Source organism: Hyperolius riggenbachi, chromosome 3 (genome assembly GCF_040937935.1).
Source record: "Hyperolius riggenbachi isolate aHypRig1 chromosome 3, aHypRig1.pri, whole genome shotgun sequence".
In the NCBI taxonomy this organism is placed as follows: Eukaryota; Metazoa; Chordata; class Amphibia; order Anura; family Hyperoliidae; genus Hyperolius; species Hyperolius riggenbachi.
Genome location: NC_090648.1, coordinates 319040561 through 319165141, shown reverse-complemented (window position 1 = coordinate 319165141; position 124581 = coordinate 319040561). Strand labels below are relative to the sequence as shown.

Below are 124581 nucleotides of genomic sequence, written 5' to 3'. Positions count from 1 at the left end.
ATCCTCCTCTGAGCTGGCTGGGCTTTCACATACTGAGGAATTACATATAGGCAGAGCTGTATGCACTCTGCAGTAAGAAACAGCCTGACACTTCAGTGGAAGATAGCTGCAGGGGGAAAGAAACACACAAATGATCTCTTGAGATTCAAAAGGAAGGCAGTATACAGCCTGCTTGTGTATGGATGTATTTTCTATGTGTGGACATACTGTACATCAACCTACTTCCTGTTTTGGTGGCCATTTTGTTTGTTTATAAACAAACTTTTTAAAACTGTTTTTAACCACTTTTAATGCAGCGAGGAGCGGCGAAATTGTGACAGAGGGTAATAGGAGATGTCCCCTAACGCACTGGTATGTTTACTTTTGTGCGATTTTAACAATACAGATTCTCTTTAAAGGATACCCGAGGTGAAGTGTGACATGATGAGATAGACATGTGTATGTACAGTGCCTAGCACACAAATACCTAGGCTGTGTTCCTTTTTCTGCCTGAAAGAGTTAAACATCAAGTATGTAAGGCAGTTCTTGTCTGAGTCAGGACTGGGTCAGACTACAGTGTAACCCTCATTGACAACTATAAAACACTTTCCTAGCAGAAAATGGCTTCTTAGAGCAGGAAAGAGATAAAAAGGGTCCATAGTTCTGAGATTTTAGCTCCGACATACTTCAATGAATGTGTTATTGAGCAAAAACAATAAAAACAGTAAAAACTTAAAAAGTAGATTTAAATATAAAATAAAACTGTGGAATATCTTAAAAACTTGTTTATTTCATTCGTTTATTTTCACCTCCGGTGTCCTTTAAAACTGAATGCTATTAATAAATGTATTTCTTATACATTTTTTGAAGGAAACCAGAGCTCTGTTCAATAAAAAGATTTATACATACCTGGGGCTTCCTCCAGCCCCATCCACTCGGATCGCTCCCATGCCGCCGTCCTCAGTCTTCCTGCAGCTCGGGTATCAGGTCCTCGCACTTCCATCAGTCGGAGCCAGTGTGGTGTAAGAGAAGTGCGCCCTCTACATATCTCTCCATCAGCTGCTGGAGAGATAGGCAAAAAGCGCACGTCTCCTGCGTAGATTGGCTCTGACTGACGGCAGTGTCGGGACCCAGGACCGAAGTTGCACGCAGCGGAGAACAGCAGCGTGGGATCGATCCAAGCAGATGGGGATGTAGGAAGCCCCAGGTACGTATAAATCTTTTTATTAAACAGTGCTCTGGTACACTTTAAAGTGAACCTCCGGACTAAAAATCGACTCAGCAGCACTGAAAAGGCTTTGTGTTTCTTTAACAGTTTCACAACATCAGAACTTCGTTTCTCTTATACAAGCCTCATTTTTAGCTGCACAGAAGAAAACTGCCCGGGCTTTTTTCCCCTGATGCTGTGCAAAGCATGATGGGATTTCTGATTTTGTTGTTCTCGTTCTGCTGTTTTGGTGCAATTTTTTTTTTTACATTTTGAATTTGACATTTGAAGCCTAGCGTGTGCAGCTGGGAGGTGTAATCAGGACACAGGATAGTTGGAACTGTGTCTCATGCTCCTTGTCACCTCCTTTCAACCAAAAAGATGGCTGCCCCCATGAGAAAGATGGCTGCCCCCATGAATCACAAACATTTGCCTGTTCTTTTAAAACAGGGTGGGTAAGAGATTATATTACCTATCTATTCTAATTAACATAACTAATGTAACTTGATGACAGTATGTTTGTTTAGGCTGAAGTTCCCCTTTAAGACCTTCAAAATGTATAAGCTACAAAAATATTCCTTCTCATTCATACATGTCAAACTCTGGCCCGGGCCAATTCGGCTAATGCCTGAATAACGTGGTCCATGCTCCATATAAACCAACCACATGCCACCTATCATCCCATAAGACTACTTCATGTTGACAGGCAACAGCCTGTACTCCACTTTTGGGACTCACCAACCAGTCACCTTCAAGATAGTACTGCAAGTACTTTTTATACCTCCACGACTTTGCAGGTTGCAGATCGTGCTGCCCTGGAGAGGCAAAGCTCTCCGCAATCAATCTCCACGGGTCTCCGCCTCCTCTCCTCCCCTCTCAGTGAAAGAAGGCTGAGAGGGGCGGGGAAGGGCGGCATTCAGACTGACCGCGGAGGAGGCAGAGCTACAGTGTAAAGCTCTGCCTCTTCGAGGTAGTAAAGCCCTGGAGATTTGCGTGCTATTTCACAGTAATAAATCACCCATCTGCCACGGGGATGCGTGATTCAAGTTGGGGCAATCATGCTAAAGAGGATTTTATGAGAAAAGCAGGTAAAAAGACTTCAGAGTCTCTTTAAAATGAATTTTCGAGATAAGGTGTGAAAACATCTCTTGTGGGAAAACTTAGGAGAAAACGCAAATGAACAAGATCCATAGTCTGTAAACGTCATATTATTGCTCTATATTATTTTTCTGTTTTGTACATTGAAGTTATTAATCTCTGCAATGTGTTAATTATAAAACAAGGGCCCATATGCAATTATTTTTATCTCCTAGACCTAGGAGATAATTTTCATCGTTTCTTTAAAATAACTTAAAGAGAATCTCTATACTCTATACTCTAATATTCTTACAATACTCTAATATTCTTACAATAAAAAGCATACCATTCTATTTCTTATGTTCCCCTGTGCCCCTCTGTGCTGTTTCTGTCACTCCCTGCTGCAATCCTGGCTTGTAATTAACAGTTTTAGGCAGTGTTTACAAACAAATGACTGGCTTCTAACCAGAGTATCATAGGCTGAGAACAGCTTACTGTGTGATTCATGCAGAGCTTGGAGGGGGTGTGTAAAGCTTCTGCCAATGACAAGCAGTGCTGCACATTCCACACATTCCAGCCTCTGCCCGACAGACATGACAGAGGAAAGGAGATAAGATTTATTACAGAGACAGTGCAACTAGAAAAGGTTGCAGTAATGGCCCATACTCACGGGCTACAAATGTGGCCGCAACACGCGGCACACGCGTGTTGCAGCGACAGGTCGCCCGTGAGTATGCGGCATGGCACGGGCGCGCACCCCGAACCGTCGCTCGTCGCTGATGTCGCCGGGCGATTGGCGCGGTCAATTGCCTGGCGACAGTCGCCACCGCAACTGTCGCTAGTCCGCGTGAGTACGCGGACTAGCGACAGCGACCCCCATTGAAGTATACAGAGGTTCCGGCGGGGGGAGGAGGAACATCGGCGACAGCTTCCGTCACGCCGCTGGTCCCTCTTCCGCGTGTGTACGCGGAGGGACCTGGCGAGTAACTGTCGCCGGCCTGTCGCCCACACGCTCACGTGTGCTGGCGACAGGCCCTAGAAGTTGCCCGTGAGTATGGGCCATTAGACAGACCACATCACAACAGGTATAGGAACTTATAGAATAGAAGAAATAAGGCTCAAAATTTTGTTACAGAGTCTCTTTAAAGGGAAGGTTCAGGGAGGGGATTAAAAAAATACAAATAAATTTCCACTTACCTGGGGCTTCCTCCAGCCCGTGGCAGGCAGGAGGTGCCCTCGCCGCCGCTCCGCAGGCTCCCGGTGGTCTCCGGTGCCCGACCCGACCTGGCCAGGCCGGCTGCCAGGTCGGGCTCTTCTGCGCTCCATTTCCTGGCACTTCTGCGTCCCACGCCGGCACGCTGACGTCATCGGGCGTCCGCCGGGCTGTACTGCGCATGCGCAGTAGTTCTGCGCATGCGCAGTACAGCCCGGCGGACGTCCGATGATGTCAGCGCGCCGGCGTGGGACGCAGAAGTGCCAGGAAATGGAGCGCAGAAGAGCCCGACCTGGCAGCCGGCCTGGCCAGGTCGGGTCGGGCACCGGAGACCACCGGGAGCCTGCGGAGCGGCGGCGAGGGCACCTCCTGCCTGCCACGGGCTGGAGGAAGCCCCAGGTAAGTGGAAATTTTTTTTTATTTTTTTAATACCCTCCCTGAACCTTCCCTTTAAGCATTATGCAATTGAAAAAGCACCTAGCAGTTGGTGAAAAAGTACTTTTAAAATTATTTTGAGTATTTTCTTAATTGCTGGTGGTTTAAAATGCATTTTATGATAAGGTGTAAAATATCACCTAGGATAAAACTCAGGAGTAAAAGTATATTGCATATGGGCCAAGGTCTTTAAATCAAGACACAGATTGTATGCCTCTGAATAAGTGCAACATCACTATGAAACTGAGCTCAGACAAATGCATTAAATTATCTATACAATTGAGCCTGAGTGTCTGGAAGTTGGAAGTACCGTAATACAGAATTATGATCTAAATCCTGATGTCAGAGACCCACACAGGGACCTGGCTACTGCTGTACTTAACAGGTATTAGAACTCATGGAAATAGGAAATCTGTATGCATATAAACAGTGTCACATGGCTCTTGCCAGCATTTGCTCGGGGTTAACATTTTCTATAAACTGAATTTTAACTTTTATGTCAATTATGTTCTTTTAATTTTCCAAAAGTTATTTTAATAAGGATAATATTTATACCCTAGATCATAGTTTCTCAACCTGTGGTACGCGTACCCCAGGGGGTACTTCTGAGTGTTCCAGGGGGTACTCAGGCTTGATATACTTAACCAAGAATAACAAATTTTAGAGTTTTAGAAAATGATAAATCGTATTTAACCACTTGCCGACCGCACACTCATAACGTGCGTCGGCAAAGTGGCAGCTGCAGGACCAGCGACGCAGTACTGCGTCGCCAGCTGCAGCCTAATTAATCAGGAAGCAGCCGCTCGTACGAGCGGCTGCTTCCTGTCAAATCACGGCGGGGGGCTCCGTGAATAGCCTGCGGGCCGCCGATGGCGGCTCGCAGGCTAGATGTAAACACAAGCGGAAATAATCCGCTTTGTTTACATTTGTACGGCGCTGCTGCGCAGCAGCGCCGTAAGGCAGATCGGCGATCCCCGGCCAATCAGCGGCCGGGGATCGCCGCCATGTGACAGGAGACAGCCTGTCACTGGCTGCACAGGACGGATAGCGTCCTGTGCAGCCCGGCTTACCAAAGGGGGCCAGGTAGGAGAGGGAGGGGGAGCATTTCGCCGCGGAGGGGGGCTTTGAGGTGCCCCCCCCGCCAGCCACTCGCAGGCAGCAGAGATCAGACCCCCCCAGCACATCATCCCCATAGGGGGGAAAAAAGGGGGGCAATCTGATCTCCCTGCCTGCACCCTGATCTGTGCTGGGGGCTGCAGAGCCCACCCAGCACAGATCAATCAAACTAGCGCTGGTCCTTAAGGGGGGGTAAAGGGTGGGTCCTCAAGTGGTTAAACAACACCAAATTAGTATTTTAGCTAATTAAAAGCAATAGTAAAAGCTTGGAAATGGTTTAAAACCAAATATAATGTACTACGATTAAATATATATTTGTCAAGGGGTACATGTGATAATGTTTACTATGCTAGGGGGTACTTGGTGAGTATATGGTTTGAAAAGGGGTACATACCAATAAAATGTTGAGAAACACTGCCCTAGATCTAGGAAACCTCTCTGTTGCAAGTCTGAGTAATTCCTCTATTTGTATCCCAGTTAGGCAAGCAGCACATGGTCTTTCTTCCCTCTAATGGTGTATAGGCTGGCTTATATTAATTTCCAGTGATCCCCTAAACTAGGAGAATGTAGAAAAATCTTTAGCAAGATTTTCAAAACCTTGGGCTCAATTCTGGTAGCGTTTAGTAAATAATTACCTCATGGAATTGGGTTTACCTCATGAGGGAAATCAACTTTTGAATTCTGGTAGTTTAAGTTTTAACTCATATAATTTCATGAGGTAATTCATGTGGTAATTTTCTACTAAAAATGTGTGGTATTTAGTAGTGAAATACCTCACACTTGAATTCTGAAGTGAAATAAGGGGCGTGTTTGCATGTCTTTTACCTCACATAATTAGACCTACCTCTACCACATGATAAATGCAGTGTTGTGATAGAATTGTGATATCGGTCACATAACATGGAGCCTTTTCAGCTTGTTCTTTGTTCCGACCTCCCCCTCCCAACCCCCAGCCTCTAAAAGTGCTCTGAAAAAACCCACAAAGTAAGTAGCGGTGTTATTCACAGAGATTAGGTCCGACCAGATACATTTTAGATAAAATAATCAAGTAGTTACATGCCTCATGATAATTCATCAAGTAGTCAAATGGCAGCAAATTTTCCGACAAAATGCAATCAAATTGGCGGCAGATATCCCCACAAAATGCAATTAGATTGGCGGCAGATACCCCCACAAAATGCAGTCAGATTAGCGGCAGATATCCCCACAAATGCAATTCGATTGGCGGCAGATATCCCCACTAAAGTAATTAGATTGGCGGCAAATTTCCCAACAAAATACAATCAGATTGGTGGCAGATATCCCCACAAAAAAAAAAAAGCGACTCAGCGAAGAATCACTTACCGGCAATGATCAGAGCAATAGCGCTGCGTGCCGCTGGGCTGGGCTTGTCTCCGTCTTCTGCACTGATCAATCACGCTCTCGCAGTACTTCCTGCGAGAGCGTGATTGGTCAGTGCAGGAGACGGAGACCAGACCAGCGGCACGCAGCGCTATTGCTCTGATCATTGCCGGTAAGTGATTCTTCGCTGAGTCGCTGCTGCCGCTGGCTGGCTGCACTTTTGGAGGGGGGCCCCTAGGTGAGGGAGGGGGGGAGGCTTCCCCCCTTCCCGCCGCTCTGTGCACAATTTCCCCCCTTCCTGTGCTGTGCCCCCCTCCTCAGCTCTGTCCCCCTCAGAAGGCGGGCTGCCCGGGGCTTCCAGCAGTCGGGAAAATAACTCACTGTTTTCCCCCTGTATGTCGGTAATTTAGCGACTGTAAGCAGCAGGTGGGAAAATGTACCAGAATTAAGAAAAGCAAAAAAAAAACAAAAAAAACGTGTGAGGTATTTTCCCGACTGCTGATTACTTTGCCTCGCACAGCTACCAGAATTGAGCCCAAAGGCCCATATGCAATTCCCTTTTCCTCCTTTGTTTTCTCCAAGTGATGTTTTCACACCTTGTCAAAAACTGTATTTAAAGAGAACCCGAGGTGTGTTTAAAGAATTTTATCTGCATACAGAGGCTGGATCTGCCTATACAGCCCAGCCTCTGTTGCTATCCCAAACTCCACTAAGGTCCCCCTGCACTCTGCAATTCCTGATAAATCACAGCCGTGCTGTGAGGCTTTGTTTACATCTGTAGTGTCAGTCTCAGCTGCTCCCCCTCCTCCTGCATAGCTCTGGTCCCTGCCCCCGTCCCTTCCCTCCAATCAGCAGGGAGGGAAGGGATGCAGGCGGGGACTGGAGTTCTGCAGGAGGCGGGGAGAGCAGCAGACTGACACTATAGAGATAAACACAGCCAGCTCTGACAAGCTGTTTGTCAGCAGCGTGGCTGTGATTTATGAGGGATTGCAGAGTGCAGGGGGACCTTAGGGGGGTTTGGGATAGCAACAGAGGCTGGGCTGTATAGGCAGATCCAGCCTCTGTATGCTGATAATATTCTTCAAATCCACCTCGGGTTCTCTTTAAAACCCCAAGCAAGGAAGGAACTACAGTATATTCTGACGTATAAGACTACTTTTTAACCCTTGAAAATCATCTGAAAAAAGTCAGGGGTTGTCTTATACGCCGGGTGTCATTGATGCCAGGTGATATACCCTATCCTGTTACCGCCTCTCAGATCTCACTGCTGAGGACTGCAATGAAGCAGCGCAGGCGCACATGTGGGAGATCTGAGAGACAGAAGGAGGTACCGTATTTTTCGGAAGACGCACTTTTTCTCCCCCAAAAATAGGAAGAAAAAGTGCCTGCGCCTTATACTCTAAAGGCAGGGAATTCCCGACTTCAGAACCGCCTGCCGATGCCAACCGCCGATCCGCCGCATTGTCGGGGACTCCCTGCCTTGTCCCCCTGTGTGGTCTGCCGGTCCGCTCCCCCGGTAACAATAACTGCAGAGCAACTCACCTTTCTATGGATTCCAGCGCTGTGTAGTCTGCTGTGTGGTCCTCCGCCTCCAGCATGTCAGCTACACCTGTAAATGAAAAGTTAGCGCAGAGACACTCACCTAAGTACTCAGCGGCGGCGGCATGATCTGCAGACATCTCGGTCCTGGGAGGTCGAGATGTCTGCTCACCTACTCCGCGGCAGCAGCGGCGGTGGCAGCACGGTCTGCAGACATCTCGTCCCGGGAGGCTTCCCCTAGTGACGGCTCCTGCTAATGACTCATTGAGTCATGGGGAATGACTCATTGAATCATTAACAGGAGCCTCACTAGGGGGAGCCGCGCAGCTTCCCCTAGAGACGGCTCCTGTGAATGATTCAATGAGTCATTCCCCATGAGTCATTAGCAGGAGCCGTCACTAGGGGAAGCCTCCCGGGACGAGATGTCTGCAGATCGTGCTGCCACCGCCGCTGCTGCCACGGAGTAGGTGAGCAGACATCTCGACCTCCCGGGACGAGATGTCTGCAGATCATGCCGCCGCCGCTGAGTACTTAGGTGAGTGTCTCTGCGCTAACTTTTCATTTACAGGTGTAGCTGACATGCTGGAGGCGGAGGACCACACAGCAGACTACACAGCGCTGGAATCCATAGAAAGGTGAGTTGCTCTGCAGAGCTCGACATGGGGAAGGGGGGGGGGGGACAGAGGACAGGATGGGGACTGGGGGGGCACACACATGGACATGCACAGGAGGGGGCACACACAGGAGGACAGGAGGGGAACACAGGGACTGGAGGACCACACAGGGGGGGTGAAGGGGACACAGGGACTGGAGGACCACACAGGGGGGGTGAAGGGGACACAGAAACACACACAGGGGGACAGGAGTGGACACAAGGGGCCTGAAGGACCACAGAGGGGGGCTGGAGGAGACACACAGGACATGAGGGGACACATGGGGCAAGAGGATCACACAAGGTGGCAGGAAGGGATGCCACACACAGGGGGACAGAAAGGGACACAGTGGACACAAGAGGACAATGGGGAGAACATGTACTGTACAATACGCTCCTGGAATATGGACGCACCAGGTTTAGTATATACTGTATACATTTTTTCCCCCAGATTTTTGCCCTCTAAACCTAGGTGCGTCTTATATTCCAGAGCGTCTTATATTCCAAAAAATACGGTAAATAGGATACAAGGCTGGACCAGATGGGTGAAAGAGGCGTGTTTTATGGGCACAGCGCAATCTATTATCTTACATACCGCTCGTATAAACAGGTAGACAAGGAGATCGTTGACCAATCCAACCAGTTAAATCGCCTATATACTGTTATATACTGGGAACCACATACAGTACAGCACCAGTATCTGTTCATACATAGCACCAGTATGAGATGTTTTATTCTTATTTGGTTTGCGTTGGAAGAGGGGGTAGTATTATACGGTGGGTATATCCTAAACTCTATATTTTAACTGGAAAAGTTGGGGGGGGGGGGGGGGGTCGTCTTATACGCCGGAATATACGGTACTCAAAATAATTGTGATAGTAGCTTTTTACCTGATTTTTGGTACTTTTTCAATTGCTGAGTGCTGATAATTTACTTTAAATAGAAGTTGCAAATTATCTCCCATCAGAAAACTCAGGTAAAAAAGTTAGTTGAATATGGGCCGATATCTTTTATAAATAAGAGGCTACACTTATGCTGGGAATACACGGGTTGTTTCTGGCCCCAACCATTTTGCCCGCTCGATTCTCTTATCTTCCGCACGTTTTTCGTATCTTCTTTAAATTCACTTTCATGATGAATCGAGCGGCAAAAACGAGCCAATGGTGATCAGACATGTCGGAAATTATCTATCGAGCCATCTTATCAGCTCAGAATCGAGCCGTGTATTCCCGGCATTATACACATCCCAGTGCTCTCTTGTTTTCTACAAATCAGTAGTACTGACAGATGATCATTTATGAATTAATTATACACACACTAAAGACGCGTACACGCCTGATTCCTTCAAACGACGGGTCGTCACAACCGCCCGCAGGGTGGCCGTTCTGCCAACAGACTGCCCATGTGTACAGTCTGTCGGCTCGGTCAAAACCAGCCTCATCAGCCTGCCAACAGACTGTACACACGGGCAAACTGTCGGCAGAACGGCCGCCCCGCAGGCGGGTTTGTAGGAATCAGGCGTGTGTACGCGCCTTAGGAGGAGAGAAGGTCCTTCCCATTTGACAGGTTTACTCAGTGTGTATACAGATACCAATTTTTACTGTCAGCCGACTTTTGTAGTAATAGGAGAAGACGCAGATAAGCCAGCCAGCTGAATACTTATACAATTCATAACATTTCTATAGCGCTTTTCTCCCATAGGACTCAAAGCGCTTAGGCTCTCTCAGATTCAGTAATTGGTAGTAGGATGAAGTATTCACACAACAAAAGTTATATTTCTGCAAATGCCAAACTGAACAGGTGGGTTTTCAGTCTGGATTTAAACACGTCCAGGGATGGAGCTGTCCTGACCTGTTGAGGTAAGGAGTTCCAAAACGTAGGAGCAGCATGACAGAAGGCTCTGGGACCAAAAGTTTCCAAGTGGACTCTGGGTATGACTAGATTATTAGAACCTGTGGATCTGAGAATGCGGGGATTGCTACGCAGCTGCAACATTTCTTTCATGTATCCAGGGCCCAGATTATTCAGGGATTTAAATGTCAGTAGGGTGATCTTGAATAGGACCCTCCATTCTATAGGTAGCCAGTGAAGGGAGTGCAGGACTGGCGTTATGTGGCAGTGACGGGGTTGGTTGGTTAGCAGTCTGGCAGCAGTATTCTGTATCAGCTGTAGGCGGTACAAGTCCTTTTTTGGAAGGCCAGTGTAGAGAGCATTGCAGTAGTCCAGTCGGGAGGTAATGAAGGCATGAACAAAGGTTGGTAGATCTTCTGGGGGGATGAGGGGCTTGATTTTTGAGATGTTCTTAAGGTGAAAAATAGGATGATTTCACCACAACAGAGATGTGAGTTCTGAAGTTTAAATCCCCATCAATTAGAACTCCCAGGCTACGCACATGATCAAATCTGTGTAGATCTGTGCCTCCTATTCCCAGTGGTGAAGACTGCAAGTTAAGTTGTTTTGTTGTCATGTGCTGCCCTCCGATCAGAAGGACTTCAGTTTTGTCTGCATTTAGTATCAGCCAGTTGTCACTCATCCATTGCTGTAGTTCACGTAAACAGGCGTTTATAGTTAGAGTTGGGTCTGTCACACCAGGCTTGAAGGAACGCTATAGTTGGGTGCTGTCCGCATAGCAGTGGTATGTCAGGTCATGTTTTTTTTATTAATTTTCCAAGCGGTAACATGTAAATTGTAAAAAGCAGGGGAGAAAGGATTGAGCCCTGGGGCACCCCATACGTAAGTGGTGCAGAGGTGGACAGGAAGGGCCCCATAGACACTTTTTGGGTTCTGCCACTCAAGAAGGATTGGAACCACTGAAGAACTATGCCATCAATGCCGCAGTATTCCTGTAGCCTGTTTATCAAGATGTCATGGTCAACTGTATCAAAGGCTGCAGAGAGGTCTAGCAGTATGAGGATGGAGCACTCTCCTCTGTCTCTTGCCATGAGCAGGTGGTTGCACATTTGGATGAGGACAGTTTCAGTGCTGTGAGGTTTCCTGAAGACAGACTGGAATGGGTCATAACTGTTTTGTAGGATTTTGGCTTCTAGCTGGAGGTATACAGCTTTTTCTATTAGCTTACCCAGAAAGGGAAGGTTAGAGACAGGTCTGTAGCTGGTCATTGTATCTGGGTCCAGGGAGGGTTTTTTGAGGAGAGGCCTGATGATTGCTTCCTTCAGTAAAGCAGGAAATATCCCTGATTGTAAGGAACAGTTAACAATTTTGAGGAATACTGGTACAAACAGGTCGGGACAGTTCAACATGACCTGTGTTGGGCCAGGATCCAGGTCACAGGTAGTTTGGTGGAGGTGAAGGAGGATGCTTGATGTGACTTCTTCATCAATTTCTTTGAAGTTTGACCAAGGTGTTACGTTGTCTCTGCTAATGGTCTTCGGCTCTATATTAGGCTCAGATGCTATAAGTTGGATGGTGGACCTTATAGCGGAGACTTTGTCTGAGAAGAAATGGGCAAATTGGTCACAGAGGTCCTTTGAAGACTGGATATTAAGTTTTTGACATGCCGGGCTGCAGAGTTTTTCCACTGTGCGGAACAGTTGGGCTTGTTTGTTAACTGCAATTGCAATCTCTTTTGATAGAAAGGATGATTTTTTCCCCCCACAATTACCTTTTAGTAGTTCAAGTGGAGGATTAAGGCATGTTTGTCTTCTGGGGACTGAGTTTTGCACCTTTCAAGTTTTCGGCCTTGTCTTTTCAGCTCTTTTATAGAGTTATCATACCACTGTGCATGATGGTGTGGAGTAAGATATTTGGTGCACAGAGGAGCAATGGTCTCAAAGGTGGAGGACACACATTTGTTGTACTTAAACACCAGAGCATCAGGGTCCAAGCAGGAGTCAGTCATTTCATCAAAGCTAAGGTCATCTTGGATATGTTGTGGTGTTAACCCTTTTAAGCGGCGATATTTGATTTGATTCTTGAACTGGTGTTTGACAGCTGGTATTGAGAGGGAGAAGTGGATAGTGTGATGGTTTGACCAGGCAACCTGATTAATTTCCACACTGGCTATTGACAGCCCATTATAGAATATAAGGTCCAGAGTGTGATCTTTCTAGTGTGTAGCAGAGCTGATTGATTGGAAGAAGCCCAGTTCATATAAGGCACGAGGTAGCTCTATTCCTAATTGTGAAGAGGAGTCATCCACCCATGTATTGAAATCTCTTAAAGGAGTTATCAGGGATTTTTATAGAAAATAAATGCTACTTAACGGGGGCTTCCTCCAGCCCCAAGCTCCCAGGACCTCCCTCGCCGCAGCTCTGCCTTCAGCCGTTCGCCGGAGCTCCGACCCAGTCCCTGGCGATGACGTTAGAGCGACCTCCAGGTCGCTCTGTACTGCGCCTGCGCGAGCGGCGCTGTCAATCACCGCCACGTGGGCCGGAGCGGACTGCGCAGGCGCAGAACTACTGCGCCTGCGCAGTCCGCTCCGGGCCACGTGGCGGTGATTGACAGCGCCACTCGCGCAGGAGCAGTACAGAGCGACCTGGAGGTCGCTCTAACGTCATCGCCAGGGACTGGGTCGGAGCTCCGACGAACGGCTGAAGGCAGAGCAGCGGCGAGGGAGGTCCTGGGAGCTTGGGCTGGAGGAAGCCCCCGGTAAGTAGCGTTTATTTTCTATAAAAATCCCTGATAACTCCTTTAAGGAACTCTGAGTCCTTTCCTGGTGGGTGGTAGATCAGCAATATGTTTATGTTTTTCTCAGCTAAAAGATGTGCCCTCAAGCATTTAAACGAGTTGGTAGATCCTACAGTAAGTGGTCTGATTTTCAAAGCTGACCTAAAGCAAAGTGCAATCCCTCCACCCCTGCGTTCTTTCCTCTTGCAGAGCATCACAGAATAGTTTGTTGGCACAGCGGCCTCCAGGGTGGGGCCAACTTCCTGGTCTCAAGCTGCTCGCCCCCTCCACAATGCAATAAGTCTATGTATTATCTCAGTATGGCCCTGCAAAAATAGAATATTGCAATCCTGGTCAGGTATCTCTCCCCTGTTTCTGTGTTGCCTCTCTGTCTCCCCATTCCTGTCTCTCACTCTTCCCCTCTCCCTTTCCCCTACACAGTGACACTCACTCATGTCTCTTCCCCTTTATTCTCTTTAACGTTCCTCTCTCAACCTTTTTATCTCTCCACCCCCCCCCCAAAAAAAAAATCAACATTCTAGCTACTTTTGAACCACTGCATTTGCATTCCCAAGCAATAGGACCCCTGCCTTGAGAGCACAATAAAATTACCCAATTGCATATTTTTTTACCAAATGACAACATCCACCCAATTTATTACATACAGTATTCATCCCACGAAGACCACATACCAGCACCAATGGTCCCTGCCGTCCAAATCTATTCACGCAGCAAAGAAAAGTCATGCCTTGGAGCAGATTTCAGTTTAGGTGCCCTGGTCCGTGTATGCCGTGCCCACAAACCATTAAAAATAGACTCTCAATATACATTTGCTACACCTCCAAAAGACTGTATTTATACTGTACACCAGGGGTCTCAAACTCGCGGCCCGCGGGCCATTTGCGGCCCTCGATACAATATTTTGTGGCCCTCGCCGGCAAAAGCTTCCTTATAGTTCGCTTCAGTGCTCCCAAGTAATCTGCCGCATCCCCGCTGCTAAACGAGGGCTGCAGAGCCCCCAAATCGCCCGGTGGGCAATCCGCCTGCATTTCCTGAAAGGGGCAGAGCTTTCAGCTTCAGCTCTGCCCCTACTGACGTCAATCGCTGCCCCTCTCTGTGAAGGAAGGGTGAGAGGGGCGGGCAGAGGCGGCGATGCGCCGCGATTGTGAAACTCCTTATGCGGCCCAGCCTTATCCTGACTTTGCCTCCTGCGGCCCCCAGGTAAATTGAGTTTGAGACCCCTGCTGTACACTAAAGAAGTGTTTCTCAACTCGGCCCTCAAGTACCACCAACAGTGCATGTTTTGCGGAAAATCAAAAACATTCACAGGTGAGGTAATTAGTGTCTCAGCAGAGCTCATTAACTACTGTATCTCTGTTTTCTGCAAAACATGTACTGTTGGGGGTAATAGAGTTGAGAAACACTGCACTAAATATTATAATGGATTTCCGGATTTCCAATATTTGTCTCTAGCTTACTAGAAGGCAGAATATCCATCTCTGTAAATAATTTCCCAATTATCCCAATAACATGTGTCACTTTATAGCAGTAAGTTTCTTAAACTCCTTTGCTCTGAATCCCCAAAGTTGTCAGACACATGATGTCCAGATGGTGTGTGTGTGTAAATGGGTTCTATATACATATATATATGTGTTGCTGATCTGGACATGTAAGACAAGTATGTAGCATTATTCAGATCCTAGCACAGAAATAAAGAAACTGCAAATTGCTCTCACTTTACAGAACCGATATACATTATTGTTCCCCGATGTGCTATAGGCTTTACATGCATATGATCAATTAACACTTCACACAGTGCTGCACACAGTTTTTATTACTAACACTACATTGTTGGTCACACTCTTTTCTGTTCAGAGACTTGAGTAAAATGCTATAGCGCATTCATCACTTTGTAGTAGAGATTGTAGCTGGCTGCAGTATAGTTCTATGCAGCTTCAATTTACGATTCACTGCCCATGTGTCATCGTTTTCAGCAACTGCACTAAATTACATGGCAGATGGAAAATTGTAGATGGAAAATTGTAGTTGCAACAAGCCCCCCCCCCCCCCGCCCCCCGGCAAAGCGTTGGCAGCGGAGCACAGACTCATGCATGATTCCCCGTGACACAGCAGCATGCACAGGTCGCTGGGTACATGCGCCCCAGTGGGGGTGGAGTGAGGCCACAGGAGGAGCGCACCACAGACAGGAGAGTGCGCTCCACTGCCAACACTCTACAGGGGCCCTGGGGGAGCACTGTGGGGCCCTGCACTGTGGTGGCACCATAGATATTTCAGAGATTTCACCTTGAAATCTATTAAAAATCTATTAGCAGTGTGCGGCAGTAATAGATCCTTTTTTGAGCAGATTTTGATCTGTTGGTCGAATCTGATGGCCATCTGCAAGTGTATGGCCACCTTTATCCCTCTATCTATAGAAAGGTGAAAAGGGCTCAGCAGGGCCTTATGCGCTCGTATGCGCAGTCACCATCCATGCCACTGATTGCCTCAGAGTAAAAATATCTCATATTTAAATATGGTAAAAAATGTGCATTAACAGGACTGTGATAAAATAACACGCACACACACAGTTTTCCATTAAAAAATGTACTGTAAACCTTAAGTACAAATTAGATTATAGGAGTACTTATTACATTTCACAAGTGCGAGATATTCAATAGAGCTCGAGGAGCTATTTGAGAGTTTGACCTATTACTCTAATCCTAAGAGGAAAATATTTACTGCATAGGATTTACGAGGTATGAAACATGTTCATTTCATCAAAGATCTCAATCCCATATGTCTTCTTGTATGATTGGTAGGGGACTTCTTCACCTGAGTGGGCTGTGAGCTTGTTAATGACTTGGACAGATGGAGCAAAGTGTTGTTGTGTAGGTGTACTAAATTTCCTCAGCCACAGAAGGAATAGAGAAGTGACCACGAAATGTCAGATCACTCAGATCACTTGTGTTTCGCACTACTACATATAAATACATATAAAATATCGAGAGAGAGAGAGAGAGAGAGAGAGAGAGAGAGAGAGAGAGAGAGAGAGAGAGAGAGAGAGAGAGAGAGAGAGAGAGAGAGGGAGGGAGAGGGAGAGAGAGAGACACTACAGGAAGAAAGCACATTTTGTTGTCAAAGTCACGGTAGGAACAAAACTATAGGAGTCTTTGAAAGATGATTTTTAGCAACAAGAATAGACACCGGATGTCCTCATGTTTGCCCTTGCCATGAAAGCTCTCATGATATGACCTTGCCTTTAATTCTATTCCCATATCCTGTTAAATTAAGCCTACACTGGATTTAGAGGAAAAAACAAAATTATCTCTCAGCTGTTAAGGTCTTGCACTCCTCAACAGGTGTGTTTTCTAATAAGGCAACAGCCGGCAGAATATCTATATCAACAGTGCACTCAAGCGCGTACGGTAAGCGAACAGTAATAGTACATGCCAGTTACACAGCGTTCCATCTTTTGTAAAAGGTTACACATGGTTTCAGCATTACTGAAAAATATGTAACATTAATATTTAATGAAAAGCAATTACGGTGATCCTCTAGGGATCTCAAATGGAAAATTCACAAGTGTTCTAGCAAACCTAGACTAATTTTAAACAAAAAAAAAAATTCTGCTGTAAAAGAAACCAGCACCTAAGTGATAATGGGTCTCACTATCTGCCGGTAAACTTTGTATGAGCAGGCAGTGCACATAGTTTACTGGGCTTTATGCAAATTACATAATGCATTACTCACAATTTGCATAACATGTTCTAAATGCTAGGTCTACATAGGAAAACCAAGAATACACCAAGTTACGCTATTTGTGTAACTTCCATTATGGAATCTTCACAAAGCCAAGTAACCTTATGTGTGTTACCTGCGTACATAAAGTTTTGTATTGTGATTTTCAATGGATTGGCTAGGAAAAACTGTGTGTTTTGTATAAGTTATTGAAAGAAGCAGTTTTTCTTTGATTGTGTGGGCTAAGAAGTGTGCAAAAAGATTGTATTGGCTACTAAGCTCCAAACAATAACTTCTCCCATATAAAAAGCACAGTGAAGACTTAAAGGACAACTGAAGTGAGAAGAATATATGCAGGCTGCCATATTTATATCGTTTTAAACAATACCTGTTTCCCGGGAGTCCTGATGATCTTTTTGGCTGCAGAAGTGTCTTAATCACACCAGAAACAAGCATGTGGCTAAACTTGTAAAATCTGACAAATGTCAGAAACACTGTATGCTTGTTCAGGGTTTACGGCTAAAAATATTAGAGGCAGAGGATCAGCAGGACAGCTAGGCAACTGGTATTATTAAAAAGGAAAAATATGGCTATCCCTCTAGTTATAGTTGTCCGTTAAGTAATAAAACTATTGTTTCTGCCATTTCTGGCTCTGGAGAATGATCTAGCTACAAGGAAGTGTATAGCTCCCTTCAGCCATAATATGGGAAGTGAAAGGACAACAGGTAATAGTAAGTTTTATGGAAAAAGCGTACAGAAATTCACATAGCACATTGTGTTGTCTGCAATTTTCCTACGCTTCTACTCTTACAAGATACATTCAAATGCTCAAAGAATGCACCAGACTGGACTTTTGTTTGAGCCTAAATTGGATCACACTACTGGAAAAATGCTACTGCGATTTACATTATGCTATCATGTCATAGCATTTTGCAGATCGCAAAGCGCATACAGTAAAAAATGGCCCCCCAAGTCTTATATACCATATTCCTCCCTAAATAGAATCGGTCAATGGAGTGATGCACAGTTGTTGGATATTTGCAGGGTACTTAAAGTGAACCACCAGACTAAAAATTGACTCAGCAGCACTGGAAAGGCCTGGGGTTTCTTCAACTGTTCAACAGCATCAGAACTTTTTTTCTCTTATACAAGCCTCATTTTAAGCTGCACAGAAAAAAACTGCCCGGGCATTTTTCCCCTGAGCCTGTGAAAAGCATGATGGGATTTCTGATTTTGTTGTTCTCGTTCTGCTGTTCTGGTGCAATTTTTTTTTTTCACATTTTGAATTTGACATTTGAAGCCTAGCACGTGCAGCTGGGAGGGGTGATCAGGACACAGGACAGTTGGAACTGTGTCTCCTGCTCCCTGTCACCACCTTTCAACCAAAAAGATGGCTGCCCCCATGACAAAGATGACAGCCCCCATGAATCACAAACATTTGCCTGTTCTTTTAAAAACAGGGTGGGTAAGAGATTATATTACCTATCTATTCTAATTAACATAACTAATGTAACTTAATGACAGTATGTTTGTTTAGGCTGAAGTTCCCCTTTAACCTCTGGAGGCAGTCCATGAGCTAGCACAATATTCAGGCTTACAAGCTTGCACTGCCTCATGGGTCACGTGACTGCGTAAGGCATGTTTGTCAGCGAGGATATGCAGAACTCGCGGATTATGAGGGAGTAAGTAAGTGCAGTTAGAGTGAGAGGAGCAGCCGCTAGTAAATTACAGCCTGAATAACTTTTCACAGTGGATGAGCAAAACATGAGCTACCCTCTTTCCCTGAAAATAAGACCTACCCTTAAAATAAGCCCTAGCTGGAATTTTGAGCATGCTTTAAATATAAGCCCTACCCCGAAAATAATACCTAGCCAAAGTTAAAGAGGAGGAAAAGGCAGCCAGCAAGCGGGGACACAGCAGTGCAGTGACGGTTGGGCAACAGTCCTGTTATTCCAGCACACAGCAAGGTTATTAGCTGTGTGCAGGGATGACAGGGCAGGTGTTTGATCAGTACAGCAGCATACTTTTAAATCCAGGAACAGCACAGTATAAAGGAACAGGAAATGGTTTGCTGAGACACTCCCTGATAGAAATATAAGACATCCCTGAAAATAAGCCCTAGCACATATTTTAGAGCAAAAATTAATATAAGACATGGTCTTATTTTCGGGGAAAGACGGTAATTACCGGGTTGAGGTCTAGGTGTACCTCTAATCTGCAAGTCATTGGAATAGCCTTAACTCATGGGTTTAGTGTAGGTTACTACAAATATACATGGCTGAGAATTTAGGCTATCATCGGGTACAGACTAAAGGCTAGTACACACTAGCAATTTTGATTGACCAATGATTGCTCAATTTTACCACCTCCATGTAGTATGAGGGCCAAACAGATTTTCAATTCTATGCAGATTATATAGGTAAATGGTCATACTACATGGAGGTGGTAAAATTGAGCAATCATTGGTCAATCAAAATTGCTAGTGTGTACTAGCCTTTAGCTTCGTACACACATTTCTTTAAACTCTGCCAAGAGGGGCATTTAATACCGCCTCTGCCAAGAATCTTGTGTGTACAGCAGCCCCCAACCCTCCCCAATGTGTCGACGAGAGATCTAGCATGCCAGGTGATCTCGGCCAAATACTGCCTGACACGATTGCTCTCCATCCTTACCCCTCCTGCTTTGTAGTGCGATGCTTGTTATCCCCCCCCCCTTCCCCCACATTAACATGACTAGCCTAGAAGCTAGCAACGCGTCTGTACAGCATCAGCCCTACAGAGATGAATCCCTGATCCCAGCTGGGCGACAATACTCACATATGTGTACTTAGCTTTATACTGGAATAGGACAACTGGATAGGGGACACATGGCTAGCCTAGAAGCTAGTGACACGTCTGTACAGCATCAACTCTTAACAGTGGCCTACATAGATCAATTCCTGATCTCTGCTGCGCGACAATACTTGCACGTGTGTAGTTAGCTTTATACTACAGCGCTGCGTAATATGTTGGCGCTTTATAAATACAATAAATACTAGAATAGGACAACTGGATCAAGACGCCAATATAAGTCATTTACACTGCAAACTGTGACCCTTCCAGTAACAATTAAGAAGCATTAATAAGTTGAGAGATCTGTTTTCAGGGTGAAGTAAAATAAATGTTGTGAATGTACTACCATATCTGCATTTTTATGGAGATTGCTTATAAAATTGCCTTTTTTCCCCATATGACAAGTATTTTGGGCAGGGCTGTGGAGTCGAGAAGTCAGAGCAATTCTGGGTACCTGGAGTCGGAATTGGTGGTTTCAAAGACTGAGGAGTTGGATGGTTTTTGTAAAGACTCCACAGCTCTGATTTGGAGTATTCATATTTGGGAGGGGAAGTCTATGATTAACAAAGCTATATTTAGTGGGACCTAAAATAATGGAGGAGTGGGCAGTGCTGGATATTGAAAAGTATTATCAAGCTTGCATCCTGACTTGAGTGGTTGATTGGCGAATGAATGTATCCGCAATGCTTTCTCTATATCTGGAGAATTGTACGAGTAGGTTTAATCAAGGCGTGTACATGGTTGGAAGAGATTCCAGATATCAGTTTCAACAATCTGCTACACTACTTGGGACATTTTTCATTAAAAAAAAAAAAAAATCATGTCATCAATGTATTCCCAATTCCCATTCTTGTATATCTGCTATTCAGTAATAATGGATTTTCATCCGTCTGTATTTAAAACCATAAGGCATTACATAATCACACAGTAGCTGCATCACAGGAAGTTTCTCAAAGGTGATGGACACCTCCAAACTTTTCTCAAATGAGCACTTTACTTCTATTCTATGAAGTATTCTGGAAGAACAAAGGTCAAAGGTCATGGCTTTGTCCAAGGAAAAGACACTTATAACATCCATTTGGCATCTGACAGTCATTGAAGGCAAGGCCGCTATCTTTCAAACACTGCGACCAAACACGAGCACATAGTGGCAATGGTTATTAGGCAGCAGTTAGGTTCTGGATAAATGTCCATAGGGACAGGCCCTTAAATGCCCAATACTGCCAAAGTTTACTTACTCATTAACACAGCCGTATCAGTTCACATTTCCCTAGGTATTTTTCCCTGCCTACTGTGCCAGGTGACATCTATGCTATAGTGCTGCCAATATGCCTTCTGTGTCATAGCTATTAAAGTGATTCTAATACAAAGAATTAACATGTCAATTAACATAAACTATTCAAATAAATGGAGTAGGCTAAACGATTAATACAATCTAATGAAAGTAAGGCTTTGTTCACATCTAAAATCGAAATCGCTGATGCCAGCAATTTTCAATTTTTTGCATGTTTTTTTTTTTGCGCCTCCCGGCGCTTACCTGCACGTTTCCATTTTGTATAAATCGCTTTTGTAAGCACTTTTGCAGAGCGTTTCTGTTTTTTCACTTCCTGACGTCAGTATGTGAACTTTGTAACGATTGTGGAATTATCTCCGTGATCAGCGCACAGGACGTGCGCTGACACTGCGGAAATCCTCCACTAGCGTATAATTTGAGGGAACCCAGCAAAAGGTGCAACGCACCTGTAGAGTGAAATTCCTGTCAGCAGGTGGAGCTGTGGAGTGCAGAGGAACAGCTCCTCTGCCCTGCCACAGACGCCAGACAGGAATTGTACGAAGGGAAGAAACGCAGGGCAAGATAGCCCTGAAAGAGAGACAGAGCAAAGCGACAGAGGGTACGCGTGTCCACCAATCTAGTCGCCACCCTGCGACGATGCACACAACCATGAAGATAAGGTGAGAAGGCAATCGCAGGAGATGGCGATTGCTAACAGCGACAAGACAGAATAAGCACAGAGGAGGAATGTATGTGTGTGCACCAATCTAGTCGCCAACCTGCAACGGTGGACACACAACAAAGGAAACTGAGTGAGAACGCAATCGCCTGAGAAGCGATTGCAAATGAGATTGAGCAAAGGGACAGATTGTATGTGTGTGCACCAAACTAGTCGCCAACCCGCGACGGTGCATACACAACAGCAGATATGAAGTAGGAACGCAATCGCGAGAGAGGCGATTGCCAGAGGTGACACAAGGCTACAGCAAGGTAGAGCACGAGAGTAGCAAAGGCACAGCAAATAATACAATGAGAAGATAAGGAAAATAACAAACGCTAACTAAACGCGAACACCGCACTCATTCGCAACAGCGAACGCGTTTACTGCGCGGTCTCCGCGTGTTAAGCACAACAGAGACAAGCACGCCTAACTAACCACCGACAGACAAACATGAAACAGAAAACGCGAGCGCTTGCTTAACGGTTACCTCACCGAGCCTCCAGCAAGCGTTCATAGCAGACAAGACAGATACACGAAAACAGGAATAAGTGAGAGATACGATCCACTGCTCTTTCCGCCAGAGCGAGTGCGATCCAAGTATAGAAACAGAGCGAGCTGGATCCACTGCTCTTTCCGCCAGAGCAAGTGCGATCCAAGTACAGCAAGAGAGTTGCAGACCAGAAGGATCCACAGCACTAGCGCAAGGCGAGTGCGATCCAGGCAAGACAGATCAGAAGGGGCTACCAGTAACAACCGCTGTTCCGGTTAGCACTCAGACACACAGAACGATTTCCTGTCGACCACCGCTGGGACAGGACAATCGTAACAGACAAACAAACAGATATGCAATCCTAACTGCACTAGGGAACCTGCCTAGTGCAGTCCCAAGAATTACTCTAAGCTAATCTTTAAACAATGAGCAAGGCTGACACTCCAGGAGTGTTTCACAGGACAAACCCTTATGACCAGCCCAGGTCTGTGATATCACATGGTATTTATAGTACAAACCTCCAGAGGATGTGGCCAGGAAATTTGCATGACCAACGTATGCAAATTCCCCAGCAGCAGCAAAACTGACAAAAGGTCTCTCTTCCAGAGACCTGCAGAATGTAGACCTGAACAGTGGTCAAAAAGCTGCCTGCCTGCGCAGGCAGCTGAGCGGATCATTACACTGTCACCCAGAAATGAATAAATACAATGGCGTCAATTCACCAGAGAGGATTTACTAAGAGAAAAAAGGTAGGTAGTTTATCTCATGAGGTATTTTAACACTCTGGAGTCAATTCACCAGTGTGAGAGGACAGAGAGAAAAGTGTTCAATAGCAGGGGATAATGGAGAGATATGCATGAGGAAAGTGTGAGAAAGCAGAGAGTTAGGTAATCGGTATTAATGATTTACATGGGATACTTTTCCTCTCTGTAAGCTTGAAAGTGAAGCATTGTGGGTAGGAGGCGGAGTTTTACCACTACCTGACCAGAGTATTCCTGCCTTTTACTGCCGGATCATATCATAAATCATATCACGAGCGAGTCTGAACTTCTTCACCACCTCTGTCTCAGTAAAATTATCAAGAACTGTTCTCTCACGAAAAATACGAGGGGCGAATAAACAGACCCTCCTCCTGCGCCGTCGTCTCCTCATAATAGAAGCAAGCTCTAAGGCCTAGTGCACACCAGAGCGGTTCGGCTGCGTTTTGCGATCCGCTTGCGGCTGCGGATACGCTTGGGTAATGTATTTCAATGGGCTGGTGCACACCAGAGCGGGAGGCGTTTTGCAGAAACGCATACTCCCGGGCTGCTGCAGATTTTGGATTGCGGAGGCGTTTCTGCCTCAATGTTAAGTATAGGAAAAACGCAAACCGCTCTGAAAAACGGCACTTCAGAGCGGTTTGCCAGGCGGTTTTTGTTACAGTAGCTGTTCAGTAACAGCTTTATTGTAACAATACATGAAATCTACTACACCAAAAACGCTTCACAAAACCGCAAAATGCTAGCTGAAACGCTACAGAAAAAGAGGAAAAAGCGTTTCAAAATCTGCTAGCATTTTGTGGATCTGCCAGCGGTTTTTGGTGTGCACTAGGCCTAACAGAGTGAGCTCAAAAGGCTCCATCTTCCACAGCAGCAGCTGCTGTGTGAAAACCACGATATCTCCAGGTTCATTCAGGGGATAAAGAGATGAAAAAATAACGAATGGCCACACCCCCTTTCTTTCCTGGTGAATTGTGATTTGGAGAAAAACTAACTACTAACTATCACTTATTTATCTCATACTTATCTCACATTTATCTCTTGCATTTCTCTCTGTCGATATTTTCCCCTATACTTCTGGAGAATTGCTATTTGGAGATATCACAGGAGGTAAATTACCCCCCAAGAGATAAATAGGTTGGTAACCTCTGGTGAATTGACGCCAATGTATTTATTCATGAACGTGCTGGGGAAATTGCTATAAAAAGCGTTTTTTCAAACGCTTTGCAATGTCCCTATACCTTCCAATGAGGCAAATTGCTCCAAAAATGGTACAGGCAGCACTTTGGTGAGCGGATCGGAATCGAACCGCTCAGATGTGAACACTCTCATAGGGAATCATAGCACACATGCATTTAGGGCAATATGAAAATCGCTGGCGCTTAAAAAAAAAAAAGGGCGAAAACGCCCTTAGTGTGAACAAGCCCTTAGTGTTTCTTTTTTGTTTTTATTCCATGCATGATACTCGTGACATGGCTACTGGAAAAGTCAAACTGATATAAATATTAGTTTCATTAAACAAAAGAGACAACCAAAAACTACTCCAAGGAGTAGCGATGATACAGTGCAGTACCATTATTTGTTTACATTAGTCAGTTAGTAACTCAATAGAAGCAGATTGGCTTTGTAGTTCTAAAAGCATTTTTCCAGTTAAGGTGTAAACTGGCAGAAAGTTATAATCGCTTCTGCAGGTGTATAACAAGCAAGGAAACAAACTGCAAGTTGGAACAAAATAACTGGGGGCAAGACAGCACTGGCCTACAATGACTCACAACAAAGGATCTCTGTACAAACAATTTAGCACAGGAAATTACACTTATAGATAATGGAATGTGTAGTCTTGTCCACATTAGCATCAGCATAAATGTAATCTATCCACTTTAAATCTCACTTTTTAACCTCAAATCTATACTGCAGAAACTTTGTCTGACAATGCCACACTCTCACATAAAAAGATAGAAATATGAAATACTGAAGCCTTTAGACCATAGATCATAATCTGCTTTCTGAGGCTCTGTGCATGCTGTACTTTATTATGTCCATTTTTGTGGCAGTCATTCATCAATTTTCACCAGTAACAGTGCATCCAGAGCTTGACAATGAGTCCACCACATGTGATCTATGTGTCAGTGTGTGCTAAAACACAGTAAGGCCAATTTTGTGTCAGTTTTCTACACAGTAAAGCCTGCAATGTAAACTGAGGCATCGGGTCCCAATCCATGCCAGGGGACATACGTTGTACATGTGTACAAGGTATGTTCCCTGGCAGGGGCTGGGACCCGATCCTACGACTGACATTGCAGGTTAGACACTGTGCAAAGGTTGCTATGTGGGGGGGAAGCAGATGAGTAGGCAGAACAATGCTCTCAGCCAGCGACCAGCTAAGAGCTGAACTGAACCGACGGGCTGATTGCTGGTGGAGGCATTGGAGGGCTGCTCTACACACGCTAGATTCTCAGCAGAGGAAGAGATTACCGGCTACCTTGGTGCAGTTTCATCTAGCACACAGGTGTCAAACTCCAGTCTTTCAGAGCCATATCCATGCCAGTGTTTTGAATGGTTTGAGAAATGAAGAATGTGTTCTATTTGATGAACCATTTCTTTCCTAAGTTAGGCCTAGCAATTCATTTGAGATGTGACAAAAATGAGCGAGGACCTCGGCCCTCGAGGACTGGAGTTTGACATGAAGTGTGTGTGCAGAAGCCACCAATGCAATCAACTCAGCGGATCGATTCAGCCAATGGCTGCCCAAGAGCATTGTTGTCTCCACTCACGCAACACCTGCATGTTAGGTCTGTCCTGGAAAGATGCCCAACGGACAGATAAAACAGTAGATAACACTCGGATGTGAAGCCAACAGTGCATATCTCTGTCCCTGATAAAATGGCATGGAGACAGGAGGAGAAAGGACATGCATACAATAATTTGGGAATAAAATTTTCAGCATATAAAAAAACAATTTCTAATAGTAATTGGCTACTGGACAGGACTCATGCCATACCGAAAGTATTACAGTCCCTTTTTTTGTGACCAGATACATTTTAACTAGCAAAAGGTGACTGTAGATCAGTGCAAGTCATTTGGCAATCTATCTGTTTTGACTCACTTTTGCTAAGTTATTGTGTTGGAGAAACATATTTGTGTACTATAGTTAATTTGCAGGAAAAGTATTTTTCCTGTTGAAGCCTTAGCATTAGGAGCAGTTATTGAAAATTATTTTTCTTTCAATTACAATTAGAGGCTGCTTTTTGCTGTTTACAGAATGGGCCCTTTGGTTTTAGTTCATCTGCTTGAAGCAACAGACAGCAAAAACAAGTAACATTACCAGCTAAGGGCAGATCAGAACAGGAAGATGGAGAGCACCCTTTTTATAGGTTGCTCTTTTCCACAGCATTGTTCTAAAGTGAGTGCTACGTTTGTAGGAAATATCCTGGAAGAATTTTATCTGCAAGCAGTTGGCTGAATTAGGTGAAAGGGTCAACATATATTTTTAGCTCTTGCATACAAGAGGCGGGCATTTCCATGCTAAGGTTCTAAGGGAACATTTGTTTTCCTTTCTTGGCAATAAAGTTATCCTCTCTAAAGATAACATACTTCAGGCTTACTCGAAAAACCCTGAATAAAAGACTTGTAAGAACGGATGTAATGTTGGATATTATATCATAATTTCAGTGATTTATTTAAAAGCAATAGACATTAATGGTAATATAAAAGTGAAGGCACTTTTTTCGTTACATGCAACTGTGTCATGGTCTATCTTCTACCGAGTCAGATCCCATAAAATATCATCTCATTTTAGGTTAGACAAACCATGGTCTACAATATATAAAGTACTGACGAACAGTGCCAAGTTCTCCCAGGTTGGATAAGTACTTTGCAAAATGACAGCTGGACATTCTGGGGTTGGCAAACGAGGAATGGGATGAGGTGCTGGTGGACTCACTGAAGGTATAAATTATTCCAACTCAAGGGGTTTGTTAAAAAAAATTTCCAGACCCATCATAAAACATATATATTACAAGTGTTTGGATCTGCTTATTCAGAACTGTAAAATTTCAATAAAAGTTCAAGAAAAAAAAAAAAAAAAAAAAAAAAAAAAAAAAGGTATGGACAATTAACTAGGTTCTATACCTCGGTCTCTTACCCACTCCTTCTGCATAAGGTAACAACAGCATATTTCATAATAAAAAGATTAAAAGTCATCTCCAATGGAATATAAATTTTCTGTTTGCATAAAAGCACAAAAGTAGGCACCCCACTGGTAAAAGGAGCAACTTAGTGAGTAACTGCTGAAAATGGCTAGATCTTCTGGTAATTTTTGTGTTTTAGAGAGGAAATTACCACAGCGGTTATGGAGGGAAAGCTGTACTTTATATAAGATGAGGGCTTGGGGGGGTAAAAGAGTAGTTGCTATGGCTGCATTTGTTATGAGAGGGGAGAAGCAATCATATACTCTATGAATGAGGGACTAACCATTATAGTTGCTATCCAGGGAGATCATGGTCATTCTCGTAAGAAGGGGGAAGAAGCAGCTAAACTTGTTATGGGTGAGGGTGTGGGCAATATTATTATTATTCTTTATTGTATTTATAAAGCGCCAACATATTACACAGCGCTGGACAATAAATAGGGATACATACATTACAACAAGGGGTGACAGACAGAGAGGTAGCAAACGGTTATACAACATAGCACAAGGTTATACATACAATCAGGGAATAAAATGCAGTTTACAGAGACCTGGCAAAACAAGTACAAGTTAGTCCATGAAAAGGGTGTAATTGCTGGGGTAGTAAAATTAAGAAGGACACACTAAGGGAGGGGGGAGGCCCTGCCAAGGCTTACAATCTAAAGGGTGGGGGGACACATAAGGTAGGACTGTGGAAAGAGTGATTGACATAGAGTTAGAGTGTGGTAGATGTGGGGTAGGCTATTTTAAAGAAATGTGTTTTGAGGGCTTGCTTGAAGGTGTTGAAGGAAGGAGCGAGGAATTGGCTATACATATGGAGGGATGAGGGAAGAAATGGTTATGGGAAGGAGGTTCTGAAAAAAGCAGAAAAAAAAGATGTAGCTGTGCTCATTATGAGTGGTGAGGAGAAGATAGGTATACTTGTTATGAAGGGAAAAGGACATTATACTTTTTGTTGGGTGGTGTTTTTTTTTTTTTTTTGGGGGGGGTGTTAAGGGGCCAGGTAGGGATTTTTAGCTACACACATTTCAACTTGACATTTAACTCCAAATTAAGTGGGTCAAGTATTTAGGTGAACTCATATTTGAGTGGATACTGTGGATTACAGCAAAAATACTATCCCTTCCCTCACAAATTTAGCTCAGCCAGCTAACCAAAATTCTGCAAGAGATAATCTGGTGTATAAACAGTATGCTTCAGTCCCACAGTATACACACAGACACAGAATGTACTTATGCTTGTCCCAGTGGGTACTTTAATTTGTCACAAACAATCCATTAGTTTTGAGAATAAAAATAAATGATACATTAAGTATAAACAAACCTGAAAAGGTATTTGAGTTAAAAGCGTGATGGAATGTTTAAAAAGCCTTCATACTCAGTTACATAGTTTTTCTAATAGATATTTATGCATCAAGTGTCATCATCTTTTAAAAGGGGTACACATTACAATAATATTGAGAAAGAACCCTACCAGGTTTATACTACTGTGAATATCAGCTTTAAAACGTTTTCCTGTTACTTCGAGTCATGTGAAGGAAATAAAGTGACTCTTTCCAAAGAGGAAGGCATCTGCAGCCTGAAACATTGCTTGCTACCAATATTATTTGTATATGGCAGCCCTGAGTCACTCCTTAGCTATGAGCAGCTGCAGGAAGACATAAAGGTACTTGTAGACATGATGCTTTGGTCAGCCAGATTACCACTAAAGGTGGAACAACCATTGCTGTTACACCTAGTGTACGCTTGTTCTAGGCCACAAAACAATTGTTCTATGCAGATTGATTGTCGCCTAAGTATTACTGCACCACCGGTGAGCTTGGCCGAATGACAGCTCACCCTGCTGCCACTCAAATCCCCGGCGGCATTAAATACTAAACCTCACGTGGGGCACGTATTATAGCACTAGTGGTATAGCGGTGCCCGCTTTCAGCGTGCGGTGCTGAGTGTCATGCGCCAAAACTGCCCGATTCAGGATTGTCTAGGCAAGCCTCAGAGGAGAATTATATCTATGAAAATATCACCCAACAGTTAGTAGTGTTTCGGTAGCAGAGGTATGTTTACTAAAGCAGAGCCAAAAGGCTTTGGTAGGTATCTGCCAGCCTACTATCTGCATGTGACATGCAAATGGTTATTTGGGTACCTTTGGAAAGATCCCTACCACAGTTGAGAAGCTACACACAAGTCACCTAATTCCCCCTGCAAAAGCAGCACAGCGTACAATTAATTAAACCTTAGAGCTTAACTAATAAAAAATATGCTGGCGGTTATAATTATTTACAATGGGCAACATTTTCCTGGAAACAGATCAGGGTTTTCTTTTATTTCTCCCAACCTACCAAAAGCTAAAGCAGCTGCTTAAATAGGACTTTTTCATTACCTTGCACACAATGAGCAAGCGCTGCCATCCAATATAAACTGATAAGCAAGAAAAGACCTGCTTCCTAATTACAGTTCGCAAAAACACTTAATTATGGTTCAGTGAAGTCCATTTACAAGCCCATTGCTTTTACTGCTTACAGGGACAATGCCGAACTTGTGTGCAGCGATAAAAGTATCCCAGGAAAGACCATTATTCTCTGAACTAGGGTCACTCATTTCCTCTCTTTGTGCCTCAGGCTCATGTGAATGTATCAATTCCAAAACTGTGATAACATAAAACCATGGCTAATTCGAATAGCAAAAATGCAGGCATCTATGTCAAAAGGAAAAACAAAGGAAAACAATATATAGACCAACAAACAAGGCATAAACATAAACAGCACAATAATAATATTAAAAAAACACCACAAATCGACAATGTGAATCTATGCAGGCAATGACATACCAGCAACATTACAAATAAAATACACAGGGTAATTTTTTCCCGGCAGAATTTGATCCCATAGATCCATTTTCTACCACATTATTCACCCATTATCGTATTGGCGACTTTGCACAGTTTATGTATTACAGAGGTGTCAAACTCAAATACAAAGTGGGCTGAAATTGAGCCAGAGTCAAAGGGAATTTTTAGAACTGTTCCCATTTGTGAGTTTTTCTTCCCTCACCATTTCAAGTGTATGGCATAGCAGGCAGGCTTAATTTCCTGCAATAGGCCCAAAAATTTTGGAGAATTATAGTAGTATTAGGCTGGTTTCACACCAGGACGTTGCGTTTTAGGGGACGTTATGGTCGCACAATGTGCCCCTAACGCAACGCCTGGTGCTCTCTGCTTTGGACGTCAGAGTGAGCCACGTTGTGCAGCTCACTCTGGCGTTCGTAATGCGCACTCTTGGACGCATGCGGCATCACGTGGTCCCGCCCGGCCAATCGCCGCATAGAGCGGCCGCTCAAGGAAGTAAACACTGCACGTCACTGAGTGCAGTGAATATTAATTAGCCATGTGCCTGGCCGCTCTCCGCTCCTCCCCAACGTTACTGAGCATGTGCAAACAGTCTAACGCGGCTCTGCCGCTTACAAAGTACTGCATGCAGTACGTTATATTATGGCGCAGCGTTACACTGTAACGCAACGTGGGCACTGTGAACAGCCCATTGATTTTTCATTGCTGTGCGGTGGGGTGCGTTACAGGCTGCTCTGACGTGCGCCTGTAACGTCCCACTGTGAAACCAGCCTTATAATTATGTAAAATATGACGAAATGGCCTTTTTAAAAAAGCAGAAGGCATGTTGTACAGGATATTTCATATCCAAGAAGCAATGTTTGCTTCAGGTCAATAAAAGGAGCTATTGAAATCATTGTTTTATACACCTGAAGCCAAATGAGGCATCCTGAACCACTGGTGTATAAAACATGGGAAGAAATATGGATTCTAACTTGCTTACCAGTATTGTCAGCTATCTGTCCATTACTGTATTGTATTTGTATAGGTTACTAAAATATCAGTGATACTTGGTAGAATCCAGTAATTTATAGAGAAAATCTCTTGGCAAGTTATTCCATTGTCATTATGACAAAGCTTTAAGGTACGCACACAAGTACAGCAAATGTCAGATCAGACCAGATATATTGCCCTGCCTGCAGATGTGATGCAGCTACAATGCAGGAATACTATCAAACCTGTAAATTTTAACTGTGATCATTTACACTATTATTGTGATCCAAAACAAATTCCTAAAAACAAACAACAATACACACAGAAAACCACTGAGATGGATGAACTGTCTATACACCATTTATCACCCTTTAACAACCTGCATGCTGTTAGAATTTGTATTCAGTTTTGAGATTACTTGGGCTATGTTCAAGCAAAAACAGACATCTATAACTAAAATATACAATATTCTTGTAAGACGTAACACAGCCTGTGTACGTATGTGCATGCATCAATTGCTATATAAACCACAAAAATGCTTTCTTGCCAGTTCATTTGTTATGATTAGATATTTTCCTCTGCTCTACTGTTGTCTCCTGACAGCACCTCCACCCAGTCCTCAGTTGCATGGCCTTGATGCACTGACATTGCCTTCCTTCTCCGAAACAGACAGAGCCATCATGCCACCTCCTGAACAGTTCAGTACATGCAAGCGCACTATGAACTGTATCAACCAATAACACTGATAGATATAATATGTTCTGCCTATGGAAAGTAGCTGTCACCTTGCTTCATGCCAATAAGGTCAAACACCACTAGACAAAGTATTTGTGCTACTGACAATCATACTCATGAGTGTTCATGCAATTACTGAATCTATCCTGGATTGGTCATTATTATTTGGTGCAGTGGGTTACAGAAAAGTCAGTCACATGACCCAGAGACCTGTGCACAAAGGTACAAAGCTGACTGGAGTGTGGGACTGCCTTCCTCTGTGCAGATCAGCTCTGTTCTCAGATTGGCTACTTGGTACCCACTGCCGGCTTGTTCTTGACTATCTCCTGTATGTAATGATAGAATTTGCAGATGATTTTGGACAGAACAGAGACTAGTTTAGTTCAGCTCAGCAGTAGCTGACATTGGCACAGAAAGTCAGCATTGCAAATCCAGCCAGCCAATATAAAAGTGAATAATGCAGAAATGGCTTATGTGCAAAGCAAAATACTTGAAAGAAAGGGGGAGAACGGAGAGCCCGATATGGTGTAGTATGTTAATAAGGTGATGTCTGATGCAAACACACACAATGATTATACTCACAAGGACGGGTCGCCTCCAAGGCAACCACTGGATAAGCAGGCGGGGAGAATTGTAACCTGACCCCGCTCAGGGTTAAGAAGTCGCTCTCTGTAGATAGAAGGAAATGGGGATACACCCCTCCACCAAGGGTGGACTCAACAATTATGTGGTATAACAACAGAGGCGCCAAGTAGAGTAAAATTAGTTAAAATTGTTAAAAAGGGGGAAGTGGGTGGACTTACCTCCCTTCTGAAAAAAATGGCCAGACAACGGGCAGGTTACTTCAAGTTTAAAGTAACATTTATTATGAGCTCCAAAAGTGCAACGCGTTTCACTTCCCCCTTTTTAACAATTTTACTCTACTTGGCGCCTCTGTTGTTATACCACATAAAAGCAAAATACTGTGTTGCCTGCGTGTAGCAAAATCTATGGAAAAGCTTATGATCAGTGACAGATTTGTGAAGCTTGAATTTCCGGGTCATGATATTTCCACTTATCAGTCATCATTTGTCAAATTAGGCCACTACTGTGCCTACAGAAAATGTTTACACAATTCACCATCACAAGAGGGAGAAGCAACACCCAGAATGCATTGCTTCAAGTCAGTGGGTTGAATATACCGGTACATCACACCTCTGTAAGCCAAACATACATGTCAGAACAGCCTGAGCCCAAAGATGTCTTTACTTGTTAGATTTTCTTTCAACCTCGGACAGAACTTTTTTTTTTTTTAAAGCCTTGGCTACTCTGAGGAAGGATCAGAAAGCTCTCAAAAAGGATATGGACAGTAAAATAAATATCTGACTTTGTATACACATTTCACCCATTCCCTCAAATAAAGAATAAAAAAAAAAAAAAAAAAAAAAAAAAAATGAAAAGTAAACATATAAAATAGAAAAAAAAAAAAGGGGGGGGGGGGGCGCGTTAGTACTTAAAGCACACCTAAACACTGGGAAGGATATGGAGGCTGACATATTTATTTCTAAGCAATGCTAATGGTCTGGGTATCCGGATGATCCACTTCCTCCGATGCTTTTAGCCATAGCCCCTGAGCAAGCTGACTAGATTAGCTGCATGCTTGTTTCAGGTGTATGATCCAGACACTACTGCAGCCAGAGAGTTCAGCAGGACTGCCAGGCAACTAGTATTGTTTAAAACGAAATATGTATATGGCAGCCTCCATATACCTCTCACTTCATGTGTCCTTTAACGTTGAATCTCTAATCTTAACAAACTCCAACCAAAAAGGTTTTAAAACGTCTGTTTTTATTGCTGTGTCATCAATGAAGTGATTTTCCCTCACTTCCTCTCCAGTCACAGGGCAGGAAGTCTAGAGAAATCTGCACAGTAGAGACTGAGGCCGCCATTAAAACCTAATACATGCCCCAGCTATTGCCCAAACTGCTAAGAGGTTTTTATTTCCATCTTCAGTTTAAAATATGTGATCACCTTATTCTCTCCAGTCAGTGAAACAGTGAGGGAAAAATATCTGCAGTGAGGAAACAGGTAATCAAAATTTTACCTTTCCACCCCTTTGTACACAACTTACAGTTACATACTTACCTCAGTGGTGCCATCCAGAGGCTTCCCGAATCCTCCTGCAGCCCATTTTTGTCATGGCGACAGGCAGCGATCTCACCAGGGGAATGCAGAGCCTCCGTGGGCAGGAAGAGGAATGGTTGCCAGCGTCTGGATCCCAGGGAGGTGAGTGAAAATGCCCGCTGCGTGCCATCGCTCTACATAGACCTCACAGCGGTTACCATGAGTCTGGCTCAGTGTTACTGCTCTGAGCTGCAGATTTCCAACCCCAAGCCTAACTCGGGGTTATCGCTATGGAGGTTAAAGTTTTTTTTACAAAGCTAATCGCTCGGCCTCCCAAAGCGCTGCAAAATCACTTTAATAACAGGAATGTTTTCTAGAAAACAACGTCAAGGTCTGCCTTTCAGGTGCATTATGGTAAACTGCTGTCTTCTAACATGTACGCTGGGCATGCAGAATAGCATTGGGCATAATGCATATTGCCTGGGGGGAGTTAAAGGCCATCATGAAAAACATAAAAAAGTAAACAGCTTTGAGTTTACATTATAAAACAAAATCAGGTTTCCAGCAGCTGAGTCTTTTTAACAAATGTGACTTATAACAGTATAGGTCAATGTTAACCTAGGCAATCTCAGCCATCTGTTCCACTGATGTAAAAAAGTCAGTGCATATTTTTGCAGTGTTTTGCAGGAACATGTGGAAATGACTTGTGCTGTAACTAGAAAACTACAGTCTGGAATATGTAAAATAAACATCCTGTTGCTGGACCAGAGGTTTGGCTACAAAGGGAAATACTTCACCTCCTCCAAATGTGACCTCTTCATCCATAGGATAAACACTAAATAACAGTAATTGTTTCCTTCCTATCAACAACAGGTGGCCTGCTCATCCTTACAGTTCAATATCACCAAAGCATCTATACTGTAGAATAGGACAGCTCCTCTGTCAGAAAGCTGCAGCTTAATGATTATTCACTCTATCATAACCACAGTACAATATGCACCCTGGATTCTGCACATAGGCACAAAGTAAATATGATTAAGAGTAACAAAGCTAGGACAATGAAAAAACACGGATGTTCCTGTACGGTTTTAAGAAAGGCCAATAACAGCAAAAGAAACCCACTGATCTTAATGCAGGTCATTTAAGAAATGTGTACGGTACTTTAAATGCAACTCCAGACATTAAAAAAAAAATAAAAAAAAAAAAATGTAAGGTATACAGAGTTAAATCCTTAAGATTTACATGGCTGTCTATGTCCCAGTTACAGAAATTCCACCTCACTTCCTGTTCATGTGACAGTTGGAACAGGAAGTGATCTAGAGGTCAAATTATCAGGGTTGTCCCTAACTGGCAAAAAGTTAAAGAACAAGCACCTGTTTTTTCCCCGATTTCCTCTAACTTCCTGCTCCTCCATTTTTCTTAGACTGCTTGAAGTGATGGGAAATCTCCCAAGCAGAACAGCAGTAAAAAAGATCTGTACCCTTTACCCACTCAATGTACATTAAAAGAAGAAAAAGTTTCTATTTTTTGTCTGGATTTGCCAGTTTACACCATGTCTTGAAAGCGTAGATGCCATGCATTTGATCGAATGACTATGCATTCACTGTGCGCTTAAAATGCATGCCACAAAGCATTGTACGCTGCAAATGAGAACAGTTAAATTTAAACAATGTATGGGTCTGTTCTTACGTGTTGCATGAAAATGCAATGCAGGGGATGCTGCAGTAGCTGCCCTTAGGAGTTCTCACACAATGGGACCTTATTTCTGTTTTGTAATATTCTCTCTGTTGCGAAGGACAGCAGCCCTATTTCCTACATTGCCACACGTGTACATATTTTTCTGGCTGATTCAGAGCCAAATAACTTGTGCACCCAATATGCCCAAATGGCCAACTTTCAAAAAATTTTGGGCAGTCCATCAATTTAAACAGTGATCAGGAGTTTTGGAAAATATTCATCTTGCAGTGAGGAGGGGGGCAGTGGCTGACTGATAGCTGTATAATGTTTCTGATGACTGATTCGATCATAATATTGATCAAATCGATCCAGTTTTTGGATCAATTACATTCATCTGATCAAATTGGATAGCAAGCAGCTTTTCTTCAGTTAAGTGGGCCCAGATGATCAATACATTATGCCTAATACACACAGTACGATTTTCCATGCAATAGATGGATCCAATAGATAAAATCCATCATGTCCGATTTTGCTCCCGATCGTTTCCACGCTCTATTTCTCATAGCGGTGAATGGAAAACAATGAGAAAAATGAATGAAGATATCGTGCAGGAAAAACGATCGGGTTGCAAAATCTTACCGTGTGTACCCAGCATTAGGGGTTTCAGCAATCAAGTTTTCATAAGTTTTCAGCGAAAATTGGTCAAGGCTGCAGATTCATCACTACTATCTGACAGCTTACCATATCAGGCTATTATTTACCCATGAATGGTTTAGCCTAGCTATCTATAGGGCAATCACAGATAACTGCTGAGTGATCAGTACAATGTCCATTTTTTCCTCAAAAAAGTTTACAAAAGCAAAAAGCAAGATGCCATGTGTGACTATACAATTCCTAATAAACAGCCAATGAATGACTACTTGAATCTGAGCTCACGAAGTAACTTTGCAGAACTTGTGCTCCAGGCAGAGCGGAATGACGACTCCCTTTCCCACAGTCCCCCACACAGATGCAGCAAACCTCCTCGCACATCCTTTGTACAGGAACATCAGCAGCAGAGCGAGTGGAAAATCCCTCATCTGAGAGCTCAGACAACTTCTTCCCTGGAGCAGACAACTCACCGGCACTCATGTTCTTTCGTCCATTAAGCTTGTCTTGTCTCCATGCTAGTGTGCGAGGCAGTGCATGACTCCAGCGCTCGCAGCATAAGCTCAGAATCCAGGACGCACAATCCGGACTGTACTGCTGGAGATCCGCTCTGTATCCCCGTACTGTCCCGACAAGAAGCAGCCCTGAAGCCCGAAGAAGCACGTCCCCCTGTGGTGAAGAGGGAGGGGGAGAGGAGTGCCGATGTGACGTCACTGAGACACAAAAAATCTTGGCGAAGCGGAGTGGGAGCACATCTAGCTTGTGCTACCTTGCTGTAATGATGCACAGGACAGTGGCGTAGCAATAGGGGTTGCAGAGGTAGCAATCGCAGAGGTAGCGGCCCTTGGGTCAGAGGGGCCCCGTAGGGTCCTCCCTCAAGCACAATATTAACTCACTATTGTCCCTGTGCTGGTAATAATCACTTCTATAGATGCTTTAAGTAGTACAAACTGGTTTCCATCCCCTTCTTGCATTTCTGATACTGTAGTTGCCATTGGCAGGTTTTGGTGCACCTTAACAATTGTTATGTATAGAGTGCTTGGGGGGCCCTATGTAAAACTTGCCCCGGGGCCCATAGCTTCTTAGCTACACCGCTGGCACAGGACCAAGTTGCGGGGAACTAAAGGATACATGAGCTGAAAAACTTTATTGCTGATTTACTTACCTGGGGCTTCCTCCAGCCCCTAGAAGCAGTGGCGTAGCTAAGGAGCTGTGGGCCCTGATGCAAGTTTTACAATGGGGCCCCCCAAGTACTCTATAAATAACAATTGATACGGCGCACCAAAACCTGCCAATGGCATTGGCAGTGTCAGAGGTGCAAGAAGGGGATGGGGAACAGTTTGTTAATGATTACTACTATTCAAAGCATCTATAGAAGTGATTATTATGAGCACAGGACCAATAAAGAGCTAATACTGTAGTTGAGGGAGGGCCCTTCGGGGCCCCTCAGGCCCAAGGGCCCCGATGCGGTGGCTACCTCTGCACCCCCTATTGCTACGCCTCTGCCTAGAAGCCTCTGTGCCCCTTGCTGCAGGTCCGCTGTCAGACACTCTTCTGTGGTCCACTCCATAGTGCTTGGTCGGTGGCTCCTGTGAGTGCGCACATTTGCCACTTGTGGTTGTGCTTCCATCCTTGGGACTGTTCTGCGCAGGCACAAGCGGTGCATGCATGCAGTCGCACAGAACTGGGTCAGTGGCCGCAGGGTCGCCATCAGAAATTTTTGGGGCACCTCACACGTCATCAGGCCTGGATCCCTTCAAAATCCCCCCTTGCTCCATGCCCTCTATGTATAAGGCCCGGTTCACATTAGCGTTTTTTACGGAACCGGACATACGGATCAGGCCAGCTGGATCTGGTGAAAACGGTCCGTTTTACAGCCAGTGTGCTGTAAAACATCCGTTTTCATTGGTTCCTATATGCTGCAAAACCTTCCGTTTCTGTTCCGCTGAGCGAAACGGTCCTGAAATTTGGGTCCTGCGGCAATTTTTCGTCCGCTCAGCGGAACGGACCACGGAAACGTACAGTCGGTTCCATTGGCAAATGCTAATGTGAACCGGGCCTAAGTTAGCTATCTGTAGGGACTTTAGTGAAAGTTAGCCAGCAATTGGGAAGCTAATATAGGTGCTCCACACCACCAATCCCCTCCCCCCCATCCCCCCCGATTCTGGTTCTGTTACTCACCGTGCCTCTATCCAGCAATCGCTGCATACTCCCCACACAGCTCCGATATTATTTGTGGGGAAGATTGGGACTGAGCAGCATCATGACGTTGATGACGTCATTGATGTTGATGATGTAATGATGCCATCAATGTCATGACGCTCAGTCCCTATCCTCCCCATAGACATTACTGGATAGAGGCTCAGTGAGTAATGGTGCCTGGATTGGGGCGGGGGCACTTATACTAGCTCCCCAATTTCTGGCTAACTTTTACTGAAGCCCCTACACATAGCTAACTTATACTGGTGGACACCTGTATCTTGAGCGACATGTCTGACACAGTGTTGGGCTCAGAAGGTTAATACCAGCGCAATGGAGGGCTACAGCTATAACAGCGCTCAGTGAGTAATTTGGGTGCTGTCAAAATACGGAGCACAAATGACTCTAAAAACACTGTAGTTCGGCTGCCAGCAATAGCTTCCCCCCTCTATCCATGGCGGCCTGGAGGGGAATAGTAATTGACACCGCCGGGACTTGTGCAGGAGCAGGGTAAGCCTTTTAACGGCTTTACCCTGCGCCCATATCTCCCGTCGGTAGTTTCATATGTATGCCTGAAAGAAGCCCCAGGTAAGTGAATCAATAAAGTTTTTTTAGCCCATATATCCTTTAACGGATGTATCTTAATGCAGAGAGTTGCACTGCAATAGTAAGGTGATTCAACAAACTAGTATCCTAACACACTGCACACTATGGGCTTGATTCACAGCAGTTATCACCTGATAAGTGCTATTACAGCAGTTATCACATGATAAGTGCTCTCACAGCAGTTATCACATGATAAGTGCTCTCACAACAGTTATCACGTGATAAGTGCTATCACTGCAGTTATCACAATAAAACTGCTATCTAGAGTTGGGCCGAACGGTTCGCCGGCGAACGTGGTTCGCGCGAACTTACGTGGTTCGCGAGCGGGTGCCGCACGCGAACGTTTTGCGGAAGTTCGGTTCGCCCCATAATGCACCTGAGGGTCAACTTTGACCCTCTACATCACAGTCAGCAGGCCCAGTGTAGCCAATTTGGCTACACTAGCCCCTGGAGCCCCACCCCCCCTTATATAAGGCAGGCAGCGGCGGCCATTACGGCCACTCGTGTGCCTGCATTAGAGAGAGTAGGGCGAGCTGCTGTCTGTCTCTAGGGAAAGATTCGTTAGGCTTAGCTTTTCCTGGCTGCATACCTGTTCTGTTCAGTGAGCCCTCAGCCCACTGCATACCTGTACTGTGATCCTGCCACTGCATACCTGTTCAGTGATCCTGCCACTGCATACCTGTTCAGTGATCCTGCCAGTGCATACCTGTTCAGTGATCCTGCCACTGCATACCTGTTCAGTGATCCTGCCAGTGCATACCTGTTCAGTGATCCTGCCACTGCATACCTGTTCAGTGATCCTGCCAGTGTATACCTGTTCAGTGATCCTGCCACTGTATACCTGTTCTGTGAACCCGCCACTGTATACCTGTTCTGTTCAGTGGACCCGCCACTGTATACCTGTTTAGTGAACACGCCACTGCATACCTGTTGTGTTCAGTGAACCTGCCACTGCATACCTGTTCTGTGAACCCGCCACTGTATACCTGTTCTGTTCAGTGGACCCGCCACTGTATACCTGTTCTGTGAACCCGCCACTGTATACCTGTTCTGTTCAGTGGACCCGCCACTGTATACCTGTTTAGTGAACACGCCACTGCATACCTGTTGTGTTCAGTGAACCTGCCACTGCATACCTGTTGTGTTCAGTGAACCTGCCACTGCATACCTGTTCTGTGAACCCGCCACTGTATACCTGTTCTGTTCAGTGGACCCGCCACTGTATACCTGTTCAGTGAACCCGCCACTGTATACCTGTTCTGTTCAGTGGACCCGCCACTGTATACCTGTTTAGTGAACACGCCACTGCATACCTGTTGTGTTCAGTGAACCTGCCACTGCATACCTGTTGTGTTCAGTGAACCTGCCACTGCATACCTGTTCTGTGAACCCGCCACTGTATACCTGTTCTGTTCAGTGGACCCGCCACTGTATACCTGTTCTGTGAACCCGCCACTGTATGCCTGTTCTGTTCAGTGGACCCGCCACTGTATACCTGTTTAGTGAACACGCCACTGCATACCTGTTGTGTTCAGTGAACCTGCCACTGCATACCTGTTGTGTTCAGTGAACCTGCCACTGCATACCTGTTCTGTGAACCCGCCACTGTATACCTGTTCTGTTCAGTGGACCCGCCACTGTATACCTGTTCAGTGAACCCGCCACTGTATACCTGTTCTGTTCAGTGGACCCGCCACTGTATACCTGTTTAGTGAACACGCCACTGCATACCTGTTGTGTTCAGTGAACCTGCCACTGCATACCTGTTGTGTTCAGTGAACCTGCCACTGCATACCTGTTCTGTAAACCCGCCACTGTATACCTGTTCTGTTCAGTGGACCCGCCACTGTATACCTGTTTAGTGAACACGCCACTGCATACCTGTTGTGTTCAGTGAACCTGCCACTGCATACCTGTTCTGTGAACCCGCCACTGTATACCTGTTCTGTTCAGTGAACCCGCCACTGTATACCTGTACTGTTCAGTGAACCCACCGCATCAGTGCGCATACCTGTGCAGTTAAGTGAACCCACCTACCTACGTGAGTGCACGCAGTGTGATATACCACTCCGTGCATACCCAATATGGACAAAACAGGTAGAGGAAGAGGTAGTGCCAGAGGCAGAGGAAGGCCACCCGGCAGGTCTGCGCGAGGTCGTGTAAATGTAATTTCGTGTGGACCTGGCCCACAGTACAGTGCTCGGAAGAAGGCACGTCCCATCACGTCCCAAGATTGTCAGGACGTGGTTGAGTATTTAGCGACACAGAACACCTCATCTTGCTCAGCCACCAGCGCTACTACTAGCACCACTTCCGCTGCATTTGACACTTCGCAAGAATTATTTAGTGGTGGTGAAATCACTGATGCACAGCCATTGTTGTTACAGCCAGATGAATTTTCACCAGCTCATATGTCTGCGTTACGCGGCAACACTATGGATGTAACGTGTAAGGAGGATGAAGGACCTACACGTTTGGATTTTTCTGAGGCAAGCGAAGCTGGGCAGGATGATTACGATGATGACGATGATAGGGATCCTCTGTATGTTCCCAATAGAGGAGATGAAGAGGGGGACAGTTCAGAGGGGGAGTCAGAGAGTAGTAGGAGGAGAGAAGTTGCTGAAAGAAGCTGGGGCAGCTCTTCATCAGAAACAGCTGGTGGCAGTGTCCGGCACCATGTATCGCCACCTATGTACAGCCAGCCAACTTGCCCTTCAGCATCAGCTGCTGAGGTCCCCATAGTGCCCACATCCCAGGGTGGCTCAGCGGTGTGGAAATTTTTTTATGTGTGTGCCTCAGATCGGACCAAAGCCATCTGTTCGCTCTGCCAACAAAAATTGAGCCGTGGAAAGGCCAACACTCACGTAGGGACAAGTGCCTTACGAAGGCACCTGCAGAAAAGGCACAAACAGCAATGGGATGGCCACCTGAGCAAAAGCAGCAGCAGCACACAAAAGAAAAGTCACCCTCCTTCTCCTCTTCCTCCTTCAGGTGCATCATCTGCTTATGCCGCTTTCTCCCTTGCACCTTCACAGGCACCCTCCTCCACTCCGCCTCTGCCCTTGAGCTCCTCTGCCCACAGCAGCAGTCAGGTGTCCGTGAAGGAAATGTTTGAGCAGAAGAAGCCACTTTTGGCCAGTCACCCCCTTGCCCGGCGTCTGACAGCTGGCGTGGCGGAACTGTTAGCTCGCCAGCTGTTACCATACCGGCTGGTGGACTCTGAGGCCTTCCGTAAATTTGTGGCCATCGGAACACCGCAGTGGAAGATGCCAGGCCGCACTTATTTTTCGAGAAAGGCCATACCCCAACTGCACCGTGAAGTTGAGAGGCAAGTGGTGTCATCTCTTGCGAAGAGCGTTGGGTCAAGGGTACACCTGACCACGGATGCCTGGTCTGCCAAGCACGGGCAGGGCCGCTACATTACCTACACAGCCCATTGGGTGAACCTGGTGGTGAACCATGGCAAGCAGGGCGCAGCGGACCAAATTGTGACGCCTCCACGGCTTGCAGGCAGGCCTCCTGCCACCTCCTCTCCTCCTGCTACATGCTCTTCGCTGTCCTCCTCCTCCTTGGCTGAGTGGCAGTTCTCCTCTCCAGCTACACAGCCCCAGCTCCGCAGGGCCTATGCTGCATGCCAGGTACGACGGTGTCACGCCATCTTAGACATGGCTTGTCTCAAAGCGGAGAGTCACACTGGAGCAGCTCTCCTGGCTGCTCTTAAGAAACAGGTGGATGAGTGGCTGACCCCGCACCACCTGGAGATAGGCAACGTGGTGTGCGACAACGGCAGCAATCTGCTTGCCGCTTTGCATATGGGGAAGCTGACACACATACCCTGCATGGCACATGTCATGAATCTAGTTGTTCAAAGATTTGTGGCAAAGTACCCTGGCTTAGCGGATGTCCTGAAGCAGGCCAGGAAGTTCTGTGGGCATTTGAGGCGGTCTTACACAGCCATGGCACGATTCGCAGAAATTCAGCGGAAAAACAACATGCCGGTGAAACGCCTCATTTGCAATAGCCCCACTTGCTGGAATTCGACCCTGCTCATGTTCTCCCGCCTGCTAGAACAGAAGAAAGCCGTCACCCAGTACCTCTACAACTGGAGTAGAACGAAACAGTCTGGGAAGATGGGGATGTTCTGGCCCGACAACTGGACACTGATGAAAAATGCATGCAGGCTCATGCGGCCGTTTGAGGAGGTGACCAACCTGGTGAGCCGCAGTGAGGGCACCATCAGCGACTTAATTCCCTACGCTTACTTCTTGGAGCGTGCTGTGCGTAGAGTGGCGGATGAAGCTGCGAATGAGCGTGACCAGGAACCGTTACGGCAGGAACAGGCATGGGACCAATTTTCATCAGACCCAGCTGTTTCCTCAACACCTGCGGCAGCACAGAGGGGGGAGGAGGAGGAAGAAGAGAGGTCGTGTGCAGAAGACGAGTCAGACTCAGAGGATGATGAGCAAGGTGTTTCTTTGGGGGAGGAGGAGGAGGGGACAGCGGCAGGAGAACCACCGCAGCAGGCGTCGCAGGGGGCTTGTGCTGCTCCACCTTCCCGTGGTATTGTTCGCGGCTGGGGGGAGGAGGTTGACTTACGTGACGTCACTGAGAAAGAGCAAGAGGAGATGGAGGGTACTGGATCCGACTTTGTGCAGATGTCGTCTTTTATGCTGTCCTGCCTGTTGAGGGACCCCCGTATAAAAAACCTCAAGGGGAATGAGCTGTACTGGGTGGCCACACTACTAGACCCTCGGTACAGGCACAAAGTGGCGGACCTGTTACCAACTCACCGGAAGGTGGAAAGGATGCAGCACATGCAGAACCAGCTGTCAACTATGCTTTACAATGCCTTTAAGGGTGATGTGACAGCAGAACGCCAGCAAGGTACCACTGCCACTAATCCTCCTCCCGTGTCCATGCAGTCAAAGACAGGACGCTCCAGCGATCTCATGGTGATGTCGGACATGCGGACGTTCTTTAGTCCAACGCCTCGCCGTAGCCCTTCCGGATCCACCCTCCACCAACGCCTCGACCGGCAGGTAGCCGACTACCTGGCCTTAAGTGCAGGCTTGACCTGTGGCCAGAGCTGTCCCAATTTGCCATCCAACTTCTCTCCTGCCCTGCCGCAAGCGTCCTCTCAGAAAGGACCTTCAGCGCAGCTGGAGGCATTGTCACAGAGAAGAGAAGTCGCCTAAGTCACAAAAGTGTTAAGTACCTCACCTTTATCAAAATGAATGAGGCATGGATCCCGGAGGGCTGCTGCCCGCCCCAAGACTAAGTCAGTCCCCGCACACACAGCATCTCTGCCTGCACGCCGTGTGGCTGGCTGCCTGGCCTGCCCCAAGAAGACTAAGTCGCTCCCAGTCCCTCCACACAGCATGTCTGCCTGCAGGCCGCTTCACTACCTTCTCCGCCACCACCAACAGGGTCCGGGACTCCAGGCGGATTGCTGAATTTTTTAGGCCGCTGCTAGCAGCGGCCGCTGTAATAATTTTTCGGGTGCGTGTACATGACTGCCTAATTTTTCTGGCTGCACTGCGAGCAGCTGCAACAACAAAAGAAAAGGCATGTACATGCGCCCATTCCCCTTCGTGATCATTACCTTGCCGTGGTGAAGAACATCAGAAATGATAGACCAACATTCAAACTGTTGCTCTGCGCAGCAGTACGTTTTGATAAACTGCTGCATGCAATTTTTGCCAAAAAAACGCTGTGCTGACCCATTCCTTGTGGTGAAAGAGATCAGCAGCACAATGGAAAACAATACAGATGGCATGTGTTGCAAGCACACGGCAATCTGCATTTAATAATATGAAAGAGACCTAACTGACACAATTTTGCATATGCGATTCTATCACATTTGATCAGTTTCAAGCCTCTTTCAAATTACATGTGATTCTGATTTTTTTTAGATCTGATTTGTTATTCCGTTTAAAAAACGTAGCAGCACGTAGTACATTTTTTTAATTGGAATCAAAGATCAGATCGTATAAAAAAATCGGAATCACAAATTATAATACAATGCCCAGTGTGAAACTCTAAAGTGTACCAGAACTCTGGATGCAATTTTAACTGCTTTCGGAGGCGCTCTATTGAAATCTATGCCCTGTTTCGAGAATCTTATTTCTGCCAGGGCATCGATTCCTATAATCCTGGCTCCATGCGATTCTGCAGTGATCGTGCTTCCGTCAAACAGCTCTTCAGAACTCCTTGGAGAAGCTTTGAAACTACTCTTGTCCCTGGGTAGTTCCGAGGTTGAGCAAATCTGCTCATCTACAGAACTACTAGGGGACAAGAGTGGTTCTGAAGATTCCCTGAGAAGTTACGAAGAGCTATTCGATGGAATAGCTACAACTGGGGACGGCAAAGGAACAACGGGCTGAACAAATTACTCTACAAAGGCTCTATGTTATACTATACCTTCCCTATAGGAAGCCCGAGGTAAGTATAAAAGTTTTACCATAAACTCAATCAGATTTCCTTTAAGTGAAAAAAAACAATACCAGTTACTTACCTGGGGCTTCTTCCAGCCCCCTGAAGTCCTACTGGTCTCTCGCAGTCAGTCCGCACTGCTCCGTCCCCCTGATATCTCCTTGTACGCTCGGCAACTTAATGAGTTGCCAACTTGCCAGCCACCTCACATGTGCGGTGCAGGCGGCGCACCTCCTTCATCACACTCCTGTGGCCAGGAGCATTTTGCACATGTCAGAAGCAATTTTTACTATGCAGCATGCTCTTGGCAACGGAAGCGCGATAGAGGAGGTGCGAGGTACAGGGCTGTGCATTCAATGAGGAGGACAGCGGAGGAACGGCAGAGTAACCAAGCAGCTCAGGGTGAGGAACGGAGCAGCTTGGAATAACGGTGAGGGGCCAAGATGACTTCAGGGGGCTGGAGGAAGCCCCAGGTAATAACTGGCCACGTTTTTTTTTTTTCACTTAAAATTTCCTTTAACCTATTGCCGGCAGCATCACGCCGATACGTGGCCGCGGCGGCAGCCCCAAGACCGCCTAACGCTGACCGGCTTATAGTCCTGGGGCTTCGTTTTGCAGGAGATCGCACGCACGCTGCATGCATCTCTGCTTGGTAGGCAGAGCGGAGCTCCGCCTTCAGTCTCCCAGTGATGATCGCCGCTCGGAGACTGTTAGACGGCGAAATGATAAAAATACATCTTTTGCTTATGGATTCTTTGGGGTCTGCATGCCTAGGGGTGTGGCAGGGGCATGTCTGGAGGTGTGGCAGGGGCATGTCTTGAGGTGTCCTTCTTTCTTATCTCAGAAAGTTGGGAGGTATGCATAGGATGCCGATTTGCGTCCTGTTTTCGGAGCTCCTACAATTTGGATAGCCTCAGATCCTACTCAGGTTAGCAGGAGTTTCCTTGTTTATTCTTCGTCTAACAAAATTTTCTAGTCAATATTAGTGTGTATTTTCACTTCTTTCATATCATCTCTTTAGAATAGCCATGTGCTTCCTGGGAAACTGCCAAAACCTTGCAAATGTTGTACCCAGAAATTTTTGTGGTGCACATGGCATGGAGTACTGTAGTGCAGATTAACAAGCATTAGACATGTGTTAACAGGAATTTAGACATAATCAAGGACTATAAAAAAGATACACCATAACTAAAGCAGCAGACAATGAAAGGATACAAACATGATTAAGACAGCAGTGCAAGACTAGAGGATTTCACAGGGCGGTGGCCCGAATTCAGTAGGACAGCTTGGGGGAAGAAAGTGTTCTTGTGTCTGGATGTTTTAGTGAGGATGGATCTACAGCGGTGGCCCAATGCGGGATGCATTAAGTGGTGACTGCTAGGGTGGGTGGAATCGCTCAGTATCCTGAAGGCCTTGGACCACAGTCTGGAGGTGTGTAGGAGGTCAAGAGGCAGTATGGGTGACCAGATGATTACCTTCTGGAGTTTGAGCTTCTCGCTTGCAGTGTGCCTGCATAGCAGACGACAATGGAGGAGCAGAGGATAGACTCAATGGTGACAGTGTAGAAGCTGGACATCAATTCCCATGGCATCCCAAACTTCCTCAGCTGCCTCAGGAAGAACAGCCTTTGCTGAGCCTTCTTCTGGACCTTGGAGGTGTTCTCACCCCATGTCAAGTCATTGGTGATGGTAGAGCCTAGGAACCGAATGCTCGAGACCTCGATGCCTTTCAATGGAGACTGGGTTGAGTGTGGGGGGGCACCTTCTGAAGTTGACTATCAGTTTAACAGTCTTTGCCACATTGAGTAGGAGCTGGTTGTCCTTGCACCATTTGCAAATGCGCTCAACCTCATTCCGGAAAGCCTGCTCTCCATCGCTGCCTATGAGGCCAAGAATAGTGGTTTCATCTGCAAATCTGATGACCTTGACAGATGAGGTACAGCTGTTAGTGTACGGGGAGAACAGCAGCGGGGACAATACGCTGCCTTGCAGGGTGCCTGTATTTGTGGTTCTTTCCAGGGAGGTGCAGTTGCCAAGTTTGACTAGTTTCATCCTATTGGTGAGGAATTCCCTGATCAAAGAGAGAGTTTGAGACCAAGTTGTGCCAGGTTGTTGTATAGGATGTTGGGGCAAATGGTATTGAATGCAGAACTGAAGTCTAGGAAGAGGATCCTGGCATAGGTGCCAGGTCTGTCGAGGTGTTCTGTGATGTGTGCCACACTGATGTTGATGGCATCCTGAATTGACCTGTTTGCCCTGTATGCAAATTGCAAGAGCACCTGAATTGACCTGTTTGCCCTGTATGCAAATTGCAAGAGCACCATGTACTTCCTCTACTCATTCACCACTTTATAGCGGATCATGACTTTATAAAGTAGTCATCCATTGCTTTGTGGTGTCCACCTAAGAAATACAAGGTCTGTCAGCCTGGAGGAATTGAGACTCGGTCTGTTGGGCAATAGTTTGCAGCAGTGTCTGGACAGATGCATTTTATTACTGAGCAGGGGGAGGACAGCCAACGGCATGGGGTATGATGGAGGGGCGGGGCAAGAACAATGCACTGCTCAAGTCCAGTAATTCACTCACCAATGTGTTGAGGGGCATTGGGTGCCGCTGTACATGGGCAAGATTTTCGGCAGAGGCGGCCCCAACTGTCTGCCTTGGCTGAGAGCCATCTAGCCTGTGTACAAGGCTTAAAGCGGAACGGTAAATTCCTTTAAAAAAAAACAGTTTCACTTACTTGGGCCTTCCCCAAGCCCCCAGCAGCCGTCCTGTCCCGCGCCGGTCCTGCACGAGCTTCAATTCTACCGCGCCAGCCAGTTCTGTTACCGTCGACTTGCAAGTCGACGGCAACTGCGCCTGTGCGCCCCGAGCTATGCAAAGCTTTCTTCGCGTTCCAGCCTGCAATAGCATCCCGCAGAACAATAACGGGAACGCGAAGAAAGCTGCATGCCCGACCGACAAATCGACCAATTTGGGGACAGAAATTGGCCGCACGGTCGATCGCGAATGGTGGAAGATGTCGGGCCGAAGTTGGTTGGTCAGGTGTGTGGCGGTATGGCGGCCGAGATGCGAACGAGCGACGAGATGACGAAACCCCTGCCGCCGCAATGTATAAATGTATGTAGTGTGTGTGCATTTACACATTACCTGTCCGGTGTCAGCCTCCACGCGGTTTCCGTCCATCTCGCCGGGTTCCGCATACACGCCGGCGGATGTTACCCAGCGAGATGGGCGGACTCCGTGCGGAAGCTGCTACAGGTCAGGTAATGTATAAATGCACACACTACATAAATTTATACATTTTGGGGGCAGCGGCCGGGTGGACGTGGCGGGCTCAGCCGATTCCCTGATGATTTGGGCAGATTCGACCAAGAGACAAATTTATCTCTAATCAGATTCAATTAGAGATAAGTTTGTCTCTTGGTCGAATCTGCCCATAATCTTCTAATGTATGGCCACCTTTACACTACATTCAATTCCAATTCTGATGCGATTTCACATGTGATTCCGATGCAATGAAAAAAAGTCCTGCATGCTGTGCTTTTCTTCTTGTGGTGCTAGCATCCAGTAAAAATCAGAATCGCAAACCAAAATTGTACTGTGACTTGCAGCATAAAAGAAGCCCCTGTTCAGACTGTCAGCATTTGTAGAACGCGTATAAATTCAAAGAAACGCAAGTTGAAAAATCATGCATTCTTTTCTTGCGTATTCTATTGCGTTTTGCACACACGTGACCCGGGGAAAAAAATGATTTTGATACGCGTCCATAGACTTTCATTGCATCAGTTTCTGTGCGTGACGCACAGAACTGCGTGCAGCAACGCGGATGAGAAACGTATGCGTCTCATATGCATACATGTGAACGAGGCCATTAGAAAACATTAGTAGCCGTTTCTATGCCTAAAATCTTTCTGTATGCGTTCTGTAAAAACGGCTAGGAACGCACATAGTCTGAACAGGGCCTAATGGTGATCATTCTAAGACAATTTAGTCGATTGGAAAAGAGTATTTTATAATAGGTTGTGATGGATAGGAAGTACAGATTGCTTTATAGATGATGAAATAATCGATGCATTACAACATTTTATTACCTACATGCAATGCGCCTCTGGCCACCAAAGAACCGCACCAGTGGTTCATCACAAAAGTGCACCTCTTTCTTCATTACTAGGCTCTTACTCATTCTAAGTGGTAATTGTAATCCAAAGATCCTTTCAAGGAAATGGGACTTTGAATCAGTACTTTATTATTAATTTATATCCCAGGGTGCTGTAAAAAATAGGATACAAACATGGGGTATAAAATAATACAGACAATGGTTTACACCAAATATAGACACTGGTATAAAATACAGATTTGGTAATTACAGCAACAAATGTAACATGATAAATAAAATGTTTAACAAATTGCAAGACACAAAATGAATACCAAGGGGAATTACAGTAAGTGATCAAAGCACTGAACGCCATCACAATTAAATACTGTGATCTTAAAAAGAAGCTTTGATTTGGATTGGTGTGGCTCTGTAAAAACTGTAAGCTGCAGTAATGTGGCTAAGGAGGTGTGGGCCCTGGTTCAAGTTTTACATTGGGCTCCCCAAGCACTCTATACATAACCATTGATACAGCGCCAAGGACAACCACAGTGTCAGAGGTGCAAGAAAGGGATGGGGAACAGTTTGTTAATGATTATTACTATTTAAAGAGACTCTGAAGTCTTGTTTTTTACCTGCTTTTTTTCATATAATCCTGTTCTACATGAATGCCCCACTAGATTTGCCGCATCCCTGCAGCAGATGAATGATTTATTGCCTTCTAACAGCCCTGCAAACATCCCGGGCTTCACAGGGCTTTTCTTCCTGATGGGGCAGAGCTTTGAGCTGTAGCTCTGCCTCCTCCGCAGACAATCCCCGCTGATCGCCGCCTCTCCCCCACCCATCTCAGTCTTCCTTCACTGAGAGGGGCGTGGAGGAGGCGGAGATCCGTGGAGATTAATTGCGGAGAGGCAGAGCTACAGCTCAAACTCTGCCCCTCCAGGGCAGCACAATCTGCGACCAGCAAAGTCGTAGAACTTTGCTAGTCTATTACACAGCTATAAATCATTCATCTGCCGTGGGGATGCGGCGAATCTAGTGGGGCAATCATGCTGAACAGGATTATAAGAAAAAAGCAGTTAAAAAACAAGACTTTAGAGTCTCTTTAAAGAGAACCCGAGGTGGGTTCTAAGAATCCAAATAGCATACAGAGGCTGGGTCTGCATATAATACCCAGCCTCTGTTGCTATACCGCCTCCCCCCGTACGGCGATTGATTTATGGGGGACAGCAGAGCACAGAGGGGGGCTGGGGGGGAAACAGTATAGCAACAGAGGCTGGTCATTGTATGCTAATTGGATTCTTAGAACCCACCTCGGGCTCTCTTTAACCATTTCAGCCGCCCAGACGTGAAGCTCACGTCCGGGCGGCTGCTCAGCTGCGCTCTCCTGCACCCTCCTGCGCACGATCGCGGGCGCGCCCCCGTGTCCCCCAATAGCCCTGGGATCAGTGAAAGGGAACATGGTTCCCGATCACCGATCCCTGTCCCCTGCAGAAAAATCAAAGCACTCACCCGTGAGGCTTCGGCTCTTCTGCCCGGAAAAATGTACGCATCCCCCTTGTACTTCCGCATAGTGAGAAGTACAAGGAGGGAAACCAAAAATGAAGGTGGCCATCTTGTGGCCAAATAGTAAAACTACATCAACACATTTTCTACATTAAAATTTACACATCTAACAACATTATAAAATAACTGTTTATGTCCCACACCAAAATATTTGAAGGGGGTATACTACAAACATTTTTTAAATTATAAGCTTGTAAATAGTGATGGACGCAAAATGGAAACAATGCACCTTTATTTCCAAATAAAATATTGGCGCCATACATTGTGATAGGGACAAAATTTAAATGGTATAATAACCGAGACATAAGGGCAAATAAAATACATAGGTTTTAATTATGGTAGCATGGATTATTTTAAAGCTATAATGGCCGAAAACTGAGAAATAATGAATTTTTTTTCATTTTTTTCTTATTAATCCTGTTAAAATGCATTTACAGTAAAGTGGCTCTCAGCAAAATGTACCACCCACAGAAAGCCCAATTAGTGGCGGAAAAACAAGATATAGATCAATAAACTGTGATAAGTAGTGATAAAGTTATTAGCGAATGAATGGGAGGTGAAAATTGCTCCGATGCATAAGGTGAAAAATCCCCACGGGCTGAAATGCTTAAAGAGAAACTGTCGCGAAAATCTTAAAATTTAAAACACATACAAATAAGAAGTTCATTTCTCCCAGAGTAAAATGAGACATAAATTACTTTTCTCCTATGTCGGTGTCACTTACAGTAGGTAGTAGAAATCTGACATTACCAACAGATTTTGGGCTACTCCATCTCTTTATGGGGGATTCTCGGCATGGCCTTTATTATTTATAAAGACATTCCCTGAAAATGATTAATGCAAAGATGCTTACCAGCCTCCCTGCTTGCTGTGCACTATTTTGGCAGTTGGATGGAGCAACTACCATTCACTAAGTGCTTTTAAAATAAAAAAAACCCTGAGAACCCCCTATGAGAAGATGGACTACTCCAAAATCTGGCGGTAATGTCAGATTTCTACTACCTACTTTAAGTGACAGAAACATAGGGGAAAAGTAATTTATGGCTCATTTTACTCTGGGAGAAATGTACTTCTTATTTGTATGTGTTAAATTTTTAGATTTTTGTGACCATTCCTCTTTAACTACTTGAGGAATGCGGCGTTAACACCCCCTAGTGAACAGACCATTTTCACTTAATTGGCTAGGGCCGCACAACTCAGCACACAAGTGATTCCCCCTCCTTTTACCCCCAACAGAGATCTCTGTTGGTGGGGTCTGATCGCCCCCACATTGTTTATTTATTTTTGAATCAATATTTATTTTAAAGATTTTTAAAGAAATTTAACTTTTTTTTTGTTTTGCTTCATTCCCCTCCCTCCCTCCCCCCAGCCAGCCAATCACGCGATCGGCTCTCATAGGCTTAAGAGCCGATCGCTCTCTTGTCCCTCAGGGACTGAAGGCGGGGCGGAGCTCCGCTCCCCAAGCCGGAGATGTGCAGGCATTGTGCGCGCGATCTCCTGCTAGCCCCATAGAAGACCGTTCATGCTAATCGGCGTGGAGCGGTCCTGGGGCTGCCGAACTGCTCACGCCAATTGGCGTGGAGCGGTCGGCAACAGGTTAAAGCATCTGTAGAAGTGATTATTACCAGCACAGGACCAATAAACCTGTTAATGCGGTTGAGGGAGGGCCTCTCTGGTTCAAGAGCCCCAGTACAGTCGCAACCTCTGCACCTCCTATTGTTACACCACTGGTAAGCTGTAGGCTCACTATACACCAGCGGTTCTGGATGTTTGCCTGTCTTTGAGGGACATAAAGAGATGATTTGCATATGCAGGAGTGATGCATTATGGAAAACTATACTTGCTCACTTAAAGGATACCAGAGCTCAAATATTTTTGAGAAACGGGTGGAGCAGGCATGTACTGTTACCTGTGCTGATGCCTACCGCTCCCCCCATTCTACTCTCAGCCCCTTGTAACTCACCTAAAAGCCCACGTGGGATCCTCACCCTGCGCAACACTCACCGGCAGTACACACAACTGGGATTTATTGAAAGGAAATAAATATGGCAGCCTCCATATCCCTCTCGCTTCAGTTGTCCTTGAAGAGAACCTCAGGCTTGATACTTGCCTAAGCAGAGGGAAGGCCCTGGATAAAACAGATCCACCTTGCTGTTCCTGGGCAGTCCCTAGCGGAAGCCATCTGACCTGCTAGGTCGAATAACACAATGGAACTGCTTGCAAAGATAAGCACAACTGTAATCCATTCCACATGCATGAATGAGAGCTGGTGTATGCGCTCATCTGATGTCGTGGGATGTGAGTACTTCTGAAGGCAAGGCTGCACAAGCAGTGCCAAAGACCTAAAAGGAACAGTAGCTCGCAGAGGACACAGCTGGAAAAAAGGGATGTTTTAAGAGGGTAAAATTTTAAGAGGGTAAAATTGATTTTAAATGGCAGAGAACAAAGAAGTGTTGATCAGTAACCAGACTTGTCACTTCATTATAAAATAGTCCCCAACATTTATACAAGAGCAATTATATTTTGGTCACCAATAATTGATAAGGAATTAACTTAATAACTAGTTGGATTTTAAGAGATAATGATAACTATACTCCCATTATTGTATAATTCGACAAATCTGTAAAAAAAATAAAAAAATAACCTGGGCAGATGTGGCAACATTGTAATTAGAGACTTGCTGTCTATATTCCTGCAGCGCTCAGACAGTGGTGACAACGGTATGCAGTGCATATGCTACACAAATTCCCCCATGCAGCTCACACCTCTGCATACTGTACAGCCCCTAAGAGGAGCGTCTGCCAGAGCTGCTCACGGCCTGGACACTGTACTCGAATTGACACCTGGGAAATGTAGTCCCGTTTTGCAGCTAATCTGAACAGCTCTCCAGGTGACATCATACGCGTCAGACTCCATTTCCCAGAGTGCCACGCGCGGTGGCATGGCGGACAGCAATGACTGCGGAGTTTGATGAAGAAGTGGTGTTTGAGGTGGGTGACAATAAGTGCCCTCTGCCCTGTCGCCTGATGTGTGTATGTTGTGAGCTCGGTGCTGAGTGATCTCTTCTCCTGGTGGCACGGGAGGCATCATGTCAGCCAGCTGCAAAGAATGACCTGCAGATTATAATTACCCCACATCATAAGCTGACTGTCACTCCACCACACTGCTTCTCTACTTGTCATTTCCTATTGTGAGCATTATTAGCATTGGGGACTACACAGGGTCGTGTGGCCGTAAACTGATTCATTCTTTGTAACCTTTGCGGATTGAAACACTGCACAGCATATTTGGTTTTGCATATTAGTAAATGGCATTGTTTATGTCTGTATGCTTGCATGTACTGGATTGTGTTTTTTTTTCCCTACTCATTGTTGGTACTCATATAATAATATCCATAAAGCTGAACATTACTGGGTACTTGCATGTTTGTATTTTTCTCTTGACTATGTATTTATTAATAATGTGTTTTGTTGGCTCATTATATGTGCTTCAGATAAAAGGCAAATGTATTGTTAAAGATTTGTATGTTTTATTATGCTTTTATAGAACACAGACATTTTCTGCAGTGTTTTACAAGCTCAACCTCCCTTAATCATCATCTAATGTGGCTGCCATTGTTGAGTTTTAGAGACAAGCAAGAGATATGGGCGTAATGCCACCCAAATATGGGGAGAACATACAAACTTCATGCAGATAGTATCTTTGGCTTATAGCTTATATATGAACCTGGTACTCTATAGCTGCAAGGCTAGAGTTCTAGCCACTAGATATGATTCAACTTAAAGTGGACCCAAATTAAAAATACAAGATTTCAGAAATAAAATCTATTTTCTAAATTATAATAATAAATAGCAGCCTTTTTTCAGCTGCATGATGACAAATATAAAATATTTTACATTTATTGGAGGAACCCCTCCCTTCCTTTCAAATTGCCGGGATTTTTCCGGCAAACTGGTGGAGTAGATGGTGTCCGGCAATGGAGGAATTGCTAATGGCTGCCACCAGTATAACCCTAACTATGAAAAGAGAAGGGTAAAAAGCATGCACTGAAATGATCATAGGTTTGAAGGAGTGTTTATTTATATTTGTACGTGTCAGAGTGGTGCAACTAAATATTTTTAATTAAAAAAATGTTTGGTTTGGGTCTGCTTTAAAGTGGATCTGAGATAAACTTTTACTCATTGCATAATTGTGTTCCTTTCATATTGTTTATAGGGCATTCCTCAAGCCAAATACTTTTTTTTTTGTTTTAATACTCTAATTCCCTATAAACTAAGCAAGCCTCACCCACAGCTTTTCAGAGTGCCTTGGCATTTTCAGACAGTAGCAAGGGGTTACAAGCCAGAGATTTCAGAGGCAGAGAGAGGGGAGGGGGAGAGGGAATTAGGTTTTTACAGGCTGAGTGCAGGAGATGCAGATCAGCTTGCCTGTGTGTAATATTTACAAAGAACATGGCTGCTGTCATTGTATCACAGGAAGAAATAATCATATTCTGTTGAAGTTGTTTGTAGCTAGATTTGCTCTTAAATCTAAACTTTAGATAAGATATATAGACAAGGTACTTGTTATAGTTTAGTTTTTCATCTCGGATCTGCTTTAAGTAATATTTTTGCTCCACCAGAATCAGAATATCTGTTAATATCTGGGGTAACTATAGATTAATCAGTCAAGCCTGCTGGTATGAACAATTAGCAAATTGATTTGTCCTGCGCAAGTTTACTGTTCAGTCGGAGTGTTCTCCCCAGAAATTTCTTCCAGCCGGGTGGCATGAAATAGTAGCCGGGTGGCATGAAAAAGTAGCCTGGTGGGGCGAGATGAGAATGCAGGGCCAATGCTTCTGTGAGCAACTCTCCTTACAGCATAGGAAGAGGAGAGCCGATGACAGCCGGGTGGTCACCAAAACTAGCCGGGTGGAGCACCCGGCTAAAAGAGCCTGGGGAGAACACGGAGTCCTGGGCAGTTACTACTTATTGCAGAGCATGAAACACTGCCTAGTTCTTTTCCACGGGCTGTTGATGGGCAGTGAAATGCCTCTCAAACTCTGAGGCCCCATTCATATTACCAAACGCAGATGGCCGTGCGATCGGAACGCAACATGTACGAATGCATGCCATCTGCGTTTGCATGCGTTGCGTGGCTGATGCCCATTCACTGTAGCCGCCCATTTCAGAAAAAAATGCGTGCAGCATGCATTTGCGGACCGCACTGATCCGGAACGCATGCAGTGTGAACATCAGACAGTGCAGTCTATGCACTTTCTGATGTCGTGCATGTCTGCTATGGAAACGCATATGCGATTCTGCCTAGTGTGTTCCTACCCTCACAACTGCTTGCTGCTGCCTGGTTACTGCTCAATGTTGCCTAGCTACTGCTCCCTGCTGCCTGGTAACTGCTTGCTGAGCACGCAGCTTAACTGTCCATGTAAAAGAGGCCTAAGGCCCCTTTTCCATGAGCAGTTGATAGGCAGTGCAAAGCCTCAGAAACTCTCACAACTGCTCACTGCTGCCTGGGAACTGCTTGCTGAGCACACGGTACAACTGCTCGTGGCAATGAGCCCTAACATGGGGTGGCTAACATGCCACCCCCTGCAGCAGAGAAAAGTATCAGTGGATTGAAACAGTACAGTGACATGGGCTATCATTCATAAAGCATTTCCGCATGCGGAAATGCTTAATACCGCTGACTTTACCGTACACTCAGCAAAATCCCCATTCATAAAGGCTCTTTCCGCATGAAAAGCTTACATTCCGGTGCAGAGCGAAACATTTCCGCCTTGTGCAAAGTTTTTCTAGATTTATCAAGAAAAAGTTACAAACACGTCCATTCATAAAGATTAGAGCAAGCGGTATGCAGAAGGAAAATACCGCTTGCTCGACAGTAGCGATAGGCGGGCGGATTACTTGCAAATGAATGGGACGGACCTCCCAAGCAGCATCAGACACAGCAGCGCACGGAGGGAATCGGGCAGCTTTTATGTTTCCGCATGTCTACCGCCAGCTTCCTCCAGAAAACCTCCGCACTTGTATTGCAACAGGCAACTTCTTTATGAATGACCTCCCAGAAGTCTTAAGTACCGGTTGCGGAGAAGAACGGTGTTTTCCCGCACTACCGACAGCTCCTTTATGAATTATAGCCGTAGTGGATAGCAGTCTCGCCTTGCAGCGATTTAGATAAGTCAATTTTCCCTCTAAAATTGGCCCTAGACTACGACTGACATATGACTATGGTAGGGACTAGATTGTGAGCCCCTCTGAGGGACAGTTATGTCTTGTACACCATTCAATTTCCCATCAGATGGATGGGTTAAATCGATTATTTCCGACAGGTCCGTTTTTCTGATTGATTTTGTATAGAAGTGATTGGAAATCAGGTGGGACAGGTCAGAAACAATCATGTCAACCCATCTATTTGACAGTGAATTGCATGGTGTGTACCAGGCATTAGTGACAGGATTGTGTACTCTCTACAGCACTGCGGAAAATGTCAGGGCTACGTAAATAATATTCAAAATTGGTCATTTAATAGAAAAAATTTTTTTGCAATTTGTGTCTTAAAATGATTGTTCTTAGAAATTATTAACTTTAAAACTTGGTTCACAGTGGGCGTTGTGTTCCCTGTAACAGGAACGTAACGCAGTGGGTAGGTGATGCTGCACGTTACCTGTGTGTTTTGATACACGCAGTGAAGCATACATTCAGTGAAAAGTATGCTTTACTGTTAACTTGCAGGTTCGAGGTAATGCACTACATGCAGTGCATTGTGATGTCCGCACTGTGAACCTAGCATAGGTGGGGCATTGCGGCAAGCCACATTGCAAAGCGGCCTTTATGCCGCACCACTGTGAACATAGCAAATAACAAACGTTCAATTGCATCAAAACATTCTCACTGCAGGTGACATTCATTGTACAACCATTAATCCAGCAACCCTCACTATGGTTTGCTATGACCCAGGTGAGGGTTGCAAACATTTTCACGCTTGTAGACAGCCTGGAAAAGGCTTAGTAAGTAAAGCTCATTGTCTTTATAAAGACAGAATATTGATTTTGTGTCAGAAATGTACTTAACCGCCTCGAAGACGTAAACTTGGCGGACTGGAGCTGGCAGTTTTTACTGCAAGCAGTTTCTGCAATTTAACTGGAAGATCCCTGAGCAAAGCAGTTCATTCACCTAACGTTTGTGCCCAGAGTAGATAGATGAGCTATTTATAATACTCCTGCTTACCTATTGCTTGATCAGCTGAGCTCCTGCTGGCAAAGCCCAGGGGGGCATTTTAAAATGTCAACCAAAATAAGAATATTCTTAAATGTAGGACTTTTCCATCAATGTAAATGTATTGTTTCTAGATACAAAATGTATTGTAAGATGGGGAGCGCCTCTGGCGGCCAGGTGTTAGCGTAATTATTTCCATATGATTTAACTGATTGAAATATTCATGCTCTGAAATGGTTCACTGTACATACAAAGTGAGCATCCTCCAGCTGTCATGCCGACAAAGATGTAAAGCATGCAGTACAAAAGAAGACACTGAATGGTACATACACACACTTTTTCTTTCCTCCTGTATGTGCTTCTGACCAGGGGCTTCCTCCAGCCCCATCCGCTCCGATCGCTCCCACGCCACCGTCCTCCGCTGCCCACAGCTTTGGGAACCAGCTCCCTGCACTTCCGTCAGTCGGAGCCAGTATGGCGTAAGAGAAGTGCTCTGTTTGCGTATCTCTCCAGCAGCCGGTCAGTGACGGGACCCGGTTCCCGAAGCTGCGGCCAGCACAGGATGGCGGCGATCGGAGCGGATTGGCCTGGAGGAAGCCCTAGGTATGTATAAAATCTTTTTATTTTCCCTTTAAAGTTGCAGTGTAGATAGTAGGAACGTAGGAGAATGTTGTAAATTATTCAGGATACTCACTTTTTTACATTAATTATCTTGGTTTCAGCATCAGAAACACTTTGCTGTGTGTTGAGATGTAGCACTGCCCTCCCAATGATGTCACAGCCTAGGCTGTTTAGTATGCTGAATTCTTTTCCCAGAGCATTCTGGTAGACCAGGTATTTTTTTTTTCTACTGGCTTTGGAACACGAGTATACAAACATTCCACAGAGCTGCACCTGACAGCAGTAAGGCCTTCTTTCCACGGACTGTTGAGCTGTGTGCTCAGCAAGAAGTTACCAGGCAGCAGTGAGCAGTTACCAGGCAGCAGCAAGCAGTTGTGAGAGTTTGAGAGGCATTTCACTGCCTATAAACAGTCCGTGGAAAGGAGGCCTAAAGATGTCACCACCTGTAATAAACTTCAGAATGTAAATCAGGGAGAGGAAAGTTTTTAAAGAGAGCACAAGGTGGGCTCATAAAATAATAATGAAAAAAAAAAATTATGCTACCTGATATGGGTGGCTGAGCAGAACATGTAGCCACCAAAACCGTTGCTCCTGTGGGTCACACTTGCCCACTTTCACTTTCGTGACCTCTGGGTCACGACGCTGGATGGAGAGAGATATTCTCTCTCCCAGCATGCAGGGAGGTGGAGGAGCTGCAGGGGGCGTGGCCAGGGAGAGAGAGCTGCCCAATGGCAGCTCTGGAAAGCCTGCAGGAACTTTTTAAGCAGGGAATCACTCTCCTCTATTTACCCTCCGAGATCGCTAATTTCAGAGGGTGATAGCGTGGCAGTGGGGGTGCAGAGAGCGGCGGTGTGGGGACACTGAAGCATGTCATGAAGCAGAGAGCATGCCTCTGTGTCCCATCTGACCCTGCATCCTGCACCACCTTGGGTTCTCTTTAAAGAGGAGCTGTCAGCCATACTATCTCAGAAGAAAAAAAAAAAATAAAATAAAAAAAAAAAAAAAATATATATATATATATATATATATATATATATATATATATATATTTGCTCTACTTACATAACATATATATTGCACTGCTCACGTTTTGATTTTATTGATTTTTCTACAGTAAAAAAAAGTGAAAATTCTTCTTAGCATTTCCCATTTTAACTGTGGCTATTTTGAAGCCAATCCTGTTGTCATTTCCTCCCATAGACTACATACACACTTGAGATAAGTCTTTGGAAAAGGCAAGATTACAGACCAATTTTACCCCATTCCATGTAGTATGAGAGCCATACTCTACACAGTCTATTCTATGGAGCTGCACTCCCCATCAGATAAAAATCTTTGCAAGATGCTGCACACAAAGATGCTGTACATATGCAAGAGATCAGTATCTGCAAAAGATCAGTTCCTGCAAAAGATCCGTTCTTGCAAAATGCATTCTTAGGGCTGGTGCACACCGAGCGGGTACTTTGGCGTTTTTGCAGCCGCTTGCGGCTGCAGATACGCTTGGTCAATGTATCTCAATGGATTGGTTCACACCAGAGCGGGAGGCGTTTTGCTGAAACGCATACTCCTGGGGTGAGGCATTTTTTGGATTGTGGATGCGTTTCTGCCTCCAATGTAAAGTATAGGAAAAACGCAAACCGCTCTGAAAAACGGCAGTTCAGAGCGGTTTTGCAGGCGTTTTTGTTACAGAAGCTGTTCAGTAACAACTTTACTGTAACAATATATGAAATCTACTACACCAAAAACGCTTCCCAAAACCGCAAAATGCTAGGTGAAACGCTACAGAAAAATAAGAAAAAGCTTTTCAAAATCTGCTAGCATTTTGCGCATCTGCTAGCGGGTTTTGGTGTGCACCGGGCCATAGTCTATGTCACGACATGTTCGTTTCGGGCAGTTTTACTGAACAATTATGCCCTTCATCAGGCCGTAACACACAGCTCTGCAAGGCTCAACTATAAGGCAAAAAAACAGAGATATATATACATATGGGCATCTGCACCAACCAGATGCACACCAGGACTTTCCAATGCGTGATGTAAGAAGACGCTGCTATGTTGGAAGACCTAAGGTCCTAGGTCTTCCAACATAGCAGCGTCTTTTTACATCACGCATTGGAAAGTCCTGGTGTGCATCTGGTTGGTGCAGATGCCCATATGTATATATATCTTTGTTTTTTTTTTGCCTTGCCTTGCAGAGCTGTGTGTTACGGCCTGATGAAGGGCATAATTGTTCACTAAAACTTCCCGAAACGAACATGTGTCGTTGCCACTTTTAACACATTCATCAATCAAGGGTTGCAACAAAAACCTCAAACCAAGCCAGAGTATTGTTACTATTAGTCTCAGTCATTGATGTTGTTGATCGCACAAAGACTAATGATGTGGAACCAAAGATATCGCTTTTAACGGTTTTTGCTATATGTATCAACAAAGTGTATACGAAAAAGTTTTTTGCACCAGAAAACGGCATTCGATTTCCTCTTCTTTATAAAATTTGAGTCCTTCCTGTAAAGCTATAAAGATGATTGTCTGATCTGCAGATGAATATCAGTTAAACAAGGTGTGTATGATGATCTGCAGATCTCTAGGACTATGAATGCAATTTGCAGGAACGGATCTTAAGCCCAATCTACACAATACGATTCTTTTGCACGATTCGATTACGATTCTATTTACGATCGGATTAAATCCAACATGTCCCATCGGGATTCGATTCAATTCGATTTGCCATTGCAAAACAATGGCAAATTGAATAGAATCGAATCCTGTTCGTACATGTTGGATTTAATCCGATCGTAAATAGAATCGTAATCGAAACCTATAAAGAATCGTATCGTGTAGATGGGGCTTTTGGCAGGAACAGATCTTTTGCAGATACTAATCTTTTGTGTCTGTACAGCATCTGTGTGTGCAGCATCTTGCAAAGATTTTTTTCTGATGGGGAGTTCAGCTCCATAGAATAGACTGTGTAGAAATGCTCTCATACTACATGAAGGGTGGTAAGATTGGTCTGTGATCTTTTATTTTCCAACTATAGTCTGATGTGTGTATGCACCTTAACTCTCCTCTGCCTGATTGTGCATGCATTGCCCGCCCTCGACTATAGGAAGTGCATTGTCTCAGCATGAGAAATATTGGCCAATCAGAGATGAATAGAGGTGTGGGGGGGGAAAACATGAGGGAAAGAGGCTTCAGCCAATCAGGCTGCATTAGTTAAGTCTGAGGGCAAAGTAGAGAAGCAAAAAACTTCCTTTGAGTGTACCAAATAAGAGTCAGGTAAACTGGGGAATGATCATTTATGAACAAGAAAAGTAACAATGATTTTGGATTGCCTAGTTATCATCCTCATTACTTGTTTACCAGATACAAATAAAACATTCATTTTTTTATTTTATTTTATGCCCGGCAGTTACACTTTAAGCTAAGTACACACTTGAGATAAAAAAGACTTATTGTAAATGGTCTAGCGCTCGACAAGTCTGTAAATAATATAATTCTCAGCAAGTCTGTAAATAGTGTGCTTCATCAAACAGGTACAGTTCAATGATTTTAGGTTCAATTCAAGCAGTGCTTCAGCAAATTATATTCTCAGATTACGCTCACCAGATTACGATGCTAATCGATTACAGATCAGCTCATGCGTTTTTGGCCCAGCCAGTCTGCTTTCCCTGATCCTTATCTCCTGGATGCCTCATGCAAAAAAAAGAAAACTCCAATAGTGTAATATATTAATTGAATCCACTCTGTAACGCCCACACAGATAAATTGCGCTCACCAAATAGTTATGCCGATCAGTCACAGATCAGCCCATACACTTTTGGCCCAGCCAGTGTTATTTTCTCCCAGGCGGTATCTTCAATCACTCGCAGGTCAGATAGCAATGCCAATCGATCACAGATCAGCTTCACAAGTTTGTGGCCCAGCCAGTATGCAATTGTCTCATATCATATCTTCGATGGCAGATATCGTGGCCAATCTATTAGATCAGCAGCATCACTTTATGGCTCAGCCTGCAGATTTCTCCTAATCGACACCCCCTCCACGTTTTCAGCTCATGCAAAAAAACATATGTGATCCTTTGGTGCAGTATCTTGCCTTAACACCACAACGTGCAGCCAAATGAATGTGGAGCCTCTCACCGCTTTTTTCTTGCTTACCCCTATGAGTCCAGCCAGATTGAGTCTAGGATCCTCTTTCAGAGTTCTCTCCATAAAATTCAACCTTTAGACCACATATAGGGAGTCTCGATCCTTCTTAGTGCTCGCCCTGGATCCCTTCACACATATCCAACCATAGCTTGTCAGATATGTTCCTGTGTATGAGGGTGGCCGTACTGTGCATGCACGAGTACACCCGAGCAGTAATCCACTGCCGAAGCCACTGGTACATTTAGGGGATCAGGCAGAGAACAAGAGGAGGCTCCCAGCCAGCAGCGATGGGGTTGTGGAGAGCGCAGGAGGACTCTGGTCCATCTGGAAGTTTTCCTCTACATAGGTAATTGGAGGTGAGCGGCAGGGAATGAAAAGGTTATTTACCCATAAATCATCGTCCTCCCTGCACTCCAAAGCGGTCCATGCGTCCTACTAGTCGTGTCCAAGCCTCTCTGCCATCACTTCCTCCTTTAAGTCGGAAGGAGGAAGTGACGACAGTGAGGTTTGGACACGACTAATAGGACGCATGAGGTTGGAGAGCATCTCTGCAAATGTGTACTTAGCTTTACATTGAACAAACACTAACTAAATGATCTATAATAGAGTATTGTAAAAAAAAAACAAGAAAAAACAAAACAATTCATTACATTATTTTCAGTACAGTTCCTCTAAGGCTACTTGCACACCAAGACGTTGCGTTAGGTGCTACGTTAAGGTCGCATAACGTGCACCTAATGCAACGTATGGTGGTGCGGGAGAGGAAGGTAGAGTGAGCCGCGTTAGGCGGCTCTATCCGTATAAGGTCTCCCAGAGTGGCTCTGATTGGCCGGCGGGACCACGTGATGCGGAGCGAGACACTCCGCATCACGTGGTCCCGCTGGCCAATCAGCGGCCGCCAGTGCAGTGAATATTAAGTAGCCATGTGCGCGGCTACTGTAGCAGCATCTCCCCGCCTCCTCTCACCCCCCACTGCGCATGTGTAAACAGTCTAACACGGCTATAGCCGCTCTAACGCCGTAGCATGCTGCACTTTCCGAACAACGTGCAGCGTTACATGTAACGCAACGTGGGCTGTGTGAACAGCCCATTTGTGTTACATTGCTGTGCTTTGGGGGAACGTAACGTCTTAGTGTGTAAGCAGCCTTAAAGTAAACCTTCAACAAAACCAGTTGTCTCTTGTGAGAGATATTCTCCTCTATTGAGACAGATATTGCTGTCTGAAAAATCCTGTGGGTATGTCTTAAAGGAAACCAGAGCCGAGAGAGCATAAAAGATTTATACATACCTGGGGCTTCCTCCAGACCCATCCGCACGCTTTGCTCCCACGCCACCGTCCTCAGTCTTCTGCAGCTCCAGTATTGCCACCCATAACTTCAGCCAGTCGCGGCCAGTCTGACCCAAGAGAATTGCACTCTTTACGTATCTCTCAGCAGCCGCCGGAGAGATACGTAAAGGGTGCACTTCTTATGCTCTCTAACATCAAACTAAAGCTCCCGTAAATCCTGAAAGAGCTGGTCGTTACATAAAAAAAAAATGAAGTAAATGCACATAATGACAGACAGCGTTTCCCCACTAAATGCACATAATGACCGACAGCGTTTCACCAGTAAAAGCACATAAGAGACAGCTTTTCACCAGTAAACGCACATAAGAGACAGCTTTTCACCAGTAAACGCACATAAGAGACAGCTTTTCACCAGTAAACGCACATAAGAGACAGCTTTTCACCAGTAAACGCACATACGAGACAGCTTTTCACCAGTAAACGCACATACGAGACAGCTTTTCACCAGTAAACGCACATACGAGACAGCTTTTCACCAGTAAACGCACATACGAGACAGCTTTTCACCAGTAAACGCACATAAGAGACAGCTTTTCACAAGTAAACGCACATAGTAAGAGACAGCTTTTCACCAGTAAACGCACATAATGACAAACAGCCAGTGTCCCCAGTATATGTAGCCAGGGATATATGTGCCCAGTATATGTAGCCAGGGATATATGTGCCCAGTATATGTAGCCAGGGATATATGTGCCCAGTATATGTAGCCAGGGATATATGTGCCCAGTATATGTAGCCAGGGATATATGTGCCCAGTATATGTAGCCAGGGGTATATGTTCCCAGTATATGTAGCTAGGGGTATATGTGCCCAGTATATGTAGTCAGGGGTATATGTGCCCAGTATGTGCCCAGTATATGTAGTCAGGGGTATATGTGCCCAGTATATGTAGTCAGGGGTATATGTGCCCAGTATATGTAGTCAGGGGTATATGTGCCCAGTATATGTAGTCAGGGGTATATGTGCCCAGTATATGTAGTCAGGGGTATATGTGCCCAGTATATGTAGTCAGGGGTATATGTGCCCAGTATATGTAGTCAGGGGTATATGTGCCCAGTATATGTAGTCAGGGGTATATGTGCCCAGTATATGTAGCCAGGGGTATATGTGCACAGTATATGTAGCCAGGGGTATATGTGCACAGTATATGTAGCCAGGGGTATACGTGCCCAGTATATGTAGCCAGGGGTATATGTTCCCAGTATATGTAGCCAGGGGTATATGTTCCCAGTATATGTAGCCAGGGGTATATGTGCCCAGTATATGTAGCCAGGGGTATACGTGCCCAGTATATGTAGCCAGGGGTATATGTCCCCAGTATATGTAGCCAGAGGTATATGTCCCCAGTGTATGTAGCCAGGGGTATATGTGCCCAGTATATGTAGACAGGGGTATATGTGCCCAGTATATGTAGTCAGGGGTATATGTGCCCAGTATATGTAGCCAGGGGTATACGTGGCCAGTATATGTAGCCAGGGGTATATGTCCCCAGTTTATGTAGCCAGGGGTATATGTCCCCAGTATATGTAGCCAGAGGTACAGTATATGTCCCCAGTATATGTAGCCAGGGGTATATGTGCCCAGTATATGTAGCCAGGGGTATATGTGCCCAGTATATGTAGCCAGAGGTATATGTCCCCAGTATATGTAGCCAGAGGTATATGTCCCCAGTATATGTAGCCAGAGGTATATGTCCCCAGTATATGTAGCCAGAGGTATATGTCCCCAGTATATGTAGCCAGAGGTATATGTCCCCAGTATATGTAGCCAGAGGTATATGTCCCCAGTATATGTAGCCAGGTGTATATGTGCCCAGTATATGTAGCCAGGGGTATCTGTCCCCAGTATATGTAGCCAGGTGTACATGTGCCCAGTATATGTGCCCAGTATATGTAGCCAGGGGTATATGTGCTCAGTATATGTAGCCAGGGGTATATGTGCCTAGTATATGTAGCCAGGGGTAAATGTGCCCAGTATATGTAGTCAGGGGTAAATGTGCCCAGTATATGTAGCTAGGGGTATATGTGCCCGGTGTATGTAAGTGGGACTTACTGTGTCCCCATAGCCCAGTATAGCCAGGTGTATAAATGTCACCAGGTGGGTGTCAGCAGAGAGAGAAGAGGGAGGATGGGCACAGCGGTGGGGTCGGGAAGGGAGGACATCTCCCCCCCCACCCTTCCCTCACCTTGGGGCTCCCCCTCTCTCTTGCTCCCCCCACCAGAAATCAGCGGCGAGCCAAGAATCCATGCCAACACGCATGTGTGCGCCACGCCACTACTCTGGTCTAGTCCAGACCAGAGTAGTGGCGTGGTGCACAGATCGATCTCTCTCTCCCACGCTGAGAAGAGTCTTCTACTGCCGGCCCACAGCTGATTTCTGGAGGGAGGAGCAAGAGAGAGGGGGAGCCCCAAGGTGAGGGAAGGGGGGGGGAAGCCCCCCCTTCCCCGCTGTCCCCACAGCTCTCCCTCTTCTCTCTGTGTGGACACCCTATGCTTAAGGGGGCATAAGATTTTTTTTAAGTGGGCTCTGCCCCTTCTCGCCCCACGCTAGAGCCGGCCCTGCCTCTCAGTATAGGTTCCCTTTAACTAAACGGCAGTGATTCGTGAATAGCAGTGAAAGCAAAATGTGCTACATGCAGCATTTTTTCGCGATTTTAGAGCAATCGCAATTGCAAAAAAAAAAAGCTGAACATGAGCAATGCTAATCACGATCGCTTAAAAAATGTGAAAATCTATAGTGAAATTTACGCGTTAATCAAGTAAAAATAGCCTGTGCAGAACGCTAACACTAATCGCTGGCGTTTTGCATTTGCAAGTATGAAAGGGCCATTATGCTCTCTTACCTGTTCTGTAAATATAACTGTCTCGTCACCACAGAAGTGTAAGCTTACATTACTGGTTCTGTTACATTCTGGGGGAAAACATGTTGAATTGTATGGGCCTGAAATACAGTGATGGTGTTGGCATGGATTATTTTCTTCCACGTATGTATAAGGCCTGGAACCCACTGAAATCAGCAAACGCGAAACGCTACCACTAGCGTTTTGTCTGAGCGGTTTGCAAGCGGATTAATGCGCGTTTTCGGTCGCGTTTTGCAACATTATATTTGTTTGCTCAGCGGTTGCGTAGCGTTTTGCGTTTTTATCCTGATTGGTCCTGTAAATTATTTTTCATTTTGTTACAGTGTGCTGAACCGCAAAACGCTAGCAAAACCGTTCAGTTTAGGTTTTGCTGAGCGTTTCCACTAGCGTTTCAATACTTTACATTGAAGCGCTAACGCTCCCAAAATGCTGCAGGTCCTGCGTTTGCGTTTCTGGGAAACGCAAACGCTCCTGTGGAAGTTGCCCCATCCATTAACATTAGCCCAGCGTTTTGGCAAAGTGCTAGCGTATCGCAGCGCTGCCAAAACGCTGCCAAAAGCGCTCCTGTGGGTTCCAGCCCTTAAGGTAACTATAAGCAGGTAAGTCAGTGCCACAAAACTATGAGGTAAATAGAGCCTGCAGAGCTAGGCTAGTGAGCCAGAATTCACATGAGCAAAGCAGCTGCAGTTCAAAAGATTTGAATGTGCATAATAGTTTGTCCACAGTGTAAAGAAAGCTATTTAGACAGCTGTTCAGAGGTCTAGGCAAGACAACATCAGCAGAGCGTTCCATTTCCTCCTGTATTATATAAACAGGACTCAGCATTATGTGCCGAGCCAATGAGTGCTGCACCTTTTGTGGTCAGGCCAGAATTCTCTGCATGCATTCATTCCATGCCTGTTTCCCCTGCCTCTTTACTCCTTGTAATGGTAGCACAATTAGCTGAAGGGGGATGTAGAATGTAAAGAATTTCACTATGCATTAAATGGAAGTATTCCCTGAGTTAAAATCAATCTTTACAGTCCATTTTTAAACCTACATTTTCCTAGCTGAAAAATTACTTAAAGGGCAACTGAAGTGAGAGGCATATGGAGGCTGCCATATTTATTTCCTTTTAAACCATACCAGTTGCTCTGCTGATCTACTTGGCTGCAGTATTGACTGAATCACACCAGAAACAAGCATGCAGCTAATCTTGTAAGATCTGACAATGATGTTATAAAGACCTGATCTGCTGCATGCTTGTGCAGAGTCTATGGCTAAAAGTATTAGATGCAGAGGATCAGCAGGACTGCCAGGCAACTGGTATTGCTTAAAAGGAAATAAATATGACAGCTTCCATATAACTGTCTCTTCAGTTGTCCTTTAGGATAGGTTCACAATAGGACATTGCGTTGTGTTTCGACGTTAATGTCGCAATGCAAAAATACAATGCAACAAAAAAGTTGCAACGCATGTTAATGCCGTGTTAATGCTGCATACAGTAAAGCATACAGGCAATGAAAAGTATGCTTCCCTGTTTCCTTTAACGTCTGCATTTAGAGGTAACACACTGAAGCAGTGTGTTACCATAATGCAACATTTTACAAAGCAACACTAACGTCGCACTATGAATGTTTCATAGCCTTAACATTGCAGTGCGGTAAACAGCGTTATATGATTTCATAATGCGGGACCATAACATCCCACTGTGAACCTAGCCTTAAAGGGAAGGTCTCGACCTCACCAGGTTGGCATCTGCTTGCGCTTCAGCATGCGACTCACTGAGTCGTATTCACGTCATCCGGACTGTACAGCACAGGTGCAGAAGTACTGCGCGACTATGTGAGCCCCACATTGAAGAGCAAGTAGGCTTCTTGTACTGGAGGTGACCCCGGGCCACTGGTGGGGAGCGGAGCTGCAGCAAGGGCACAAGACGACTGCAAGGGGCTGGAGAAAGCCTGAGATACGCAGATTTTTTACTTTTTTTTTTTTTCACTTCGGACCTTTACTTTAAAGAGGAGCTGTCAGACATACTATCTCAGGAAAAAAAAACCAAATATATAAGTAGATAAATACTTGCTCTACTCACATAACAGATGTATTGCACTGTCCACGTTATGATTCCTGTGAATTTTATAAAGGAAAAGTAGAGAATCCTATTCTAGACAGTTCCATATTTACTGTGGCTATTTTGAAGCCAGTCGTGATGTAATATCTGCCCTTAGTCCCCTATGCCTGATTTGCCCGCCCTTCACTATAGAAAGTGCATTTTTTCAGCCTGAGAAATGTTGGCCAATCAGAGAGGAACAGAGGGGTGGGAGGGGGAAAGAGGCTTCAGCCAATCAGGCTGCATTAGTTAAGTCTGAGGGGAAGTAAGGAAGCAAAGACAACCCAGCATGCCCTGCAACTTCTCTTTTGTGTACCAAATTTTCTGTGTACCAAATAAGGGCTGGTGCACACCGAGCGGCTTTTTCAGCGTTTCTGCAGCCGCTTGCGGCTGCGGATTCGCTTGGTCAATGTATCTCAATGGGGTGGTGCACACCAGAGCGGGAGGCATTTTGCAGAAACGAAAAATGCTGGGGTGAGGCATTTTTTGGATTTCGGATGCGTTTCTGCCTCAATGTTAAGTATAGGAAAACCGCAAACCGCTCTGAAAAACGCCTGTTCAGAGCGGTTTTGCCGGCGTTTTTGTTACAGAAGCTGTTCAGTAACAGCTTTACTGTAACAATATATGAAATGTACTATACTGAAATCCGCTGAAGCAATCCGCAAAACGCTAGCAAAACGCCATAGAAAAATAAGAAAAAGCGTTTCAAAATCTGCTAGCATTTTGCGGATCTGCTAGTGGTTTTTGGTGTGCACCAGACCTGAGTCATGTAAACTGGGGAATGATAATTTATCAACAAGAAAAGTAAAAGTGATTTTTAACTTTTGGATTGCCTGATTAGCATTCTTATTACTTATTTACCAGATAAAAATAAAGAATTGATTTTATGCCCGACAGTTACTCTTTAAGGCCTGGAACCCACTGCAAACCGCAACCGCTAGAGTTTTGCCTGAGCGGTTTGCAAGCTGATTCATGCGAGTTTTCGGTCGCGTTTTGCAACAGTGTATTTTTTTCCTCAGCGGTTGTGTAGCGTTTTGCGTTTCGCGTTTTTATCCTGATTGGTCCTGTGAATAATTTTTAATTTTGTTACAGTGTGCTGAACCGCAAAACGCTAGCAAAACCGCTCAGTTTAGGTTTTGCTGAGCGTTTCTGCTAGCGTTTCAATACTTTACATTGAAGCGCTAACGCTCCCAAAATGCTGCACGTCCTGCGTTTGCGTTTCTGAGAAACGCAAACGCTCCTGTGGAAGTTGCCCCATCCATTAACATTAGCCCAGCGTTTTGGCAAACTGCTAGCGTATCGCAGTGCTGCCAAAACGCTGCCAAAAGCGCTCCTGTGGGTTCCAGCCCTTAGAAAGGTTTTGTTTTTTTCTTACATAGAAAGGTTTGTGTTGTGGCATGAGATTAAGTGCACTTCCAGAATGCTTTCTACAGCTCCTGCTATGCTAACAAAGATAAATAGTTAATTACCCCAGCAATAGTATTATGCTGGGCATACACGGGCCGATGCGCCCTTATCAATCGAGCCGCTGATGGCTCGATGGATAATTTCCGTCAGGATCGATACCCCGTTCGATCCCCGCGGGTGGACAATAGCGGTGAATTGAGCGGAAGATAAGGAGCGCCCGCGGGGACGAGCAGGAATCGATCTGGCCGGCTGCGGGGACGCGACGGGAGTCGATCCGGCGGCTAATCGAGACGCCGGGTCGACTCGTGTATGCCCAGCATTAGGCTTTATAATATTTGTCCACTTTTTTAATTAGAACTGGTGTCAGTTGGTGCAGCCTTCAAGTCATTCCACAGATTTTCAGTAGGGATTCAATCTTGGCTTTGAAGAACAACTGAAGAGAGAAGTATATGGAGACTGCCATATTTATTTCCTTTTAAGCAACACCAGTTGCCTGGCAGTCCTGCTGATCCTCTGCCTATAATACTTTTAGACCTATGCCCTGAACAAGCATGCAGCAGATCAGATGTTTCTGACATTGTCAGAACTGACAAGATTAGCTGCATGCGTGTGTCTGGTGTGATTCAGACACTACTGCAGCCAAATAGATCAGCAGGGCGGCCAGGCAACTTGTATTGTTTAATAGGAAATAAATATGGCAGCCCTATATCTCTCTTACGTCAGTTGTTCTTTAACTAGGCCAAGCGAGAGCTTTCATTTTTTCTCCTTCAGCCATTGTGTGGTCAGTTTTGATGTGTGCTTTTGGCCATTGTCATGTTGGAAGGCGGACCTTTTTCCATATTAAAAATTTGTGGCACATGGGTTTATCGCAATAATTTTATGGTTATTCTCATCCAATTTTCCTTCTATTGCCTGAGTCCTTACTGCAGATAATTACCCCTACAACAGGATGGCATCACCTCCCTGCATGAGGCTCTTTTCCACGGGCAGTTGAAGGCTCTTGCTAGTGCTTATCACAGGCAGTGGACAGGCAGCCCCCATGAAGTTGAATCTGAGCATGGCAGTTGCTGTCCTCAGACGCGACACCAGGTATTGCCACTACGTGTTAGACGTGACACGCGTGGTGCTACCAAAGGATGCCATTCGGGTGCATGTACCGGTAATAGCAGCCGAATGGCGCTTGTGGCCAGGAGGCTGAACTGCCCGACAAGCGTGTAGTCTTAGGCCTCTTTTCCACGGACTGTTGATAGGCAGTGAAATGCCTCTCAAACACTCACAACTGCTCTTGTGCTGCCTGGTAACTACTTGTTGTTGCCTGGTAACTGCTTGCTGCTGCCTGGTTTCTGCTTGCTGAGCACACAGTTCAACAGTCCGTGGAAAAGAGGCCTTGGGGCCCTTTAACACCGGTAGTTGATCTGTGTGCTCACCAAGAAGTTTTCAAGCACCAGTGAGCAGTTACCAGGCAACAGCAAGCATTTACCAGGCTGCATCAAGCAGTTGTAAGGCCTGGGGCACACCAGAGGAGTTTTTCTAAGCGTTTTGAGTTTTTAAATCTGCTGCTAATGTTATCCTATGTGTCTGTGCACACTGGAGCAATGAGGTTTTGTAAAAAAAAACCATAGCATTACATTGGGAAGAGCTTTTGAAACCTCTAAAAGCTCTTCCCAATGTAATGCTATGTTTTTTTTTACAAAACCTCATTGCTCCAGTGTGCACAGACACATAGGATAACATTAGCAGCAGATTTAAAAACTCAAAACGCTCAGAAAAACTCCTCTGGTGTGCCCCAGGCCTAAAAGCTCGACAGGCATTGCACTGCCTATGAACTGCCCATGTGAAAGGGCCCTTATTTGGCCATAAAACTTTTTTCCATTTGGCCTCAGAACCTTCATGATGTGTTTTGTCGAAACTTAATGTAGCCTTCATAGCCATATTTGTAGAACATGTATGCTATTCTTGTCACATGCACACAATGATCATTCTTTGCCAGAAATTCCTGGAAAATTGCCATAGGACTCTTGGAAGCCTCTCCAACCAGTTTAGTGCTAGCTTTTCTATCCATTTTGGAAATGTGGCCTAATTTGAGAAGGGTTTTAGAAGCACCAACTCTTTCTACTTAATCCTATGCTTTAATGCTAGGGATTGACAAAGCCTTTCATTGTCTTGTATCTATCTTCTATGCATAAAGCCTCATACAAACGTCTGATGTCTTGAAGGGATCGGCCCTTGATCCCTCGAGTGTCAGTGCGTGGCTAAAAACTTTACAGACCTGTCGCTAGCCTCTAGGCTAGTGATGTGGTTTGTTGCTTTGCAGAGGGAGGAGGGCAGACAGAGCTGCGCACAATAGAGTGGCACAGAGTGGTTAATCCTCTGCTAGTGTATTCCGTGGTTCAAAATTTAGGGAATGCTGTTCATGTAATGTTTATAATTAGAACAGGTTAATTGCACTTTTTTTTTTTTTTAAGATAAAGCCTCCATCCATCAAAACTTTTAGGGCCCGTTTCCCCTACTTAGTGATGCGAATGCGGCTACCTAGCCGCATCACTTCCGCCGCCGGCCGCATCACTTCCACATCTCCTGATGTGTATTGGAGGAGATGAGACACAGCTGCGGGCGAATGCGGCCGTGCGAGAATCTGCAGCATGCTGCAGATTGTCGGATCGCTCCGCACAACATGCACGCAGTGGAAACTCTTCCATTGCTGTGCATGTGTTTCAGGACCCCTGCGGTGCAATGCGGCTATGTAGCCGCATCACACCGCTCCTAGTGGAAACGGGCCCTTAATAAACTAATGGGTACTTGCCGCTCTAAGGTACAATAGTATAGTATATTCCCTTTATAGTAAACTCAATTCAGTTAGGGACCGATACCAAGTCAGCCAGCATGTGTCTCTGAGATGAAGGCCGGCACTTGCTATGATGCAAGATCTCATCTGAATCCCTATTAGCCCTGTCATACCCCGTCTATGGGAATTAGCATGCATAACTTGTATTTTTGCTGCTTTTCCCCTTCTGAATTTGCCTGCAGGGAAAGGCAGTGAATCATCCTCGGTGGAAATGAGCCCTTACAGTTAAAGAGAATCTGTACTGTCTGATTTGTACAATAAAATACATACCAATCGAGTCACTGTGATCTCCTGGATCCCTCTTTGCAGTTTCTGCCGCTCACCACTGGCAATCCTGGCTTTTAATCGCCAGTGTTTAGAAACAAAAAACATGGTCGCTAACCAGGAAGTAAAGTGATGTTTGTACACACACGCACACACACAAGAATATTAGATATATTACAGAGACAGTGCAACTCAAAAAGGCTGCAGTTATCCAGAACACATTAGAACAGGTATTGGAATGTATAGGATAGAAGAAGTAAGGCTGAACATTTTGTTACAGAGTCTCTTTAACTCAGCCCAGAGGTCCCTGACAGGCATCTATGTACACTAAATACATAGCACAATCCTCTGATATAGTAAAGACGGATATATTAGAACTTTGGTTATAGTTGTCACATAATTTGGCCCCTATGGTACCATTTATCTTGTTATAGTGAAATAGGGGGAAGGACGCATGGCCAAATTTGAGACCCACACAAAGTATATCAGTCCGCTAATTGGAAAATGGAAGACACTACATGTACTAAGGTCTACATATGAGCATGTTGACAATGCAGTGTTCAACTAGTTAAAGTAAGCCTGATCAGTCACAATTCCAGTGTTGGGTAGTGCCTCTTTTTAGGGTCTTCTGGAAGCAAACTAAAATCTGATCAAGCGTTGCAAAATAATTAACATTACATTTTAATATGACATCCTGAAATTTATATATTTTTTACAAAGTTTAAACATTCATTTAACTTGTAGACTCAAGCCATTGCTTCCATTTTTAAAGGGAACCTAAACCGAGAGGGATATGGATGTTTCCTTTTAAACAATACCAGTTGCCTGGCAGTCCTGTTGATCTCTTTGACTGCAGTAGTGGCTGAATCACAGACCTGAAACAAGCATGCAGCTAATCCAGTCTGACTTCAGTCAGAGCACCTGATCTGCATGCTTGTTGAGGGGCTGTGGCTTAAAGTATTAGAGACACAGGATCCGCAGGAGAGTCAGGCAACTGGTATTATTTTAAAAGGAAAATCTGTATCCTTCTCAGTTTAGGTTCCCTTTAACAATGGTGATGGAGTAGCTATGTAATATAGTTGCATTTCTATTTTCAATGCTGTGGGTGCAGTATACAGTAGTCAAAGGTGGTTCCTATTAAAGGCTAATGCTGGGAAGGCACAGTTAGTTTTTGAGCCATTTAGATGGCTCAGTAGATAATTTCCAACATGTCCGATCTCCCGCTCGATTGTTTTGCCGCTCGATTTGTGATAGCAGTGAATGGAAAAAGATAAGAAAAACAAGCAGAAGATAAGAGAATCGACTGCAGAATTGAGCAGCGAAACGATCGAACGGGAGAATCGAGCGGCAAAAATGAGCCGTGTATGCCCAGCATTACAGTGATTACTTGACTGCTGCTAACCTTGATATATCTAATTATTCAGCTTGACCTCCCCGCACAGCCCTCTCGGAGCCAAGCTTCCGCCCACTACAACTTCCAGTCAGGATGTGGGAGGGGTGTGGCCAGCCTTTAGCCTATTGGGAGGGAGTTGGTGCAGCTATAGCAGTGGTCCTCAACCTAAGGCCCGTGGGCAGGATGCTGCCCCCTGAGGGTTTTTCACTGGCCCCCCAAACCAAAATGTGTAATTTATAGATGTCACCCACTGCATCTTTAAACATTGGTGGCCTACATCTGTGCTGTCCAACTTTGCGGGCATGGAGGGCGGTTTTTTTTCAGACCACATGGTGGAGGGCCAGCAGACCGAAACAATCTAACACCCGATTCCCCCCCCCCCCCCCTTTCCCCCGGAAAAAAAACTAGCAGCAGATTTCCCCACAAAATGCTATTGGAGTGATAGATTCCCCACAAAATACAACCAGATTGGCAGCTGATTCTCCACAAAATGCACTCAGATTGGCTGCAGATTTGCCCACAAACTGCAATCAGATTGGCTGCAGATTTTACCCACAAAATACACAAAGATTGGCTGCAGATTTACCCACAAAATACACAAAGATTGGCTGCAGATTTACCCACAAAATACACACATCAGACCATAGTCTTTGGAAAATGAAAGATCACAGACCAATTTTACCCCCTTCCATGTAGTATGAGAGCCATACCTACACAGTCTTTTCTATGGAGCTGAACTCCCCATCAGACAGAAATCTTTGCAAGATGCTGCACACACAGATGCTGTACAGACACAAAAGATCAGTATTTGCAAAAGATCTGTTCCTGCAAAAGATCCATTCCTGCAAAATGCATTCATAGTCTGAGATCCGCAGATCATCATACACACCTTGTTTAACCAGCTGAGCGGTCTGGACGAGCTCAGCTCGTCCAACACCGCCAGCGGCTGCCGCTCAGGCCCTGCTGGGCCGATTTTAATGAAATAAAAAGCAGCACACGCAGCCGGCACTTTGCCAGCCGCGTGTGCTGCCTGATCGCTGCCGCTCTGCGGCGATTCGCCGCGAGCAGCGGCGAAAGAGGGCCCCCCTAGCCGCCTGAGCCCTGCGCAGCCGGAACAAAAAGTTCCGGCCAGCGCTAAGGGCTGGATCGGAGGCGGCTGACGTCACGACGTCGGCTGACGTCGATGACGTCACTCCGCTCGTCGCTATGGCGACGATATAAGCAAAACAAGGAAGGCCGCTCATTGCGGCCTTCCTTGTTTATTCTGGGCGCCGGAGGCGATCGGAAGATCGCCTCCGGAGCGCCCTCTAGTGGGCTTTCATGCAGCCAACTTTCAGTTGGCTGCATGAAATAGTTTTTTTTTTATTTAAAAAAAACCCTCCCGCAGCCACCCTGGCGATTTAATCAGAACGCCAGGGTGGTTAACAGACATTCATCTGCAGATCAGATCCACCAGGATGGATTTTCAGATCTGCAGATGATTGTCTGATCTGCAGATGAATGTCAGTTAAACAAGGTGTGTATGATGATCTGCAGATCTCATAGAATATGAATGCAATTTGCAGGAACGGATCTTTGGCAGGAACAGATCTTTTGCAGATACTGATCTTTTGTGTCTGTACAGCATCTGTGTGTGCAGCATCTTGCAAAGATTTTTTCTGAATCGGAGTTCAGCTCCATAGAAAAGACTGTGAAGGTATGGCTTTCATACTACATGGAATGGGGTAAAATTGGTCTGTGATCTTTCATTTTCAAAAGACCATGGTCTGATGTGTGTATGTGGCCTTACCCACAAAAAATACATTCAGATTGGCTGCAGATTTAGCCACAAAATACATTCAAATTGGCTGCAGATTTAGCCACAAAATACATTCAGATTGGCTGCAGATTTAGCCACAAAATACATTCAGATTGGCTGCAGATTTAGCCACAAAATACATTCAGATTGGCTGCAGATTTAGCCACAAAATACATTCAGATTGGCTGCAGATTTACCCACAAAATATGTTCAGATTGGCTGCAGATTTACCCATAAAATACATTCAGATTGGCTGCAGATTTAGCCACAAAATATGTTCAGATTGGCTGCAGATTTACCCACAAAATACATTCAGATTGGCTGCAGATTTACCCACAAAATACATTCAGATTGGCTGCAGATTTACCCACAAAATACATTCAGATTGGCTGCAGATTTACCCACAAAATATGTTCAGATTGGCTGCAGATTTACTCACAAAATACATTGATTGGCTGCAGATTTACCCACAGAATACATTCAGATTGGCTGCAGATTTACCCACAAAATACATTCAGATTGGCTGCAGATTTGCCCACAAAATGCAGTCAGATTACCCGCAGCTGTGCCCACAAAATGCATCCAGATTGCCCGCAGCTGTGCCCACAAAATGCATCCAGCTTGCCCGCAGCTGTGCCCACAAAATGCATCCAGCTTGCCCGCAGCTGTGCCCACAAAATGCATCCAGCTTGCCCGCAGCTGTGCCCACAAAATGCATCCAGATTGCCCGCAGCTGTGCCAACAAAATGCATCCAGCTTGCCCGCAGCTGTGCCAACAAAATGCATCCAGCTTGCCCGCAGCTGTGCCAACAAAATGCATCCAGCTTGCCCGCAGCTGTGCCAACAAAATGCATCCAGATTGCCCGCAGCTGTGCCAACAAAATGCATCCAGCTTGCCCGCAGCTGTGCCCACAAAATGCATCCAGCTTGCCCGCAGCTGTGCCCACAAAATGCATCCAGCTTGCCCGCAGAGCGAAAATATTTTCAGCCTCCCTCCTCTTTGTCCCCCGTGCTGCCGCCAGTAACTCACCTCAGATTGGCAGCGGAGGGCAGGAGATCGGAGCCAGTCAGACCGGCGCATAGCAGCCGGCGGGGAATTTTAATGGAGGACGTGACATCATCGGTCACGTCCAGCACGTAAAGTCCCCCGTGCGGCTGTCATGGGCTGATGTGGCTGCTTCCTGTCTTCTTCTGCTGCCGCCGCCGATCTAAGGTGTGTGAGAGGCGACAGCACGGGGGACAAAGAGGAGGGAGGCTGCAAGTATTTTCGCTCTGCGGGCAAGCTGGATGCATTTATTTATTTTTTGTTTTTATTTTTAAAATAAATAAATAAAAGTTGCGCAGCCACAGCATGGAGCAGGCGGCAGGGGGGCCACAGCAGGAGGCCGCCAGTTGGACAGCACTGGTGTAAATAATAGCTTAACCCTCTGCTTGCTAACATTTCACTCACCCCCCTTTAAATATTTTGCAAACTCTCAGCAAGAGGGGCCATATGGCACACGGACCCCCTTCAATCCCAGTCCCTAATTATCTACATATAGCATAGCAGTGCTGGCACCACCCTTCCACATGGAAACCAGAAAGCCGTGTTGGGGGGCATACTATCTGCACTTGCTGTGCTGGTGGCATAATATCGGCTCTGGATAAATGGGAGACATGAGAGCTGCCCATGTAAATAGGCACTGTCTACAATACCTAGGTTCAATGTACAATTGTTCTACATCATTTTATGTATTCTTTGGCCCCCCAGCAGTCTGAAGTATGATGACCCTGCCCTTGACTGAAAAAGTTTGGGGACCTCTGAGCTATAACATGAAAGGTGCTGAGCTTTGGTGCAGTCCACAAGCATAAGCTGTGCTGTTATTTGGGACACAACAAGCTAAAGCGTCACACATGTATCTGCTGTTTTCAGCAGCATTTTTATACACCTTAACTTATATTAATACTGTAGTGGGTAAGGGGCAGACCCATTGGTTTACAGTGGATCTGAACCCTTGCACGGACCAGAAGGAAAACAGAGAGCAATGCACCCTGTTTGTATTTAGAGTTTAGACTGTCTAATTCCCCCTTAACTGTGTCTAATCACAAGTTGTAATTTGATCCCTCAGCTGTGTCACCTGACTGCCACGGTAGAGAGGTAATTTGAAAGCACAGGATGTTAACAATATTGCTGCTTCCTTGAAAGCAGGAAGTAGATACACTGCAGAATGATTGCAGGATTTGTATCCGCTGTAAATAAATAAATGTTTCTCTTTAAAGGTTATTATGCTGTTGGGTATCTTTTAGAGCAGAGAGGAAGTTCTGAGTTCAGGTCCTATTTAATAAAAGCTTTCCCCTGAACAGGGACTGTAAATAAGTTGTGACAAGCATTGTACCAGTATGTTGTTTGGAGTTAATGCCAGGAAATGAGAGATGACTTCCTGTCTAGTGTGTACCATGACTGGTGCATGACATACAATGCAGTACTGTTAGACAGGTGACTTCCTTCTTAGGAAAGACCACTTGTATCAGTATGTGTCATGTGGATTCCTTGCAACACCTCCAGCCAGGTAGATGGTAATCTAGGTCATAAACTCTAGTGTGCAGACAGATGATTCAAGAAAGGAGGCTCCAGCTGCTGAGTACACTGTGGCTATACGGGTAACAGCCAGCCAATGTGCCTCTTGCTAGACAAGGGAAAGTCCTGGAAGTAGAAATGATTCATGTAATCTCTTTTGCCTGCCAAGCCTGTTCATATACTGGCATACTTTTCTTGTATTGTGTTCAGTTCTGTAAGCAACTTAATATAATTCAGTCTAAAGTCTGTGTATGTAATAACCAGAAACGCCACTCTGAAATTAGTTTTACCTTCTGGAACTGGTCATTATCCTATTATTTAACTGTATGCTTTCCATGGATCCAGTAATTTATTCTGTTGTATTGTAGCCTAAGCTCAGCACTTACAGTATAACTGGTTTCTCTCCTTTATTTTTTTTATTTTTTTTTATAACCGTCCTTTATTTTTTATTTTTTTAGAACAGTCAGATAAAAAGCATACCTGAAATTATGTGACGTGATGAGATACACATACACAACTGTTAAACTGCTGTTCAGCAAGATGGCGCCTTCATTGGCAGCCATGGACACAGAATTCTGTCTTTTTCTTGTTTTTCTTCTCTTTTTCCTACCAATTCACCTTGGGTTCCCACCCTGAATGTGTGCAGTGTGGTCCGGTGTAGCCTAGGTCGTGAGTAGTCCAGGACCTGGAGTTTTGTTCCACTTTCCTGCTGCCTGTGTCTGTTGTCTGTGCAGATACAGTGGGTTGCAAAAGTATTCGGCTCCCTTAAAGTTTTCCACATTTTGTCACATTACTGCCACAAACATGAATCAATTTTATTGGAATTCCAAGTGAAAGACCAACACAAAGTGGTGTACACATGAGAAGTGGAACGAAAATCATACATGATTCCAAACATTTTTTGCAAATAAATAACTGCAAAGTGGTGTGTGCATAATTATTCGGCCCCCTTTGATCTGAGTGCAGTCAGTTGCCTGTAGACATTGCCTGATGAGTGCTAATGACTAAATAGAGTGCACCTGTGTGTAATCTAATGTCAGTACAAATACAGCTGCTCTGTGAGGGCCTCAGAGGTTGTCTAAGAGAATATTGGGAGCAACAACACCGTGAAGTCCAAAGAACACACAAGACAGGTCTGGGATCAAGTTATTGAGAAATTTAAAGCAGGCTTAGGCTACAAAAAGATTTCCAAAGCTTTGAACATCCCACGGAGCACTGTTCAAGCAATCATTCAGAAATGGAAGGAGTATGGCACAACTGTAAACCTACCAAGACAAGGCTATCCACCTAAACTCACAAGCCGAACAATGAGAGCGCTGATCAGAAATGCAGTCAAGAGGCCCATGGTGACTCTGGACGAGCTGCAGAGATCTACAGCTCAGGCGGGAGACTCTGTCCATAGGACAACTATTAGTCATGCATTGTACAAAGTTCAGGGGTGCAGCTAAGGTTTTTGTGGCCCAAGCGGACTGTAGGAAGTGGGCCTATCCTGGCAAAAAATGGGTGTGGCTATCCCCGCATAAGTGGGCATGGCCATGACATGTGGGTGGAGCGGGAGGGCGGATTGGGGCGGGGCTGTTTGCGGGGAAAATGGATGTGGGAGTGATTATGGGCGTGGCCATGACATTGTATAGGCGGAGCTTAACCATAGCACAGCAAATATAGCCAACTATGACCATTAAATAATAAATGCAGCAACAGTTACCCCAGACACCAGAAAATAAAAACGCAATTTGTGCAACATTTTCAACAGAAAACAAACGGAATTTGGGCCACATTTCAGCAGAAATCAAACGCAATTTGGCCCACATTTCAGCAGAAATCAAATGCAATTAGGGCACATTTTCAGCAGAAATCAAATGCAATTAGGGCACATTTTCAGCAGAAATCAAATGCAATTTGGGTCACATTTCAGCAGAAATGAAACGCAATTAGGGCACATTTTCAGCAGAAATCAAATGCAATTAGGGCACATTTTCAGCAGAAATCAAACGCAATTAGGGCACATTTTCAGCAGATATCAAACGCAATTAGGGCTGCAAAAATAAAAGAATTTACTCACCTGGCACTGGCAGAAGTCTTCTCTCCCCATCTCCCGGCCGGCTCCTCAGGCGCGCAGTTCCCACGGAGCTCCCTCCCTCCTCCAATCTCCCGCGCTGATTGAATGCAGGGCTACGGGAAGATGACCACCCGAAGCCTTGTACTGGAGACATAAATAGTCTCCAGAGCAGGGCTTCGGCGGCAGCCATCTTCCCGTAGCCCTGCTCTGCTCTGCCAGCCCCGCGGGGCTGTGGGAAAACAGTAACGTCACGCCGACGTCACGGAGTCGCCGGCGCCAAGGCCCCTAAGACCTTGAGGCCCCAATCGGCCGCTTGGTCTGCTTGGTGCCTCGCGGTGCCCCTGACAAAGTTGGCCTTCATGGAAGAGTGGCAAGAAGAAAGGCATTAACAGAAAGCATAAGAAGTCCCGTTTGAAGTTTGCTACAAGCCATGTGGGGCACAGAGCACAAACACAGACAAATACAGAACATTTATATCGCGCTTTTCTCCTGGCGGACTCAAAGCGCCAGAGCTGCAGCCACTAGGACGCGCTCTATAGGCAGTAGCAATGTTAGGGAGACTTGCCCAAGATCTCCTACTGAATAGGATCAGGCTTGCTGAACAGGCAGAGCCGAGATTCGAACCCAGGTCTCCTGTGTCAGAGGCAGAGCCCTTAACCATTACACTATCCAGCCACTGCTGGAAGAAGGTGCTCTGGTCAGATGAGACCAAAATGTAACTTTTTGGCCAAAATGCAAAACGCTATGTGTGGCGGAAAACTAACACTGCACATCACTCTGAACACACCATCCCCACTGTCAAATATGGTGGTGGCAGCATCATGCTCGGGGGGTGCATCTCTTCAGCAGGGACAGGGAAGCTGGTCAGAGTTGATGGGAAGATGGATGGAGCCAAATACAGGGCAAACTTGGAAGAAAACCTCTTGGAGACTGCAAAAGACTTGACTGGGGCAGAGGTTCACCTTCCAGGAGGACAATGACCCTAAACATAAAGCCAGGGCAACAATAGAATGGTTTAAAACAAAACATATCTGTGTTAGAATGGCCCAGTCAAAGTCAGGATCTAAATCCAATCGAGAATCTGTGGCAAGATCTGAAAACTGCTGTTCACAAACGCTGTCCATCTATTCTGACTGAGCTGGAGCTGTTTTGCAAAGAAGAATGGGCAAGGATTTTAGTATCTAGATGTGCAAAGCTGGTAGAGACATACCCTAAAAGACTGGCAGCTGTAATTGCAGCAAAAGGTGGTTCTACAAAGTATTGACTCAGGGGGCTGAATAATTATGCACACCCCACTTTGCAGTTATTTATTTGTAAAAAAAATTGGAATGATGTATGATTTTTGATCCACTTCTCATGTGTACACCACTTTGTATTGGTCTTTCACGTGGAATTCCAATAAAATTGATGCATGTTTGTGGCAGTAATGTGACAAAATGTGGAAAACTTCAAGGGGGCCGAATACTTTTGCAACCCACTGTACAGGCCATGTGGAGTCCACCGCTGCTACCCAGGGCTCCACTGAGGTAGGAAGACACCACGCTGTTTGGGAATCCTTTGGCCTTGCTGAATGCCGGCTCCATCCATCTGCTGCTGCTCCACTGCAGCAGGGACACCTCTGGGTTAGCCCCTCTATGATGCCAGCTACTAAACTGGAAGTAAGGGCCACCGCAGCCAGATGCTTCTGTGACAGCCAGATTATCTTGACCAGCCCTGCTAAAAGCTGCCCAGGAGTCGGGACCCACCACAGAAATGTACATTACTGCACTTTCTGAACTGGAACACCTTGGCCAGCACTGCCAGATGCCAGCAATCGGGATCCTCAGCAGCGTCAGCCATCACCGCCTCCCTCTGTCCCCCTCCCCATGTCTCCTTAGGAATGACAGATGATTGCTGAATGCGACTGGTGGCACCGTAGTATGGCAGCCTCGGCTCTTGACTTTCGGACAGTATACCCCCATCCTTCCAGAACCTGTATGAGCCAAAACCAATTCCGGGGACAACCCCCCCATTTGTACTTGGCAAAATAATTGATTCTGATTCTGATATAGTGCTAGCCCTACTTACAAAAGGACAACTGTAACTAAAGGGATACGGAAGCTGCCATAATTATTTCCTTTTAAGCTATACCAGTTGCCTGGATATCCTGCTGATCCTGACATTCCTGTCAGATCTGACAAGATTAGCTGCATGCTTGTTTCTGGTGTGATTTGGGTGCTACTGCAGCCGTTAAAATCAGCCTGGCTGCCAGGCAACTGGTATTGTTTAACTACCTAAAGACCGCCTAACACCAATGGGCGTGATGAAGGCGGCAGCTCCAGAACCGCCTAACGCCAATTGGCGTCAAGTCCTGGGGCGGGGATTTGCAGGAGATTGCGCGCTCATCTCAGCATGAATGACAGAGCTAGGAGACTGTTAGATGGCGAAACCGCATTCTTTTATAGCCGTACAGCGCTGCGATCTATAGCAGCGCTGTACTGGGGACAGCCGTGTGAACGGTTGTCCCCCTGGGAGACCTGACAGTGATCAGCTGTCATAGGCTGAAGCCTATGACAGCCGATCACGCTGATTGGCTGGCTGGGGGGAGGGGGGGGGAGGGAGGAGGGAATAAGAAAAATAAGAAAAAACAGGGACATTTATTGAAAAATAAAATATTTGTATAAAAAAAATAAACATTGGGGGAGCGATCCGACAAAGGAGGGGGGGGGGGGGGGCAGGAATCACTTGTGTGCTGAGTTATGTGGCCCTGCAGCTAGGCCTTAAAGCTGCAGTGGCCCATTTTGTAAAAAATGCCCTGGTCTTTAGGTGGGTTTAAGCTCATGGACCTCAAGTGGTTAAAAGGAAATACATATGGCAGCCTCCATATTCTTCTCACTACAGTTGTCCTTTGAGATATTGTCTGAAGCCCATGATGAGGTACAGGCAAAAGCAGCCATAATCAATACTAAAAAATAGAAAATGTGCCTGAATCTCACAGAGTGGTGTTATTGGTGCTGTGTTATTAATTGCAGAGCCCAGCTAGCAGCTGGTAAAAGGTGGTAAAGAGTGGTGAGTCTGCATCACTTTTTTGCAGTACAATTGTTGCAGCTGAAGGTGAGCTTATTGTTTATCTTTGTGTCTTTGTGAGACAGCATGAGAAATCACAAACACTGGTCCACATGACAGCCCAGGGGCCCCAGGTCTCTCTCACTCGCTGGGGCCCCCAGACCACCATGCGACACCTAGAGGGAAGTGTGGGCAAGCCCTGGACCTCTCACCTCCAGGGAACTCACCCCACCACCTCTAAACTGAATGTCAACTGCAACAAACACAATTGCTAACTTCCAGCTAGAGCAATATCCTGCCTCTATCTGGTAAGCAGACGCCAGTCAGCCAATCAGGTGTACAGTCATACACCCTTTGCCTGCTGTACCAAATCTAGCAGGAATTACATAAATTAGCATTCAGGTGGGAGGCTTCGGTTGGACGCAATCGTGAATTGCATAGTTTACAGGGACGCCCCGTGTAGGCACATCTCCCACACGGTCCCCTCCCTAACCACTCACCTGTCAACCGCATCCTAGAAGCTGCAAAAAAGAAATTTAAAATCACAAACACTGGTCCACATGACAGCCCGGGGGCCCCAGGGCTGTCATGTGGACCAGTGTTTTGTGATTTTAAATTTCTTTTTTGCATGAGGTAGGAATGGAAGGGTAGGTTTACAGCAGGGATTGGGACTCTTATCTCTCAGACAACAGTGCAGGAGTATCTTCGGCCAGCGCTCGACCGAGTCGTTTGCTCACTGACACACGGGTGTGGGGCTACTGTACACACACTAGATTATCAGCAGAGGTGGTCGTTCTCAGCCAAATTTTATCTTAGCATGTGTACAAAGCTTTTAGTCATTCGTCTCTGCCTGATGTCCTGGTTGATCACATGCTGCAGCACATCGTTTATTACTGTGATAGTTATGTTCTTTAATATTAGGGTTGGTCAGCGACATACAAGTATTTTAAATTGATTTATGATAATGTTTTGCAGGTTCAGTTGACCCATTCCTAAGCTGTAAAAATTTAGCTACAACTAGTATTAGTATTCTAGCTGATGGCCCGGCGTTTCCCGGGTATGTATTTGGCTGGTGTTGGCTCCACCAACTTTTTCTAACCCTAACACACAATTACTCATTTACTCAATTATCTAGTTTGTGAGCTTTGCGGTCTTTGGCATTAATAATTTGCATTGAAATGAAACAAATCTGATTGATTGGCTGTTTGTGGCGCCACCCCCTTTTCTGAATTTGAACCCCAGTCACCCAATGACCAACTGTACCAGATTTGAGGCTGTTGCCATTAACAGTGCAAAAATGGCAGCAATTAACTACTTCAGCCCACAGGGTTGTTGATTTTTTGCATATGAGCAACTTTCACAGAGGTGTCTGGCTCTTCTACTGACCACATATGCTATTGCTCCGTTGTTATTGCCTGATGAAGCGGGATCAAACCTGTGAAACGCGTTGCATATTTGGAGTTCATAAATAAAATATATTGACTGTCTTTACTACAGTCGTTGTGTGTCTACTTGGAGGAGGTAAGTCCACCACTACCTCCTCTATTTACCAAGAATTTGTTTTTTTAAGCTCATTTAGCTTCCTTTTAACCTTTTGGCGCCTCTGTTCTCCTGCATAACTTTCACCTCCGATTCATTTGCCAATCCCTTTATCACTACTCATCACAATGAATTGATCCATCTCTTGATTTTTCCACCACCAGTTAGGCTTTCTTTGGGTGGTACATTTTGTTAAGAATTATTTTATTCTAAATCAATTTTAACAGGAATATTAACCCTCCTGGCGGTTTGCCAAAAAATCGCCAGGGGGCAGCAAATCTTTTTTTTTAAATTTTTTTTTTTTTTTCATGTAGCGAGACAAAGTCTCGCTACATGATAGCCGCTGCTCAGCGGCATCCCCCCAGCCCCTCCGATCGCCGCCGGCGATCGGAGATCCGGAGATCCCGTTCAAAGAACGGGATCTCCCGGAGGGCTTCCCCCGTCGCCATGGCGACGGGGCGGGATGACGTCATCGACGTCATCGACGTCGTGACGTCAAAGGGGATTCCGATCCACCCCATAGAGCTGCCTGGCACTGATTGGCCAGGCAGCGCACGGGGTCTGGGGGGGGGGGGGGCGGCTGCGGCGCGACGGATAGCGGCGAATCGGCGGGTAGCGGCGGCGATCGGGCACTGCACGCAGCTAGCAAAGTGCTAGCTGCGTGCAGCAAAAAAAAAATTATGCAAATCGGCCCAGCGGGGCCTGAGCAGTGCCTTCCGGCGGCTTACCCCGAGCTCAGCTCGGGCTTACCGCCAGGAAGGTTAAGAAAGAAATGGGAAAAAATCACTATTTCTCAGTTTTTGGCACTATAGTGTAACGATCGGTGTCAGCACACAGAGAGAATCTGATTATTGGTGATCTGCAGTATCACCAAGCATACAGATATATACCTGATTATTGATGATCTGCAGAATCACCGATAATCCAAGTATAACTAACCTCTGGACACCTATAAAGTGTGAGTGTTTGGTGCAACAGTAATGACTTTGAGTTAGACCACCCGAGGAGCAGGTGGTCTTTGGCAGTATGGGCAATACCGCTCTCTGAGAAGTGCAAAAACCTTCCAACAGCCTGGGACCTCAGAAGAGGTGGAGCCCCAGGCCGAAAGTAGGAAGGACCTGTGAGTGAGTGACACCTGATAGGTGGATGTCACTAGCAGGTCTTGAGACTATCTCTAATGGAGAGAGATAGCTCTCAAGGTCGGGCAAGCCGGGTCGGCAACACACGGACAGACAAGGTACAGAGACAGAAGACTGATTCGGTATCCGCAGGCAGGGTTGGCAACAGATAATCAGATATGCGTAGGTACCGAATCAGAAAGCAGAGGGATAGTCAGAAATGCAATAGGTCATAACAGATATCAAAAACAATGCCTAGTCTTGGGTGTGAGGTCCGTGGTCTCGACACCCTGGAACTAGTCTGAAGTATAACAGAATAACACAAGTAATCTGGCTCAGTGTGAATTCCCAGGTCCTCCTGGTTCTAACACACTGTAGGATCTGACTAAGGTCTGAGTGCTTCCACGTAAGTGTTCGCAACGGCAGACAACCTGAGACTGACCAGCAGTAACTATATATAGAGCGGCGCTCTCCGGCGCCACCCATCAACGATCAACCAATAGTCACTTGCTCTGAGGTCAGCTGACCAACCTGGTCAGCTGATCCCTCCTTGGTTGTCATAAAGGTTCTGCCTCTCAGTGTGCGCGGGCGTATTCCTCAATCTGTGTGAACTAACAGACCCAGCCACACCAGACGCACGCTGCTGCGTGCAAACCGCCGCGCTGGACGCGGAATCAGCAGCCTTGCTGTCAGTACACGCGGCGGCCTTTCCGCGTTTTATCATATATAGTTTGAAATTAATACATGCTACCGTAATTAAAACCCATGTATTTTATTTGCCCGTTTGTCCTGCTTATTACACCATTTAAATTATGTCCCTATCACAATGTATGGCGCCGATATTTTATTTGGACATAAAGGTGCATTTTTTCAATTTGCGTCCATCACTATTTACAAGCCTATAATTTAAAACCTTATAATTACTATACTCCTTTGACATGCATATTTAAAAAGTTCAGACCCTTGGGTAACTATTTGTTTTATTTAATTTTTTTTTTTTATTTAAAAATTTATTTGGGTAATTTTTGATATGGGAGGTAAATGGCTAATTTTAAATGTAAAATAATGTATTTGTTTAATAAAAAATTGATGTGGGTGTAGTTTTACTATTTGGCCACAAGATGGCCACAGTCAGAAAGTCCTGGAAGCGAACGATCACGCTTCCAGGAACATGAATGAGGACGGAAAACTTTTTTTAACTCAGAAAAACCGTAGCCTCTGATAAGAGGCTGTCTGTTTTTCTGTGGGGGACTTCGATCAATGAATGGGAGCTTATAATCCCATTCATTGATCGCTGGGCTAACGGCCGTCGGGAGCAAGCGCAGCCTATCTGAACGAGAATGTTTGTCCAGATAGGCTTAAAGGACTTACGAGGCCAGATTTGCAAAAAAAACATAAAAAAAGTTAGATACCTGTGCGTGTTTGCAAGGCACGGAGGACGCCGTCCGCGCCCTCCGTGCCGTTCCGCCTGGTCCCCGCTGCTTAATATGCCCCCGAACGACCCCCGACCGCACGGCCCGGGTCGGGCTCTCTAGCCTTCACAAAGATGGCGGCCGGTGCTGGCCGCGGCTGCGCAGTCCGCATAGCCGCGAGTGCGGCTGCGCAGCTCTAAGGCCACCTCCCCGATCCACGCTACTGTTACGTGGATCGGGGGGTTGGCCTTAGAGCTGCACAGCCGCACTCGCGGCTATGCGGACTGCGCAGCCGCGGCCAGCTCCGGCGGCCATCTTGGTACAGGCTGGGGAGCACGACCCGGGCCGCGCGGTCGGGGACCGTTCGGGGGCATATTAAGCAGCGGGGACCAGGCGGAACGGCACGGAGGGCGCGGACGGCGTCCTCCGTGCCTTGCAAACACGCACAGGTATCTAACTTTTTTTTTATGTTTTTTTTGCAAATCTGGCCTCGTAAGTCCTTTAAGTGGTTAAATATTCCCCTTGAAAATCAATAGGTGAATTTTGATTGGCTTTTGTGGTCTCCACTCACTTTACTGAATATTAATCCTAGTCGCCAAGTGACCAACTGTGCAAAGTTTGAGAACCCTGCCATTCACAGTGTAAAAATGGCTGCAGTGTACATTTCCCAGTGAAATATGTGTTTGTCTCCGCCAACTTTTTGGTTATAGGGATAAAAAGTATGCTTTGTGCTTAGTGGTGTTTAGTGATTTAAAGCGGAACTGTAGATAGAAAATAAACACATTGTTTCACTTACCTGGGGCTTCCCCAAGCCCCCAGCAGCCGTCCTGTCCCGCGCTGCTTCTCGACGAGCCTCCGTTCTCCCGCCGCCAGCTACTTTCGGTTTCGCCTCCGGGCCACTGCGCCTGCGCGGCTCTGACCACGCGTATCCTTTATTCGCGTTCCCCGCTATTGCAGAGGGCAACGCGAAGAAAGGATACGCTTGGCAGGGCTGCGCTGGCCTCGACTTACAAGTCGAGGTACGGGACGGAGTGGCGGCAGGAGAACGGAGGCTCGGGCAGGACCGGCGCGGGACAGGACAGCTGCTGGGGGCTTGGGGAAGCCCCAGGTAAGTGAAACAATGTATTTATTTTCTATCTACAGTTCCGCTTTAAGCACCAGCATATATTAGATATATAACATTCTTCTTTATTAGACTTGTATACAAAGATGTAGAAAACATTAAGGGCCTTTTTCCACTAGCCTGCGATTTGCGATTTGATTCTAATCGCAAGGTACATGAAACTAATGGAAACTGCAGCAGCAATTTCCATTAGTGCGATCCGATTGCGATGCGATTTTGGTCAAAGCGCAATCGTCGTTCTTTCCCGCGTTTTGTATGCGATTGAGCTGTACTATGAGTATAGTAGCTCAATCGCAATCGCATGGTGGAAATTGAAACGCGATTGCAATCGCGATCGCATTTCATAGTGGAAAAGAGCCCTAAGAAAAAGAGCCCGCAAGCCATACAATGGAGTTTTAGCTTCTTGTTAATTATCCTGGTTTCAGCTTCAGAAACACGTCCATGTATGTATTGCTGTATATTGGAATATACCTCTGACCCTTCAGTGATATCATAGCCTAGGCTACTTAGTATGCTGAATTCTCTTCCCAGAGCATTCTGGGAGACCAAGTATTTTTTCCACAGAGCTGCACCTGCCAGCAATAAAGATGTAACCACCTGTGATACATTTCAGAATGTAAATCTGAGAGAGGAAAGATTTTACAAGGAAGGGGCAAATATTGACTAAATGATTCATAAATGCATATTGTAAAATATAAGCAATTTTTGTTATTCTTTAAAGATAACAGGTACTCTAAATAGCCACTCTCTGCCAGTACCTCTGTGAACTGCCGAACTTCTCTGACCCCCCCCCCCCCCCCCTTCCAATCCTGTCTTAAACTCAGTGTGCCCCTGCTTGCTTAAGGTGTACCCGAGGTGACATGTGAAATAAGATAAATGTGTATGTACAGTGCAAAACTTACTAATAAGCAGGCTGTTCGTCAATTTATTTTGCTGCCTGAAGGCAGGCATGGAAGTGCTAGCCTCTGTCTTGTCAGTACCTGGTAGGGAATATAGTAAACTTCACTGATAAGCAGATTACAGCTATAAAATATTTCCTGGCAGAATACAATTTTTATAGACAGGGGAGGGACAGAACAAGGTCAGTAGTTCATGTATTTTAACTCTGAGATACTTAATAGACTGTATAAATGTATAAATAAAACCATGGGGTATCTAAAAAAAAAAAAAAGGTAATTTTTAGGAGTAGGAGAGTCAATACAATTATTTAGCTCATCAGTTTATTTTCACCTTGGGTTCACTTTTAAATTCCCTACGTTTTCCTATGTCAGAAATTCCAAGTATGCCGTTAACCCTGTGAAAAATATTTTTTTTTTTAGTCTCGAGTGGATTAATTCTCTGGTGATCTGGTGCCTGGCTGACATTTGATGCTATAGAATTATGTTATATATTACACTTTTAATAAAGGATTTTTCTCATGGAGGGTGAAGGCAAGTGGTGATAATATACAGTAGATTTATAGTCCCTGGTATGTAACATGCGGACATCCACCTTACTTGGCAGAAGCAAGGTTTCTTATTCCTGAATACCAGAGAAGCCAACGATTAAATAATGTCTGAGTTTTTATGACAAATGGGGAAAAGGCAGCCATATGGGTACTCTTCCAGGAAAGGTCACGGATTGTTTAAAAATACACTAATATTCTTTGTGCATTTCATTTTAATCATAAATTCAAATTGAGCATTGCTTCATATGTGGTACCAGAGGACAATTAAAATGCTCTCATTTTCTACATCTGAAATGAAAGGAAACCAGAGTGTGGGCTGGTGCTCACCTAAAAGCGCTAGCATAATCGCAAATGCTCAGCGTTTTTAGAACTGATATTTCTAATCAATTCTAGGCATGTTCCTAGCGATTTTCTAGCTGTGCCTAGCGATTTTTGGAGCATTTTGGTGTAGCAAATTTTTATTTTTTTGTACAGTAAAGCTAGAAGTGCACGGCTTTTGTAAAAACAAACGATTAGAAAATTGCTCTATTCTAGAGCTTTTTAGAGCGATTTTCCACTTTCCTATACTTAAATGCTGCAGGACCCACGTTAGCGTTTGGGAGAAAATCACATTGCTCTGGTGTAATCCATCCCATACAAATACACTAGCCAAGCGTCTTTCAAAGGGCTAGCGCATTGAAAGGCACGAAAAAGCGCTCTAGGTGTGCATCAGCCCTGTTTTGTAGTTCTAATAAGTAATGTTGAGATTTTTATTGACGTTTCGAGACTGTTTGCTATTCTATCTATTCTCTTCTGCTGGTCACTTTACACCACACATGCATGCAATGTATAAACCTACTCTGTGACTTTTGTATTCCAGAATTCACCACTGTACCAGTATCTACAAGATTTGGGCCACACAGATTTTGAAATATGTCCAGTAGTGTCACAAGAGGAGCGCCTGTCAGAGAATGGATGTCGAGGACTGGCCAACCCTGCTGCAGAGGTGGGAATGACTGAAGTGGGAGTCTGTAATAGTGACATCATGTGGACTAATTTTGCTTGCATATGCCGAAAAAGTGTTGTTACTCTGTGATTATACTCAGTGTAGTGGAGGTGTCTTGGCACCTTGTGGGAAAAGACCCCAGAGACAAAAAATCAGGAGCCCAATAGTGTGGTATGTTGAGTAAAAAGTGTATTAGAAATAGTAGAAGCACCACTCATAAAGGGGGGGTTGCAGGGGAGCAACCGACCACAGGAAGCAGATGGAGATCTTAAACCCGTCTCCACTCGGGGTGGTCCTTTCGGACCTGGCTTAGGTCGCACTTCTGGAAAAAAGATGAGGATAGAGGTCCACCATGGTAAGAACCACGGGTGTTCTGTCTCCTCCTGTCCTTACCAACTTCTCCTGCACTGCTACCCTACGCGCCGTGGGATGGGTTAAAGAAGATGCCTGCTGGGTAAGTTTATCCCTCTCGCACTGCCGCTCAGGTGCTTTAATTACCTGGATGAAATGTGAATGAAACTCATTCAGATTTCATCCGGTGAGCTTCCCTGCATGAAGGGGTAGCCTATACAGTATGTTAAATTCCATGGTAAGCTACATTTTATCAGTTGCTTTTACAACATAAGATGAATAATATATTTGTTCCTATTTTCAGCCAGGCATATACAGGAGAGCACTTTCTATTTTACAAAGTTGGAACCCTTTTGTTTCGGAAAAGAAAAAAGATGAAAGAGTGCATCTGTTGGTGAGTTACTTACCATTGGCAGTGATATCCCCTCCCTGTCACACTGTTCTGATAAGCCTGCACACTATCACTGAAGGCTCCACCTATTGTCTGCCCTGGCCGGGAAGGGTGGGGGACACATCTGTTTTATCTGAAAACCCCTAACCCCAATTTTTGAAGGGGGAGCTCAGCATTTGTATTGGTGATGCCATTCACCAAATGTGGACTTGGGCAAAGCTGTTAACTTGCTGCAAAGGAAGTTATCGTCAGTATACAGCATTGACCTGGTGATTTGGAAGGGTGACAAAAAGTCTGCAATCGGCATTGAATATTAGAGGATAATGTTTAGCAGTCTGTAAAGGTACCTTAAAGGAATACTTAAGTCACTAAAAAAAAAATGACTTTTACTCACATGGGGCTCCCCTCAGCCCCCTGCAGCTGAACGGTGCCCTCGCCGTGTCCCTCCGATGCGCCTGGTCTCGCCGGCGGCCACTTCCGGTTTGGCCGTCACCGGCCGACAGGCTGTGAACGCGGCTGATTATCCGCGTCCCCGGACGCAATAGCATTATAGAGGGCGCTATTGCGTCCGGTGACGCGGATAATCAGCCGCGTTCACAGCCTGTCGGCCGGTGACGGCCAAACCGGAAGTGGCCGCCGGCGAGACCAGGCGCATCGGAGGGACACGGCGAGGGCACCGTTCAGCTGCAGGGGGCTGAGGGGAGCCCCAGGTGAGTAAAAGTCATTTTTTTTAGTGACTTAAGTATTCCTTTAAGTGACATGATGAAATTAACCTATGTATACTGCACTAATCCTAAATCCCCCCCCCCCCCCCCCTCAGAGAATTGACCCCACATGCTTTTCAGGGGTGCATGGAGGTGGAGACAAGCCCCATGTCCTGATAATAGGTAGAGGTACTTCACAGGGGGGGGGGGGGGCTGTAAGGTACATGTTTTGGATCATGTGGATCTCTATTGCTTAGGATGGGGCCCCACACTCAGGAGATTTATATTCCCTGAGAAGGACTTGAGTGGGGGAGCACTGTTCTTTTTTTTTTTTTTTTTTTTTTTTTATGTGAATAAAAAAAAATAAGTGTCTGCCATGCGTGCGCTGTGTGAGCATTAAAGCAGCAATGTGTCTTCGCACTCTGACTCGGTGAAGCACGCAGATGTGAACACTGTAGTTGTACAAAACAGAATTAGAAACTTGTTATTTATTTTAGATGGTATCCAAATTCTTAGTTAAAGAGAACCCAAGGCATGTTTGTCAAATCATATTAGGACACAGAGGCATGTTTTGTGTACAGTGACCTGCCTCTCGGTTCTTCTATTATGCCTCCTGCCATCCCCCCCCCCCCTTAAAAAAAGCGACAGGCTAGCGACAAGCAGATTATCGCCAGCCTGTTATTTACCTCTGCGTGTCATTCCTGGCCGCTCCCCCGCCTCCTGTATAGCACGACTCCGCACCTGTTTCCCTTCCCTACCCGCCTCCGTAAGCTTCCTCCATTCAGAAGCGGAGGTGGGGAGGGAAGGGACGCAGGCGGTGGAGCCACGCTGAAAATATCACTTTCTACTTGTGTCATCACACTCCCATTGTTATCGATTGTGTAGGCCAACAGCAGCCTTGGTTAAAACAGTTTGTGGTTTTCCAAATGCAGCATGTGCCAATTTTCCTGTTTGGAAAACATGATTTTATTGCAACCACATTATGACTGCGGTATAACCACAATATAAATACATCTCTGTTTGTTCATGCCATGGGTCCATATACACAGCCCCATAGATCTTCATAAACATAAAAAATGGATTATTTGAGAGTTTAGTTTCTTGTGATGCATTTCTTAATAGTTTGATTATATTGTTCAGTGACTATATTAAATAATTGCAGTAAGATGAAAAAATAAGTGGGCATTAGCATTAAAGGATCACTATCGTGAAAAAAAGTAGACAGTTAAATGATGACAGAACCGACAGGTTTTGGGCCAGTCCATATCCTCATGGGGGATTTTCAGAGATTTCTTTGTTTTCAACAGCATTTTCAGAACAGCAGTTGCAAAGTCTAACTGACAAAATAGTGTGCAAGTGAGTAGGGATGCTAGCTTGTATCTTACTATTTTGGCAGTTAAACTGTTGTTCAGGAAATGCTGTTGAAAACAAAGAAATCCCCTGAGAATCCCCCATGAGGAGATGGACTAGCCCAAAACCTGTGGGTTCTGTCAGAATTTAACTGCCTACTTTTTTTGGTGATAGTGGCCCTTTAACTGTGTCATACCGGGCAGACTGAACTGTAATCTGTTTTTCATAACCTAAAGCGTTCCAACATTTAAATCTTGGAGTTAAATGAATGCCACCATTCAGAAGCCTTGTGAGGCAAGTTGCATCGTTCAGTAGGATGTCTGGTTATCCTTGGCATAATGAATTGCTAGACTTCAGGCTAAAGTTGGTGGCTTAGTTCTGTGGGATGCAAATGACTGTGACTACTGTTGCTCTAGATGTAAATTCCTAAGCTTTGCTCTGCCTCTTGGCCTTGGCTGATACTGTTTTAGTATGTGTAAGTAAACAGAACTTGCATTCTTGGCTGGTGGACATGTCTCTAGCCAGAAGCCCACCTACACTCCATGCTGATCACTGTGAGACCACAGCTGCTTCATCTTACTGTTTACATATATGCATATGTTTATTTGCTTATGTAACTTATATACAATTTTACATTATCTGATTGGGATGGGACATTTCCCTGAAGTTAAACCCTAGTTCCCACACTTTTCATTGTTAATAAAGGTGACTAGGCCACTATGCTATTACTCATAGAGTATTTATATTTGATGCTGATTTTCAGAAAATTCCTTTTGGAAAAGTCAGTCACATGAGACAGAGATGTGTGCAGAAAGTACAGAGATGTTAGCAGAGTGGGATTTGCCTTCTCACACAGGGCCATTACCTGGCCACACCCACCTTTCTTTCCTGCTGATAGTTTAAAGTGAACCGAGCACCATTTTTAGCACCCATGGCATATCCGTAGCACCTTAATAATTGCATATTAACAATGTGGTTCTTTACCTGAAAACAAAAAAGAATTCTATTCTACTTCTTATTTTGACATTTAAAACGTTTTTACAAGCTTTTATTGTCCTAGTTCCAAGGCCTGCTGTCCACAGAAAGAGGAGAGAGCAGGCAGATAAGGATTGCAGTAATTAGCAGTAGCAATAAGCAAACAGAAGGACAATGTACTTCAAAAGGTTAAGCCAGTCACACTTGATTACATTCACACCTTCACCTGGATAAATAAGGGCAGAGGAAAGGGAGTGGGAAAATGGCAGCTCCTACAGCTATTAGAAGCCAGGACAAACTGCAGAAAAAAATAAAGATGCTTGATTCCCTTTAAACAAACCTGAAGTGAGAGGGCTATGGAGGCTGCCATATTTATTTCCTTTTAAACCATTCTAGTTGCCTGGCAGTCTTGATGATCTCTTTAGCTGCATTAGTGGCTGAATCACAAACCTGAAACGAGCAATGCAGCTAATCCAGTCAGACTTCAGTCAGAAACCTCTGATCTGCATGCTTGCTCAGGGTCTATGGCTCAACGTAATTTGAGGCAGCGGATCAGGGGAAAGAAGGCAGTTTGCATTGTTTAACAGAAAAAGAAATACGCCAGCCTCCATATCCCACTCAGATCAGTTGTCCTTTAAGCAGTAGACTTGTATTGGAGCATTCAGGAACAAAAACGGGTGTGAAGAAGGGCTCCGTTCAGAACGGGTAGTGTGTGTTCCTGAATGCTTCAATACAAGTCTACTGCTTTTAGCCTGTGGTGTGCCGGACTACTTTCTTGAATTTTAGGTAAACAGCAGTAGGTGTGATGTAAAATCTGGTTCATCCAGCTCCACGCAGAGAAATTAATAGGTGTAATTTTTCAGCACTATCCTTTTATCAAGTATTTGTTCAGCCGCATATAAAAATGTTGACTTTTAATTACTTTTCAAGAGAGCTGCGATTCAACTTCTAGGACCCCACAGATCAAGTATTGATTTATTAACCCTTGCAATGAAATCAGTGGCTAAGGAGCTATAGGCCCTAGTGCAAGTTTTACATGGAGCCTCCCAAACATTCTTTACATGACCATTAATTGGCGCCCAAAAACCTGCCAAGGACATCCACAGTATGAGAGGTGTAACCAGAGGAGGGACCATAGAAGAGCTAATGCTGTGGTTGAGAGAGGGCCTCTAGTTGGCCTCTGTGGTCCAAGGGCCCCAGTGCAGTTACAACCTTTGCATCCTCTATTGCTATGCCACTGAGTGAAAAAACACAGATGAGTTTTTAGTAGAATTGGTACAATGTATACCTGTGTTTATCTCATCATGTCACGTGTCATTTTGGGGACACCTTAAGCACAACTTTTGTTTGCAGTCCCACCTCCTTCCATGTGTATTCCTCACTGCTGCATTGCAATATGTTGTATTTTATGTTTATTCTGTTAATTTGGAAATATGAGATGCACAGCATCGGTTTTTCTTTGTCATGCTATTAACGTGTACTAGATTTACTGTGTTTTTGTTACTTTTTTTTTTTTTTACTAAAGAGCTGAGATGAATGCACCTGTGCCCATATGGTGATTAAGCAGCATTAAAGGGTTAAGAGCCATCTGTTTTTCTTTCCTCCACCCTGTTAGGATATTGGGTTCCGACTTGATAGCCTGCGAGCGATTCTGCTGCAGGAAGTCCTGATACAGGAGGATGTGGAGCTGATTGAGCTGCTTGACCCCGGGATCCTGTCTGCTGGTCAGACCCATAATCAACACAAAGGACATCTTCCAACCCTGCGCTCCCTAGCAACACCTAATATTTGGTACAGTATAGAAAATGAAATCACTTCTTTGCAGCTGCTGCCTTTAGTTGATTTTAACTGCTTACTGTATATACAGTGACGTTAGACACCAAGCTTTATCTATCTGATATTGTCAGGCTAAGCATATTAAACTGTCATTACCAGGCTGGCATTCCACTAATTAATCCTGCACTTTTACATGGTTACAGCCATCAATAAAAACTGTAGCTATGGCTACTTCTGAACTTTTCTCCTTTATTATGAACTCTATTTTTTAATGTCCACAAACAGAACAAAGTCATTAATTTTGATCCAAGAGGTGAACAGATGGCAAAAGTTGAAAGACTGTGAGCTTTAACCGTTTGACAGCCGTTTTTCAACCTATTAGGGGCTTATTATCATATACTCGTTTTTGAAAATGCATGCATTTTGCAATTCGCAATTTAACTTTAAAGGACGCAATTTAGTGTTTCCACTAGACATAGTCTCTAAAATGCAAATAATTCCGACTTGATATACGTTCATGCATATTCTGTATCCACATTTATGGAGCTTGAAAATAGTCCAGTCAAATCCTGTCAAGTAGGGATAATCAAAGAGATGCAGAGTCTTCCGAGTTTATGCAAATGTTTATGCAAAGAAATGCAGCTTGAAGAAGGACCAATAAATTTAAGCCTTGGTTTAAACTGATTGGTCCATTTTCAAACTGCATACATTTCCATATAAATTTGCATCAACTCGAAAGAATTTGCATCTCTTTGATCATCCCTACTGCCAAGGTAGAATTTGATTGGCCCATTTTATGTGAAGGAAAGGTGGGGGGGTTGTTTGTTTTACAGTACACAAAAGTATTGCATGGTGCATTTGCTTTTTTATGTCTATAGAAACACATACAAATGTGTAAAAATGCACGTGTGGCATCTCCAAGTAGTTTGTGGGAATCTCCTCCATAAAGATACAAACACAAGTATGAATGCACAGAAATGCACACAACTGCGCTTTGAATGTGAATCAAATGCATTGTGGTATCTATATGGCAAACTCAAATTATAGTGGCAACAGGCCCTAGAGAAGATAAACAAAAGCAGATGTTATGTTCATATCTACTAATGTGGATAGTTCATCGTTATCTTAGTCCTGATGGAGTGTTTCCATTTTTTGTACAGGGAGATGTCTGTGTTGATCGCTTTCCTCAGTGCTCTGGCCGCACTGAAATCTTGGCACTTTACATCATTATTAATCTGGGGGCCCAGCCTTCTTTTCTTTGCCATTTTTTCCGTCCTGCGAGTGCTGAGAACATGGAGCGCTGCCAGGCTACAAATCAAACTGAAAAAGTACTGTGGCCAGTTGGAGGTGACCGTGGCAAACAGCCGAGCCTTTACCAACCTAGTGAGAAAATCCCTTCGCCTCATCCAGGAGACTGAAGTTATTTCTCGGGGATTCACCCTGTAAGTGTTTTTCAATTCATTTCTATCAGATCTTTGTGTATGTGTTAGTGGAATTGTTCAGCCATTCCAGTACACAAGAGTGGATAAATAACTATAGAATTCAGTGCTTAGTCCATCCAATTTAGGAGCTAATGAGTATTCTTAAGAAGCCTGGGAAAACGTTTTTTTATCAACAAAATTTACATCTTTAAATTAGCTTCTGGGGTTATTCCAACCCTGTCAGTAATGTGTTGATTTACAGCCGTGAGTAAAAGAAAATGCACCCTCTAACAATTCATAGGTTTAGTTCTTCCCATCATGTGGTCCTTAGCAGGTTCTAAACTTATTTATATCTAATCTCTGGTGTAAATACAGCATACAGCAGATTCCACAATGGCATTATTTAATTCATATAAACCCATAATTGGGCAAAAAACTGTGTACTGTAATCCTCATGATTTTAATAGCCTGTAGGCCACCTTTAGTAGTAGTAAACAGTAATCTTTTCCTGTATGACTTTTTCACTCTAACATGATTGAAGAGTTGTTTTTGGCCCACTCTTCTCTACAACTGTGATCCCGTTCATGGAGGTTTGTGGGCATGTGTTTACGCACAGCTCTCTTAAAGTCCTTGGCAGAGGCGGAGGTCTGACTTTGACTAGGTCACTACATCACCTTTTCTTTTTCAGCCCTGGTCTTTGTTGTTATGTTTGAGATTATTGTCCTGTTGCATGACCCAATTTTGGCCAAGCCTTAGCTTGTTTTCTGACCTTAGTGTCACTAACTTTAATATTTAAAGAGACTCTGAAGTCTCCCGAAAATGAGGTTTTATATTTTAAAAACCTCATTACCATTATTGCCCCTCTTAAAACACAGCAGAACCGCGGCTGAAAACCCCCTCAATCACCCCAAACTAACCCCTTACTCGGCAGGCAAAGTCCACAACTTTCTTGGTCGTGGATTTTGCTGCCGTTTAATCAGCGCGTATCTCCGCTTTTCCCCCAACCCTCTCAGTGAAGGAGGACTGAGAGGGGCGGGGGAGAGGCGGCGATCCAGCCTGATTGATGCTCATAAAGGCAGAGCTGCGCTGCCTCTATGCGGAAGGAGCCCGCGATGTACCCCCATGAGTTTGGGGTCATTGAGGGGATTTTCAGCCACGGTACTGCGGCATTTTAAGAGGGGCAATAATGTTAATGAGGTTTTTAAAGTAAAAAACTGATTTTCGAGAGACTTCAGAGTCTCTTTAAGGAGTTGGATTTTTGCAGTCTGAGCAATGCACAGTCTGACCTTGAGTGATTTTGCTGGGAGATAACAACTTGTAAATAATCTTTCTTGCTGTAGATTGAGGTCGCATTCACAGTGCCACGTTGCGGAGCTGCATTATAAAGTCTTATAACTGAGCTTAACGCACTGCAATGATAATCCTATGGGCCGTTCACAGTGCGATGTCATCGTCGCGTTGAAAATGTTGTGTTGTGGTAACACACTGCTTGCAACTTGAACGTCACATTAAAACGCAACGTTCCACTGAATATGCCCTGATGGACCTTAAAGGGAAGGTTCAGGGAAACCTTTATAAAAATAAAAATCCATATCCACTTACCTGGGGCTTCCTCCAGCCCGTGGCAGGCAGGAGGTGCCCTCGCCGCCGCTCCAGAGGCTTCTGGTCGTCTTCGGTGGCCGACCCGACCTGGCCAGGCCGGCTGCCAGGTCGGGCTCTTCTGCGCTCCAAGGACGGGCTCTTCTGCGTCCCACGCGGGCGCGCTGACGTCATCGGACGTCCTCCAGGCTGTACTGCGCAGGCGCAGTAGTTCTGCGCCTGTGCAGTAAAGCCCGGAGGACGTCCGATGACGTCAGCGCGCCAGCGTGGGACGCAGAAGAGCCCGTCCTTGGAGCGCAGAAGAGCCCGGCCTGGCCAGGTCGGGTCGGCCACCGAAGACGACCGGAAGCCTCTGGAGCGGCGGCGAGGGCACCTCCTGCCTGCCACGGGCTAAAGGAAGCCCCAGGTAAGTGGATATGGATTTTTATTTTTTTAAAGGTTTCCCTGAACCTTCCCTTTAAATTGTTTGTAAATTTCCTTATAACCCTTTCTAGATTGATGAGTAGCAAAAATTGCATTACTAAGTCATTGCTGATGTCTTTTCTCCTTGGCATTGTGTTAAAGTGTACCCGAGCTGAGCTTTGGTACAAAAAGAGATAATTACCTAAAGAGAGGGAAGCCTCAGGATCCTATTGAAGTTTCCCTCTGTGTTCTGCTGTCCTCCGTTTGCTGAGCTCGGCCCCCTGGAAGATTACTGACAACAGATTGTAGGCAATTTATTTGGACTGCGCACCTCCTCTGCCATCAGCCCAGCCGCACATGCGCAGTAAGCCGGAGCCACTCATGCATGAGCAGCTCCATGCTACTACATATGCGTAGCCATGCTTGCATGGCTACTGCACGGCCACGCTGATGCTAAAGGGGGTGCGTGGCTCCGATGTTGAGGGGGGCCGCGCTCGCAAGTTGGAGGACAGAGGATGCTGAGGGAAGCCAAAATAGGATCCTGAGGCTTCTTTCTCTTTAGGTAATTATCTTTTTGTACCCAAGCCTTAGCTCAGGTTCCCTTTAACACACCTGAATCCTCCAGACTAGCAAACATCTAAAATGTCTGCTTTTATAGAGGGGGTCACATTTGCTGATGATCAGTTGATTTGCACTAACCCTCTTCCTGAGAAAGTGGTAAGGCTGTACTTAATTTTTCACATCTTGTAAGTGCATTTTAACTTTTTACGATATTCAAAGTACCAAACTATTGGAGAACTCCTCCTGCGTGTGTTTTTTTTGTTTTTGTTTTTTACAATTGGGTCTTACAGCCTGGGTTGAAGGAGCTGCACGGATGTTTGGCATTACATACCTGACCTTTCATAGCTTCAGCGCACTAATCCCCTTATTGCCACTTACTATTTACCACACCACTTCAGCCTATTGACGTAGTATTATTACAGTCAGGTCCATAACTATTGGGACATCGACACAATTCTAACATTTTTGGCTCTGTACACAACCACAATGGATCTGAAATGAAACGACCACGATGTTCTTTAACTGCAGACTGTCAGCTTTAATTTGAGGATATTTACACCCAAATCAGGTGAACTGTGTAGTAATTACAACAGTTTGCATATGTGCCTCCCACTTGTGAAGGGACCAAAAGTAATGGGACAGAATAATAATCATAAAGCAAACTTGCACTTTTTCATCTGGAATGCATAGACCTCACCAGATGCTGGGTTTCATCCCTGGTGATACTCTGTCAGGCCTCTGCTGCAACTGTCTTCAGTTCCTGCTTGTTCTTGGGGCATTTTCCCTTCAGCTTTATCTTTAGCAAAGGAAATGCATGCTCAATCGGATTCAGGTCAGGTGACTTGGCCATTGCATACCATTCCACTTCTTTCCCTTCAAAAACTATTTGGTTGCTTTTGCAATATGCTTTGGGTTATTGTCCATCTGCACTCTGAAGCACTGTCCAATGAGTTCTGAAGGCATTTGGCTGAATATGAGCAGATAATATTGCCCGAAACACTTCTGAATTCATCCTACTGCTTTTGTCAGCAGCCACAGCATCAATAAATACAAGAGAACCAGTTCCATTGGCCACGCCATACATGCCTGCGCCATGACACTACCACCCCCATTCTTCAGTGATGAGGTGGTATGCTTAGGATCATGAGCAGTTCCTTTCCTTCTCCATACTCTTCTCTTCCCATCACACTGGTACAAGTTGATCTTGGTCTCCTCTGTCCATAGGATGTTGTTCCAGAACTGTGAAGGCTTTTTGGATGTTGTTTGGCAAACTCTAATCTGGCCTTCCTGTTTTTGAGGCTCACCAATGGTATACATCTTGTGATGAACCCTCTGTATTCGATCTGGTGAAGTCTTCTCTTGATTGTTGACTGTATGGAGAAGGAAAGGAACTGCTTATGACCCTAAGCATACCACCTCATCACTGAAGAATGGTGGTAGTGTCATGGCATGGGCATGTATGGCTGCCAATGGAATTGGTTTTCTTGTATTTATTGATGTGACTGCTGACAAATGCAGCAGGATGAATTCAGAAGTGTTTTGGCCAATATTACCTGCTCATATTCAGCCAAATGCTTCAGAATTCATTGGACGGTGCTTCATTCACAGTGCAGATGGACAATAACCCAAAGCATACTACAAAAGCAACCAAATAGTTTTTGAAGGGAAAGAAGTGGAATGGTATGCAATGGCCAAGTCACCTGACTTGAATCCGATTGAACATGCATTTCCTTTGCTGAAGACAAAACTGAAGGGAAAATGTTCCAAGAACAAGCAGGAACTGAAGACAGTTGCAGTAGAGGCCTGGCAGAGCATCACCAGGGATGAAACCCAGCGCCTGGTGATTTCTATGTGGTGCAGACTTTAGGCTGTAATTGACTGCAAAGGATTTGCAACCAAGTATTAAAAAGTGAAAGTTTGATTCTGTCCCATTGCTTTTGGTCCCTTCTGAAGTGGGAGGCACATATGCAAACTGTTGTAATTCTTACACTGTTCACCTGATTTTGATGTAAATACCCTCAAATTAAAGCTGACAGTCTGCAGTTAAAGCACATTGTGTTCATTTCGAATGCATTGTGGTTGTGTATAGAGCCAAGAATGTTAGAATTGTGTCATTGTCCCAATATTTATTGACCTTACTTTATTAAATAAATATTGACCTAGTGTAATATGTCGTGCTGAAGTTGTAATTGCCTAATTTTAATACCTGCTAAGAACCAGATTTTATTTTTTTTAATATCCTATTCTGATACAAATAAAATGTAGGATTGAAGGAAGGTGTAATCTGTATTTCTCATGACTGTATTTGCACATGGATTTAGTCATATTGTTGAGTTTATTTACTGTAGATCAGGACATTCTGGGATTTTACTGTACAAATACAATTTGCTCCCTTAAAGTTCATACACACCTACAAACTATCTGACCAACTATCTGCCAAACTTGTCTGTTAAGCCCCATTCACACGCTCAACAGCGGTCTTTTAAGGTACATATACATGTCGGATTTTTCTAAACGACCGGTCGTTTGGACGTCAAATCGGGCGTGTATACAGTCGGTTGTTCAGCTGATAACGCTGGTTTTGATGGATCCGCTTGGCATGCCCGATTTGACGTTCAAATGACCCATAGTTTGGACGTCCAAACGGCCAGTCGTTTGGAAAAATCCGTGTGTATGAGCCTTTATGCAGCACAATTCTCAAACAGCTTTTGTTGTGAAACAAGTTGAAACAACTAAATGTCTGTTGCTATTGTTCAAAAAGCTAATAAGACTGATAAGTCAATCCAACTGTTGGATTTACTTCTTATCAGTCTTATCAGCTGTTTGAACAATAGCAAAACACTTTTTTTTAGTTGTTTCAACCTGTTTCACAACAAAAGTTGTATGGGGCTTAGCAGACAAGTTTGGCAGATAGTTGGACAGATAGTTGGCAGGTGTGTATGAACCTTAACATTTATTATAAGAAATTTACATAGTTTCTACTTTCTACACTGTCTGCCTGATGCTTTTATGGTATATCTGTATTGTCACTCTCTTACACTTACAAAATCTGAAAAAAAAATCCATACCATGCACTGATGAAAGCCTGAAACAGTTTGCAAGTTGGATTAAATTGCTCTCTATAACTGAATGATGTAGGTGTGTTATAGGGCAGCAGTTATGGATGTATACATGGCTATTAAGGGCATTAAAGTAAACCTGTGTCTAATCGTTTATGAAGTGAGACTCGAGACAAGTTTGTAAAATTTGTCCACTGCTTCCAATGAGCTGCTCTCATTGGCCGACTGTCAAATCAAATCAAAATATAGCTTTATTGGCATGACCAAGATTAATTCAGGCATTGCCAAAGCAGGGGGAAATGAGGGTAGGGACACAGTAGATTAGCAGTTCGTAGACATTTTTAGGCTTACAGTTCATTTAGTATTAAGTATACACTGCAAAAGAAAGATGGATTCCGCTCTATTTATTGTAACATCAGTGGATACACAGTGTTAAAAAAGCTTTTTTAACACTGTGTATCCACTGATGTTACAATAAATAGAGCCTTTTTTTCACCCAGCCATTGGTGTAGCGGAATCCCTCTTTCTTTTGCAGTCCAAATGAGTTCTCTGGATTCCTGACTCCCTTTGGCGTTCATGTAGTTGGTAGTAGTGGGTCCATTCCTGTTTTATATTAAGTATACACTGCTCGTAATACCAAACCATACAAGTTGTTTTTACTGAATGTGGATCTCAAACTCAACTTAAGCCCTAGTTCAGCTTCCTGTTTTAAATTTGCATTAGTTACCAATGTACATAGTTATTTTGTGCATTGCACATCTGTACTTAATTAGGGTAAGTGTTGAAAGAAGCTGGCTGCCAGGTGCATCATTGGAGGCAGAGATTTTGGGATAGTCCCTGATTCTCAACAGTGGTGCCCCAATCATTGCATAGGACAGAATAGTTGTGATATCTTAATGCAAAGTGGTACCGCAGCAGAGTGATCATTTGCACACCAAGGCTGTCTGTAATGAGTCTTGGGTGATGCAGGGCCACAGCACCTGGGACTCCATTGTAGTACGGCTAGCATGGGGGATTCGCTGCACTGCTGAAGACTATAACGTGGTGATGCCGAAGGTGAGTATCCTGTCTTTATTTGCAAGAGTCCAGAGATTTGGGGACACACTGCCTAACTATGGAGGGGGCTCTGGTTATTTTGAGGGTTTGGGAAGGAAGTCTGCCATATTATTTTGGCACATTTCTAAAGGTAGTCATTATAATAGACACTAATAAACATGATTTCTTAGAGCATTTCCCTCAGTTTAGGGTTTAGTTGGGATTTAATGTGGTTTTTGTAGTCACTTTGACGTTACAGTATAAATCCTGTGCATATTAAAAGGAAGCTGAAGTGAAGAAACTAATTTCAAGTTTGATACTTGCCTATGTATAGGGAAGCCTCAGCCATAGAGCCTTCCTAATCCTTGGTCAGTCCTGTCTTTCATGTGTCATCCCTGATTGAAGTTATTTGACTTGCTAGGTGCTTCAGTACTTAGGCACTACTTTGCAGGCGCATGTCTGACTCCTGCATGCACAGTACAGATAATCTGGAAGCAAGTAGTTTTGAAGGCTGCCCAAGGATTACTGAACACCTAGCAGGTCAAATAACTTCAACTGAGGACAGCGCAGGAATGATGGGATTGACCAAGGATCAGGAAGGATCTATGGTATCCAGAGCCTTCACTCTACTTAGGTCAGTATAAAACCTGAAGTGAGTTTTCTCACTTCAGGTTTGCGTTAAGAGTAGGTAAAGCTTTTTTATGCTTGCGGTCACTGCCAGCGAGCTATTGGAATCGGTCTGTCAGGCTGCTTATAAGGCTGGACTTTCTTCATCCACAACACAACCCAGATTTGGAAACTCTTAGGAGGCAGATGCGCAAGACTGGGCTGCATCAGAACCAAGCACGTCATTTCAGCATGCGCTCTTCCCCGCGCTGTTCCTGACCTGGGCACCGCCATAGACATAATGTTATGTCTATGGCCGCACAGCAGTGTAATTTGGGTGCCAGTGATCGCCGGTCTACGAAATACTTCTCCCTCCGAGAGTAATTAACACTGCCCAGAATTAGAGCGGCAGCAGGGTGAGCCGTCATTCTGCTCATCCTGCGCCAAAAACACTGGGCGGCAAAGATCCATGTACGTACATCAGAAAGTAGCCAAAACATGGTTAAACAGATTAGCAGAGGTCCTGAACCCCTTTCCAGAAAACGTAAACCTTATTGAGGCCCCCTGCACACTGCAAATCCAATTTGTGATTCCAATTTTTCCATGGATGCTATCAAAAGAAAAAACTCAACATGCAGTAACGATCCAAAATCGGAATCGCATGTTAAAATCGATTAAAGAACGTAAATTGAAATTGCATGTAGTGTGCAAGAGGCCTAAGATGTGTTAAATAAATCAAGTTAACTGAATGAGACATCAGTCTGGTATAATCGTACTGCATACAAATTTTCTCTGTAATAGTATATACAGCGGTATATCCACTTTTACATTGTGAATCTTAAAATCTATTGATCACATTGATAGGTAAAGCCCAAAAATGATCTGTTAATAATCTTTTCATACTTACTCATCAGACGATACCCAGTACCAAATAATAAATAACAAGCATGTCTCACAAACAACTGTTTTTGCTATTGTGGTCTAGACATGTTCTGGACTCATGCCTGTTTTAAAAATGTTCATTAAAGGACAACTGAAGTGAGAAGAATATGGAGGCTGCCATATTAATTTTCTTTTAAACAATACCAGTTACCTTGCAGCCCCCTTCAATTGTCCTTTAAGATTATGGCAAAATTGCAAAGGAGGATTGAATAATACTTGGTTTTAATACCACCAGTACCTTACTTAGATATATATATATATATATATATATATATATATATAGATATATATATATATAGCAATGGTGTGAATGCTAGTAGTATAGTGAATAATATTTGTTGTAAAAATGTGTAGTGTAAGTGGTTTGGGACATCTGTACAGATGTATCACATTTTACTTTTCAAGTTTGCTTGACAGGGTCAGTGCTGCTTGCCCTTATGATAAGGTTGGAAAACACACTAGCCAGCATCTCCTCGGCCTGCGTAAAGCTGTCTACAGGACCGTCCGGACCAACTTCCGAGTCTCCCGCCTTGCAACACTCTACATGCTAAAGAAATATCCTTTCCACTATTGGTATTGCAATTGATTCCTTAAAGTAATGTGATACTGGGTATACATTTAAATATATAGATCTGTACAGTATTATTAAGGGCTTATGTTTTAGCCCAACTCAACCCAAAACTGAAGTTGTTTAAAATTGTAAATTAGAAGTATTACTTTTGGGACTGCATTTTCAAATATAAAAGTCTGCATTATAGCTATAGATGTGAGACCCCTGTAGTGTGCTGCCTTCCTGGGTCTTAAAGAATACTTTCAGTGTATTTCTTCTTGTAAGTAATGGCATCCTCCTAGTTTCTGAATGTAACTTCGGTGATTGAACGGGTGAATAACTAACCCGGTCGTGGGAAATGGGAATTACTGTTAAACCTTGCCCGTTTGAAAAAAATGCCATGGCAGTATTCGTCCAAGGCCTGCCAAGAAGTCTGGAGCTTTGTGGACACCCACTCCTGTATTGATGTGGCCCGTCCCCAGTTTGGGTGCCGCGGCTTGATAGGCAGCCGTCGAGCTGGGGGCAGGCTACAGTAACACAGGTGGGTGTCGCCACAGAACTCTGGACTTCTCGGCAAGGCTTTGTGTTTCTGAAGGGTGTAAGACTGTCATGCTTTGCTGTAGTCCTGCAGTACTTGCTATGGAAAGCTAAACACTTAGAGAGAATAGGTGGGCTTGGTTCGTGTAATCTTTGCACACAACAAGCGACTGGCTGCTTCCTCCTCCCAGACTTCCCCATGTGGGTGATGATGAGATAATGGGAGTAGTTTGGACAGCTGTTTTTGTCAGTAAAATTGCACTGTTGTCTGCACATGAAAATGAGCTACAGAAAACAGCGTCTAGAAATGTTTTAAATGCATTTATTACAAAAAGTGTACTGCAATACACAAATCTGTATGCATTGCAAATGAATGCAAATTTACCATCATACACATTAAAATAGAGTAACCAAGCAGCTCAGGGTGACCCAAACTACTAGGAATGTGTAGGGGGATAAAAGGGACCAAAAAGCCCTCTTACTAAAAAAGCAAGGCTTGGTGTAATTGCCTTCTTAAAACAGAGGGAAATTTGCAATAATTCAGTTATAAATGAACATTTGTGGTTACCCACAATGCACTACTACTAAATATGCAAATTATCCCTTTTCGCCCTTGTTAAGCCAAGCAAACATCCAGAACCGCTGGTATATAGCAAGCCTATAGCTTTAAGTTTTACACAGTCATATCAAACCCACATGTAGACAGCCTGTTTCGGACTTTTGGTCCTCATCAGTACATGGCAGGGATTGATAAGGCTGTATGAAATAGGGCTTGGACGAGTACAACAGAGTAACCAAGCAGCTCAGGGTGACCCAAACTACTAGGAATCCCCCTACACATTCCTAGTAGTTTGGGTCACCCTGAGCTGCTTGGTTACTCTGTTGTACTCGTCCAAGCCCTATTTCATACAGCCTTATCAATCCCTGCCATGTACTGATGAGGACCAAAAGTCCGAAACAGGCTGTCTACATGTGGGTTTGATATGGCTGTGTAAATCTTAAAGCTATAAGCTTGCTATATACCAGCGGTTCTGGATGCTTGCTTGGCTTAACAAGGGCGAAAAGGGATAATTTGCATATTTAGTAGTAGTGCATTGTGGGTAACCACAAATGTTCATTTATAACTGAATTATTGCAAATTTCCTACACATTAAAATGGGAGGCTGAACAGGGGCTTTAGTGAGGATAGAATGAAAATCAAAACAATCTTAGCATGAGGCTGCAACGTTTCAAAATGTCAGTGGATTAGAATACCTCCTGTAGGCACTGTATCTATTTCTCATTCTTGTTTCCGGTAATTAAGAGTCAGCATTTAACTGGTAAATTGGACCTAGAGCATGGTCTTTACAGCTTCAAGTAAACTACAAGAAGCTCCATGCTGAAGATTCAGTATAACGAAGAACTTGATTTCAAAATGTGCAGTGCTAAAAAGAGGCCTCAGCAAAATTTTAAAACATTTACTGGTATGCAAATATTAATCCAGAGTGTTACCAAGAAATAGCTATGCTTATGTGGTTAATATTTAATTTTATAATGGTCAGATTCCATGTGCCATCTCTTCATTTTGAAAGCTGATTGGGGGCCAAAAAGACCATTTCTACTCTGTGAAGAGCAGATGCTCAACCAGTAATAAGCTCAGATGATGCCCTTGCTTTAGTAGATAATACACTACATAGAAAATCATTCCTTATTGTTACGTTACTTTGTTTATAGTAACCATATTGTTCAGTACTGTGTTTCAAGAAACTCATTAACCACTTCACCTCCACGAGTTTTTCGCCTTAAAAAAAAAACAGAGCAATTTTCACCTGTCAGCACTCCTTCCATTAATTCGCCTATAACTTTATTACTACTTATCACAACGAAACAATCTATATCTTCTTTTTTCACCACCAATTAGGCTTTCTTTGGGGGGTACTTTTTACAAAAAAATATTTTATTGTAAAAGTTTTTTGACAGGAAAAAGAAGAAAAAAATGTAAAAAATTCATTTCTCAGTTTTCGGCCATTATAGTTTTAAAATAATACATCCTACCTTAAATAAAACCCACACATTTTGTTTGCCCATTTGTCTCGGTTATTGCAACGTTTAAAATGTTTCCCTATGCAATGTATGGCGCCAATATTTTATTTGGAAATAAAGGTGCAGTTTTTTCAGTTTTGCTTCCATCCCTACTTACCCTAAGCACATCATTTATAAAGTAATTGTAATATAACCTCTTGACACGCATATTAAAAAGTTCACTCTCTAAGGTAACTATTTATGTATATTTTTTTTTTATTGTAAATTTATTTTCTCCCCCCCCTCCCCCAAAGTTTTTTGGGGGTAACTATTTGGTAGTGTGGGAGGTCAGGGGTTAATTTACAATGTAAAAATAAGGGCTAAATAAGTGTTTTATTGAAAAAAAATGTTTAGATGTATTACTATTTGGCCACAAGATGTCCTTGCGGCTGACTTCCTTATGCGTAGTATTAATACGCAAAGAGGAAGTGATGCGTGGACGGTCTTTGTGAATTAAGGCGCTGTCTCATGGACGGCTGCGTTCAGTCACACGGGGACTTAGATCAATGAATGGGAGCTGTGCGGGAATACGCGGCAGGAAGGGACATAGTAGCTACAACCCTGCAAGCAGTTATGGCAGTTTGCAAGGATGTAGTTACTCGTCCCGGGGGAGGGGAAGTGGTTTATGGCTTCAAAGTTGTTGTTTTTTTTGTAGTTATTTTTGTTTGTTTTGGTTTTTTAGTTTGGGTTTTCCCCTCAATATTTCCTATCGAATTCCAGTAGTTTAGGATGTGAACGAGAAGCTAGCAAGTGGAGATATTAGTTGGAATGCATTAATTCACTAGGAATTTATTATATTATACATTTATACATGGCTGATGTTTCTCTCAGTGCATTACAGTGAACATCACTCACTGTCTAATGTCCTTACTTCAAAATAGGGAGTAAAAGGGAAAATTAACTTCAATTACCCCACCTAGTTTTGTCATCTCCCAGGTGAGAGAAAATCCAGTCTAGGTCTGCTGGATCACTTATGTCCACCAATGTTCTCTACTCTTCTCCATACTTAAAGCCAACCCCACACTCACCTCACAGCAAAATGTGATCTGTACAATCCTTCTACATCCTGATCTGGGTCTGAGATTTAGGAGGAAAATTAATTTGTTTAAAAGTATTACTGGTACTAGTTAAGGGCTCTGCCTCTGGCACAGGTGACCAGGGTTTAAATCTAGAGCGCTATAAGGGGCTGCTACTCTGGCATTTTGAGTCCGCTAGAAGTAAAGCGCAATATAAATGTTCTGTGTCTTGTCTTGTCCAGGTGCCACAATAATAGATGTATTATTCTTTCTCAGCGTGGAAAAGGAGCAAAAGTCAATTCTGGTTTTACACCATACCTGACTAAGAGAGCTGAGCTGTCTCACAAGCACATACAGTTTACCAGCTAATTTACCCAATAATAGCTATCATTCTATTCTGCATTTTCTGCAACCACATGTTGAAACTCAAGTTATGTTTACAAGTATGTTGGTTTTATGAAGTCTGATGCAGGACAACTCCAGTCAAAAGGTTTATTATAGTGCTTGAATTGTGATTGGAAAAGTTGTAACCTTTTTTTATGATTCAGTTTTTTATTATTTATTTTAGTATTTATATAGTGCCGACATATTACACAGCGCTTTACAGAGTATATTGTCTTGTCACGAACTGTCCCTCAGAGGGGCTCACAATCTAGTCCCTACCATAGTCATATTGTTTTTGGGATGTAGGAGGAAACCAGAGTGCCCGGAGGAAACCCACACAGACACGGGGAGAGCATACAAACTCCTTGCTGATAGTGCCCTGGCTAGGATTCAAACCGGGGACCCATCGCTACAAGGCGAGAGCGCTAACCACTACGCCAATGTGCTGCTCATAATGTATGCATCCCTACCTGGAATACAATCTCTTCCACAGGGGCACAGCACCAGATTTATCAAGAGCGTTTAAGACAAAATATTGGAAGGTTTTTAGAAATCCATGCAGAACTGTCTCAGGCATCTTAAGAATTCCTTCTAAAACTGTTCTTAAATAGGAGGAGCTAGGAAGGTCTGTCAGACAGTGCAGTGTGAGAGGGGAATTGCAGTTGCTGCGGTAACCAACACACCTGCTGTATTGATAGCAGCAGGCTCTGAGGAGGAATTCAGCAGGGGGGAGGAGCACATCACAAATCATGTCTAGCCTGCACTCTGCAATCATGTCTAGCCTGCAGTTCTACATTTTATAGAACTGCTATCAAGCACTTCTTAATCTGTGCCAGTTTAGGGATGGATTTGCACTTTTCTTAACTGTAGTGCAGCTCTAGAAATTCATGCTAAATTGCCACTATTACCTAGGATTTAAGAAGGTTCTTATTATCATGCAGAACTGTTCTCCCTACTGGTTATAACAGATTAAGACGAAAGAACTGTCAGTAATGCGTTGATAAATCTCCCCCACAGACAGCTATAGTTACAACCTTTCCCCCACATTATGAAAAAAAGTTCTGTCTGTCAGAGTTTTATTACCACCCTTTTCCCACTTAAATGGGACCTCCAAAGTTTACCTTAAAGACATGGATTTCCCCAGTGGGGAAAGACAGCAGAAGCCTAACAAAAGTTTTAGCTCTTACCATCGTTCTCAAATAATAATGAATCTGGCTGGAATTAAGGCTTAATACTCACATAAGAAACTGTACAAAAGAAGATTTTACACTTGGTTTGATTTTTGTACAGATTTAAAGCTAATATTACAAGTATTAATTTATCAAATGATGTAATTCAATTGTGATACCAGCATCATATCTGTAATCTTGTTTGCTTACACAGGAATGTAATTGTTTGATCAGGAAAGTAAAATAATGCATATGACCCATTTCTATAGTAGTTTTATTCTTCTTAACTGTCACTAAACTTATCCTTTAAACTCTGAGATAGACAATGTGACCAACTACATTTGCGTTGTTCCTTTGAAAGACCTCGGCCTGGGATTAGGTGAAGAGCAGGTGTCCGAGGAAGAGGAACACAACCTAACAGATGGCTTCAGCCTTCCCGCTTTGAAGGTGGGCAGAGAATCCTAGCTGTAAGGCCTACATTTACTATGATTAGGGGTGTCCTATCACAGCATACAGCCAAAAGTGTGAGCTACCACTACTGCAACCGTGCAGGATTCCGGCCATATGAATAATCCCTCTTCATCTCAGTGGAGCCATCCGTTGCTGCATGCATATGTGAAGTGTGTGTCACATGTTGGATTTTGATTTCAAACAAACAAAACATCTACATGGAAATTAAAAAGAAATATATTAACCTTGCCCCCCAAGTGCATTCAACCTCTTGTCCCATAGAACCTAGATTCTCAACACATGGTACATGTGTGTGCATGAAAAGACGGCACCCTGAAATCCGGGTGCCCAAAATATCAGCTAGTAGAATATTGGCACATTTACAGATATTCTACTATCATGAAGCCCCCCCCCCATGCCTAACCTTAAACACCCCCCACCCCCGCATGCATAACCCTAAACCCCGATTTAAACTATTATGAAATATGTCGTTTGAGAGAACTGCCATATAATAAAGGTCACTAAATCCAATTCTGAAGAAAAAAAGAAAAAAGTACTGGTAAAAATTGTGAAGCCCCACCATTAAACAGGTCGCTGGTCAATGTATTCACACACTCCAATTTGCTTACCATTAGTTACAACACTAAAGCAATGGTTACAAAATGTGTAATATTTTTATCCTTTTAGAATCTTGATTACTATTGATATGATGTTTTTTTTTTTAAACCAAGAGTAAGTTTATTGTTCATAAATAGTCATGGCATACAATTAGAAACTGTACACAGAATATTGATATGTTTAAAGCTCAAAATATATTTTATGTTAATGTGTCTTGGTATGTATTACTATAATTATGCTTAGTCCTAAAAGGCAGTTTAAGGACAGTCTTTAAAATAATTTTTTTAATCTACTGTTGTACACTTTGCCTTATATAACAAGGAATATTTTGTAATGAATGGTTTCCTTAAAGCAGTTTCTTTGTCTTGACAGGTTCTCTTTCAGCTCTGGATAGGCCAGAGCTCAGAGTTCTTTCGGCGTCTAGCCCTACTGCTCTCCCCTGAGAATGCATACCAAGGCCCAATCACTGACCTAGAGCAGCTACCACACTACATTTGGTGTGACGTGGCCCAAGATCTACCTCATACCCAGGCTGCCTGCCTGACAGAACTGAAGCGTAGCTATGAGTTCTATCGTTACTTTGAAACACAACACCAATCCAGTGGAGAACGCACAAGCAGGAAAAAAAGAGAGACTGGAGAGCTAAACAGTCTTCATGGGGCTGTACGCAGTCTGCAACTGCACCTAAAAGCACTACTCAATGAGTGAGTATGGCAGATGGTTTATTTATTATTATTTTGGTCACGTGACCTGATACAACATCCTGTTGTAGATGTTGACCGCAAACTCTCAGGCTCATGTAACTCATGAGTAGAAATTTTGGAGCAGCAACCCAGGACATAAAAGTAAGACTACACAAAAAAAAAAGTCGTTTTTCTGGGCCAGAACACACCCCCGAGATTTTCTTTTTTCTTTCTGGTACAGGGAAAGCAAGCAGGAGGGTTTTCTTTTTTAAATCACTTTTGAATTTATATACCGTAAAAACAATTGGCATTTATTAGCCAGTGACCCTGGGTTCGCCACACAAATGGAAGATTAATCCATGATCTCTTTTCAGTGGGGCAGGACCCTGAATTAAAAGTCAAACCAGGAGGACTGAATGAATCACTACAGACCTATAGGTAATTTTCCCTGAGGTCACAACGTTCAATAATAAATGGGTCTATAAATAATATGTTGGTAAGAGTAACAAGGCCCATAAACACCTACTATTGCGTAGTCCCTGGTCAGGATGCATCAAGATTCACTGATCATGTTTGCACATTGGTGATGCTTAGAATAGTCTGTGTGTAGGCCTTTATTATTTCCAAATGAAGTAGGGGAGATCAAATCCTCAGCAGCCTTTTTATGCACACCTATTTTGCGTTAGGTCTTTTTAGGTCTTTGAATAATCTATTTTCCCTAATGTGTTTAGTTTTTACTGACTGTTTTAGGGGGTTAGTCTATATATCCTTCTATATTCAACTATAGAATATCCACCTAGACACAGCACTGCATAGCCTGTGCTGTCTGCACATGACAGCAGGCAATCTCTGACATTTTCATCTGGATATAGGCTTAAACGGAACCTGTAACGACTCATAAAGAATCATTCAGCATACCCATACTGATCCTGTTATGTTTACCCTTACTTTAGGAAAGTTAAAAAAAAAACACCTTTCTACTTTAAAGCACGCCTAAACTGGAAAAAGAAAAAATATAGTAAATGGCCATACCTGGAGCTTGCGCCCTTGCTTCAACTGGGTTCATTTGGAGCTTTGAACTGGGGGCATAGCTCCAAGACAAGTGGGGAGGCTTGGCAAAGCTCAGGGGCCGTGGAGTTTGTGGGAACACTGAGGAAGCTCCAGGTATTACCACCTTGAATATTTTTGCTTAGTTTAGATATCCTTTTAAAGATGTACTTTTCTGGTTATACTGTAACTCTTTTACAGGGTGATCATACTTGAGGATGAACTGGAAAAGCTTGCTTCCTCCAAGGAACCCCAAAGCATGACATCTGAAGCTTCAGTTATACTTGAAGAAAAGCTAAGACTGATACAACCACATGTACAGGCCAGTAATACATGCTGGGAAGAAGCCTTGTGTCAGGTGGAAAGAATGGTCCGGAAACCTCAAGCTAAGAAAGGTAGAAGGAACTTCTGTGAAGCTGTTTGTATTCATATCATTTTTGGGAAAATGAGTCTGGGGAAAAAGAAGGTTCTGCTGTGCAGTGATGGAACAGACTTAGTCACATGCTGGCAATATGCTTAGTTTCAATACAGGAAATCTAAACAATGCTTCTTAACCAATAATTACAACACTTGTATAAGGTGCTCCAAAGTTACGTAGATAATAATTGCGAAGAACTTCTGCAAACTCTGTACTTTTCTGTAGAAAGCAGCTTTCTCAGTCCTGCCATCATGTGACACTTGTGTGTGTGTGTCCAGAAAGTAACAGCTGTTTACTTTTCTCTGTCACGCAAGGTATTCTTTCAGTGTAATTTACCTTGCATCTGTCAGGTTAATCTCTTCTCTCCCTGCACTGCTTGTCACGTGACTGCAGAATGGTGGTAAGTGTTTGTTCAGCAGCAATGACATGAAGCCCCCATCCCCAATTCCTCAAACCCATTGGTAAGGAGTATGATTCTACTCCACATGCATTGAAGACCTTGCAAAAAGTTATGCTAAATGCTAAAATGAAGGCGGTGATTATGTAGAGAATTAAGAACAAGATAGTGTGTCTAAAATAAAATGTTCCCTTACTTGAGTTATGGAAACCGGCTGTTACTTTACAGACAACCCTCGTATTATACAATACATACTGTGAAGTACGGTTTTAGTTGTACTTACCTGTACATAACAGGTTTAGTTGCTGTTTTGTTATGCCTGTTATAACTGAGGTATAAATATCTGATATGATTTTTTTGTTACCTATACAATGTGTGTCCTCGTTCCATCATTGTGCTGTGCTCTGTGCTTAGTAGCTGTGTTGCACAACATTTACCCATGCACAAATCTCTACAGGAAACAAGATTAAATGTCCTAATCTGCCAATAATTAAATGCTGTATGACTGCATGTATAATTTGATCAACTATTATATCACATTATGACTATGCAGATAGTGAGTCACTGATTATAGACAGGCAAGAATGGAATTTACCGTCATGTGAGGGTGCTTTCATAGTTTATGAATAAAGTTTTTCAACTATCACACTAATTAACCCATTAAAGACATTAGCAGTTGCTAGGTGCCCAAACCGCCCATGTACCCTAGCATGGTCACATGATATAGATTAGGCTGCCTGCCACTGGACAGGACTAATCCCACATGACCTGGTCACCATGATATGAATAGCTTTATTCTCTTTTTTTTATTTTAAATCATGCTGAAATGAATGGGTTGGATGGAAATGGTTAACATTCATTTAATTAATTAATATTATACTTGCTTAATGCAGATCATTGCCAAGTTCCATGCTTGACACAGTTATCTATGTTTCGTTAGAAACTGCCTCTTGTGAAAACGTGCACTGTCCTGTGGTTCCTAATGTGCCTCCCCCTCTGCTTATTGAAGACAGAGATCCAGTGCCAGAGGAGCAGGTAACCTTCCCAGCCACCCCCATACATGGCTGCACTGTAATGGAGTAGGCTCTTGGTCCTCTCTCATATGACACTCTTCTGTTTCAGGAGTTAGAAGCCTATGTAGAAGACATTGTTATGGACAGTGAATTTGGCAGGGAAGATGTCTACCTATTTACTCCAGAAGAGAGAGAGAGACAGAGACGAGAGAGGGAGGAGTCAAAGAGAGTCCTGCAAGAGCTGAAGGCTGTCTTAGGCCTAAAGGCATCAGAAGCAGAGAGACAAAAATGGAAGCAGCTGCTTTTCAGTGACCATGGTATGAATTATCAGCATTTACTTACCCATGTTCTTCTAGTTTCAGCAGTGTTCTGCACAACGTCAGTACTTAGTGATGATGCTCATTACTTTTTACATTTCCTAAATGTATCCCCTCTACTTTTCTTCTGCACTGAAGTGAATGGGAAATCTCCCAATATGCTCTCTGGCAGGAAACAGGTGTGCTAACTTCAGGCTGTTAAGTATTGCTGATACAGAAACAGCGATGCTACTCTTTTTTGCCTTGTTTTCCTTTCCCTGGATTCAATGATTTCACTAGCCTTTCCAAGTACACTTAGCAGGAGAGAGGCACATGCTGTAGTGACATTGTGGAGAATACATCACACCATGTCACACTTAAAGAGACACTGAAGCGTAAAAAAAAAAATGATGATATTATGATTTGTATGTGTAGCACAGCTAAGAAATAAAACATTAAGATCAGATACATCAGTGTAATTGTTTCCAGTACAGGAAGAGTTGAGAAACTCCAGTTGTTATCTCTATGCAAACAAGCCATTAAGCTCTCCGACTAAGTTAGTCGTGGAGAGGGCTGTTATCTGACTTTTATTATCTCAACTGTTCCTGGACTATTTACTTTTCCTCTGCTAGAGGAGAGGTCATTACTTCACAGACTGCTCTGAAAGACTCATTTTGAATGCTAAGTGTTGTGTAATGTGCACATATTATAGAATGATGCAATGTTAGAAAAAACACTATATACCTGAAAATAAAAGTATGAGAATATTTTCTTTGCTGCTATTCTTCTAGTAATTTTTCATAGTACACAACCAATTCACTATATCATATTTTTTTTCGCTTCAGTGTCTCTTTAAGTGCAGTATCGCCATTTAAGGTTGTTGATCTAAAACCCTAAAAAAGTCTTATTCTCTAAAGATCGGTCATGTCAACAAAACTTCTACTGTGCTGGGGTAAGAAATTCCCCTTGCTAGAATTGTCCTAAAACTACATTGATTGTTGTCAAAATAGTCATAAATGTAAAGTGTTGGTTTACTTTTACTTATGTGAGCATAACGTGGATCTGAGTTCAGATGTGGAGTTATTGCTTACTGATGGCCTCTTCATATACAATGTTTTCCCCCTAATTTTTTTCCCTCTCCTTCAACTCTGTAATATAATTAGCCTTCTGTCCCTCATCTATCTACCGCTGCGGCTCTCCGGGTTCCAAGATCGGAAGTGCTGTAGTGGCACAAAAAAAAGCAGAAACATTGCATGCTTTTGGCATTTGTGTTTTGCATTTTTTTAGGTTGCATGGATTATTGTTGGATTTAAGGTTTCATCAATAAAAGAGCATTTTAATTACTGGATGGTGCTGACCCTTCATTGGATGAAGCCCTTTCACGTCACTGGTAGTACCATGCACAGCCTTGAATTAGCATCTTCTCATCTGCTGATTGCCCCAGTGCTAGCGAAAAGTTATGTTTAGAAGTAAGACACTACAGTGGGCTGCAAAAGTATTCGGCCCCCTTGAAGTTTTCCACATTTTGTCACATTACTGCTACAAACCTGAATCAATGTTATTGGAATTCCACGTGAAAGACCAACACAAAGTGGTGTACACATGAGAAGTGGAACGAAAATCATTCATGATTCCAAACATTTTTTACAAATAAATAACTGCAAAGTGGTGTGTGCATAATTATTCGGCCCCCTTTGATCTGAGTGCAGTCAGTTGCCCATAGACATTGCCTGATGAGTGCTAATGACTAAATAGAGTACACCTGTGTATATGCACAATCGTTATCAGATATGACCCCAATATATACAATCCTCAGCAGATCTGACCACAATATGCACAATTCTCAGCAGATCTGACCTCAATATGCACAATGCTCAGCAGTTCTGACCCCAATATGCACAATGCTCAGCAGTTCTAACCCCAATATGCACAATGCTCAGCAGTTCTGACCCCAATATGCACAATACTCAGCAGATCTGACCACAATCAGCAGCACCATCTGAAAAATAAAAGAAAAACCCATTTACTCACCTAGTCAGAAGACCTCCTGTTCCGACCTCCTCCTCTCCCGACCTCCTTGTGGCGCGCAGCTCCCACGATCCTCTTCCTTCAGTGACTTCCTGCCTGCAGCTTGCATTACCCGGCGAGCAGGGCTACGGGAAAATGGCCGCCCGAAGCCCTGCACTGCAGACTCCCAAGTCTGCAGAGCAGGGCTTCGGGCGGCCATCTTACCGTAGCCCTGCTCTGCTGCTTCAGGCTGCCGCTGTGAACTGACTCGTCAGTTCACGCCAGGGGGTGCTTTGGGGGTGCTTGGACAATTCTAGGGGATGCTTGAGCACCCCCAAGCACCCCCCTGGCGACGCCACTGAAGGGGGCCGAATACTTTTGCAACCCACTGTAAATGCAATTGTTTATGCATTCATAATATTTTAATTTCAGATTTGCTTAAATAGTTTTACTTGGGCAGATGTAGATTGCAACAGGTTAGGATTCAGGAATAAGTACAGGTGGTCCCCTGCTGACAAACTGGTTACGTTCTAAGAGTTTGTTAGTTGAATTTGTTTGTTTATAAGTTGTGTCCTGTGTTATGCATGGGAAAACGTAATTTACTTTGGGACATCTCTGGATCTGGACACATAGTATAAACCATGTTTTTTGGTTGTTTTCAACATGCTTTTAATTTGGTTGATTCAAAAACAATGGAAAAACAATAGTGTGTGGCACTTCCTATTGGGCTTACAAGTGAGCTAAACAAGTCACACAGCTAAATACATTCCATGGCCATGCAACACCATGCACTACTTGATCCAACAGTCACCTGGAAGTATGCTCCGCAAAAAGTGGACAATACAAATGGTACAAGCTTGCTTAGAAGAAAAAAAGCAGGGCAAGTGTGCACCTTCCGTCCCACAAATTTATTGATGTGATGTGACAGTCAATATTCATGGCAGCATTAAACACTCAAATACAAATCAAGTGCAATATCAGTGTGGTTCCATACATTGCTTACATGTCCGGTAATGGCAGGGTCATCGGTGTAGGAGGTGGCTGGTAGTCACCTAGGTGGAGCTGGTGACCCTGCCATTACTGGACATGTAAGCAATGTATGGAACCACACCGATATTGCACTTGATTTGTATCTGAGTGTTTGATGCTGCCATGAATATTCATCACATTAATAATTTTGTGGGACGGAAGGTGCACGCTTGCCCTGCTTTTTTTCTTCTAAGCAAGATTGTTTAATTTGCTTGAACCAGTTTGGGGCCATGGTAATTATAATCTATGCTGCATCTATGGCGCTCTAGTTCTGATATGGCATAGATTCTATGCCTCAGCTTACCACAATACTGAGCCAACTTTGTATGTATGAAAAATTGTAACTCGAGACGTTTCTAAGTAGGTGACTATTCTGTAATGGAATGTTAAAAAAAAAAAATGATTGAAAAAATAATCTTTTTTTTTGTTTGTTTGTTTTTTTTGTTTTCCTTTTTATTATTAAAGCTGCAGTGAAACCTTTTTCCAGTGAGGATGCTGCGGATATTTCCAAGGCACTTCCAGGCTCAGAATCCGATCCACAATCCAGTATAAAGGCAAGGAGCATTCAGGAAGTAACACAAGTAAATGGAACAGAACATGTTCATAAAGAAGCAGCCACTCATGAGACTGTGGACTTACCTGCCAATGACCATTTTAATGATGAAATGGACTCATACCGTTTGCTTGAAAAACCAGTATCAGCCGGTAGTAAGGACAAGGTGGAGCCCCCATGCCCCGCCCCTAGGACTGTACTACCTGCCTCCATCAAAGAGAGGTTGGCCAGAATCCATCAGTCATCAGATTTACACTTTGCCTCTGGAGTAGCAGCACAAGTGGCTGCGCGATCTCTGACCTTCACGTTTTTCCAAGAACAGACTTTTGGAGATGAGTGGGAGGATGGCGAGGACGAGGATGAGGATGATGATACTTGTGTTCAGGATGAGAGAAGTGAAGACAAATGTTCAGATGAACATGAGGAAGAGTAGCCTGCTTAGTTCTAGGCCTGATGGCCTTTCAGCTGCTGTTGCTGCTGCTGCTGAGGAAGCCAGAATGTCTGCCCACTGTGCAGCCACAGACTAGGGTAACTGTGAGGTGATAGAACATCCTCTGTGCCTGGATAGTTTGCAGTGTCTCAGTGAGCCTTCCCCATGCTGCGTCTCCATGTTATACAGTTCAGTGTCCTTACCACTACTACCCTACAGTGCAGTCCCCAGGGAAGCATATTGCTCCTCTCTGCCAGCTCGCAACACTATGTAATACTTGTACACCAATGCCGTTGCCTAATATCTGTTTGGTTATTTCATTATTTAATGTTATTTATTCAAGACCATTTTTTGGGTTACACAATTCTAATAGCGTCCTCCACTTCCAATGTCTTGCTTTTAGCTTGGTTTCTAGTTTGTTTTAGACATTCAGACAAATGCTTGGTGTGCTGCCAGCGGCACCTCGGCTCAATCTGTCCGGTAAGTACTGGCTAATGATGATGTTCCTTTGTGACTGTTTCTTATAATGTTCTACTTACCTGAGCTTAGAATGTCTTTTGTAATAAAAAGAAAAATTGCGATTCATGTTTAGTTATTACTTTTGTTAATGCTTGTACTGTTGTACTTGTTATTTATTCCTTCATAACTCTGCAGGATGTTAGGACGATGACACACAAGAGACTCTTCAGAGCCCCTACGAGGGAGAGCTGGTGACAAGGCTGTATACAATGTCAGTGCTATATAAATACGAAATAATAATAGTAATCTGTGCTATTTGTCAGTACCACACTGCAAAGTATCTGTTGCTAATGTCATCCAGTGTAGTTGCTAATAACCACGGCATACTGGCAACAGTTTGTCACTGAAGCAGAGTTTTGTAGTTAGCAACAATTATGCATAGTCCACAGTCCGCCCTGTGCTACAGCCTTTTAGGTCAACTTGTGTCTGAGCGTCTACAAAGATAAACTCCAAAATGCGGGTTTGGGTTAAATTCCATTCAAAATGATGCTTTTATTAAATTGTTAAATTGGAATTAAACTCCCTAAACTAAAATGTAAGTATCCCCTCTTAGGTACATAAAAGAACATTTGAAAGCACGCCCTGTGTGTGAAAATGATTACTTTCAAAGCAGAGAGCAATAAAAAAAATTTATGCTGCTCTGCTTATTTCTGCCAATCAGCAAATATAATAATTTCCGGCCAGGATAAGCTCTTTACTCTGTTCCCCCTCCCTTCTTTGGTGAATAGACTCATCCCCTTGAAATGGCTGAGTAAGAAATGGAGGGGGAGCAAAATGAAGAGACCAGACAGAGAGCTTCCAGCCTACAATTGTTATATCTGCCAATTAGAAATGCAATGCATTGAATTTAAACATTTTTACACATGGAATGTTTTTAGATGTTCTTTTATTTACCTAAGGCCTGGGGTTCACTAGCTGCGCTTGCGGATTGCCAACAATCAAAGCATTGCAACAATGGAGTCCTATGGGGGTGGTTCCACTGCAACTTTGCGATCGCTCCAAAAGCGCTGCCTGCAGCATATTTGGTATGATCCTGCAGTGATCACATTCAATGGATGCAGGGGCAAATCGTGAGTGCTCTATAAAAGTGATTAGACCTTCCAGAAAAATGGGTCCCATTTATGACAATGTTCAGTGCAAAAAAAAAAAAGAAAGATCCTAATCCTAAGAATAAAAAAAGTGTAAAATGTTTTATAAACCCTTTTTTCCCCTTGACAATAAAATAATGTTTGAAATAAATCTTTGGACACTGTAAGGGCTTTCAGACAGATGGCTGAACTGCACACTGGTATAGCAGTTCAGCTTTCCATCTTCCTCCCACAAACGCATTTGTCGGGTGCAATTTAAATGCAGTTAGATGGCAGCGGTTGTAACATGTGGTGGATTATTCCACGTCAGAAAACCATGACATGTCGCATCTTGACAGAATCAGAATAATTTCTTTCGCCATGTACAAAGAGGGGAAGGGGGTTGTACCTGGAATTGGTTTTGGCTCATACAGGTTCTGGAGGGATGGGGGGGAGCCAAGAGCCGAGGCTTCCATACTATGGCGCCACCAGTCGCACTTGGCAATCATCTGTTATCCCTAAGGAGATATCGAGGGGCAGAGGGAGGCAAAGGTTTAGCAGTGATGATCCAGCTCTTCATGAAAGAAACCTGCCGTGATGGCTGATGCTGCTGAGGATCCTGATTGCTGGCATCTGGCAGTGCTGGCCAATGTGTTCCAGTTCAAAAAGGTGCAGTAGTGTTAATTTCTGTGGTGGGTCCTGACTCCTGGGCAGCATTCAGCAGGGAACGGTAACACGGCCGCACTCAGATGGGACAATGGGGGGGGAGAGGGAGCCGCCTGTCAACAAATAGTACAGGGTTCTCCCCAGAATTTTTTTCCAGCCGGGTGGCATG

The 124581-nt window shown here is 44.4% G+C and overlaps 2 protein-coding genes across 3 annotated transcripts in view; one reads left to right on the top strand and one right to left on the bottom strand.

Annotated features, from left to right (window-relative positions):
- FGD6 (FYVE, RhoGEF and PH domain containing 6) overlaps positions 1-36819 on the bottom strand; it is a 165200-nt gene extending 128381 nt beyond the window's left edge. The window contains exon 1 of the mRNA XM_068276795.1: positions 36638-36819. Coding sequence (XP_068132896.1) covers positions 36638-36647 — 10 coding nt within the window. The 5' untranslated portion in view covers positions 36648-36819. The remainder of the gene's footprint in view (positions 1-36637) is intronic.
- A 17159-nt stretch (positions 36820-53978) lies between these two features.
- On the top strand, positions 53979-122741 carry VEZT (vezatin, adherens junctions transmembrane protein). 2 transcript variants are annotated; one of them, XM_068276794.1, is made up of 12 exons: positions 53979-54052; positions 92205-92330; positions 92986-93075; positions 97717-97892; positions 99038-99319; positions 107920-108057; positions 113519-113666; positions 114660-114991; positions 116219-116412; positions 117773-117867; positions 117955-118162; positions 121643-122741. In XM_068276794.1, the coding sequence occupies exons 1-12, from the start codon at positions 54017-54019 to the stop codon at positions 122161-122163; spliced, it is 2346 nt and encodes a 781-aa protein (XP_068132895.1). In that variant the 5' UTR covers positions 53979-54016; the 3' UTR covers positions 122164-122741. The 2 variants fall into 2 exon arrangements, with proteins under 2 accessions (XP_068132895.1, XP_068132894.1); XM_068276793.1 differs by having other exon boundaries at positions 107908-108057.
- Positions 122742-124581: the final 1840 nt, after the last annotated feature.

Bases quoted from the DNA above. Each gene is read 5' to 3' on its own strand.
- VEZT (XM_068276793.1), top strand. From the start codon at position 54,017: ATGACTGCGGAGTTTGATGAAGAAGTGGTGTTTGAG. The intron at 108,058-113,518 runs ATATCCTTTCCA...CTGTCACTAAAC, and splicing joins ACACTCTACATGCTAAAGAA to TTATCCTTTAAACTCTGAGA. The intron at 113,667-114,659 runs GTGGGCAGAGAA...TTGTCTTGACAG, and splicing joins TCAGCCTTCCCGCTTTGAAG to GTTCTCTTTCAGCTCTGGAT.